This window comes from Zea mays, chromosome 1 (genome assembly GCF_902167145.1).
Source record: "Zea mays cultivar B73 chromosome 1, Zm-B73-REFERENCE-NAM-5.0, whole genome shotgun sequence".
Classification (NCBI taxonomy): domain Eukaryota; kingdom Viridiplantae; phylum Streptophyta; class Magnoliopsida; order Poales; family Poaceae; genus Zea; species Zea mays.
In genome coordinates this window covers 226262323-226398125 of record NC_050096.1, presented here as the reverse complement: position 1 = coordinate 226398125, position 135803 = coordinate 226262323, and the positions used below count along the sequence as shown (strand labels likewise).

The 135803-nt window shown below is 47.5% G+C and overlaps 4 protein-coding genes across 6 annotated transcripts; 2 read left to right on the top strand and 2 right to left on the bottom strand.

Annotated features, from left to right (window-relative positions):
- Positions 1–20138: 20138 nt before the first annotated feature.
- Positions 20139–20408, bottom strand: LOC118476125 (uncharacterized). The gene has a single exon (XM_035964250.1). The coding sequence runs from the start codon at positions 20344–20346 to the stop codon at positions 20236–20238; it is 111 nt and encodes a 36-aa protein (XP_035820143.1). The 5' UTR covers positions 20347–20408; the 3' UTR covers positions 20139–20235.
- Positions 20409–42319: 21911 nt separating this feature from the next.
- LOC103643345 (two-component response regulator ORR12) lies at positions 42320–43376 on the bottom strand. Its single transcript, XM_008666511.4, has 5 exons — positions 43198–43376; positions 43069–43115; positions 42886–42963; positions 42669–42739; positions 42320–42588 (listed from the first exon to the last, which is right to left on the bottom strand). The coding sequence occupies exons 1-5, from the start codon at positions 43289–43291 to the stop codon at positions 42507–42509; spliced, it is 372 nt and encodes a 123-aa protein (XP_008664733.1). The 5' UTR covers positions 43292–43376; the 3' UTR covers positions 42320–42506.
- Positions 43377–57559: 14183 nt separating this feature from the next.
- LOC100191267 (uncharacterized) lies at positions 57560–89431 on the top strand. 3 transcript variants are annotated; one of them, XM_008652861.3, is made up of 9 exons: positions 57560–57987; positions 58089–58135; positions 58244–58346; positions 58601–58687; positions 65086–65169; positions 65333–65386; positions 77725–77805; positions 88954–88999; positions 89093–89431. In XM_008652861.3, exons 1-9 carry the CDS (start codon positions 57763–57765, stop codon positions 89143–89145), a joined length of 780 nt encoding a protein of 259 aa, XP_008651083.1. In that variant the 5' UTR covers positions 57560–57762; the 3' UTR covers positions 89146–89431.
- LOC109943505 (uncharacterized) lies at positions 65393–71955 on the top strand. The gene has a single exon (XM_020546718.1). The coding sequence runs from the start codon at positions 66419–66421 to the stop codon at positions 68240–68242; it is 1824 nt and encodes a 607-aa protein (XP_020402307.1). The 5' UTR covers positions 65393–66418; the 3' UTR covers positions 68243–71955.
- Positions 89432–135803: the final 46372 nt, after the last annotated feature.

Sequence of the window (135803 nt, the reverse complement as noted above, 5' to 3'; positions counted from 1 at the left end):
CCTCCGCGATACGGATACCTCACTCATCACCTTCCGCAAAAAGTAACTCACGCTCGGACAATGAATTCTGCTACCGAACAAGTCCTAATACACGAAGCGAGAGGAAACGCAGCTTTATAATCTGACGATTGCAATGTTTTAGCCTCAGCGGCCGCAAAAAACATACGCATACTTCAAGCAAACCGTTCTTGCAGGCTCAGACATCGGCACGGGGAGGAGCAGCACGCTCGGCGTCGTTTCCACCCTTGGCAGAAACTGGTCCGGCCTCGGACGGCGATAAGAGCGGAAGGATCTCCACCTCAAAGGAGGAAGCCAGCGCCGCACTTGGGCCCTCGACAGCCGCGTCAAGCCTCTGGACCTCGACTAAGGCAGCCTCCTCTTCGTCGGGTAAGCAGTACCCCTTGCTAACCCGCTCCAGATCCACATCGTAGTGGGAAGCGAGCACAGCGAAGGCCCGCCTGACGCCATGGTGCAGCGCCCCACGGAGTCTGTTGCGCACATGGCCGCCCAAGGCCCGCAGATGACTCTGGGGGGAGCTACCCGAGGGGACGCCGTCGAGGCCAAATGCCTGGCAGAAAGCCGAGATGGCCTCAGACATGGCCACACGCTCGGCCTCCTTCTGCTCAGCCGCTTCGGCAAGCGCCTTGCAGTTCTTGACGGTCTCGCTAAGAGCTGTCTCGGACCCTGCAGACAGCAGGACAACATTCTTCAGACGCAAGGAGAAGAATGGAGACAAAAACAAAGTCGCAAAGCGGGCAAAGCATATCTTCGGCCCGGGCACGCTGCTACGAGGCCTCGGCTTGGGCGGACTCGGCAGACCCGACGGCCTCGGCCAGGCTCTCCTCAAGGGTCCTGGCCCGAGCGGACGCCTCGGCTAACCGCTCCATAGCCTCAGCCAGCTGACCCCTAAGGGCCTCAGCCCGGCTCACGGCCTCGGCAGCTTGGCTCCGAGATTGGTCCCACTCGCCGATAGCCTGGCCAAGCTTCAGCTGCCGCTGCCGCATCTCCTCGGTCTGGGAAGCCACCTGCTCCCGGGTCGGCAAAGCCTCCGCTCGTGCCGACGCCGCCTCCGACTTGAGCTCATCGCAGAGTAGCCAAAGGTCTGCCACCTCGGCGCTCTGTTGGGCGAGGCGCTCATTGGCCTCGGTAAGCACGGCTCGCTGGGACCGCAGCGAATCCCAGACGTCCCTCTTGCGGTGCAGGAACAGCAACTTGGCGGTGCTCACGTCCGCAAGTTCCTAAGGAGGGAAAACAGGATATTGCGAAGAATGCCCTGGTCACGAAAGGTGTACATCCAAATCCTTACCTAGAAGACCCAGGGAACGTCCCTGAAAAGGATCTCCATGGTCGACTGAAGCGACCTCACTGCTGCCTCGGTATACTCATGGAAACTGTCCCGAGACCTCTCCTCCAGCTCATCGTTGAGGGAGAGGAGGGGTTCCAGGTCCGAGGTAGTGCGGCTCTAGAACAGGAGTGGCTGCCCACCCCACTCATTGGGGTTGAGTTGCGCGGGGATAAGGCCGCTGCTCCCCAAGACGGGCCATAGTACTGCACGCCCCTCCACTGAGGCGTCAGGTCCCCCTGCAGCCAATACATCGGGTACCGCCGCCGTCGACGTGCTGGGCCTCTCCTCGGCTAAGGCGGCGAGCCTCCGATCGCCAACCTCGGCAACGACGGCCGCCACCTCCTCGTGGCCAAGAACAGGGAGGTCGAGGATGACCACGAGCGGCGGTGCCTCAACCATCCCGGCGTCGGCGGCGACGGGCGGCTCCGTGGGCGAATCAGCGATGGCCCCGGCAGGGGTCGATGCCGGCGCCGACAAGTCAGGCGTGCTTGAGGCCGCGGCCGGGTCAGCGACCTCCCCCGGCACGATGGCCGCCACAATAGGGAGGTCAGCCGGGGAGGCTTGCCCCATGGCAATTCGTGCCGCCTGGGCCCCCCGCTGGAGGGCGCTTTGTGCGGAGGCCAACCAACCGGCATGGCGCGCCGCGGCACCGGCCGCCGAAGCCGGCTTTGTCTTAAGGACCTTCCTTGGGGCCAGACCAGCCAAGCCTTGCCTTCGCTTGCTGAAAGAGAGAGACGGCAAGTTCAAGACACACAGTGAAAAAACCGAAACAAGGGTATCCTCAGATACTTACCCGCTCCGGACCACGGCAAATCGTGCCTGTGGGGAGGCCCCTCGGGCCCCTACCCCCGCAGGCGCTGCCGAAGGTTGCCCCGCCGCCAGCTTCGGCACCGTTTCCGCCTCGGACGCCCGAGGCGCCGAGGGAGCGGCCTGCCCAGGCGTCGTCACGACGGCCGAGGGACCGACCTCCTATGCGGCCAGCGCGGGCACCTGCTCTTGGGGGACGGGCAGATCGGCCTGACCCCCCGGAGTCACAACAATTACCTCGGCCAAGGGGTCAAGTACCCCCTCGGCCTACCTCCGCTCCTCAGATTGGGACCTTGGTGTCCCGGCCCCAGGCACTGATGGTGCCAGCCCCCTTGGAGGCTGGCTCGGCGACCCCTGGCCCGGCCTCGGGTCCGGGCTGAGGCCAAGTCGGGCCGCCATGTCGTCGTCGTTGTCATCATCATCGTCGTCAGGCGTCTCTGGCGACGACTCCCTCGAGAGTCCATCCCTCGCCTGCCTCCGACGACGCTTCTCCAAGGCTTCCCGAGCTAGCATCCTCTTGCGAGCTCGGGCCTTTTTCACGTCCTTCTTCTCCTTCTCCTTCTCCGCGGCAAGCCTCCGCACGGCTCGGTCCGCCATGTCCTCCAGGACCGGTGGCTAGACGGGTCTATAAATCCTCAACCCCTGGGGACGAACAAAAATCCCAACAGTAAGAATCAAAGGCGTAGAGAACTTGGCGCAAAACGGAAGGAGGATCGGACACTTACCAGGGACACATACCCATGGTCGGGACACATCGCGGGCTGGCTAAGGGCGCTGGCATCCGGCCTCCCTACCGTATTTGTTACCCGCTTGAGGAGGTCATCGGCGGAAAGGGAGGTCGAGGACATCCGCGAGTCCTCCGAATTGACCCCCGGTCTCATCTCCACGAGCAGCAACCGCCGCTTGGCCAAAGGGAGCACCCTCTGACGATGGATAGCGGCGACGACCCCGCAGCAGTAAGGCCCGCATCTCGTAACTTCTGCAAGGCCTGCAGGATAGGCTGGAGCTTCTCCTGCTTCTCGCGCGTGGCCCCCTAGCACCAGTTAGTGCCGGCGGCGGTCACCACTCGTTGAGAAAACGGCGGAAGCATCCCACCGTCGTTCCGGAGATAAAACCACCGGTTCTGCCACCCCTTGTTCGAAGATGCAAGGGTGGCAGGGATGTACTGCTGCGCGCGCCCCGGCCTCAGCTGGAGGGTGCAGCCACCGGCCCGCACCGCCATACGGACCTTCTTCGCCTCCGTCGTCGTGGCGAAGAACTCCGCGGAAAAAAGATGGGTCCACAGGTCCCAGTGAGGGTCGATCCCCAAAAAACCCTCGCAAACCGCCGCGAAGATGGCCGCTTGCGCGATAGAGTTGGGGTTGAAGTTATGCAGCTCCACCCTGTAGTGGTGTAGGAGCGCCCGCATGAAGCGTCTCGCTGGCACTCCAAACCCCCGCTCATGGAAGGGGATGAAACTGACCACATACCCCGGCGGCGGAGTCGGGTCAGCCTCGCTCGTGGGAGCCATCCACTCCGGCTGCAGCTCACCGGAGAGGGGATGGAGCAGACCATCAGCAACGAGGGTCTCCAGATCCTCCACAGTGACGGTGGAGAAAGGCCACGGGTCGCGCGGCGGAATGACGGTCACCTTGTCAGCCATCGCCGAACGGAGGTGGTGGAGGCGGAAGGGATGAGGTGTGTGGTTTCCGTTTCTCTGGCTACTCTCTTAGGTTGCGGAAACCAAAGCAGGGGGCAAGCGCAAATGGTAGGGTAAAGAACCACCACTGGTCCCTCTTCCGAGTATATAAAGGCCCGGGCGAGGTCCACCCAAAGCTTCGCCCGAACCCATCACGAAATTCAAACTCGGAGGGGAAACGGTCTTTCTGTTCCTCGAACGGCTCGCGCACGCGCAATAGACGCCCCGCGAATGGCCCGTCCCGTCGCATTAACTCCTTGGCGGGGCAAGCGACACCTCCGGCAGGAGAAGCGGGCGCCGTTTCACCTCCGTCATGATGACCGCGTCAAAAAAGGTGTGCCGCCTTATTTAAATTCATGTCCTTTTTCTTTCTCTCTCTCTCTTGCCACAGGGACCAGGAAAGGGGGTATTTCGAAAATAGATCCTTCCCAGCGAAGGAAACGGGCCCTGAGCCCTCCTACTGATCAGGGGTTCGAAGGTTGCGCCCTTCGGGGTTCGCCAACCGCCCCAGAGCACTCGGGCTCCGAGCCCATTACTGATCAGGGGTTTGAAGGCTGGCCCCTCGGAAGGGTTCGACAGCCGCCCCAGAGCACGCAGAGTCAGAGGTGACCCTTGGTACGTTCGTTACATGGCCGAGGCTCGGGCTATGCTCCCAAGGTACCCTAGGACATTTCTGAGACCAGCGGGAACGATTTTGTAACGGCATCCCACCGGAGGGAGGCATCGAGCCCTCGGACCCTATCGAATGGGTCCGGGTCCGGCAAATCACCTGCAGGTACTTTTGGAGCGCGCCTCTGGGCCTCTAGCCACCCTTATCGTACGGAGCTCGGGCGTCCACTCGGATCACCCGCTAGCAACTCACTGGAAACACCATGTTCGGCGCCCTCCGAGGGCAACATGGCGCTTTCCCCCCCTTCCTCCTTGCGGAAAGGCGACGAAGGGGCATACAATGAAAGTCGAGATGGTCCTTGATCGTCCTCTCGCTCCGTGCAGAGGCTCGGGGCTGCTCTCGCACCATGCTACGGCCGAACCGTTGACCACGTCAACAAACCAGCGTGAAAACTCGGAGTCTGACCGCGCACCCGGACTACGGCCAGGCCGCATGAGGGAACAACAAGGCCGACCGAGGCGCCGCAAAGGAATTAAGACCTCAGAGGAGTCAAACCACTCCTCCGAGGCCTCGGGGGCTACACCCGGCGGGGGCGCTCGCGCGCACCCACCGAAACAAAATATAACCGAGAAGGGCCGGTCCCCTTGCAAAAATCCGGCAGAACCTCCAAGCGAGTGCCCGCACTCCCTTTGAGGCTCAGGGGCTACTGTCGGGTACCGTAATTAGGGGTACCCCCAACACTCCTAAACGCGGCTGGAAAACATCTTCAGAGCAAACCATAAACAGCTAAAAAAGCATGGTTCAAGTCAGGGCCTCGTCTACCAAGGACGCGACCTCATCTGAGCCCAGCCTCGGCCTCGGGCGGGAACAGTAGTCCCAGGCGGATTCACGCTTCGCCCGAGGGCCTCCTCAGGCAGTGAGCGCACCCACGGCTCGCCTGAAGCCCAGCTTGGGCAGACTTTGTCGTGCAGCGACCTCGGCCGGATCGCCCTCCCAACCGACCGTATCGCATGCGCATTTAATGCGGGGATCGCCTGACACCTTATCCTGACACATGTGCCTCAATCGGCAAGGTCGAAGTGACCGCATTCACTTCGCCCCTTTACTGACCGATCTGACGGGAAAACAACACTATTCACCCCGTTTTGACTGTTGTGCCAACCACCAGGGTAAAACTGAGTCACGATCTTCCACGAGTTCGGCCTCGGGCGCAACAGGGAGCTCCACCTCGCCCGACCCCAAGCCTCGATCTCGGCCTCAGCCTCGGCCTCGGGAGAAGGTCTCTGCCTCGCACGACCTCAGGCCACGGCCTCAGCCTCGGCCTCGGGAGAAGGTCTCCGCCTCGCCCGACCCCAGGCCTCGGCCTCGGGAGAAGTCGCCGCCTCGCCTGACTTGGGCCTCGGACCGACTATGCTACAGGGGATGCATCATTACCCTACTCCTAGCTAGCTGCCTCAGGCTATGAAGGAACAAGATCGGCGTCCCATCTAAGGTTACTTTGGTAACAGGCAATGATGGCTCCCCGCGTGCACCCATGACGTCGGATTGCTCTCAACCCCCTATGGAAGCAAGACAACGTCAGCAGGATCCATGCCACGCCGACAGCTGTGCTTCTACAGGGCTCAAGGCACTTCTCTGACGGCCACGTTAGCTCATGTACAGGGCTCAAGGCGCTTCACCGCCAACCACGTTAGCACCAGCTACACCCCATTGTACATATGGGCATCCCCTTGTATCTATAAAAGAGGATGCCCAGGGCCTTCCTAAGGCAGGGGGCCACATAGGGGAACGTAGAGGCGGGCGAAGGGGCACGTGGAGACACAGACACGTTGACAGCGGGGTCTCTCTCTCTCGCTCTCGCCCTCGCTCCCCGCGCGACGCTTGTAACCCCTACTACGAGCACCCCGGTGTAGGATAACATAAGCCTCGCTTTCCCCCTTGTGTTCCATCTTGCATCAACCCATCTGGGCAGGGGCACGCAGCAACAAATTCACTGGTTGGCTGACGGACCTCGCGGGTCCGAAACGCCGACAATAATAAAACCCACAATGCAATGCATATGACAGATTAAGTTTAATTCCATAAGTTACTCATGTGAGGGTCTGAGCCGCTCATGACTGTGAGCACTACTGATATACCAGTTTTACACTCTACAGAGGTTGTGCCCTTTACCCACAAGTCATGTATCCTATCTAGCTAGGGTTTTCAAGGCCCTTAGACACTGTCGAGGTGAATGGCTAGGGATCCACTACGAGGCCTTTACAAAGTTCCACTAGCTTCAGAAAACCCGCTATGATTTCATGAGAAGGGCGATATAGGAATCCCTCGTCCGAACAGCCATCGCAACATGATCGACCCGAGAACCTCCCTACACCGGCAACTCCTCTATCGTCCTTGCCCCTTTCGGGTAAGGTAGTCGTCCACTAGCTTTCCTAATTAGTCAGCCAAGGGCGTCCCATACCACCCTTGTGGTAGCACTATTTTCTCAAGTGGTCACTCCATGTTCCAATTAACATAATAATCTTATCATGAACAATAAATAAACCAACAACAATAGTGGAACATGACATAATTCAGTATAGCATTAATCCCAAAACCAGGTAGAGAAATATCAAGTCTACCCAATAGTTTATTTGTTTGCAAGGTGTGGGGTAAACAAAACTAGGGTAACCTATTAGGTCCCATCAAATTAACCTAAGCATGTCACAGTGATTAATAGGAACATTATTAGGTAAAGAAGAGTGATCAAGGGCACAACTTGCTTATACTTGCGATATCCAGGTGTTTCACCAAGTTGGTTTTCATATTTCTCATCACCTCGCCTCTATGCGTAGCAATACATACAATCAAGCAAATAATGGGTATGGTAACATTACACCAGAGCATATAAACAAACAGCGTAAGAATATTCTACATGCTGCTACAAGAACGTAGGTTTGAGAAAGACTAAAATCAGAGTTATGGTTATAAAGATATGATTTTCTGAAGTTTAGGTGATTAAATAATAAAACTATATTCTATGTTGATTGATATAAACCATGTGAGAAAAATATTATAAAGGAATAACCGATTCAACTTTAATCTAAGTTATAACTTACTTATATATTAGTCAAGTTATGGAGGAACCCATTTAGAATACTGCATTAACTTAAATTAGACGAGTTATTTTAATAACCATAGGTTGAATACATTAGTTCTTTATTTTTAAAAATATATGGTTTGATAAAATAATGTTGTTAATGTGTAGGCAATTCATTTACGAAGCTATAGCAACTAGAACATGTTAAATTGGAGTTATATCGGTGAAAATATGGATTTCCTATGTTTCTATATTTATTTAATACTTAGTAATCATTTTCTAGAATTTATTTATAAAATCCAACGCCTCACGACCGTGGGCATTATTTTCTAGAAGCGCATGGGCTATCTTGCAAAATCTAGGACTTACTGGTGTGATCTTTATATAATTGAAGACTACGAGTTGATATCCTCAAACTCGAGGGGACCTTTAGCAAAATAGGCGGCTGAAGGGGTATATGCTTTTGTGGACCGTTGGATCGATAGTCTATGGTGCGGATTAGACTGCACGAAATATGAACCGGTATCCCATACTGATCGGGCGATCAAAGATCGACAGTCCATAGTGTTCCTGCTACGATCTAACCAATGCCCTTAGATCCCGATCTAGCGGTCCTAGTTTAATGAACCGAAACGGTGTGAACACTCCTAATCTCACACGACCGCTCAAGATCCAACGGGTGCAAGCGTGTCTCCTACATCACATCGCCTGATCATGGTAGCACCATGGCTCCATGGGGTGTAGCACACCGTAGCAACGCAATCACACCCAAATGCCCTGCTGTTGGAGCCCATTTTGAGCAGGGCGGACGGTCCGGCCCTGAGGCCGGACGGTCCGCGCTTGGGGGCCGGACGGTCCGCGCGTGCGTAGAGCAGTTTAGGGTTCCGAGTTTTGTGCTACGATTGTTAGCTAGATTCGCGGGATTCACTCGGAAATTTGTTTGTAACGGGTCCAGCCCTCCTCCTCTTTAAATAGAGAGGTCTACGGCCGATTTGAAACAACGAATCGAACCTTCAATCAATACAATTTACATTTTATCCTAGGAGTAGTTCTAGTCTAGTTTAGGTTTAGCTATCCAATCCCCAAATTCTTCGTCTCTCTTCGGCTCTACGTTGATTAGAGGAGTCTAGGTCGGCCGGCCCAAGCCTAGACACCACCTAGGATCTCTCCTCCCCGACGGGGTCCCTCCCGGGAGCGAGATCCAGGCGCCGCCGATGACTTCTGCCGCCTCTGCGTACGTGCGGACCGTCCGGCCCCCAGGGCGCGGACCGTCCGGCCGTCAGGCAGAGAAGCCCTAGCCGCGCACCAGGCCGCGGACCGTCCGGCCCCAGGCCGCGGACAGTCCGCCCCTGCGTAGAGAGTACCACTGCGCCTCGCACCAGGCCGCGGACCGTCCGCCCCTGTGCAGAGGGCACCGCCACAGTTCTTGTTGAGTGTTTGACGCTCCGAAAAGGCATCAACATACTTTTTGGCGACTCCGCTGGGGATGTACATATCTAAGCTCATCAAATCGGGCCTCAATGGCCGGTTCAAGGATAGCTCTGATATTTCTCCAAGCAACATCATAGAGCCGACTTGGGAAACCTTGCCGGCTGACGAGCAGCTCCAGTTCGAGGAGCACAAGGAGCGGATGATCCAGGAGGCGAAAGCAAAGTTCTTGGCCAACTTCAAAGTGGACAGGAACAACAAGGTCGTCCGACATCGGGCGATGGATCCGGCTTCGCTCCAACCCACGCCAGATATCCCCAATGTAAGTAATACCAACGATCTGCAATCTCTTAGAAATTATGTAGAAGATCAGCGTGAACAAATGCAGAACATCATAGGGGGTATGCAAAGCGATCTTAAGAGATTAGTACGTGCATTTGATAAATCTAGTATCACAAATTTTCCTTCGCACGAGGTTGAGTTAGGAGGTGACACGCGTAACACATCGGCTACAAGTTGTCACGACCAGTCACGACCCCTTTATGGGATGCCGATGGACACATACCCTGAGCAACCGCAAATGGGCAGCAAATCAGCCGATCTGCATATGCCCGGACCGTCCGCACGTGAGCGCGGACCGTCCGGACCAACAACAGTCGGGCCGATTTTTAATGAGTTACCTAGATATACGCCCGAACCACCACACACGACATAGAATCTAAACTACCCAGTCGGACCGTCCGCGTACAACGACGGACGGTCCGCACATAATCACGGACGGTCCGGGCCAATGTCCGGACAGTCCGCACATGACCTTTTTGAGGAGGATTGTTACCTGAATCCTCACCGGTCCCAGCAGCACTTCCCATCTCACTATACAATGCATCAACCCATTAATTCGAGATCTAGAGCCCAGGAAAACTTTTCGGCCCCACCGAGAAGGCCGGAAAGGAACGATCAAACATATGAACCATATAGGGCAAGTGGCAATGCACCACGTAGTTCAAACCAATGGGGGGAAAGACAATATGCTAATATCCAGCCAACCCCACCTATGTTTGACCAGAGAGCCGGTGGTCTCGCACCGGCTGCCATTGATATAGTAAGGGAAGAAATTGCCGGGGCGTTCCGAGATAAGCTCGGAGTAAGCATGGTCCCTGGGGGGCAATCATATTGGAAACCTTATGACAGCCGATTTGATCACCACCCATACCCACAGGGAACCAGGATACCTGAATTCGCAAAATTTTCGGGTGATCAAGGAAAGAACACACGTGAACACATAGTCCAATTTTTAGCACAATTAGGAGAGTTGGCCGACACGGAGGCATTTCGCATACGTTTATTTTCATTATCTTTAATAGGAACTGCGTTTGCGTGGTACGCCACTTTACCTCCTAATTCCATTTCATCATGGGGGATCTAGAACAAAAGTTTCATGATCATTTTTTCTCCGGTGACTATGAGTTGGATTTGGTAGATTTAGTGTCATTACGACAAGCAAAAGATGAGTCGGTTAATGATTACATCCGGAGATTCCGAGATACAAGAAACCGATGCTTCCAAATTCATTTAGCAGAGAAACAGCTAGCAGGATTAGCCTTTAATGGTCTACGATATTATTTAAAAGAAAGATTAGAAGGCATCCAATTTTTTACACTAGCACAGTTACACCAGAGAGCTTCGGCTTGTGAAAGCCGAAGAAAAGAAACTGCTAAAGCAATTCGTCATAACGTACATATAATAGAGTGCGATCAAAGTAGCTCACAGGACGAGTCAACAGAAATATATGCTGCTGAAATGGTTTGACCAAAGCAGGCCAAATCTTCGGCTTGTGCTTCCCTACAACCGATTCAAAAGAAACGACATGAGGATGTAAAGTTTACGTTTAATGTTGGCAAGTGTGATAAAATATTTGATGAATTACTCAAAAATGGCAACATTAAAATAAATCACACTGTTCCATCTGCCGACGAGCTAAAACGTCGTGCATACTGCAAGTGGCATAACTCATTTTCTCATGCCACTAATGATTGTAATGTATTTCGGCGACAGATTCAATCGGCCATTAACGAGGGACGATTGAAATTTCAGGAAATGCAGGTAGATACAGAGCCCTTTCCTATGAACATGATTGACTTCGAGGGCAAGAAAGTCCTAGTTCGGCCAAACACAACCGATAAAGACAAAGGCAAAGAGACAATCATCGGCAATGCTAAAGAGGCTGATGGGGATCGTAAAGTTTCTTGCAGGAAAGTGGTAGCCGAGAAGACTCCCGATGGAGGGGAGACCCTAAAGGTGACCATCATAGCCTCCAGTACTGGGGGCAAGCGCAGACAGGGACACAGATGCAGGAACCCGTGCTGCGTATCCCGGACGATCCGGCACGTAGGCGCGGACGGTCCGGGACCCCACCGGACGGTCCGGAGAGCTCCGGCGGACGGTCTGGCCGTACTCAGGACTCACAACGTCCACGTACTTTCAAACCACGACGACCAGAGATAGGTACGTGGAAAACAAATACATTCAAGGCAGCTGGTCAGTTGGTTAAAGCCGGCCCAACTTTTGATCAATTATTGTCTAAATACGTAAAAAAGAAGGCCGGCCCCAGTGACCGGCCAGCAAAGCGACCCCGCTCACCCATTCATGAGCAGCGTCAGGTCAGGCCGATTGGACCACCTCACCAATCGGAAGAAATGAAAGGTCATACTGTACAAGTGAGACCTAACATACCTGCATGGACACCTCCACCTCCATATCCACCTATGCCATATCCATACACATATTTACCTCCGCCATATGTCCCAAATCAAATGTGGGGCATGCCACCATATCCATTTGGGATGCCACAGTACCCCGCCTGGGGGCACCCCAAACATCTGTTTTTGACAGGTTGACGCCACCAGTACAAGACCGATTGAGCACTGCTCAATCCGGTCACCAGGCACAAACCCAACAGGATTGCCGGACTACTCGGCCTTCAAGGCCAACCAATCCGGCAAGGGGGCATATGCCTGTAGCAACTCAAAGAACAACAAAAAAGGACATCATCAAAATAGGCACCGCAGATGTTGTCATACAGGGAGACAATAAAGGGCCGATGATTTTCGGCGAATCGGCCAACACAACCAAAAAGGATACGGCTACCATCAAAACAGCCGATCCAAAATACTCCATGCCTCAATGGTGCCCAGCGGGATTGACACGATCCCAAAAGACAAAATTACAGCGCCTAAGAGCAAAGGAGAGCCAGGAGAAGGAGACGGAAAAGACATTTAATGACACACATCCACTATACCCGCCACCACAAAAGAAATGGAGACCGAAGGCCGTTGAGAAAAAATAAACGGTCACAGAAATAGAAAGTCAACCTGCACCAGGCGCGGACCGTCCGGCCCCCGCGCACGGACCATCCGCCGTTCACCAAGAAACCTCTGGACAACCTGCACCGGGCACGGACCGTCCGGCCCCCGCACGCGGACCGTCCGCCGTTCACCAGGAAGCCTCCAACGACACGACAACATCAATGGAGAAGGACGACCTGCTAGGAGAAGACCTGGTCGACTACGAGGCTTCTCCAGAACGCCCAGGTATGGATGTAAATATTATTACATTTTTCGCTGATTGTACTATTATCGGCGACGATGAACCTGTTGTTGCCCAGTTTGATTTTGGTCCTAAAGAAGCCGCCTTTACTAAACCAAAAGAATCGGTAAATCATTTAAAGCCGCTCTTCGTGCGCGGCCACATTGATGGGATACCGATTGCTAAGATGTTGGTAGATGGAGGGGCGGTTGTAAATCTAATGCCTTATTCATTGTACAGAAAATTAGGTAGACAAGATGACGAACTTGTCAAGACCAACATGACCCTCAGCGGTGTTGGAACTGATAGTTCGATCAAAGCCAGGGGAGTCACGTCCGTTGAATTAACCATCGGGACTAAGACCCTTGTTGCTGCATTCTTCGTCGCTGATGTAGAAGGAAATTACAGTTTAATCCTAGGCAGAGATTGGATTCACGCTAATCAATGTATACCTTCTACATTACATCAAATGCTAATACAATGGGTAGGCGATGACATAGAACAAGTACATGCTGATGTATCGGCCTGCATCGCTGTGGCCGATGCCCCTGTACTCTGGACTTATGAGACTGCTACATGTCTCACAGGAGTAGATTTTTCTGATTATCAATTCATAAGTATAGATAAGAAAGGTTTCATTCCTGTAATGCTAGAACCGATGGAGAATCGGCTAAATCCTAAATAAAGTTTAAATGATGAATACACACAAAGTTCATGAGTCTCTGGTCACGGACAGTTCGGCTTCCAAGGCCGGATGGTCTGGTCTTTCACAAAAGGGTTCGGACTTTAAGACCAAATATATATCACAACAAAAGGACAGTATTACGGATGATCCGGTCCCCGAGACCGGAAATTCTGCCGTCACACAAAGATCTTCTAATTCTTCTGTGGGGAACATGATAGAGGAATTCAGAGATCTTGATAAACTAGGACAGGGGTTTACATCGGCCGATCCTTTGGAGGAGATTGACATAGGAGATGGTAAAACTCCAAGACCGACTTTTGTAAACAAGACCCTGGAGACCGATCCTAGAGATGAGATGATCGGTCTACTGAAGGAATATTCAGATTGCTTTGCTTGGAATTACACTGAGATGCCTGGATTGAGCCGAGAGATCGTAGAGCATCGACTGCCTATTAAATCTGGTTTCAGACCTTTCAAGCAAAGAGCTAGAACATTTCGTCCAGATCTTATCCCACGCATCAAGGACGAAATCCACCGGCTGCTAGAAGCTGATTTTATCAGACCTTGCAGATACGCAGAATGGGTCTCCAATATTGTGCCGGTGGAGAAGAAGGAGTCAGGTAAACTTAGAGTATGCATTGATTTTCGCAATTTAAATAGAGCAACTCCTAAAGACGAATATCCCATGCCCATAGCCGACACATTAATCAATAATGCATCAGGAAATAGAATTATTAGCTTCCTTGATGGTAATGCCGGATATAATCAGATTTTCATGGCCGAAGAAGATGCGTCTAAAACGGCCTTTATATGTCCAGGCTTCATTGGTTTATTTGAGTGGGTTGTCATGACATTTGGTCTGAAAAATGCTGGTGCTACTTATCAGAGAGCTATGAATTTGATCTTCCATGAATTGTTAGGAAACACTATGGAAGTTTACATTGATGATATTGTAGTCAAATCGGCTGAATTTAGTTCTCATATAGCTGATTTGCGCAAAGCCTTTGATAAAATGTGTCAGTATGGTTTGAAAATGAACCCACGTAAATGTGCTTTTGGAGTGTCGGCTGGTAAGTTTTTAGGATTTGTCATACACGAACATGGTATAGAGATAGACCCTGACCGAATCAAGTCTATTCGAAATGTGGGACCTCCGACCTGTAAGGTCGAGGTACAGTGGTTTCTCGGCAAGGTGAATTATTTACGAAGGTTTATTTCTAACCTAGCCGGGAAGATTGATGCGTTCACCCCTATTCTTCGGCTTAAGAATGATGCCGAATTCGCTTGGGGGCAGAACAGCAAGAAGCATTTGATCTCATCAAAAAATACTTATCTTCGGCTCCCGTATTAAAAGCACCACGAGCAGGAGTACCATTCCGATTATACATTGCAGCTGAGGATAAGGTCATTGGGGTTGTTCTGACACAAGAAGCTGAGGGGAAGGAGCATGTGGTGACATATCTAAGCCGAAGGTTGGTGGATGCTGAAACAAGGTACACTTTTATTGAAAAGTTATGCTTATGCTTGTTTTTTGCATGCACCAAATGTAGATGTTATTTACTGTCTAGTCATTGCACTGTTTCTGGTCAAGCCGATGTGATCAAATACATGTTGCATAACCCAGTTATGAGTGGTAGGATTGGTAAGTGGGCTTATGCACTCATAGAATATGACTTGGCCTATGAACCATTGAAATCTATGAAAGGCCAAGTCGTAGCGGATTTCATTGTAGAACATCGGGTTAATGATATTCATGAACTAGACATGTCATACCTCACTATTACTCCTTGGACTTTATATTTTGATGGATCGGTTTGCAATGAAGGGCAAGGAATTGGCATTGTGCTTGTTTCACCAAGTAATGTCTCCTTTGACTTCTCTAGCCGATTGAAAACTTATTGCACTAATAATCAAGCTGAATATGAGGCCCTCCTATTCGGCTTAGAACTTTTAAATGGTATGGGAGTAAAACATATGAAGGTATTTGGTGATTCTCAGCTGGTTGTCCAACAAGTGTTAGAAGAATATCAATGTTTTGATGGTATTCTAAATAGTTACCTTGAGAAATGTTGGAGCATAATCCATTCTTTTGACGAATTCAATATTCGGCATATTTCTAGAGTTGAGAATCATAGAGCTAACGATTTGGCACAAGATGCATCAGGTTATCGGATAAAGAGAGGGAAATTTCACAAAACTGAAAATCTGGTAACCAGTGCAGAGCCAAATTCCCAGGTCGCGGACCGTCCGCGTGATGACGCCGGACCGTCCGGGGTTACCAGAAATGTTCTCTTAATCGATTCGGCTGACAATGAAGCCGATGCAAGTGATTGGAGGACACCTATACTTAATTATTTACGAAATCCCAATATCAGGACAGATAAGAACATTCGGCGAACAGCTTTCAAGTATGTTTTGATGAGTGATGAACTTTACCATCGAACGGTCAATGATATCCTGCTTAAGTGCTTGGGCCCAGATGATGCTATATTAGCCATGGCCGAAGTACATGAAGGAATTTGTGGTACTCATCAATCAGCTCCAATGATGAAGTGGTTGTTGCGAAGGTCTGGTTTTTATTGGCCTAGTATGATAGCTGATTGTTTCAAGTACTACAAGGGTTGCCAAGTGTGTCAAAAATTCGGCGACCTACAGTTGGTCCCTGCAGCCGAATTACGTCCTATCATCAAGCCTTGGCAGTTCAGAGGATGGGGATTAGACTTTATTGGAGAAATTCATCCTTCATCATCAAAGGGGCATCGGTTTGTGTTAGTTGCCACTGACTATTTCACCAAATGGACTGAAGCCGTTGCTCTAAAGAACATGACGCACAAGGAGGTAATTGAGTTCATAACTGAGCATATTATTCATAGATTCGGTATTCCCCAGACCTTGACTACAGATCAAGGTACTTCTTTTATGTCAAAGGAGGTACGCGAATTTGCTGAATTATACAGAATTAAGCTGCTTAATTCATCTCCATATTATGCTCAGGCCAATGGACATGCCGAGTCTAGTAATAGGACATTGATTAATTTGATAAAAAAGAAGATATCTGATAATCCTAAACATTGGCATAAGATTTTGTCTAAAGCTTTATGGGCTCATAGAATATCTAAACATAGGGCTACTAAAGTATCTCCTTTTGAGCTTGTCTATGGGCAGGAAGCAGTGTTGCCTGTGGAAATAAGTTTGAATGCAGTCAGGTTCGCCAGACAAAATGATCTAACTGCTACTGATTATTATAATTCAATGATGGATAATATTGATGAGGTGACCGATAAGAGGATGATAGCTTTGGGAGCAACAGAAAAGGACAAGATCATGGTAGCCAAGGCCTACAACAAGAAGGTCAAAGCAAAATCATTTCAAGTAGGGGACCTGGTGTGGAAGACCATTCTGCCTCTAAGGAATAAAGACCGGAAGTTCGGGAAATGGTCGCCAAGCTGGGAGGGTCCTTATAAAGTAAAACAGGTGATGTCTGGCAACGCCTATTTGCTACAAACATTACAAGGCAAAGATTTGCCTAAGGCTTTGAATGGGCGTTTCCTCAAGCAGTATCATCCCAGTATGTGACAAAATGCTTAAGAAAATCGATGTAATCACATCGTGTTAAGATGCTTTTGGTTCGCTCAGCTCGACCAAAAGGCAGGGGGGCATATGTTGGAGCCCATTTTGAGCAGGGCGGACGGTCCGGCCCTGAGGCCGGACTGTCCGTGGTCCGGATGGTCCGCGCCTGGGGGCCGGACGGTCCGCGCGTGCGCAGAGCAGTTTAGGGTTCCGAGTTTTGTGCTACGGTTGTTAGCTAGATTCGCGGGATTCACTCGGAAATTTGTTTGTAACGGGTCCAGCCCTCCTCATCTATAAATAGAGAGGTCTACGGCCGATTTGAAACAACGAATCGAACCTTCAATCAATACAATTTACATTTTATCCTAGGAGTAGTTCTAGTCTAGTTTAGGTTTAGCTATCCAATCCCCAAATTCTTCGTCTCTCTTCGGCTCTACGTCGATTAGAGGAGTCTAGGTCGACCGGCCCGAGCCTAGACACCACCTAGGATCTCTCCTCCCCGACGGGGTCCCTCCCGGGAGCGAGATCCAGGCGTCGCCGGTGACTTCTGCCGCCTCTGCGTACGCGCGGACCGTCCGACCCCCAGGGCGCGGACCGTCCGGCTGTCAGGCAGAGAAGCCCTAGCCGCGCACCAGGCCGCGGACCGTCCGGCCCCAGGCCGCGGACAGTCCGCCCCTGCGCATAGAGTACCACCGCGCCTCGCACCAGGCCGCGGACCGTCCAGCCCCGCGCGCGGACCGTCCGCCCCTGTGCAGAGGGCACCGCCACGGTTCTTGTTGAGTGTTTGACGCTCCGGAAAGGCGTCAACACCTGCTTCCCGCCCCGGATGATGCAACATGAAGCATAGATGATGTCAATCTTAGGAGAAGTAGCCTTACCGGCAATAACACGGTGATGAATGCAACCCTCGCTGAGCGGCATCTCCACGGCTCCGGCGAACAATCCACAACACTCTCAATGGTCTCCGCCCTCGATCTCCCCCACCCACCATCCTTGTGCACTACGCTTCCTCCCGGACCGATCACTGGGGGCTTGATGACTGCGGTGGAGTCCGACCACGGAGCGAAGCAGCCCAGCGACGGACTTGTGCTCTCCGACGAACAATTGTGTTGAACCCGAGAACTCCCATGCTCTACCAACCACATGCGTACACTCCATGGTTCTTGGAGAGGCCATTACCCATTCCCTGGGCACCGATTAATAGCGGAGATGAGCTATGGCGGTGACGGCTCCAAGTCCTCCCTGCTTTTCTCCGTACTTGGTAATCTCAATGGTTCCTATGTCGTAGAGGATCAAGCGGGTGCGGGCTTCAATATTTATACACCCTATACATTGTTCTAATTGATCCCTTTTCTGATCTATATAATGCTTAATAGATTGATTATCATTAGAATTACTTAAATTGTTATTTTAGAGTGAAGGTATGAAGGAGTCGTGCTTGATCTCCCCTTGCTTGATAATCTTCTAGTACCGATGCACCATGAAATGTGACAAGCACTTCTCCTTCGATTCTACATGCATCCGGGCATGTTTTTGCAGCGCCTCATCATCCATTGCTTCATGAGGTTTTCAAACTGTAGTTGCTCATCGCCCAACAGACTCTCTATAGTCGACATATGGATATTGTCGGAGGAGACATTGGTGTGACCTTTTGAACCGACCATCGTGGCCAATCTAATAGATCGATCTTTTTTGTCTCCAGCGAAGTCGCCGAAAAATATGTTGATACCTTTTTGGGCCAGACACTAAAAAATACTAAGACCTGCACACGGCATGTAGGACATTAAGGTCCTCTCTGCGGGAGGGTGGACCGTTTATGATAGGTAGTCAGACCATCCATGATTACGCAGAGAGCTCCACTTCTCTGCATGAGTGCGGATCGTCCGCGTGTAGGTGGTCGACCGTCCATGACGACGTAGAGAACTTCGAGAGAACCTTGATCTTGCCTCCCACCTAGGAGGGACCCCATCAAAGAGAAAAGATCTTGGGTTGCTTTAGCATAGGTATGCCATATCCAAAACGGCTCTAGACAACGTAGAGCCGGATAGAGGTGAAGATTGAGATTGAGGAACTATAACTAAAGCTAAACTACTCATAGATCTAATGCATAAGATAAAATTGGTTTTATAAGTCGATTGTTGCTTGATTCAATCGGTCGTACCCTTTCATATATACAGAGAGAAGTCTGGATATATTCTGAGGTGAAATCTAACAATTTTCTATAAGTAGTTAGGATAACCCCGCAAGGGATAAGGACTATAGCTTAAATTAATCGGTCCACAGACCGTCCAGGCTACTAAGCGAGGGCATTTGGGATGTGGATCGTCCGTGCCACATGGCTCTCGGACCGTGTGGCCGGCTAGATGCCACTTTTTATGCTCAACACACACATTACAGTATCTACGTTGCCTAGGTTGCGTTGTCTTTAACGATGCCACGTAGTACTCAAAATTTGTCCGAATACAATGATTAGAAGAATAGATGATATTGTGGTATATGATGTTCTTTTGTTGGCCAGAGCAATAGGGTAGAATTCTAGTTTCTATAGTGTGTTTGGTTGCGGTACAGACAAACAGTAACGTCCCCTAACATCCTTTCTCGTCCCTTCAATTTTAAGGAATAACTGAGGACAACATTGTGATAGTCTTGTCCCAACATTTCTCTTAACCAAACAACCTTATTTGAGGGATCGTCTTATTCCGTCATGTCCTGTCATTGCAACCAAACACACCTTAAAAGAATGATCTTAATTTAATTTCAAAGATTTGTCTTTTGAAGTCATCTTCAGGATCTTCTTGGTCGTATTACACTGGAGTGAGGTAGAAATCAAGAATTTCTCAGGAAACTATATTTTTCATGATAGTACATAATATCGATCAAGAAAAATCTTTCTGCCAATCTGACATTCCATATTGCATATAGTTTTAGATTTCGAATACATTTCAGCCTTATTTTGACTAGTAGACGGCCAATATATCCATTGGCCCCTCTCCAATGTGAACTGTATCAGAACAATTCTGGCTGATCACTTCAATACAACCCAGTAACAGAAAAAAGAAGAAGAAGGTCTTGCAGTACATGTATGTTTTTTCTCCCTTTTTTGACCCCTGGAAACATGACCGCAAAACATCTCAAGGGATACATCATACATGAGGGCTTATTCATGTCATCGATCGTCTTGGGCTCTTGGCGAGTTTCTTACAGTCTTCGTACAACAGAATTCTTGCAACGCGACACAATAGCAAACCTTATTCGTTGGCGAGGAATGTATCAATGCATCCTCACACACCCTTAACCTCTAGCGTAAGAGGCAGCAGGGAAAAACAAATGTGAAGGAAAAGATCATGCATGCATGGAAGCGTTACATGAACAATCTGATGAAGCCCTACTGAAACAGCAGGGCCAAAAAAAGATCCAAAAACCAGAGGGGGCTGACAGGGTAGATCGATCAATCACTCCAGCGGAGGAGCATGACAACGCAGCGGCGGACGATGTAGAGCTTGGCCCTCTTCTCCCTGAGAGACTTGTTCAGCTGCTTCATCTGGGTTCCAACCTTCATTGCAGCTGAGGATAGCTACAAAAAAATAAAATATATAGAAATGTTGGAGTGAGTTGGTGGTAATTAAGTGTTGTGGATGAAAGATGAAGAGAATTGAGGTCCTTATATAGAGGTGGAATACATATCGATCGCGTACCACAAGAGATCAGAGCATCATACCCCTCACATGCAACAAGTTTGGGGAACTCATCTTGCCGTTATTATTATATCCGGAAACTGCTTTGGGGATGGTAATCCATGGGCAGCTGTATATATGTAGATTATTATTGTTTAGTTCATCCGAGAGAGAAGTTCTGTGATCTCGATGACGTCGTGTGCTGAGACTGCATGTAACATTTCAATTTGCTGGATCATCTGGAGTAGGATAAACTTAATTAATAAACATGCATGAACATTTTCAGAGAATAATACATGCATGAACATTGAATTAAACGTACGTTGATGGAAATGCAAGCAATATCATTCTCCAGCATCATAAGCAAAGGGTGTGGATGGGTTCTCCCTTGCCATGCGAAACAGAGACTAGTCAAACACAAACCCTTACTCACTACGTAATAACAAAGAACATCTCTTTAGGGGTTGCATCTGGACAAATTTAAAAAGTGAATGAACATTCCTTTTCCAACTAACCTTGTTTTTTAAACATGGATAATAGCGTCGTTCAAACGATACGTGTCATTTTGGTAGGATTTCGAGGAGTGCAGAGATGATTAAGTTTTATTTGTTGCTTTCTGTGATTTCAGAAGTTAGCACACTCTGGAAGCAGCAGTAAGCACACCCAAAACTGGAACAAAGTTCAGTGCATGTACATTATGACAGAGTGCAACAACGATAATATATATTAGCGGTATATGAGAACGTATCGCATAGAATGGAAGCTGTTTTGTTTTTTTTTCTTCCAAAATACCTCATGTGTCCTATTGAGCACCAAAATAGACAGCCGGACGGTTCGCGGTGGCAGCACGGATGGTCCGCGCGTGAACAGAATCAGTTAGAGTTTCTGATTTCTTGCGGAATTTGTAGGTAAATTCCACGGTATTTGCTAGGGAACCGACTTGTAATGGGTCCAGACATTCTCCTTATATAGATGAAGGGATACGACTGTTGAACCTCCACGATCGATCCAATCAAATCTACCTATCGAATTTACCTTATTTGCATTGTTCTTTCCATTCATCAGGAGTAGGAGTAATCTAGCGTTAGTTTAGCCCTATTATTAGTTTTCCTCAACCTATTACTTCATCTCTAGCCAACTCTACGCCGCTTAGGGACGCACCGAGTGGCCTGCCGATCCAGGAGCACCTCCTAGAACTATCCTCCCCGACGGGTCCCTCCCAGAGGGCGAGTTCTAGGGTTCTTCGCGAAGAAGAAGACCCTCTACGCACACACAGACCATCCGGCACGCGAGCAAAGATCTACTCTTGACGCGGGGTCATGGACCGTCAGGTGGTTCTTTCTAGTATTTGGTACCAAATCAAATCCAACACACTTTTTGACAACTCCGGTCCACTACGGACACAAGGCTGTTTGGATCTACTAAAAATCGGCTGCTAGATGGCTGGTTCTAAAGATCACACCGATGTCGTTGTCACCAACATCATCAAGCCAACCCTATAGGCACATCCGGTTGATGATCGGTAGCCCTTTGATAACCTCGTGAGACGCAAGGTGGAAGATGTGCTGCGACAACTCATCGAATAACGCGAGATATCAAATAAAAAAGTACCTATCATACTTCACGGTGGATCGCCAACAGAAAATCATCCGTCAAGGGGAGATTGATATGGCATCTCTGCTACCTTCGCCTCAGGCTCCCACTGTAAGTATTCTAGACCAATCTTTTAAGGATTTCATAGAACAACGGGGGAATCAGTTAAAAGAATATATAGATGAATCTATTAAAGTACGGACACGTTCGTATGAAAAATCTACTGCCCCTAGTTTTCCCTCGCACGAACCTAATACGGAGCCACCCGCACCTAATACATCGGCTGCAAATGGGTCATCTGGTACCCAGTCATTGTATGATATGCCGATGAATACGTTCATAGCACCACCACAACCGCTACCGCCTGGCATGTGACCGGCTCTGGACACAGTTGGATCGTTCGACATGTTTTGCCAACTGTCTGACCCTACACAGGCGTACACGCAGACCACCTAGTTAGCGTCATATACAGTCGAACCATCCGGATATAATCTCAGACCGTTTGGCCCATTACTCTGGACCGTCTGGGTACACGTACGCAGAACACAAAGCTGTACAAAATGAACCATTTTTGCACACTTCACAGTAGCACTATGCCACCCCATCAGTAGTATATTATAACCATGCCACGCCACCTCATACACACAGGGTCGAATATTTTTCGGTCGTCTGAGAGCCCAAGATATATAGGGAAGGAGTAGCACTAATAGGACAACTAACATGCATTTTGAACATCCCTATGAGGAAAGCTGACAAAATAATGTCTGACAACCTGAGGTTTTCACCCCCAAACTCAATGGATGGTCACTAGACATGATGGAAAAAATTTACAGACGAGGTAGTTGGGTTGTTCAGGGACAAACTCAGTTTTAGTGTGTTAGGCACGGGGCAATCGTATTGGAAACCTTATAATCACTAATTTGATGTCGTGCCATATCCGCAAGGAACTAAGATACCGGATTTCTATAAATTTTTCGGTGAAGGCAAGAAAAGCACGCACGAGCATTCAAGCCAGTTCTTAGCACACCTAGGGGAATTGGCTTATAGGGAAGCATATCTCATCCAATTATTCTCTTTGTCCCTTACTGCTCTACATTCGCTGGGTACGCACCCCTGCCACCTAACTCTATTAACTTTGGGGGGTTAAAGTAGAAATTTCACAAACACTTTTTCTCAGGAGAGCATGAATTAGAATTAGTTGATTTAGCTTCAGTCTGACAAGGGCATGGAGAATTGGTTAATAAATATATCTGGAGGTTCCGAGACACTAGAAACCGAAGCTTCCAAATACATGTTCTGGACAAACAACTAGCATGGCTGGCTTTTAATGGGTTGAGACATTACCTAAAAGAAAAAAAATTAGATGGCACTCAGCTCTTTTTATTTGTACAACTGCACCAATGAGCTTTGGCTTGTGAAAGCCGAAGTAAAGAAACATCAAAATCGGCTGGCTATAATGTGCATCTAGTGGACTGTGATCCAAGTAGTTTAAATGATGAGCCCGTAGATGTAGATACTATTGAACTTGTTTGGCCAACAAAGGCCACACCTTCGGCATGCTCTTCTTTACAGCCGTTCCAAAAGAATGGGCATGAAGAAGTTAAATTTACTTTTAATATTGTTTCCTATTAATATGATAGAGCTGGCGGTTAAAAAGTCTTGGTTCGGCCGAACGTGCCCGATAAGGGACAAAGGCAAAAACATTATCGTTGGTAGTGCTCACACGTCAAAATATCGCAAAGAGTAATTACTCAGAAAGCTCCAAACAAAAGGACTAACAGTGCAGGAGGCTCCATGGGCAAGCGTGATCGGCTAACATATTAAAGCTCCATGTCCCGCACATCGCGGACGGTCTGGTGCCAGCACACGGACGGTCCAGAACACACACAAACAGTCCGGTCCATTTGGCCAGACGGTCTCGTAGCGACCAGAGAACACGGCGTCAACGCGCCTTTAGGCACCGACAACCAGAAATAGGTACGTCGAACAAAAATTCATCTAAATCATATGGTATGCTAGTTAAAGTCGTCCCTGCTTTTGAAAAGGTTGTCCCTTGTGGTCGGCCAACAAAATGACATCGGTTACCTGCAAAGGCAGCACAACCAAATAAAATGGAACAAAAGGCGACGCAACAAGTGTCGCCAACTCATTCAATGATGCCATGGTACTTTTCACCAGCCTATTCATCGTTGATATATTGTCCTGTTCAAACATGGAGTAGTGCAGCGATGAACCCGTATTACATGTATATTCCTTTTGCTTATTCAGGTTGTGAGGCACCACAATTTTGTGCCTATTGAAACAATGATCAAGCAGTCATGGCCGAGAAAGATACAATCCTAAACGACCTTTATGCATTAAAACTCTATTAAATGATTACTTTATTAGAGTCTAAAGTTGGTGATTTGCATCAGGCTTAATTCTTACTTCGAGAACAAAATGACTTGTGAGATCTATTGTTTCTTGAAGAGTGTTGATAGTACATATGCTTTTGGTTCGTCAACCTCCACCAAAAGACATGGGGCATGTGTTAAGCACCAAAATAGCCAGTCGGACGGTCCAGTCCTATAGGCTTAATAGTCCACGGTCCGGACGGTCCGCGGTGGCGGCGCGAACGTTCCGCATGTGAACATAATCAGTTAGGGTTCGTAATTTCTTACGGGATTTGTTATCAAATTCCACAAGAATTGTATGGGAACCGACTTGTAGCCCCCCACAAATCCAATCAAATCTATCTATCAAATTTAACTTAGTTGCATTGTTCTTTCCATTAATTAGGAGTAGGAGTAATCTAGACTAAGTTTAGCCCTAGTATTAGTCTTCCTCGACCTATTATTTCATCTCTAGATGATTCTACGCCGCATAGGGACTCCCCGGGTGGCCTATCAATCCTGGAGCAACCCCTACAACTCTCCTCCCCGACATGGTTCCTCTCGAGGGGGGCAAGTTCTAGGGTTATTCGCAAAGAAGAAGACCCTTTGCGCACACGTGGATTGTCCGACACGCGAGCAAAGGAGACTCGCTCCTGCCGTAGGGTTGTGGACTACCAGGTGGTTTTTTCTAGTGTTTGGTACCAAATTGGCTCCAACACGTCACAAATTAAAATTCACTTTAGAAAATTAATAGATTCATACAATACTTGATGTATATGTTTTATATGTGTCTAGATTCACCAATATTTATTTGAATATAGGCATAAAAAATCAAGAGCTAAAACAAATACTATTTTGGGACGGAGGAGAAGTAATATTGAGATATGTAGACATGTTACAATATGAATAAGATCATGCATTCGTGATGTTTCTTCTATGCAATCTTAGGATATGTTTTTTAAAAAAGTTCTATGTAGTGCTACATCACTAAAGATGGATGGTACCTACTAGTTTAGATCGGTACCGACCGAACCATCCAACACATCGATCTGTATCGACCAACATCAACTCCAACATGGTCGATATCGATCGGTCAGTAGACCCATTGATTGGCCGGTCGAATCGACCAGTGTTAAAATCGATATGGTAGGTATAGACCGTTCTATCGTCTACATCAGTGGTTAGTAGCCGCTATTGTCGGAACTAGCCTTATAGTTGTAATAACTATTATTGTTCCCTGGCTTGGTCAAAAGATCGAGTCTAATTATCTAACTCCCTCAGGATTTTCACGTGCCCTAATCGGTGGAGCAAACCGAACCCATGGTTGTGGCCCTCGGTCATAGGAATGCCATAGAGCTGGCATAGACATCAACGTATACACGTGCTTGAATCCCTAGGCACCATAGTCTTAAAGGTACTGATGCATCTTGTGTTTCTAGTGACCAGAAAAGCTACAACAATGGTGTCCATAGAGGCCGCCACCCCACGAGGCTAGGCATAGAGGAGCCCCCACCTTCACCGACTAAACATGGATAGGAGTACACTAGAGGAGGAGCCTAGGGAGGAGGTGCACGGTGGTAGACACGGTGATAATGACCAAGGCATGCATCTCACTTGGACAGGAAGGTATGTAAGAACACTCCCTCCTTTACCCTTAGAAGCGATCTAGAACTCCTACCATCATTGAGGTAATTCGGATTGGCAAATTAGGGACTTAGATAGATCCTAACGGTGTCAATTTCTATCAGTGGTATTAGAGCCAACCTAAGTTTCCCAAGTTCACCCTAATTTAATGAATTAGAGTCTAGAAAGAATCATGGGTCAACAAAGGGAAGGCTCATTATGCATCATAGCCCACAATTAAGAAGTAGAGAGGGATTAGAAGGGGGTCGAAGAAGAACGAAGAAAGGATATGGTGGTAGCCCTAACCCAAAACGACCAAAATCAATAGAAAAGGGGTTCAGGTTAGGTAACCCTAACTCACAAATCAAGAGGAAGAAATATGAAGAACATAGAGGATTAGGGTTAGAGATAAACTCTAAACTCACAATTTAAGTGCACTGTCACACCCGGTTTTTAAGGGAAAACCGAATGCGTAGCATATGTGTGCCAGGATCTATTTCCACACATATGTTGACGTCACAAGTGTAATATATCAAAAGAACAATGCATAAAAGCGTAAATAAAGATTATATTAACATATTACACTTCGAACAGACATAATGTCTTAACCTTTATTCATCAAAGTACATCGAAACATGGACATCCTTCCACATGAAGATGACCGGGGGTATCAATAGACTAGCATCCATCAAGTTCACCATCATAATCTTCATCTACAAACTTCTAATCAAAATTAAGCAAGGGTGAGCTCACATATGGTCGGGGCTCAGCAAGTGGGGTGAAAATGCAAGGTTAACAAGGTAAGGCTAAAGTTTAATGCGGTTAGCATTTTAATTGGTCAACATTTAATTATCAACACTTGATTACTAAGGTATAAGTATATACCAAACCCATATTAAGCATAAGCAATATTCATCAGCATATGTATATCATCAGCATAAATATATCACCAGCATAAGCTCAGAACCACTTGAACCAAAAAGGTCCACGATTTATTTCCTCTTCAAGTTCAATTATCATGTGAGGGTCTAGGTTGCTCATAACCGTGAGCACGACTGGTATATCAGTTTTACACTCTGCAGAGGTGGCACAACTTTACCCATGAGTCATGATTCCCTTTTAGCCCGGGTTTGCAAGTCCCGTATTCACTTCCGAGGTGACTGGCTAGGGTATCACTACGAGGCTTTTCCCTAGAGTCCTCACTATGCAGATATTGGAAATGGTCAAACTGCATAAATCACATCTGACGTAACCCAAACTTATAGTCCAGTTTGTAGGATAAAGCTTGGGAACTATGCCCATATCCAATCTACATGAGATGGAAATATAAGTGCATGGCATATGCCCCGTTCTGATCGACCAAGACTAGCACCCAACATAAGACTTCACTAGTTATTTAACCAAGGGCGTCCCATACCACCCTCATGGTAGCACTGTTTTCCTGGGTGGTCACTCCATGTTCCAATTAAATCATATGATCTTCTTTAGTCAACGGATTAACAACAGTAATGTAAACTTACTATTTGGAACATTAATATCATAAGCAGGAGTACCAGCATAAAGTTAGAATTGTAGCAATAGCATAACTACTTGATTAGGTCATAATTCTGGGTTAAACAAGGAGTAAGGTTGGAAAGGTTAGGTGTATCTGAATAGGTAACCCGTCAAATTATGCACATATCAAAAGTAAACTTTATTATATGTATTGTTTGGGATCAAACAGAGTATGTAGAGGGAGAAGTCCACTTGCCTTGCTTAAAGAAATCTTGAGCTTCTTCAAAATTGAATCTTGATTCTCAAATATGGGATCAATGACTGAACATCACATAAACAAACAAGAAGAAACAAACACCACTCAATAACATACAACATTCACCTTAGACAAAATTAAAAGAAAGCATAACGAAAAGAGCATTTGCTTTTCAAAACATCACAAGCAATGGTTATAACAAGAAGGCGCTCTTTTGAAAAAGGTTTGGTTCATTATTTATAAAACAAGACCTAAGCTTGAATATATCTTAATTATAAATATACAGATATTAGGTTTAGCAATTTAGTCTTTTATAAAAGTCATATGCGGTATGTCAAAGGTTAAGGGTTCATAAGGTTATAAACACTTTATAAAACATTAATTTTATGAAAAGCTAATAAATAGCTTAAACAAATTTTATGTGAAAGGATCATAATCATATTGTTAAACACCTATTATTTATGAAGAGCTATGATATATGCTTTAAGTGAGCTTTTATGCAAAAGTTAATGAACAAATGACTATGTTTTATTTTTATTAGAATGTACATGGCCTACATTATTTATTAAGAAAGCTATATACAAAACAATAGGTAAACTAACATTTTAATTATTATAAAACAACACGAACACTAATTTTATTATTTTATTCTTTAGAAAAACTGCGTAATGTACATAAATAATATGGACTCAATTTAAATGACGTATTAATCATGCCTAGAAAACTAATTAAGTCATTTTAAATTAGAAACAGATGATCTAATTTATTATTGAGAAAACTATATTCGACATTATATAGACTGTCATTTTAGTTTATACTAGTCGGTTGCCCATGCGTTGCGACGGCTTACAACAATACCCATATAAACTATCCACCAAAAAAAATTAAGATTTTTTATTGATTGTCTCCGCTCTCCGTATAATATTTTTTGATTTCGCTAACTGATGTTATTGTTTAGTTCACCCAATATGTCTTGTATAACACGCCCAATGAATTGAGCGATTAGAAGAGAGTTCACAACGATTGACTGAACGAACAAAGATTATAAAATGACATAATTCCACCATACAGAGACCAAATAAGAGAAAGATTGCGAGCTCAAGTTTCTAAAATAAGTCACATGAACTCAAACTTATAAAAAAGATAGATCAAAATATGGAGTGATTGCTAAAGTCAGACATCAATAAAAATTGGATGTGCTCAATATAAATTATGCTACTTCGTAACAATTACTAACGTTTAAAACCAATAAATAACCTTTCATTTTACTGTTAGTGTGACAAATCATTGTTGATTCATCCAATTCAGCAACCTAAAACACCATTGAATCCATTGCGCCAATGTTGTCTCAGAAACGACCTAATGCTTGTAAGAGCCAAGAACGTCGTGTCATGCTTGGGTTGTAGCCTCAGTCCGTAGTGCTGGCTCGACCCGACATGATTATATATTTTTTATTTTACAAAAAAAGTATATGCATATATACAATTTATATTCAATATTTAAAACATCTGAGCATGATGTTCTATTGGTTAGACATCTTCATCCAGTGTCTTCCACCCTTCTTTCATCAGGGCATGAGTTCAAACCCCACCTCCTTCACCGTTTTTTAACATTTTACGCTGATTTAATCAAATGGGTCGACATGCTAACGGGCTGGCCCGACATAGTCAACAGGTCGACATAACTTGCCTGGACCAGAGTTGTGGCCCATGGGGTTAATTTAAAATAGCTGTAAGAGGTTATTTGTAAAAAATAACGCGGGATGACCGTTAAAACTGGTGCTCCCTTCTTTCATCAGGGCATGAGTTCAAACCCCACCTCCTTCACCGTTTTTTAACATTTTACGCTGATTTAATCAAATGGGTCGACATGCTAACGGGCTGGCCCGACATAGTCAACAGGTCGACATAACTTGCCTGGACCAGAGTTGTGGCCCATGGGGTTAATTTAAAATAGCTGTAAGAGGTTATTTGTAAAAAATAACGCGGGACGACCGTTAAAACTGGTGCTTTAAGTATAGTATAGAAAAGCAAGAACACTAATTAATCCATTTTAACACTTATTTTAGAAAAAGCTCTATATTAATTTTAAACATTGTGAGAATATATCATCATTTATAAGAACTTGAATATAAGGGTAAATTAAGTTTTATGGGAAATATATTAGACATATATTTATCTTTTATTTTTATTAAGAAACAAATGGTCTACAGTTTCTTTTATATTTCTATTTAAGAAGGCGATAGTTAAACATTTGTAATAAACATTGTTCTATAATAAACATTGTTAAATTATGAAAACAAGATATCTATTGAAGTGATCATTTTAATATTACTTGTATACAACCATATTTCAAATTGAACTATGAAGTTTGAATGTTTTAATGCACGGTTTGAATTTAAAAAAGAAAATTGAGTTTCCTTATAAATAATAAAATAAATAAATTCGTTGTTAGAAAAAATATGATTCCAAATTTTATTAGGTTCCTCTAGAGGTTGTCTATCTGTGATAATTATTTTAGATGTATGTTCTGTTAATAAATTTATTTTTGTGAATTAAAAGGTTAAGTTGTTGAATTCTTAGAAAATAGGAAAAATAGCACAGCCTCGAGCATTAATGTGAAACTTTTTGTGAACATGGCATGTGTTATTGACCACCTCTGGAATTAATATGAATCATTATGTAGGAAAATTTTGAATTGTAAATTAAAAACAGAAAAGGTTGATTTCTTTAGCAAACCATGGAAAAAGATTTATAAAGAGAATGTCTGTGTGAATTTTTGTGACATGTTGTTAGGCCAATTAAAGTACATGAAAAATATGGTAATGGTTGTTTGGATAATTTAGTGATGCAAAGTAGTTTAAATTACTTTCTATACCATTTCTTGTTATTTTTGTGCAGTAAAAAAGAATGGTCCAAAACAATTGAGATTTCTGTGGTAGAGTATGGTAGAGGAATACTAATTGCTATAATTTTGTAGTATATTTGGATGTAGTCGAGTACTATTCAAAACATAAGTCCAATTAAATGGAATATAAAGGTTTGAATAGTTATAAGATCTAGCCTGGAATGAATTAGTAAATAATTACAGTTATGATACATAGGGTATGAGCAAAAATCCTTCTCACTAAGAGATAACTAACTTTAAAAAAAGGCTAAATGAAGAATATTGCTTGAGTGTGTCTACACGTGTATGTGTAAGGTAATTAGAAATACCTTGTAGTGTAAATTGTGTTAAGTGTGTGGATTCTTTAGCTGTTAGTCAGGACTAATCAAGAAAAGACAAACTACATGTTCTTGGACGATGTAGACTATCTTGTAGAAACCTCTGCATAGTAAATCTAATCAGAATATGCACACTACATGGACCCATAAGCATCATACATCTCTTGCATGGAGCATCATGTATCCTCATACTGCATACATACATCATACAGGATCGCAGGAGGAAGTGCCAGTGGGAATTATCGAGGAGCTGCCAGGAATTCTCGTGGAAGAGGGTGAACCAGAAGCTGAAGCTCAAGAGTGTCCTGATCACCGCCCCAGTTCCTTCGAGAAAGGTGAGCCCCGACATCTAACTTCCTATATTTGCAATACTTTAATTTATTCACTATCTACCTATAATGTTGCATTAGGTATAGAAGTTGATTGGAACCAATTGTTGCATATACCCTTGATTACTTTGTTTACCCTATCCTTGCCACCTATTTAAAGTAAGTACACTTAAAATGCTTAGGCCCGCTTAGACGGTAGAAGACGGGTGATTTCCTGTCACCTACAAGATATAGGAGGTTACTTATGCTTGATTTGGGATAAGGTCATCAGGCAATATCCATGATGGAAATAAAGATTTAAAATTGAGACCACACGGACTCTTATGGGCATCATGTAGGACGTAGTGATCCCTCCTGTGTCGATTAAGGACCGTACTATTGTGGTCACTCGAGTCATGTTGAATTTATGCTTATACACTTAGCTGGCTGGATAATTCGTTCCGACCATGAAGCTAGAACACCATTCTAGCCAGATACGACCTCGCGGTGCACTTACTAGTGTGGTTGAGGAGTGACGGGGACACGATGAGATGACCCATGGAGGATGGTACGCCCTAACCCTCTGGTAGTCGGGCGGTTCCCGTGTATGGTGGCCCCTGTGGAATCCGAGATGTGCAGCAAGGCTGCTACTGGAATGAGTGTAGTGGTGATTGTATCTCACGAAGTACTGTGGGTACAATTTGTGTTAGGATTACCCACCAGCTGGTTAGTAACCGATTCAAATCATCATCGCTCTTGGATAGTGAGCACTTGACTTCAGTTATCTCATCATAGTAAGAACTACACTTTCTATGAGTTTGATGATAGGGATAAGAAGTGACGATACTCTCGACTATGATCAAAGGATGGGATAAATCATGATGTGATCATTATAAACAGTCTTCCTTAACTTGATTCAGGCATGTGTGCCATCTAAGTTGTAATAGCTCTATGCACTCCAACTTATTTTAAAGTCTATGGAATGTTGTAACACTTGATGCAGCGAATGTCAGTTCATTACGATCTTGCTTGCGAAGGAAAAGTTTGAGATCCTTCGCGATTTTATTAGACCCCTGGGTTTATATGGGCTCAAGTGTGAGGAAATCAGTGCGGGGCAGATGGTTTTCATACTTGATCTATTATAAATCTGGTCGAGTCGCCGCAATGGTCCTAATGTATTTTCATACAAAGATGTATAGGCTTAGGTGCATATAAATAGGTGAATATTGCCCATGCATATGGGATCACTAAACAATTCACATGCTCTCCTCACCTTCGAAGGGTTCAACCTTCAAAGCTATATTTCTACGTCCACCTTTGGGTAGCCGATATTTGTCCTGAAGGTATGATAGTCGCCTAGAGGGGGGGTGAATAGGGCGAAACTGAAATTTACAAATATAAACACAACTACAAGCCGGGGTTAGCGTTAGTAATAAAGAAACGAGTCCGCGAGAGAGGACGGAAAACAAATCCCAAGCGAATAAGCAAGTGAGACACGGAGATTTGTTTTACCGAGGTTCGGTTCTTGCAAACCTACTCCCCGTTGAGGAGGCCACAAAGGCCGGGTCTCTTTCAACCCTTCCCTCTCTCAAACGATCCCTCGGACCGAGTGAGCTTTCTCTTCTCAATTACTTGGAACACAAAGTTCCCACAAGGACCACCACAAGTTTGGTGTCTCTTGCCTCAATTACAAGTGAGTTTGATTGCGATGAAAGAATCAAGAAAGCACGATTGAAAAAAGGCCAAGCGACAAGAGCGACAAATAACACACGGATCACTTTCTCTCTCAAGCCACTAATCACTAATGATCTCTTTTCTCAATTGTGAAACTTGGAGAGATGGAGGCTTTGGATGTGTCTTGGAATGGATTGCTAGCTCTTGTATTGAATGTTGAAGGTTGGAATGCTTGGATGAAGTGAATGGAGGTGGTTGGGGTTGTATTTATAGCCACCAACCACTTCCTAGCCGTTGGGCCATTCTGCTGAGCGCGGACGGTCCGCCCTCCTGGTGCGGACGGTCCGCCCCTGTAGATCAACGACTGAAAATGCAACGGTCAGCAGTAACGGCTATATCAACGGCTATATTGCATTTAATGCGACGTCAGATGTCAGACAGAGCCAGTCGCGGACGGTCCGGTCGTGCACCCCGGACGGTCCGCGAGGCCCCCTATAATTCATTTCTCCGAACCCGTCACCTTCGGGTTTTTCGGTTTCTTACCGACCGGACGGTCCGCGCCTGAGGCCGGACGGTCCGCGTGAGGGCTCGGACGGTCTTCGCTTTTCCTCCGGACAGTCTGTAGTGGAAACTTGTGTTCTTGCATTGGTTCTGTCCGAGGGGTATCCCGATGTCGCGGACGGTCCGCCGCAAGAGCCCGGACGGTCCGCGCTTGGCCTGTTTTTCCAAAAAGCTTCTCCTGTCCGGAATAATCTACGGTATTCCGGACAGTCGAATTAGTATAGTTGTAGATGAACCTTTGGCACCTGTAGAACGTATAATCTAGAGCAAACTAGTTAGTTTATCAATTTGTGTTGGGCAATTCAACCACCAAAATAATTTAGGAACTAGGTGTAAGCCTAATTCCCTTTCAATCTCCCCCTTTTTGGTGATTGATGCCAACACAAACCAAAGCAAATATAGAAGTGCATAATTGAACTAGTTTGCATAATGTAAGTGCAAAGGTTGCTTGGAATTGAGCCAATATAAATACTTACTAGATATGCATGAATTGTTTCTTTCTAATTTAACATTTTGGACCACGCTTGCACCACATGTTTTGTTTTTGCAAATTCTTTTGTAAATCCATTTCAAAGTTCTTTTGCAAATAGTCAAAGGCAAATGAATAAGATTTTGAGAAGCATTTTCAATATTTGAAATTTTCTCCCCCTGTTTCAAATGCTTTTCCTTTGACTAAACAAAACTCCCCCTAAATAAGATCCTCCTCTTAGTGTTCAAGAGGGTTTTGATATATCATTTTTGAAATACTACTTTCTCCCCTTTTTGAACACAATAGGATACCAAAAATATTCAACACTAAGTTTTGAAATTGGTGGTGGTGCGGTCCTTTTGCTTTGGGCTCTTACTCTCTCCCCCTTTGGCATGAATCGCCAAAAACGGAATCATTAGAGCCCTCCTGGTAGTGTCTTCCCCTTTGGTCATAAACAAATGAGTTAAGATTATACCAAAGACGAAGTCCTTTTGCTTTCTCCCCCAAGGATGGAGAGTGGTAAGTAGCGACGGCGAAGGTTGAGTTACGGAGTGGAAGCCTTTTTGTCTTCGCCGAAGACTCCAATTTCCTTTCAATATACCTATGACTTGGTTTGAAACAGACTTGAAAACACATTAGTCATAGCATAGGAAAGAGACATGATTAAAGGTATATAAAAGAGCAATGTGTGCAATCTAGCAAAAGAAATTGCGCGAATCAAGAATATTGAGCTCATGCCTAAGTTTGTTAAAAGATTGTTCATCAAGAGGCTTGGTAAAGATATCGGCTAATTGATCTTTAGTATTAATGTATGAAATCTCGATATCTCCCTTTTGTTGGTGATCCCTCAAAAAGTGATACCGAATGGCTATGTGCTTAGTGCGGCTATGCTCGACGGGATTGTCGGCCATTTTGATTGCACTCTCATTGTCACATAGCAAAGGGACTTTGGTTAATTTGTAACCGTAGTCCCGCAGGGTTTGCCTCATCCAAAGCAATTGCGCGCAACAATGGCCTGCGGCAATGTACTCGGCTTCGGCGGTGGAAAGAGCGACCGAATTTTGCTTCTTTGAAGCCCAAGACACCAAGGATCTTCCCAAGAACTGGCAAGTCCCCGATGTGCTCTTCCTATTGATTTTGCACCCCGCCCAATCGGCATCCGAATAACCAATCAAATCAAAAGTGGATCCCCGAGGGTACCAAAGCCCAAACTTAGGAGTATAAGCCAAATATCTCAAGATTCGTTTTACGGCCGTAAGGTGAGCTTCCTTAGGGTCGGCTTGGAATCTTGCACACATGCATACAGAAAGCATAATATCCGGTCGAGATGCACATAAGTAGAGTAAAGAACCTATCATCGACCGGTATACCTTTTGATCTACGGACTTACCTCCCGTGTCGAGGTCGAGATGCCCATTGGTTCCCATGGGTGACTTGATGGGTTTGGCATCCTTCATCCCAAACTTGGTTAGAATGTCTTGAGTGTACTTTGTTTGGCTGATGAAGGTGCCCTCTTGGAGTTGCTTTACTTGGAATCCTAAGAAATACTTCAACTCCCCTATCATAGACATCTCGAATTTCTGTGTCATGATCCTACTAAACTCTTCACATGTAGACTCGTTAGTAGACCCAAATATAATATCATCAACATAAATTTGGCATACAAACAAGTCATTTTCAAGAGTTTTAGTAAAGAGTGTAGGATCGGCTTTACCGACTTTGAAGCCATTAGAAATAAGGAAATCTCTTAGGCATTCATACCATGCTCTTGGGGCTTGCTTGAGCCCATAAAGCGCCTTAGAGAGCCTATAGACATGGTTAGGGTACTCACTGTCTTCAAAGCCGGGAGGTTGCTCAACATAGACCTCTTCCTTGATTGGTCCATTGAGGAAGGCACTTTTCACGTCCATTTGATAGAGCTTAAAGCCATGGTAAGTAGCATAGGCCAATAATATGCGAATTGACTCAAGCCTAGCTACGGGTGCATAGGTTTCACCGAAATCCAAACCTTCGACTTGTGAATACCCTTTGGCCACGAGTCGAGCTTTGTTCCTTGTCACCACACCATGCTCATCTTGCTTGTTGCGGAAGACCCATTTGGTTCCTACAACATTTTGGTTAGGACGTGGAACTAAATGCCATACCTCGTTCCTCGTGAAATTGTTGATCTCCTCTTGCATTGCCACCACCCAATCCGAATCTTGAAGTGCTTCCTCTATCCTGTGTGGCTCAATAGAGGAAACAAAAGAGTAATGTTCACAAAAATGTGCAACACGAGATCGAGTGGTTACCCCCTTATGAATGTCGCCGAGGATGGTGTCAACGGGGTGATCTCGTTGGATTGCTTGGTGGACTCTTGGGTGTGGCGGCCTTTGTTCTTCATCCTCATTATCTTCCTTATTTGCATCTCCCCCTTGATCATTGCCATCATCTTGAGGTGGCTCATTTGATTGATCTTCTTCTTCATCAACTTGAGCTTCATCCTCATTTTGAGTTGGTGGAGATGCTTGCATGGAGGAGGATGGTTGATCTTGTGCAATTGGAGGCTCTTCGGATTCCTTAGGACACACATCCCCAATGGACATGTTCCTTAGCGCTATGCATGGAGCCTGTTCTTCACCTATCTCATCAAGATCAACTTGCTCTACTTGAGAGCCGTTAGTTTCGTCAAACACAACGTCACAAGAAACTTCAACAAGTCCTGAGGACTTGTTAAAGACTCTATATGCCCTTGTGTTTGAGTCATAACCAAGTAAAAAGCCTTCTACAGTCTTAGGAGCAAATTTAGATTTTCTACCTCTTTTAACAAGTATAAAGCATTTGCTACCAAAGACTCTAAAATATGAAATGTTGGGCTTTTTATCGGTTAGGAGTTCATATGATGTCTTCTTGAGGATTCGGTGAAGATATAATCGGTTGATGGCGTAGCAAGCGGTGTTGACCGCCTCCGCCCAAAACCGATCCGAAGTCTTGTATTCATCAAGCATGGTTCTCGCCATGTCCAAAAGAGTTCTATTCTTCCTCTCCACTACACCATTTTGTTGAGGTGTGTAGGGAGAAGAGAACTCATGCTTGATGCCCTCCTCCTCAAGAAAGCCTTCAATTTGAGAGTTCTTGAACTCCGTCCCGTTGTCGCTTCTTATTTTCTTGATCCTTAAGCCGAACTCATTTTGAGCCCGTCTCAGGAATCCCTTTAAGGTCTCTTGGGTTTGAGATTTTTCCTGTAAAAAGAATACCCAAGTGAAGCGAGAATAATCATCCACAATAACAAGACAGTACTTACTCCCGCCGATGCTTATGTAAGCGATCGGGCCGAATAGATCCATGTGCAGGAGCTCTAGTGGCCTGTCGGTCGTCATTATGTTCTTATGCGGATGATGAGAGCCAACTTGCTTTCCTGCTTGGCATGCGCTACAAATCCTGTCTTTCTCAAAATGAACATTGGTTAGTCCTAAAATGTGCTCTCCCTTTAGAAGCTTATGAAGATTCTTCATTCCAACATGGGCTAGTCGGCGGTGCCAGAGCCAACCCATGTTAGTCTTAGCAATTAAGCAAGTGTCGAGTTCAGCTCTATCAAAATCTACCAAGTATAGCTGACCCTCTAACACTCCCTTAAATGCTATTGAATCATCACTTCTTCTAAAGACAGTGACACCTATATCAGTGAATAGACAGTTGTAGCCCATTTGACATAATTGAGAAACAGAAAGCAAGTTGTAATCTAAAGAATCAACAAGAAAAACATTTGAAATAGAATGGTCAGGAGATATAGTAATTTTACCCAAACCTTTGACCAAACCTTGATTTCCATCCCCGAATGTGATCGCTCTTTGGGGATCTTGGTTTTTCTCATATGAGGAGAACATCTTCTTTTCCCCTGTCATGTGGTTTGTGCACCCGCTGTCGAGTATCCAACTTGAGCCCCCGGATGCATAAACCTACAAAACAATTTTAGTTCTTGACTTTAGGTACCCAAACGGTTTTGGGTCCTTTGGCATTAGACACAAGAACTTTGGGTACCCAAACACAAGTCTTGGAACCCTTGTGTTTGCCCCCAACAAACTTGGCAACTACTTTGCCGGATTTGTTAGTAAGCACATAAGAAGCATCAAAAGTTTTAAATGAAATGGCATGATCATTTGATGCATTAGGAGTTTTCTTTCTAGGCAACTTGGCACGGGTTGGTTGCCTAGAGCTAGATGTCTCACCCTTATACATAAAAGCATGATTAGGGCCAGAGTGAGACTTCCTAGAATGAATTTTCCTAATTTTGTCCTCGGGATAACCGGCAGGGTATAAAATGTAACCCTCGTTATCCTGAGGCATGGGAGCCTTGCCCTTAACAAAATTTGACAATCTTTTAGGAGGGGCACTAATTTTGACATTGTCTCCCCTTTGGAAGCCAATGCCATCCTTAATGCCAGGGCGTCTCCCATTATAAAGCATGCTACGAGCAAATTTAAATTTCTCATTTTCTAAGTTGTGCTCGGCAATTTTAGCATCAAGTTTAGCTATATGATCATTTTGTTGCTTAATTAAGATCATGTGATCATGAATAGCATTAACATCAATATCTCTACATCTAGCACAAATAATGACATGCTCAATGGTAGATGTAGAGGGTTTGCAAGAATCAAGTTCCACAATCTTAGCATGAAGAATATCATTTTTATCTTTAAGATTGGAAATTGTAACTTTGCAAACATCAAAATCTTTAGCCTTAGCAATTAAATCTTCATTCTCTAATCTAAGGCTAGCAAGAGATACATTCAATTCATCAATCTTAGCAAGCAAGTCAACATTATCATCTCTAAGATTGGGAATTGAAACATTACAAACATGTGAATCAACCTTAGCATTTAAAATAGCATTTTCATTTCTAAGGTTGTCAATCATCTCACGACAAGTGCTTAGCTCACTAGATAATTTTTGACATTTTTCTACTTCTAGAGCATAAGCATTTTTAACCTTAACATGTTTCTTGTTTTCTTTAATTAGACAATCCTCTTGGGCATCCAAAAGGTCATCCTTTTCATGAATAGCACTAACTAATTCATTTAATTTTTCTTTTTGAGCTATGTTAAGGTTGGCAAAAAGGGAACGCAAATTATCCTCCTCATCACTAGCATTATCATCACTAGAAGATTCATATTTAGTGGAGGAGTTGGATTTAACCTTCTTCTTTTTGCCGTCCTTTGCCATGAGGCACTTGTGGCCGACGTTGGGGAAGAGGAGTCCCTTGGTGACGGCGATGTTGGCGGCGTCCTCGTCGTCGGAGGAGTCGCTTGAGCTTTCGTCGGAATCCCATTCCCGACAAACATGGGCATCGCCGCCCTTCTTCTTGTAGTACCTTTTCTTCTCCTTTCTTCTCCCCTTCTTGTCGTCGCCTCGGTCACTGTCACTAGATATAGGACATTTAGCAATAAAATGACCGGGCTTACCACACTTGTAGCAAACCTTCTTGGAGCGGGACTTGTAGTCCTTCCCCCTCCTTTGCTTGAGGATTTGGCGGAAGCTCTTGATGACGAGCGCCATTTCCTCATTGTCGAGCTTGGAGGCGTCTATTGGTTGTTTACTTGGTGTAGACACCTCCTTCTTCTCCTCCGTTGCCTTGAATGCAACGGGTTGGACTTCGGATGGGTCGCCAAGCTCGTTGATTTTCCTCGAGCCTTCTATCATGCACTCAAAACTTACAAAATGCCCGATAACTTCCTCGGGGGTCATTTTAGTATATCTAGGATTACCACGAATCAATTGAACTTGAGTGGGATTAAGAAAAATGAGAGATCTTAAAATAACATTTACCACTTCGTGGTCATCCCACTTCTTTCTCCCGAGGTTGCGCACTTGGTTCACCAAAGTCTTGAGCCGGTTGTACATGTGTTGTGGCTCCTCCCCTTTGCGAAGCCGAAACCGACCGAGCTCCCCTTCGATCGTTTCCCGCTTGGTGATCTTGGTGAGCTCATCTCCTTCGTGCGCGGTTTTGAGCACATCCCAAACCTCCTTGGCGCTCTTCAACCCTTGCACTTTGTTATACTCCTCTCTATTTAAGGAGGCGAGGAGTATTGTTGTTGCTTGAGAGTTGAAGTGCTCGATTTGGGCCACCTCATCCTCATCATAGTTCTCATCCCCTACGGATGGTACCTGCGCACCAAACTCAACAACATCCCATATGCTTTTGTGGAGCGAGATTAGATGAAATCGCATTAAATCGCTCCACCTAGCGTAATCTTCACCATCAAAAGTTGGTGGTTTGCCTAATGGGACGGAAAGTAAAGGTGTATGTTTGGAAATGCGAGGGTAGCGTAGGGGGATCTTACTATACTTCTTGCGCTCTTGGCGCTTAGAAGTGACGGAGGGCGCATCGGAGTCGGAGGTCGATGTTGATGAAGTGTCGGTCTCGTAGTAGACCACCTTCCTCATCCTCTTGTGCTTGTCGCCTTTCCGATGCGGCTTGTGGGAAGAAGATTTTTCCTTCTTCTCTTTGAGGTGAGAAGAAGATTTCTTCTCCTTCCCTTTGTTGGAGGAGCTCTTCTTCTTCTCCCTCCTTTTGGTGCGGGACTCTTCCGATGAAGTGCTCCCGTGGCTTGTAGTGGGCTTTTCGCCGGTCTCCATCTCCTTCTTGGCGTGATCTCCCGACATCACTTCGAGTGGTTAGGCTCTAATGAAGCACCGGGCTCTGATACCAATTGATAGTCGCCTAGAGGGGGGGTGAATAGGGCAAAACTGAAATTTACAAATATAAACACAACTACAAGCCGGGGTTAGCGTTAGTAATAAAGAAACGAGTCCGCGAGAGAGGACGGAAAACAAATCCCAAGCGAATAAGCAAGTGAGACACGGAGATTTGTTTTACCGAGGTTCGGTTCTTGCAAACCTACTCCCCGTTGAGGAGGCCACAAAGGCCGGGTCTCTTTCAACCCTTCCCTCTCTCAAACGATCCCTCGGACCGAGTGAGCTTTCTCTTCTCAATTACTTGGAACACAAAGTTCCCACAAGGACCACCACAAGTTTGGTGTCTCTTGCCTCAATTACAAGTGAGTTTGATTGCGATGAAAGAATCAAGAAAGCACGATTGAAAAAAGGCCAAGCGACAAGAGCGACAAATAACACACGGATCACTTTCTCTCTCAAGCCACTAATCACTAATGATCTCTTTTCTCAATTGTGAAACTTGGAGAGATGGAGGCTTTGGATGTGTCTTGGAATGGATTGCTAGCTCTTGTATTGAATGTTGAAGGTTGGAATGCTTGGATGAAGTGAATGGAGGTGGTTGGGGTTGTATTTATAGCCACCAACCACTTCCTAGCCGTTGGGCCATTCTGCTGAGCGCGGACGGTCCGCCCTCCTGGTGCGGACGGTCCGCCCCTGTAGATCAACGGCTGAAAATGCAACGGTCAGCAGTAACGGCTATATCAACGGCTATATTGCATTTAATGCGACGTCAGATGTCAGACAGAGCCAGTCGCGGACGGTCCGGTCGTGCACCCCGGACGGTCCGCGAGGCCCCCTATAATTCATTTCTCCGAACCCGTCACCTTCGGGTTTTTCGGTTTCTTACCGACCGGACGGTCCGCGCCTGAGGCCGGACGGTCCGCGTGAGGGCTCGGACGGTCTTCGCTTTTCCTCCGGACAGTCTGTAGTGGAAACTTGTGTTCTTGCATTGGTTCTGTCCGAGGGGTATCCCGATGTCGCGGACGGTCCGCCGCAAGAGCCCGGACGGTCCGCGCTTGGCCTGTTTTTCCAAAAAGCTTCTCCTGTCCGGAATAATCTACGGTATTCCGGACAGTCGAATTAGTATAGTTGTAGATGAACCTTTGGCACCTGTAGAACGTATAATCTAGAGCAAACTAGTTAGTTTATCAATTTGTGTTGGGCAATTCAACCACCAAAATAATTTAGGAACTAGGTGTAAGCCTAATTCCCTTTCAAGGTACCTTGTAATTGTATCAATGTAATTAGAAAGATGAATGATTATGATGACATTCTTTAAATGACTTTCTTTGCATTGTAGTCATTCATATTTCCCCTTTCATTGTCATTGCCCTTCTCCCTTTGCCTTCTTTCTTTCATTAGAAAGGGGAGAATGTATTGTGGTTTTAACTGTGATGTCATGTTATGGTTCCCTTTAGGAGCTTTAACAGGTGACCAACAACTTTTATGAACACACAATCAAATATTGATATGAAACCATCATATTCCTTGAAAAAAGTAAACAAATTCTTATGACAAGTCTTGATATGATCCAATATGATATTAAGAAAATAAGATAGCATACATCATATGGATCTAAGATAAATAAATTATTTGGACATAACAAAAATAATATAATTGAAGTTGAAGCAAATTACATAGAATTAATGACATAAAACAAGACCATGCAAGGTCTTCTTAGAATAATTCCTTGACAATTGAAAATAGAACCCTATAGTGAGTTGTCTTGTTCTATATTCTCTTCCCACATCATCTTATCAAATATAGCTCAAGATACGAGGCACATCAATAGCTTTGATAGGCTTTATGATGTATTCCTTTGCCCCTGCATCCATGCACCTACATATGATATAAGTTAAGTATATAGATGATACTCATGTATATAGTGCAACCACTTCATATATTTAAGCTTTACTCACTTTTGCATTCTTTGAGGGATGTGGTCACTAGACATGACCACCACTGGGATGTGCTTTAGCTTTGGTGATTCCTGAGTAGGTGTAACAAGTTAAGTTAATAATCGATAATATTTATATATATTTCAAGGCACAAACATAAAAAATTTGACACAACATATATAACGAACTATATGGCCATTCGTAATAGAAGTTATTGTTGTTTGAAAAAGGTGTCTACCTTCACCTCCATTAGGAGATCATATCCAGTCATACCAGGCATACAATAATCGGTCAGAATCAAATTTACATCATTCTCCTGTATACAAATGTTATGTTGAAAACATGCAAACATTGTAAGTAACCAATTACAATAAGTTATGTACATTCCGATTACTATTAGTTATATAAACTATTGATGTACCACATCTAGAAAATCTAAGGCTTGCTTTGGGCCCTCCACCATTGTCACTACAAAACAATATTATTATTAAAAGGGGGAAATAAAAATCAGTAATTGTAAAAAAGGCATAGAAATCTCAAGACATTATACCTTGAATGTTACAAGTCTTCAAAACTCGAGATGCCACAAGGCGATCAACAAAGGTGTCATCAACTATGAGTACATGTGGACCAATAGTGTCCATGATACTCTCCCACAACTTCCTTTTCCTTCCTTTAAGGATGACCTTGAAACTGTTTGTATTGCGATGTTTATGATGGACTGGATCTAAAGTGGACCTCTTTATATAGAAATTTCTGGCTATACTAATGGTATATTAAATATAGTATCAAATACTGGCTGGCTACTATCTATAGCCTTAAGATAGAAAATCATAAGTTGTAGCTATATTGATGATATGTTTAATATAAACGACAAGTTTGCAATTATACAAATGATATCCATAAGATATGGAATAAATGAGTAGGTATATTGATAATATATTTAATATAGAGAAAAGAGTAAACAATAGTAGGATATAACTATCATATCTTTTAACATGAGTGAGTACATCTTTAAGATATAGAACATATCTCAGGAGGATCCTAGCTATATTTTTAATCATAAAAGCCTTTCATTTGCATGATTTGGCACTTTCAGGAATATGAATCATTCAAGATATGTTTAGTTCCTTTGGTAAGTACTATACAACTTTGCTAGATTAAAAACCAAAGAAACATGGTTGTTTGGCTCCTTATTAAGGCTTTCTTGGGGCCTTACATGACAAACTATTTCATTTTCTATGGGCAAACAAATTGTGCTTAATTTGGAACCGATTTTTTCCTTATTTCATAGAGAAACAACTGTAAGCACATTTTAGGCATAACATTTAGGGGGTGTTTGGATGCAAAGTATTTTTGAGGTTTTGTGGTAAAACCATGGTACTGGACAATACCATAGTATTTTTGCCAAAAGATGTTTTTCTACCTGGTAAAAAGTTTGTTATAAATACTATGGTTTCGTAGATACCTTGGTATTTTTCAAGTATTTAAAACTCCACTCCAACCCAAAGTTTTTGCCTATGACTAGCTGAAAGTCGCCTAGAGGGGGGGGTGAATAGGGCGAAACTGAAATTCTCAAAAATAATCACAACTACAAGTCGAGTTAGCGTTAGGAATATAATCGAGTCCGCGAGAGAGGGTGCAAAACAAATCGCAAGTGAATAAAGAGTGTGACACGCGGATTTGTTTTACCGAGGTTCGGTTCTCGCAAACCTACTCCCCGTTGAGGTGGTCACAAAGACCGGGTCTCTTTCAACCCTTTCCCTCTCTCAAACGGCCCCTCGGACCGAGTGAGCTTTCTCTTCTCAATCACTTGGAACACAAAGTTCCTACAAGGACCACCACAAGATTGGTGTCTCTTGCCTTAATTACAAGTGAATTTGATCGCAAGAAAGAATCAAGAAAGAAGAAAGCAATCCAAGCGCAAGAGCTCGAAAGAACACAAGCAAATCTCTCTCACTAGTCACTAAAGCTTTGTGTGGAATTTGGGAGAGGATTTGATCTCTTGAGTGTGTATAGAATTGAATGCCTAGCTCTTGTAAGTGGTTGGAAGTGTGAAAACTTGGATGCAATGAATGGTGGGTGGTTGGGGGTATTTATAGCCCCAACCACCAAACTAGCCGTTTGGTGGGGCGGACTGTCGTATGGTGCACCGGATATGTCCGGTGCGCCAGCCACGTCACCAAAGCCGTTGGGTTCCGACCGTTGGAGCTCTGTCTTCTGGGCCCGCCTGCATGTCCGGTGGCGCACCGGACATGTACTGTAGAGTGTCCGGTGCGCCAGTATGGGCGTGCCTGACTTCTGCGCGCGCTGGAGCGCATTCAATGCGCTGCAGGTAGCCGTTGGCGCCGAAGTATCCGTTGCTTCGATTGCACACCGGACAGTCCGGTGTACACCAGACATGTCCGGTGAATTATAGCGGACTAGCCGTTGCGAATTCCCGAAGCTGGCGAGTTCCAGAGCCGCTCTTCCTTGGAGCACCGGACACTGTCCGGTGTACACCGGACAGTCTGGTGAATTATAACGGAGCGCCTCTGGACTTTCCCGAAGGTGACGAGTTTGAGTTGGAGTCCTCTGGTGCACCGGACACTGTCCGGTGGCACACCGGACAGTCCGGTGCGCCAGACCAGAGGTGCCTTCGGTTGTCCCTTTGCTCTTTTGTTGAACCCAATACTTTGTCTTTTTATTGGCTAAGTGTGAACCTTTGGCACCTGTATAACTTATACACTAGAGCAAACTAGTTAGTCCAATTATTTGTGTTGGGCAATTCAACCACCAAAATTATTTAGGAACTAGGTGTAAGCCTAATTCCCTTTCAATCTCCCCCTTTTTGGTGATTGATGCCAACACAAACCAAAGCAAATGTGGAAGTACATAATTGAACTAGCTTGCATAATATAAGTGCAAAGGTTGCTTGGAATTGAGCCAATATAACTACTCATAAGATATGCATGGATTGTTTCTTTGTTTTTAACATTTTGGACCACGCTTGCACCACATGTTTTGTTTTTGCAAATTCTTTTGTAAATCTTTTTCAAAGTTCTTTTGCAAATAGTCAAAGGTAAATGAATAAGATTTTGCAAAGCATTTTCAAGATTTGAAATTTTCTCCCCCTGTTTCAAATGCTTTTCCTTTGTCTAAACAAAACTCCCCCTAGATAAGATTCTCCTCTTAGTGTTCAAGAGGGTTTTGATGTATCAATTTTGAAATACTACTTTTCTCCCCCTTTTGAACACAATAAGATACCAATTTGAAATTTATCAATTGAGAATCATACTAATTGAAAAACTCTTTAAAATTGGGTGGTGGTGCGGTCCTTTTGCTTTGGGCTAATACTTTCTCCCCCTTTGGCATGAATCGCCAAAAATAGAGTCATTAGAGCCCTTAGAATTACTCTCTCCCCCTTTGATCATAAATAAATGAGTGAAGATTATACCAAAGGCGAAGTCCTTTTGCTTTGGATTCTCCCCCAAAAGATGGAGAGATGCGAGGAGCGACGGCGAAGGATGAGTTACGGAGTGGAAGCCTTTTGTCTTTGCCGAAGACTCCAATTCCCTTTCAATACACTTATGACTTGGTTTGAAATAGACTTGAAAACGCATTAGTCATGGCATATGAAAGAGACATGATCAAAGGTATATGAATGAGCTATGTGTGCAAATCAACAAAAGAAGTTCCTAGAATCAAGAATATTTAGCTCATGCCTAAGTTTGTTAAAAGTTTGTTCATCAAGAGGCTTGGTAAAGATATCGGCTAATTGATCTTTAGTATTAATGTATGAAATCTCGATATCTCCCTTTTGTTGGTGATCCCTAAGAAAATGATACCGAATGGCTATGTGTTTAGTGCGGCTATGCTCGACGGGATTATCTGCCATCTTGATTGCACTCTCATTATCACATAGAAGAGGAACTTTGGTTAATTTGTAACCATAGTCCCTAAGGGTTTGCCTCATCCAAAGTAGTTGCGCGCAACAATGTCCTGCGGCAATGTACTCGGCTTCGACGGTAGAAAGAGCAACGGAATTTTGCTTCTTTGAAGCCCAAGACACCAAGGATCTTCCCAAGAACTGGCAAGTCCCCGATGTGCTCTTTCTATTAATTTTACACCCCGCCCAATCGACATCCGAATAACCAATCAAATCAAAAGTGGATCCCCTAGGATACCAAAGCCCAAACTTAGGAGTATAAACTAAATATCTCAAGATTCGTTTTACGGCCGTAAGGTGAGCTTCCTTAGGGTCGGCTTGGAATCTTGCACACATGCATACGGAAAGCATAATATCCGGTCGAGATGCACATAAATATAGAAAAGAACCTATCATCGACCGGTATACCTTTTGATCGACGGATTTACCTCCTTCGTCGAGGTCGAGATGCCCATTGGTTCCCATGGGTGTCTTGATGGGTTTGGCATCCTTCATTCCAAACTCGGTTAGAATATCTTGAGTATACTTCGTTTGGCTTAGGAAGGTGCCTTCTTGGAGTTGCTTCACTTGAAATCCTAAGAAATACTTCAACTCCCCCATCATAGACATCTCGAATTTTTGTGTCATGATCCTGGTAAATTCTTCACATGTAGACTCGTTAGTAGACCCAAATATAATATCATCAACATAAATTTGGCATACGAACAAGTCATTTTCGAGAGTTTTAGTAAATAAAGTAGGATCGACCTTTCCGACTTTGAATCCATTAGTGATAAGAAAATCTCTAAGGCATTCATACCATGCTCTTGGAGCTTGCTTGAGCCCATAAAGCGCCTTAGAGAGTTTATAGACATGGTTAGGGTACTCACTATCTTCAAAGCCGGGAGGTTGCTCAACATAGACCTCTTCCTTGATTGGTCCATTGAGGAAGGCACTTTTCACGTCCATTTGATAAAGCTTAAAGCCATGGTAAGTAGCATAGGCCAATAATATGCGAATTGACTCAAGCCTAGCTACGGGTGCATAGGTTTCACCGAAATCCAAACCTTCGACTTGGGAGTATCCCTTGGCCACGAGTCGAGCTTTGTTCCTTGTCACCACACCATGCTCGTCTTGCTTGTTGCGGAAGACCCATTTGGTTCCTACAAAATTTTGATTAGGACGTGGAACTAAATGCCATACCTCATTCCTTGTGAAGTTGTTGAGCTCCTCTTGCATTGCCACTACCCAATCCGAATCTTGAAGTGCTTCCTCTACCCTGTGTGGCTCAATAGAGGAAACAAAAGAGTAATGTTCACAAAAATGTGCAACACGAGATCTAGTAGTTACCCCCTTATGGATGTCGCCTAGGATGGTGTCGACGGGGTGATCTCGTTGGATTGCTTGGTGGACTCTTGGGTGTGGCGGCCTTTGTTCTTCATCCTCCTTGTCTTGCTTATTTGCATCTCCCCCTTGATCATTGTCGTCATCTTGAGGTGGCTCATTTGCTTGATCTTCTCCTTCATCAACTTGAGCCTCATCCTCATTTTGAGTTGGTGGAAATGCTTGCGTGGAGGAGGATGGTTGATCTTGTGTATTTGGAGGCTCTTCGGATTCCTTAGGACACACATCCCCAATGGACATGTTCCTTAGCGCGATGCACGGAGCCTCTTCATCACCTATCTCATCAAGATCAACTTGCTCTACTTGAGAGCCGTTAGTTTCATCAAACACAACGTCACAAGAAACTTCAACTTGTCCAGAGGACTTGTTAAAGACTCTATATGCCCTTGTGTTTGAATCATAACCTAGTAAAAAGCCTTCTACAATCTTAGGAGCAAATTTAGATTTTCTACCTCTTTTAACAAGTATAAAGCATTTGCTACCAAAGACTCTAAAATATGAAATATTGAGTTTTTTACCGGTTAGGAGTTCATAGGATGTCTTCTTGAGGATTCAGTGTAGATACAACCGGTTGATGGCGTAGCAAGCGGTGTTGACCGCCTCGGCCCAAAACCGATCCAAAGTCTTGTATTCATCAAGCATGGTTCTTGCCATGTCCAATAGAGTTCTATTCTTCCTTTCCACTACACCATTTTGTTGTGGCGTGTAGGGAGAGGAGAACTCATGCTTGATGCCCTCTTCCTCAAGGAAGCCTTCAATTTGAGAGTTCTTGAACTCCGTCCCGTTGTCGCTTCTAATTTTCTTGATCCTTAAGCCGAACTCATTTTGAGCCCGTCTCAAGAATCCTTTTAAGGTCTCTTGGGTTTGAGATTTTTCCTGCAAAAAGAATACCCAAGTGAAGCGAGAGTAATCATCCACTATTACAAGACAATACTTACTCCCGCCGATGCTTATGTAAGCAATCGGGCCGAATAGATCTATGTGGAGTAGCTCAAGCGGCCTGTCGGTCGTCATAATGTTCTTGTGTGGATGATGGGCACCAACTTGCTTTCCTGCTTGGCATGCGCTACAAACCCTGTCTTTCTCAAAATGAACATTGGTTAGTCCTAAAATGTGTTCTCCCTTTAGAAGCTTATGAAGATTCTTCATCCCAACATGGGCTAGTCGGCGGTGCCAGAGCCAACCCATGTTAGTCTTAGCAATTAAGCAAGTGTCGAGTTCAGCTCTATCAAAATCTACCAAGTATAGCTGACCCTCCAACACTCCCTTAAATGCTATTGAATCATCACTTCTTCTAAAGACAGTGACACCTACATCAGTGAAAAGACAGTTGTAACCCATTTTGCATAATTGAGATACAGAAAGCAAATTGTAATCTAATGAATCTACAAGAAAAACATTGGAAATAGAATGGTCAGGAGATATAGCAATTTTACCCAATCCTTTGACCAAACCTTGGTTTCCATCCCCGAATGTGATCGCTCGTTGGGGATCTTGGTTTTTCTTGTAGGAGAAGAACATTTTCTTCTCCCCAGTCATGTGGTTTGTGCACCCACTATCGATGATCCAACTTGAGCCCCCGGATGCATAAACCTACAAAACAAATTTAGGGCACGTTTGGCAAAGCTCCAGCTCCAGCTTCTTTAGCTCTAGATCCTGATCCTCGTGAGGAGCTGATCCTCCTGATTCTCCTAGAAAATCAGAATCATTTTTAAAACCGTTTGGCAAGTAAACTGATTCTTGTCTTCTGAGAGTTGGTGGTCTGTGGCGATTGTCTGTTTTACTCTTTGCAGTTCCACTTTATTACAAACCAATAAGTAGGATGCATATACGGGAAAAAAATATATGAAACAATAACATATAAAATTTTCCCATCATAGTAGTGCATAAAATGGTCTCAAATGTTTAATCCATAAATTGGCTCGTTATGTTTTTGTCCAATGGCAATTGCGGGTAATTTCGATCAAACTTTAAGGGGAGGTCCATATTTGGTTGGTTGAGGAGCTGTTTTAAGGGAGGGTGGAGCAGGTTTTTTTAGATCCCACCTTTCTTCACAAAAACGACTCCCGATCTTTCGGCTCCACATGAGAATCAGTTTAAAAAAATATCCGTTTGGCACGGCTCCTCTAGATCCTCGCTTAGAATCAGGAGCTGGAGCTGTGCCAAACGGGCCCTTAGTTCTTGACTTTAGGTACCCAAACGGTTTTGGGTCCTTTGGCATTAGAAACAAGAACTTTGGGTACCCAAACACAAGTCTTGGAGCCCTTGTGTTTGCCCCCAACAAACTTGGCAACTACCTTGCCGGATTTGTTAGTAAGCACATATGATGCATCAAAAGTTTTGAATGAAATGTCATGATCGTTTGATGCACCAGGAGTTTTCTTCTTAGGCAACTTAGCACGGGTTGGTTGCCTAGAACTAGATGTCTCACCCTTATACATAAAAGCATAATTAGGGCCAGAGTGAGACTTCCTAGAATGAATTCTCCTAATTTTGCTCTCGGGATAACTGGCAGGGTACAAAATGTAACCCTCGTTATCCTGAGGCATGGGAGCCTTGCCCTTAACAAAATTAGACAATCTTTTAGGAGGGGCACTAAGTTTGACACTGTCTCCCCTTTGGAAACCAATGCCATCCTTGATGCCAGGGCGTCTCCCATTATAGAGCATACTTCTAGCAAATTTAAACTTTTCATTTTCTAAGTTATGCTCGGCAATTTTAGCATCTAATTTTGCTATATGATCATTTTGTTGTTTAATTAAAGCCATGTGATCATGAATATCATTAACATCAACATCTCTACATCTAGTACAAATAGAAGTGTGCTCAACGGTAGATGTAGAGGGTTTGCAAGATTTTAATTCTACAACCTTAGCATGCAATATATCATTTTTAGTTCTAAGGTCGGAAATAGTAGTATTGCAAACATCTAATTCTTTAGCCTTAGCGATCAATTTTTCATTTTCCTTCCTAAGGCTAACAAGAGATATGTTTAATTCTTCAATCTTAGCAAGTAAATCATCATTATCATTTCTAAGATTGGGAATTGAAACATTACAAGCAATAGAATCAACCCTAGCTAATAAATTAGCATTCTCATTTCTAAGGTTGTCTATAGTCTCATGGCAAGTGCTTAGCTCACTAGATAATTTCTCACATTTTTCAACTTCTAGAGCATAAGCATTTTTAACTTTAACATGCCTTTTGTTTTCCTTGATTAGGAAGTCCTCTTGGGAGTCCAAGAGATCATCCTTCTCATGGATGGCACTAATCAATTCATTTAACTTCTCTTTTTGTTGCATGTTTAAGTTGGCAAAAAGAGTGCGTAGGTTATCTTCCTCATCACTAGCATTTTCATCACTAGAGGACTCATATCTAGTGGAGGATTTAGATTTAACCTTCTTCTTTTTGCTGTCCTTTGCCATGAGGCACTTGTGGCCGACGTTGGGGAAGAGAAGGCCCTTGGTGACGGCGATGTTGGCGGCGTCCTCGTCGTCGGAGGAGTCGCTAGAGCTTTCGTCGGAGTCCCACTCACGACAAAAATGGGCATCGCCGCCCTTCTTCTTGCAGTACCTTTTCTTCTCCTTTCTTCTCACCTTCTTGTCGTCACCCCTGTCACTGTCACTAGAAATAGGACATTTAGCTATAAAGTGACCGGGCTTACCACACTTGTAGCAAACCTTCTTGGAGCGGGGCTTGTAATCCTTCCCCCTCCTTTGCTTGAGGATTTGGCGAAAGCTTTTGATGACAAGCGCCATCTCCTCGTTGTCGAGCTTGGAGGCGTCGATGGGTGTTCTACTTGGTGTAGACTCCTCCTTCTTCTCCTCCGTCGCTTTGAATGCAACCAGTTGAGCTTCGGACGTAGAAGTATCGTCAAGCTCGTTGATCTTCCGTGAGCCCTTGATCATAAATTCAAAGCTCACAAAATTCCCGATAACTTCCTCGGGAGTCATTAGTGTATATCTTGGATTACCACGAATTAATTGTACTTGAGTAGGGTTAAGGAAAATAAGAGATCTTAGAATAACCTTAACCACCTCGTGGTCATCCCACTTTTTGCTCCCGAGGTTGCGCACTTGGTTCACCAAGGTTTTGAGCCGGTTGTACATGTCTTGTGGCTCCTCCCCTTGGCGTAGACGGAAGCGACCGAGCTCCCCCTCGATCGTTTCCCGCTTGGTGATCTTGGTGAGTTCATCACCCTCGTGCGCGGTTTTGAGCACGTCCCAAACTTCCTTGGCGCTCTTCAATCCTTGCACCTTGTTATACTCCTCCCTACTTAGAGAGGCAAGGAGTATTGTTGTGGCTTGGGAGTTGAAGTGCTCGATTTGGGCCACCTCGTCCTCATCATAATCCTCATCCCCTATGGATGGTACCTGTGCTCCAAACTCAACAACATTCCATAAACTTTTGTGGAGTGAGGTTAGATGAAATTTCATTAAATCACTCCACCTAGCATAATCTTCACCGTCAAAGGTTGGCGGTTTGCCTAATGAAACGGAAAGTAATGGAGTATGTCTAGAAGTACGAGGATAATGTAAGGGGATCTTACTAAACTTCTTACGCTCATGATGCTTTGAAGTTATGGAGGGCGCGTCGGAGCCGGAGGTAGAAGGTGATGAAGTGTCGGTCTCGTAGTAGACCACCTTCCTCATCTTCTTAATTTTGTCGCCACTCCGATGCGACTTGTGGGAAGAAGTCTTCTTTTCATTCCTCTTCTCCTTGTTGCGGGACTCTCCCGATAGAGCTTTCTCGTTGCTTGTAGTGGGCTTTTCGCCGGTCTCCATCTCCTTCTTGGCGTGATCTCCCGACATTACTTCGAGCGGTTAGGCTCTAATGAAGCACCGGGTTCTGATACCAATTGAAAGTCGCCTAGAGGGGGGGTGAATAGGGCGAAACTGAAATTCTCAAAAATAATCACAACTACAAGCCGGGTTAGCGTTAGAAATATAATCGAGTCCGCGAGAGAGGGTGCAAAAAAAATCACAAGTGAATAAAGAGTGTGACACGCGGATTTGTTTTACCGAGGTTCGGTTCTCGCAAACCTACTCCCCGTTGAGGTGGTCACAAAGACTGGGTCTCTTTCAACCCTTTCCCTCTCTCAAACGGTCCCTCGGACCGAGTGAGCTTTCTCTTCTCAATCACTTGGAACACAAAGTTCCTACAAGGACCACCACAAGATTGGTGTCTCTTGCCTCAATTACAAGTGAGTTTGATCGCAAGAAAGAATCAAGAAAGAAGAAAGCAATCCAAGCGCAAGAGCTCGAAAGAACACAAGCAAATCTCTCTCACTAGTCACTAAAGCTTTGTGTGGAATTTGGGAGAGGATTTGATCTCTTGAGTGTGTCTAGAATTGAATGCCTAGCTCTTGTAAGTGGTTGGAAGTGTGAAAACTTGGATGTAATGAATGGTGGGTGGTTGGGGGTATTTATAGCCCCAACCACCAAACTAGCCGTTTGGTGGGGCGGACTGTCGTATGGTGCACCGGACAGTCCGGTGCACACCGGACATGTCCGGTGCGCCAGCCACGTCACCAAAGCCGTTGGGTTCCGACCGTTGGAGCTCTGTCTTCTGGGCCCGCCTGCATGTCCGGTGGCGCACCGGACATGTACTGTAGAGTGTCCGGTGCGCCAGTATGGGTGTGCCTGAGTTCTGCGCGCGCTGGCGCGCATTCAATGCGATGCAGGTAGCCGTTGGCGCCGAAGTATCCGTTGCTTCGATGGCACACCGGACATGTCCGGTGAATTATAGCGGACTAGCCGTTGCGAATTCCCGAAGCTGGCGAGTTCCAGAGCCGCTCTTCCTTGGAGCACCGGACACTGTCCGGTGTACACCGGACAGTCCGGTGAATTATAGCGGAGCGCCTCTGGACTTTCCCGAAGGTGACGAGTTTGAGTTGGAGTCCTCTAGTGCACCGGACACTGTCCGGTGGTGCACCGGACATTGTCCGGTGGCACACCGGACAGTCCGGTGCGCCAGACCAGAGGTGCCTTCGGTTGTCCCTTTGCTCTTTTGTTGAACCCAATACTTTGTCTTTTTATTGGCTAAGTGTGAACCTTTGGCACCTGTATAACTTATACACTAGAGCAAACTAGTTAGTCCAATTATTTGTGTTGGGCAATTCAACCACCAAAATTATTTAGGAATTAGGTGTAAGCCTAATTCCCTTTCACTAGCATTGCACATGTATATTAAATACAATGGTTTCAGATACTTTGTCTCCAAACACGTATTATTAAGAATAATGTAAAAATACTACGGTTATGTCATGACATCTTAAAACTGTAGTATTCCAAAACTATGATTTTGAAATACTTTGTTTCCAAACACGCCCTTAGAGGGTTCTAACACTCTCATAATGGTACTTCTTGTTAACAACTTGAATTTCTCACATGAATTAAGTAATCTATTAGATTGAATGCAAATGTACCAATTGAACTAACTCAATGGTAAGTATTATACTAGATGCATGTTTCCTATTTATAGGCATGGTCACATGATTGAATGTGTCACACCAAGTTTTATGGACAAACCCAGTGTCCACTATACATGTAATCAGATCGACAACCACATGCATAGAGACATCATGCAGTGGATTATATTGAAGCACAATACTTTATTAATAGCAAAAGAGTATTGTTACATAGCCATAAATGTTTGACACAAATCCACCACTAGACCATCCAGAAGCCTACTTGTTGATCATAGAACTCTTCAGTCGAAGACATATGGTCGATGATATCTCTGTTGACACCACAAAGATCATTGACTGACCAAGCAAAGACATCCTTGTTATTGAACATAAACTTTAACAAAACCTTTTCTTGTTCCTCAGATAACTGGGATCCAAACAACACTTTCTGTTCAGCTATGTCTTCACACAAAAGCATAGACTTTGGTTGATCCACCGAAGCAGCTTTATCTCTTATGTATTTATACTGTTGGTGAGCTTCGGCTTCGTCTATATTGTGAATGGCCCTGGAATCCGTCCAATTCACTTCGGACCTTCTAGCAGCCTCTTGGCTTCCATGCACAACAATAGGGCCCTGGTCTGATGGTATCTTCATACATAAATATGTTAGATGAAGTATTGCTTCAAAGGCCTTCAATGTCCCTCGCCCAATGATTGCATTGTAAGGATAATCCATGTCTACAATGTCAAATACAACTTGCTCTGTTCTGGTGTTATGCACATAGCTGAAGGTGAATGACATTGTTATTTTTCCAAGTGCCACTATCTGTCTTCCTCTGAAGCCACACAGGGGGTGTGTTTACATCATGTATTTTGTCATCCTGCTCTTGCATCTGTCTGAAGGCTTTTGCAAAAATAATGTCTGCTGCACTACCCGTGTCTACAAGGACATTATGAACCAAGAACCCTTTAATGACACATGATATGACCATGGCATCATTGTGAGGGTAATCCTTAAGCTGAAGGTCTTCTTGAGAAAATGTAATCGACACATGGGACCATTTGCAACTTGATGAAGGGTCCTTGCACTCCAACACGTTGTACTCTTCTCTATGCTTCATTCTTTTGCTTCTTATTGGCTGGCTCGAAGCTTGAACCACCTGTGATTGGGAGCACTAGCTTCGTTGACGAAGGTGACACAGCTTGATCACCTTGCGGAGCCATTGTCGTGGTTGTGGAAGTGAGTTCACCGGAGGTGGACGCCAATGTTGGTCTCTTGTCTATGATTACTGAATCATAAAACAAGGCAACACAAATGTTATATGAAAAAGGACCTTCGTCCTTCGAAACATCAAATCCATTCTGGTTTGATGATTCTCGAACGAAGATCATGAAGAACAAATCATCATCATTCACAAATATGAAAATGCCTCCTCAAATGTAACATTATAATAATTGTTTATATCATATCAAGCATTAAATAACATTGAAGTTTATATCATATGTTGATAAAGTAATACATGATATATATATTACATTTGTACCTTCGGCTTGCTCGAAGGTGAAAGTGAGAGTACAATCCCCATTCAGCATGAACAGTACGAGAGTACTGTTCATCTATTTATAGGCATGGGATGCAGCCCGAGCAAAAATACATTTATGACCCTGACATATATACATAATCCTAATACAAACATCAGGGACTAAAGAGTCTTTTCCTCTTTGGCTCAACATCGTGTTTGACCTTCGTAACCACCTTGAGCCGAAGTTGCCATCCTTCGGCGCTTCACGCGTGCTTGTTGTAGCTTCATCATTTAGTCTCGTTGCTTATAGGTAATTTCTCCGTCCTGAGGACCTTCGGTAGAGAAGGAGACCCCCAACACATTCATCAAAGGATAAGGATGGCTGGCTTCTAAGTGGTCGATCGGCTGGCCGGTGTGGGACCGAGTGGCCAAGGTGGGTCTGAACGGCCATAACTATAGGACTTGGCCATTTTGTTGATCTCCTCTGCTCCATTTGATGTATATTTTGTAGAATTTTAATCTTCTCCTTGCAAAATACTTAAAACAACAAAACTCATAGAATATATTAGTTTAATGTGCATAATGCGTAGAATTATGCTCATACCCCATTTATTCATAGAGTTATTGGCGGTTGATATCGAGAAATAACGACCACCAATAGTGACCTTCACGTAAAAGTATGCATATAACTTTTGAATACTCGTAGGAAACATAGGGGTTGTTTGGTTGTAAACCTAAGGTGCCAAAAATTGCACGCATTTTCTGCCACACTGCCTATTTATTTCGCTGCCTAACTTGCCACACTTTGCCTAACTTTTATGCCAAAGGTTAGTTTTTCAATTCGAACGACTAACCTTAGACAAAGTGTGGCGCAGTTAGCCATGAACCAAACATGCCCTAAGGTTATGAGCCTGTTTGGTTCGCTGCCTAACCTACCACACTTTGCCTAACTTTTCTGCCTAAGGTTAGTTCTTCAATTCGAACTACTAACCTTAGGCAAAGTGTGATATAATTAGCTACAAACCAAACATGCCCTATGTGCTCCAATTCTTTGCCATATCTTGACATATTTCTAAGGAAATCTTACCACACTTTTGCAAGTCACTAACGAGTGGGACCTACACATGAGGAGAAAAATCTTGCCACAACTGTGGGTCTGTGGCTACAAACGACACACGCTTAAGCCAATCAAATAAATATAATCTTAGGTGTGGCAAAGTGGCAAACTGGAGCAAGTCAAACAGCGAACCAAACAAACCATAGACTTTAAACTTTTAAGATCAAGATACCACTTAAAGGATAATGTCGCATGAGTGTAAGTATTATTTAGGTGATATCTATGAGTGAGTTATCTATAATTTGGTATTTGGCACATATTTGATAACCAACTATACACTTATAAGTACTTACCACTTGTTAAGCCTGATACTATTTGGCAGAAAAAATAAAAGAGCTAAATGTCGTGCTTCTAAATATTTTAAGCCATATAAATTTGCTCTAAGGAACGAGTGAAACTGATTAATTTTTACCATATAATATAATATATATGAGTGTATGCATGTTAAGAATTAAAAAAGTACGATAAAACTAAATAGGAAAGAAAACTAGATATCACTCGAAGAAAATAAATTCTACGTACAAATAAAGGGGTGGCTCGTGAGATTTGGGAGGCTCGGATTTGGTTTCTGGTCTCAGTTGCGTTGTGGGTGATCCACTCGTTCTTCCCTCCACGCGCCAAAACCCCAGCCACGGCCATCTCCTCCTCCACTCCTCCCGTTCGTCCACATCCAAAAGCTTCCCAGGAGAAAAAAAGAACAGTTATTTGCAGCGGGAACCCTAACAAATCACTCGCTACAAGCGAGCGAGGGAGAGATGTCTCTCCAGTACGTGGCGCCCCCGGTCCGAGCACTCGCCGTGCTACCGGCGCCAGGCCCCCCTCGCCGCCGGACAAGCCATGTGTCCCTATACCTTCCGAGCCGGCGGCCAGGGCTCGCCGTCGCCCCGGTCCGTGCGGCGGAGTCGTCCTCTCCGCCCACCGTGCCCGCCTCCGCGGCCGGCAAGGCTGTCGTCCCGGACGACGAGTTCTCCCTCGCCAAGGTGCGCAGCCTACGCTATTTCTTGCTTCTTGGGACATGGTTGCAGCGCTTTGGCGGTTGTCACTCCGAACAATCAAATGCTGATTCCGCCGTCGTTTGCAGGTCTCTTTCGGTGTGATCGGGCTGGGGCTTGGGCTCTCGCTCCTGTCGTGAGTTCTGAATTTTTTTCCTATCTTGTCGCTGTTCGTGTTCTCCCTCACCAAGAGATTCAGAATGTTCTGTCGTGGGGATCATGTTCATGTTCTCTTGCACCTCAGGTACGGATTCGGATCGTATTTCAACCTGCTTCCTGGTTCGGAATGGTCAGCTTTGCTGCTAACCTACGGGTTTCCTCTCACAATCATCGGCATGGCCTTAAAGGTCAAGAACTCTCCCTACATACGTGACATTGCTGGATAACATCTATATGGACGATCCTGTGACTTACAAACACTACGGGTGCCTATGACTGTCATTAGTCCTCTCTAAATTATGTGGCTTGATGATATTAAGTTTTGTGATGCAGGTTGCACCTAGAAACGCAAATGGGTGATAGTGATTTAGTAATTTATCAGGTTGAAGCTGCTCGGTTTCTTTTCTGCTGTATGTTCTCATTCTGAATTTTCCATATGCAGTATGCAGAACTGAAACCAGTACCCTGCATAACCTACGCTGATGCCTTTGCTCTAAGAGAAAAGTGTGCTACCCCTATTCTGAAGCAGGTAATATTTATTTATACAATCAAACATAACTATTTAATATGATGAGGTGAACTGTTTATATTCAGTTATATTGTTGTTGTAAGTAAAATTGAGCTACATTGCCAATGGTTCCGTTTCGTGGAAGTGGAACTTCAAGATGAACTTGAAATATGTACGGAAAAGAGGTATTCTGCATAGTGCATAGATGTAAAAATAAACTGACACTATTTGAACACCACCTACACAATACAACATGTATGGGTGACAATGAGCTCTAAATTTTAAACTATAAGATTTAACGATCGGATTAGGATCGGGCCTTATTTATATTCATTTTTGAACTAAAATTTATTTAGGGCCCTACCATTTTATGAAGAAACATTTGGATCGTGATCCATTACCCCCCTAACAACATGATGTCAGACGTTTCAGTCATGAGGATCAAAAGAGAACAGTCTTACCACTAAGATTCTTAGTTAATTTCCAGCGATCTACATGGAGGATTTAACTCAGGCAAACAAATAACTCCTTGATTAAGTTTTGTTTCTTTCCAAAGTGGTATTGACTATCACTTGTTTAGTTAGATCATGATGCAATAGTTAGAGATGAAAAAAATTATGGCATCCCAATATCATTTAAACTTGCATCTAACACAATCCCAGATAGTGAATACTGTTGAATTTGATGTCTCAATTCCTCATACAGCACTCCACACCCACATTATACTTCACCTCTTTACAAGGAGACCCTTACACTTGTTTATAATTACACCAACACTCCCCCTCAAGATGGGCTAAATATATTCAACATTCCCATCTTGTTACATGCCAACTCATTATCCTTAGGACCTAAACCTTTTGTGAGACTATCCGCTACTTGATTACGAGATTTGACATACTTCAACTTCAAAGCCCCACTATCAATCTTTTCTTTGATAAAGAACTTATCAATCTCCACATGCTTCATGCGATCAAACTGAACTGGATTATTTGCTATGTTGATTGCTGCCACATTGTCACAATGGAGTAACATTGTCTCATTTTTCAACACTTGAAGCTCCTTCAAGAGACCCTTCAACCATATCATCTCACACACTGCTAGAGCCATTGCTCTATGTTCAGCCTCTGCAGTGGACCGAGACACCACTGCTTGCTTCTTGCTTCTCCATGAAACCAGATTGCCTCCCACAAATACACAGTATCCAGAAGTGGATCTCCGATCATCCCTACTGCTTGCCCAGTCCGCATCACAATACCCCTCCAAATCCATATGTTGATTTGGTCTAAACAACAATCCCTTGCCAGGGGTTCCCTTCAGGTATCTCAGGATTTGATAAACTATCTTCATATGCCCAGTTCTAGGATCATGCATATACCTACTCACCACACTTACTGCATAAGCAATGTCCGGTCTTGTATGGCAAAGGTATATCAAACGACCAACTACCCTCTGATATCTTTCCCGATCTATAGGGTCACCTAACTCAGCACAAGTTTGGTGATTCCTATCAATGGGTGAGCCACATGGGCGACACCCAAGCATCCCTGTCTCTGACAAAAGGTCGAGGACATACTTCCTTTGGGAGAGAATAATTTCCTGAGATGATCTAGCTATCTCAATCCCAAGGAAGTATCGGAGTGGTCCAAGGTCCTTTACCTCAAAGGCTCTACTTAGCCTTTCCTTTAGTTTCTTGATCTCCTTTGCATCATCTCCAGTGATCACTATATCATCAACATAAACCGCTAGAATAGTGATACAAGAACCCTGATGTTTGTAGAAGACTGTGTGATCTCCATTGCATTGATAATAGCCCATATCGCACACAACTCGCCTGAATCTATCAAACCATGCACGTGGTGACTGCTTTAGGCCATAGAGCGACTTCTTAAGTCTGCACACTTTCCCAATAGTCTGTTTATTTGCAAATCCAGGTGGAATTTCCATATAGACCTCTTCCTTCAGGTCACCATGGAGAAATGCATTCTTCACATCCAGCTGATGAAGAGGCCAACCAAAGTTGGCTGCACATGAGATTAAGGTCCTCACCGTGCCCATTTTTGCCACGGGTGCAAAGGTCTCATCATAGTCAATCCCATATGTCTGACTATATCCCTTCGCCACCAGTCTTGCTTTGTACCTGTCAATCTTTCCTTCAGGAGTCTGCTTTACCATGAAGACCCACCTGCACCCCACCGCCTTCTTTCCTTCTGGAAGGTGAACAAGTTCCCATGTCTTGTTCTTTTGAAGGGCAAGCAGCTCTTCCTTCATGGCATCCTTCCACTTTGGATCCTGTTTGGCACACCTCCAATCTTTCGGAATAGATATTGTTTGTAGAGATGCAATGAAAGTTCTATATGCAGGAGAGACACTAGAGTATGAGACATACTTAGCAATGTCATGTTCATAACAATAACGAGAAGGAGGTTTCCCAGCATTTACTCTAGGAACCCTTCTTTGGGCAAGAGGTAATTCCTCATGTTCAGAAATGGGAGAAACAGGGATTGGAGAGACATTACCAGCTGGGTCTGGAGAGGAGTCTGAAGAGAGATATGGGACTGGAGCTTCAACACATCCAGGTTGTGATTGCTCCCCCTTCTTCTTCGTCCGCTTTCGATAGTATACTATAGGTTGCTTCCCCTGTTTGTCATTCACCTTTACCCCAATAGAACAATCATGTTGCTCCCCCTGTTTCTCATTCAACTTCCCTGCAGTAGGACATGGAATTGATCCAACAATCACTGCCTCATCATCCTCTGCCTCATCTTCCTCTGTCTCCTCCAGAATATTAATAGTTGGATCACCATGATCCCCACTACTTTCATCTTTACTCAATATCTGCATAGTTATCCCTTTCTCCACTTCTGGTGGAATCATACCTCCAACAATCACCCTTCCTGAAGCTCCACTAGCCTCATCACCACTAGCCTCCTCATCACTACCTCGACCACTGTCATCCTCCCCCTCTCTAAGGTCTCCTCCATCGACCGGAGAGAAGTCCTCCAGGATTTGATCTGGATCAACTCTTTCTGTAGTATGGGTCTTCCTCACGAAATGTTACATCCATACTCACTAACAGTCTCTTACCAATAGGGTCCCAACACTTGTATCCTTTCTGAGTAGATGAATAACCCACAAAAATGCACTTGACTGCTTGAGGATCCAACTTGCTCACCATAGGTCGATGATCTTTGACAAAACAAACACAACCAAAGACCTTGGGTGGAACACGAAAGTCACACTTTCCCAATAGAAGCTCTGCAGGAGATTTCATATTAAGTATTCTTGAGAGCATCCGGTTGATGAGGTATGTGGCCGTCATTACTGCCTCACTCGACAGATACTTAGGCACATTCATCTGAAACATGAGAGATCTTGCTACTTCCAACAAATGACGATTTTTCCTCTCTGCTACACCATTCTGAGGTGGAGTTCCAGGACAAGTTGTTTGGTGAATAATTCCTTGACCTGACAGATATGATCTAAATTCATTATTCACATACCCTGTTCCATTGTCAGTCCTGATAACTTGAATCCTTGCATTAAACTGATTTGCAACCAGTTTATGGAAGTCTTGAAAGCACTGTAACACCTCATTTTTATGCTTAAGTATATAGATCCAAGTCATACGAGTGTAACAATCAATAAAAGTGACGTACCACTTTGCACCATTCACAGAAGTGACTGAACAAGGACCCCAAACATCTGAATGTATTAGAATAAACGGTTCACAACTCCGAAGACCAACACTAGGATAGGTAGATCTAGTATGTTTGCCAAGTTCACATGCATCACATACAAGTCTACTTTTGTCCACTCCCTTAAACATCATAGGGTACAACCGACTTAAGTTCTCAAAAGTTATATGGCCTAACCGACGATGATGTAGTAGAATCTCCTTGCCATCCCCCTCAACAGCTGCTTTCAATGCTGACTCCTCATGACTGATGAACCACAACCCATTATGCCTGACTCCAGTCCCAATCTTTCTCCCAGTACTCTTCTCCTGAAAGACACAAGAATTTTCATCAAATATTACTGTGCACTTGAATTGGTCAATGATTGAACTTACAGAAAGGAGATTGACTGGAAAAGATGGAACATGCAGAACTGATGACAAGCTAAGAGATGGTGTACACTCAACGGATCCTATACCACGGATTTGTTGAGATGTACCATCAACAATTTGAACTGACTCAGAATATGTATAAGGAATGTATGTTTTGAAAGGGGTGGACATGCCAGTCACATGCTTTGATGCTCCTGAATCTATGACCCAATCTATGTGATGTCTACATGAGGATGCAAAAATTTGTGCCTGAGTACCTTCGCCCATGTGGGCATAGTTGGCAAAGTTACCGAAGGAGTTGGTGGCTTGCCCATCAGGTGAAGTGAGGCACTCGGAAGACTTGCCCTTCTGCCACTGCTCCCATTGCTTAGCTTGTTCCCCAGACAGAGTAACAGAGAGACTCTCTTCAGTGGTAGCTATGTTGGCCCTGGAGCCACCACGTCCTCTACCACGACCTCCACCACGACCTCCGCGACCTCTTCCATAGCTCCCACGAGTACCCCCTCGTCCTCCACGAGATCCTCCCCGACCACCATTTCCTCTAGGGTTGGGACAATTGTAACTCAAGTGTCCCCTTTCCCCACAATTATAGCATTTTCTGTCCTCAATTGCAATGTATGCTGGCTTCACATGATTACCACTACTCATCACTCGAAGTCTGCTCTCTTCATCTATCATGGCAGGCACAACCTCATCCATGGTAGGAAGACTCTCCTGGTGACAAAAGGTCGCTCTCCTGCTCTCAAATTCAGAATCCAGATTCTTTAGAAATTGGGTCACTCTCCTATCCTCTACCCACTTATGAACCATCTGTGCATCCTGTGGGCAAACCATTTGGAGAGGAGCATAATGATCCAGCTCTCCCCATAAGTGCTGGAGCTCACTAGCATATTGTTCCACTGGTCTCCCCATCTGCTTTACTGCATCTGCCTTGCTCTGAATTTCCATCATCACCACCACATTCCCCTTTCGAGAGTATATATTACTCAAGGTCTTCCATATTTGTGATGCAGTACGCATGGCTTCCACCCTCTTGCTAACAGTGGGAGACATGGATGCCAATAACCATGCAACTATCACAGAGTTTGTCGCATGCCAGATTCTCCATTCTGCGCCGAGCTTATCAATCAGCTCAACACATGTCTCCTCCAAATAATGCTCTACTCCCTTGCCTCCTAGGAGTACACGCACTCTTCTGGACCAGCTTAGATAATTCTTACTACCTTCTAACTTCACATCATTAGGCACAAGTTCCAGCTTCAACTCAGATGTACCTGTATTGGCCTTAGCACCTATCAACCCTAACCCCATGAGCTCCTGGATCATACTTCTCATTTCACTCATCATCTCACTCTTTGTAATCCCTCCTGAACCACTTCCATCAATTTCTGTCTTCTTCGCAGCCTCTTCTGTACTCATTTTCACAGAAGCACAGAGTCACACACTTGACTCCTCTCTCGCATCCGAGACCGCAGCCTCTCCTGGATGTGGACCAAGTAGTGCTGCAGCTGACGATGTAATTCACTGTACTCCACTGTCAGCTCGCCGCTCCTAGATCCAGCCCTCCGGAAGTAGAGCACAGAGAGGATGGCTGGCTGGCGCTCATTCACTCGGCCACCTCCATGGGAGCCGTCCGTGGAGGAAACAGCGGAGGGAGGAGAAGGCCGCGTGCGTGTAGGAGCTCCACAGCCGTACGCCTCGAGCACGCGGAAGCGGTAGCGGCTGGCAGCCAGCGCGCGGTTGGCTGGACGGCGTGCAGCGAGCGGGAGCCGGCGCGGGAGCGGGTGGTGGCGCAGCGCGGGAGCAGGTGGGGGCGCAGTTGGCTGGCAGCCGGCGCGGGCGTGCGGCGGCGGCAGCGACTGCCGACCAGCGGCTACGCAACAACAGCTCTAACCCTAGCTTTGTATACCATGTTGAATTTGATGTCTCAATTCCTCATACAGCACTCCACACCCACATTATACTTCACCTCTTTACAAGGGGACCCTTACACTTGTTTATAATTACACCAACAAATACAACCAAAGCTTGATGATCTATTTGATTCTTATGCAGCACACGTTGGTAGCTTAGATCATTGTGAAATTGGTGTAAAAGCTAAATCATTCTAACTAGGAATTATCACAATGGTTTAGCACATGGTTTAGAGCTAATAGCGCATTATCTTTTAAGCTCTTGTTCTAAAGCCTGAACTTGGCCTTTTTGGTTAGTAATATTGTCATGCATTTTCAACGAAAAGAATCAAAGTTGTGATCTGAACTGACAATATAGCATAGAAAAATCAAGTATGCATTCAAATAACATCAAATTTCTACAGTGCCATTTGTTAATCTGACATAATTGCTATCTCTAGGTCAGGAGTGATGTTACACGTTTTAGATATGGTGATGAACAACACTTGGATGAAGCACTGCAGAGAATCTTTCAATATGGTTTGGTAATTCTTCATTCTGTCCTTTCATGAAACTAACATTGTTTTTTTATTCACATAGGCCAGTTTCAAGTTTTGCAAATAGCACTCATATATGTCTTACAAAACATCTCTTTCATGGTAAGAATTTTTTTGGTTATCGTATGACTTCTTTTTCTATAAATGGTAGGGTGGGGGCATTCCTAGACGTAATGCACCTATATTACAAAAGATTCGAGAGGAAGTAAGTTCACTATCTGTTTCTTGGTAGTAATCTTCGTAGTTGCAAATGGTAACAGCATTTCATTTTGGGTTTTGTACAATGTACTTATTTTTCTCGAACACACAGGAGAACTGCACATTATTATATTAATAAGAAATATAAAAGGCCCAGACAGGCCAGCACAAGTCATCTAAGACGGCACAAAACCACAAAGACACATAAAAACTAAAAACACCCTTACACCTAGCTAGAGGCTACTATGCCACATTCCACGCACCCCTGCTGCGCGAGCCACACACCACAGTGCAGCCTCCTCTTTGATTTTCTGGATCATCAAAACAATGCTCGGCAAGACAATGTATTTATAACAATACAGTCCATTTACCTGAAGCCATGCGGACGGAAACGCTTCCGCTCCCGCCCCGTCGGAACCCACCCCTTGGCGCTACCTCTCCCGCCGACGCCTCGATCCTTGCTCCCCACCACAGCCACACGGCGGCGCTTGCTCCAAGCCCGGCGGCCACCACTACTCTCTCCCCGGCGTCGGTGGGTTCTCCTTCGTTTCCTCTCCCTGGTGGGCGAACGTCTCTTCTGGGCGGGTCTTCTTCTTCCCCTGTTGCCGCGCTGGTGAAGGGTGGGGAGCCGCCATCCTACAGAGACGTTCTGGTCTCTGCTCGCCCTTCCTCTGGCGCTGGTTCCTCCTCTGGTAATGGCGCTGGGGGCGGCTAGGTGAAGGTTGTGGGCCGCAAGGGGCGTCGTCTGTCCGCTGGCCAGTGCTTTCTCTAGACGAGGTCTACGTTCGTTCAGCGGTCGGTGCCTCGGAGCCTTCATCCCCCTGTGGATTTGCGTGGAAGGTGCTTCAACTGCTTCGCCTCCTCTCATCGGGCGGCGGCCTGTCGGAGTATCGTGCGGTGCTTTAACTGCCGGCTGCCTGGGCACCGCTTTCGCGTGTGCCCGCGCCGTGCGACTGCACCTGCCCGTCCGCGGCGCGTTTCGGTGTGGAGGCCGGTTTCCAAGGGGCCCAGTGTTTCGCTGGTACCGTCGTGCCACGCCATGGAGGTTGCTCCGCTGTCTGGTGGTTCGTCTGCTATTGAGAAAGCGAGGAAGCGCACCCGCCGGGGTCAGAGAAAGCGGAAGAACGGCGCCGATGCAGGTGGTGCTTCTGGCCTGCGATCGGTAGTGCCGCCGGTGGAGTCTGCCCATAATGTTTGCGTCCTCAAACGGTCTGGTAGAATTGATCGTGCTGAGGAGGGCCTTCGTCCCGCGCTGATTCTCACGGTTGTTGGTGAGGAGGGTCTTGGCTGCGCCTTGGAGATCAGAGATGCGCTGGCTTTGAAGTTTCAGCTTCAGGCAGAGTCGCTCCATCTCCGTCGGGCTGCGCCAAACTCCTTCCTCTGTTTCTTCCCTTCGGTGGAAGTGGCTGAACAGGTTATTCAAAATGGGCAATCGATTTTCGCGCCACCTTTCCGTCTGCATGTTAGGAGATGGTCTCGCCATGCTTTCGCTTCTGGTGGAGGTGCCTTGCCTGTGCTCGTCGACATTGAATTGCAAGGGATTCCTGCGCACCTTTGGGATTTGGAGACAGCAGAACTTTTGCTTGGGGCTCACGGATTGGTTCAAGGTCTATCCACAGTTTCTTCAGAGGGAGTGGATTCTGCAGATATGACTGCTTTCAGTGTGAGTTTTTGGTGCTTCTCACCTGAGGCTTTGCCGGATGTTCTGTTTCTCCACGCCGTTGAGCCGCGCGTTGATGTGGAGGCCGGGTCCTGGTTTCCGCGTACCATGGTGTTCAAGATTGCAGTGAAGGTTATTCGTTCTGGCGACATGATTGGTGCTGACCAGCCCCCTCCTTTGTTGCTGGATTTGGGTGGGGATGATGGTGATCGGGATAATCACAGGCGGAGGCCACATATGCACTATCACCCATCTCCTTCCGCTAGGGTCTCTGCGCTCTCTCGGCTTGGTCCGCGCGTCTCCTCGGCGGTGCCGGGTGGTGGTCCAGTCGATGCCATCTCTCCCCTGATGGTCGGGGTGGAGAGGATGGCGCCTGGGTCCACCCTGTCCTCTGGCTCGGTGATTTCCTTCCCAGTTGATGCCCATTCTTTCCCGGTTTTGGCGGTTGATGAGGTGGTTGCTCCTGGATCTCCTGACTCCACTGCCCAGGACGTGGAATGGGATCCAGTTGACGCCCATTCTCTCCCCTTGATCTCGGTTGATGGGATGGTGGCTCCTGGGGTTCTTGTTGGCACTGTTGATTGTGGGCCTGCTGTTCAGTTGGGGTCTTCGGTTCTATCTATGCAAGCTGCACCGCCTGGTTCTGATATTCAGGTGATTGATGTCCTTGCAGGCAGTGTGTCTGTGAATGCTCAGTTTGGGATTTCTGTGCAGAGAAATATTTGGACTGTTGATCCCTTGAACAGAATGTCTTCGTTGTTGCTCAGTAAGATGATTCATGGCTGGACAGATGCTTCTCCCTGCCTCAAGGTTTATTCCAGGAGAAAGAAGCTTGTTATAGAGCCAGTTCAGGATGAGGAGTGTGTGCTTTCTTCACAGCTGCTGGAGTTCAAGAATGATGTCACTGGTCCGATTAATAGTTTGCTGCCTCCTCCTCGAACCACCATTAGAAGGAGGAGGACTGTGCCTGCTAATTTCATTCCCAGGCGTAGCAGGAGGGTGGCCAAGTTTCCTCCAGAATTGGGTTCTAGTTCTGCTGCCCAGGTCTGTATACAATTGGGTTTTTGTGATGAGATGGAGAACATCTCTCTTGAAGATGCCAACGGTTATGCAAGGTTATTCAAAAATGGACTCTCTGGTAGCCATGTTGCTGCAGTTGCTGCGCTTTTTGGATGGCAGGTGCCTCTTGTGGGGCAGTGTTAGGGCCTGTTGCTGGTTTATCTCATTAGGTGGTTTTCTTTATGTCAATGATAGATCGCTGTTTTTTGTGTTGGAATGTGAGAGGCCTTAATGATCGAGCAAAGAGGGATTCTGTTAAATCTGTGGTGGTTGACCTTAGGCCTTCAATCATTTGTTTGCAGGAAACCAAATTAAGTATCGTTTCAGATTATGATATACTCTCCATCCTTGGGGCTGGTTTCAGTAACTTTGTTTTTAAACCAGCTCAGGGATCTAGGGGGGGAGTGCTGATTGCTTGGCGTGATGGTACTTTCTCCTCGGTTGCGTCTATTATAAAAAATTATTCGATCTTAGTTCAATTCCAGGATGAGTCTGGTGCTGCTTGGTGGTTTACAGGAGTGTATGGGCCTCATCAGGACAGTTTCAAACTTTCTTTCCTGCAAGAATTACGAGAAATCAGAGATGTTTGTATTGGACCATGGCTTTTATGTGGTGATTTTAATTTGATTTTCAAGCCCGAGGATAAGAATAATTCCAACATCAATAGGACTTTGATGGGTAATTTCAGGAGCCTAATTAACTCCATGGAGCTGAAAGAAATTCCTTTGATTGGCAGAAAATTTACTTGGTCGAACCAGAGACAGGATCCCACCCTTGTGAAGCTTGATCATGTTTTTTGCACTTCTAGTTGGGAGGATTTTTTCCCTGATTGTCTGCTGTATAGCAACGCCTCTGTTTGCTCTGATCATTGCCCTTTAACTCTCAAATTTCGAGAGGATTGTAGAGGGAAGCGCAGATTTCATTTTGAAGGTTTCTGGCCCAAGCTCCCTGGTTTCAATGAGGTGGTGGCTGATTCATGGAATCAGCCAATGTTGGCAACCTGCCCTTTGGAAAGGCTGTCCCAAAAGCTCAGAAGGCTTGCTAAACAGCTGCAGTCCTGGGGGCATAGAGAGGTGGGAAATGTGAGTAACCAGTTGGGTCTTGCTAGAGAGGTGATGCATAGGTTGGAATCAGCACAGGACTTTAGAGTTTTGTCAGGAGATGAGTTTTGGCTGATTGGAAAGCTGAAGCAACATTGTTTTGTTTATGCTTCTATGGAACGAACAATTGCACGATTGAGGTCCAGGATTAAGTACCTAAAAGAGGGGGATGCAAATACTAAATTCTTTCATATGCAGGCTCGTTTCAGGAAGAAAAGAAATTTCATTTCATATCTAGAAGATGAAGGAAGAGTGGTCTCTAACCATGAGGATATGCAGGAGGTGCTAGATGGATTTTTTTCCGGTCTTTTGGGTGCTGATTTTCAGAGGCAAAGCACTATTAATTTGTCGAGTTGTCACAGAGAGGCCGTGGATCTCAAGTGATCTTGAGTGCCCCTTCTCAGAGAAAGAAGTGTTAGACACAATTGCGTGCCTTCCGTCTGATAAGGCTCCTGGGCCTGATGGGTTTACAGGGAGGTTCTATAAATCTTGTTGGAGTATCATTAAGGTGGATCTGCTGGCGGCTCTGTCTATCATACACCAGGGCAATGTTCAGAGATTGGGACAACTGAATTCCTCCTACATTATTTTGATTCCTAAAAAGATGGATGCTTCGTCGGCTGGTGATTTCAGGCCAATTAGCCTAATTCATAGTGTTGCTAAATTGGTCACAAAATTACTCGCTAATCGTTTGGGCCCTCGTCTGCATGAATTGGTAGAATCTAATCAAAGTGCTTTTATCAGAGGTAGATCGATTCATGATAATTTTATGTTGGTCCAACAATCGATTAAATCCCTTCACAAGAGAAAGGTTGACAGCCTGTTTCTGAAGCTTGACATTTCCAAGGCCTTTGACTCGGTATCGTGGGCTTTCCTTCTTGAAGTTTTATCTCACCTAGGTTTCGGTCCTATTTGGCGCAATTTGATTTCAAATCTGCTGGCTTCAGCTTCTACGCAAGTGTTATTAAATGGGTCTCCTGGAATCCATATAAAGCATCGGAGAGGTCTTCGTCAGGGAGACCCTCTCTCCCCTATGCTGTTTGTGCTGATCATGGACGTGCTTAGCAGTCTATTTAGGGCTGCTGAATGTAGGGGATTGCTGCATAGTTTGGAAAGGGCAGGAGTCCGTAATAGGCTTTCTATCTATGCTGATGATGTGGTCCTGTTTGTTAAACCTATTGAGGAAGATCTGAAATGTGTTAGATTAATTCTGAATTGTTTTGGGTCAGCCTCTGGATTGGTTACCAATATGAATAAGAGTTATGCTATTCCTATCAGATGTGAGGAGCATGTGGTTCATGAGGGCTGCAATGTGCTGAGATGCAGTTTGGCCTCATTTCCTTGCTCTTACTTGGGGCTGCCAATCTCAGACAGGAAGCTGAAGCGAAATGATCTTAAGATGTGGATAGATAAAATTGCAGACAGACTCCCTACCTGGAAGGCTCGTTTATTGAACCTGGCCGGAAGGACAACCTTGGTGCGGTTTGTCTTATCAGCCATCCCAATTTATCTCCTTATTGCCATTAAAATTCCCAAATGGGTTATTAAATCAATTGACAAGATTCGAAGAGGGTTTCTTTGGAAGGGGCGAAAGGAGGTGAATGGTGGAAGTTGTATTGTTCCCTGGGAAAGTGTGACAAGGCCACTAAGTTGGGCACTGCAGGCTAAGTGGCTCTGGCTAGAGAAGACTGATCCAACTCGGCCGTGGCTTGGTTTGAGTATCCCTGTGCAGCAGCAAGTTAGACAATTTTTTAATGTTTCGGTGATCTCTGTTGTTGGGAATGGGACCAATACTTTTTTCTGGTCAGACAGATGGCTGAATGGGCAGAGGATACAAGATTTTGCACCTGAAGTTGTTAATATGGTGAGCAGCAAGCCATTTAGTTCGAGAACTGTTGCTCAGGCGTTGCATAACTGGCAATGGGTTCGCGATATCACGAATCCTTTTATTTTTGATTGGTCTACATCAGTATTTGCAGCTGTGGGATGCTTTAAGTGGAGTGGTGCTTAATCAGGAGGAGGACAGACATGTGTGGGTGCACTCGAGCTCTGGTGTTTTCTCTTCCAAATCTTGTTATTCGGCGTTGTTTATGGGAGCTATTACTTTCCAACCATGGAAATGGGTGTGGAAGTCGTGGGCACCCCCCAAATGCAAATTTTTTGTTTGGCTGGCGATAAGGAATAAATGTTGGACTGCGGATAGACTTCAGAGGAAAGGATTACCTCACCCGGTGGTCTGTCCACTATGTGATCAAGAGCAGGAAACTATCTTGCACCTCTTGTGCTCTTGCAGTTTCGCTAGACAATTTTGGCATGTTATATTTTCAGCTTTGAGGATGGGGCATCTTACGCCTACTAGGGAGGCGGGCTCTTTTGTGGATTGGTGGGGCAAGGTGCATAGGAGGGTCCCCAAACATATTAGAAAAGGTTTCCATAGTCTCATTATCCTGGGGGCCTGGTGTTTATGGCTGCATCGCAATAGGGCGGTATTTGATGGTGTCAACCCGTCATTAAGCACCATTCAGAGGCTTTTCTTGGATGAGGTGGAGTGCTGGTGTATGGCTGGTGCGAAGCAGCTCGAGAGTCTTGGGCTTCTGGCTGCTTTTGCTAGGGGGGCTAGGGCTTTTCCTAGTGCATGAGGCTGCACTGTTTTATTTTCTATTTATTTTTGCCTGTTATGGCTTTGTACTTTGGTCCATTTCGGACCTTTCTCTCTTTCAATATAATGATGCGCAGTTCTCCTGCGTGTTCGAGAAAAAAAAATGCTCGGCAAGACCTCATCATAGACATATTCCGATGTTTCCACAGCCTCCATGACACATGGTGACCAAAGAATTGAACCCCCTTTTGTGCATAGAAGTCACTGTGTCTCAGCCAAACCTCACCAGTTTTGGAAGAGGTTATCATTGAGCCCCAAGCTGAGTCAAATTCATAGTAGTCCAGGGAAATCAACCATGTGATCCAATATGACTTCAGGCAGTCCACACAATTTGTGGTGTAAGTCATTGTGAATTTGACACATTACTATAGAATATTATTGAATCCATTTATGTTGTTATTTCAAGCAAATTAAATGACAAAATGCTTGAGTGATCATCAGTGTAATGGACAACATCAGTGTTCTTAAGTTTGAGTCTCATGAAAAAGAGGCATGAAATTTAACATGGCCACTATCAGTTTAGGTCCTGCTCGTTTTGTTTCAAATCCATGTGGATTGAGGGGAAATAAATCCACTACTAGTCAAAAACCACCTCAATCCACCCTCAATCCACATGGTTTTGGGATGAAAAGTGTTATAGTACCCGTTAGGGTTTTGCTTGTCTCATGTGTATTTATCCTCTCGCCCCTACTGTAATGGGCCTGGCCCAACTACCGAGTCTGTTAATACAACACTCAACCCCACTCAAGGGTTAGGGTGTCCCACATGGTATAGAGCTATGTCACATTTTTTTTTCAGTCGCCGCTGCCCTATCCCCTGCAGCCGCCGCCTCCTTCCTGCAGCTGCCGCTAGCTGCCCTCCCCTCCCTCCTCCCAACCGTCGGCCGCTCCCCTTCTCCCAACCGCCGCCCGCCCTCCCACCTTCCTCTGCGCCAGCCGCGTGCCCGCCCTTGTGTCGGCCGCCTCCTTCCCCACCTGCGGCCGCTCCCTGCGCCACCGGCCGCCGCCGTCCCCTGCTTCGCCGGTCGCCCAGCCGCCAGGGGTTCCATGGCGGCCCTGCCCTCTTCCCCCTTCTTGGCGGATCCGGCTTGGACCACGGCCCACCTGGCTGCTGCCGATGCAGCCTCGCCTGCGCGCAGCGTTGCGGCCACAACCGCCCTCACCGCCGCCTTCGCGGCTGCCGGACTCGGCCCCCACAGCAACCTCGCTGTTAGAGGGGGCCCCTACATCGCCGGTCTCGGCCCCTCCCTGATGCGACCCTCGCTGCCCAACCGCGCCACGGTTCTCCTCCGGGCTTCCCCGCCCGCGCAACTATCGCATGGGCTGACGTCACCGCTTCCGCGCCGGCCTCGTCGGCACTGGTCACGGCCATCGCCACTATTCAGGCGGTCGTGGAGGCTTCCCGCGACCGCGAGCGCGCCGCGACCCTCGCCCTGCAGCAAGAGCGTGCCATGAGCGTCGCTCTGACCGCCCAGATGGCAACCACACAGCGTCTCCTCCTCGGGCACGGAGGCAGTGAGGCACCACCGCCCACTCCCGAGGCCTCCCTCGCCTCTAGACTCGACGCCGACCACATCGCTGCCCTCCACACACAGGCTGCCGGTCTCCACAACATCCGGTCCCTCGTGTCCATCGTGCTGGACCCGACGTCCTCCCACTACCCTCGCTGGAGGGGGCAGGTCCTCCTCACCCTGCGACACTATGCTCTCGTCGACCACGTCCTCGACGACATCGTCGCTCCGCCATCCCCGGCTTGGTCCCTGATGGACACCGTGGTGCTCTCCTGGCTCCACGGCACCATCACCGTCGAGCTCCAGGACATCATCCGCGACCAGGCGGACAAGGGCCGCCAGGCGTGGCTCGCTCTCGAGGAACAGTTTCTCGGGAACCGGGATGCTCGGGCCCTTCACCTCGACCGACGCCCAGTTCCACCAGTTCTCCCAGAGGGACCTCTCCGTGGGGAGTACTGCCGCCAAATGAAGGGCCTGACGGACTCCCTCCGTGATCTCGGCGAGCCGGTGGCGGACCGTACCTTGGTGCTGAACCTCCTGCGTGGCCTCAGCCCTCGCTACGGCCATCTGAAGGCTCTCATCAAGCGGATCGTGCCTTTTCCCACCTTCCATGTCGTGCGGAATGAGCTTCTCCTTGAGGAGCTCACCATGACGATCGAGACTCCCACGCCGGCCCCGGCAATCTACAGCGCCACCCCTGGTGCTCAGGCGTCTTCCGGGGGACAGGCCCCTCGCACTCAGTCGGTTGGGGGCCCTGCTCGGCCCCCTGCCGCGGCCCCTCGTCCGGCTTCCACTGTCGACGGCGTCCGTCGCCCTCGCAAGGGCGGATGTGGGGATGGCAGCTCCACCCGTGGAGGTTCCACCGGCCGGGGTGGCGGCCAGGGCTGGCCGTCGTTCTACAACCCCTGGACCGACACCATCTCCATGTGGCCGGGTCAGGCCCCCAGTGCCTCCCGTCCTCCGGCGCCGGCTCTCCTGACTGCGCCCCCCTACGGCACACCTTCGCCGCCTGCCTACGACATGCCTCCGTACGACGTGCCCCCGACGACCCCGACCCCAACCTAGCTCCCGCCTACGAGGACCCCTGCCACGACACCCTGGTCCCCATTCGCTGGAGGCTGGGACCCAGCCTCTCTCGCCGCCGCATACAACACCATGGCGTTGGCTCCACCATCTTCTAACTGGGTCATCGACTCCGGTGCATCCTACCACACCACCCCCATCGCAGGCATGCTATCTCGCTCACACCCACCTCCTTCCACACACCCTACCTCGATCGTCGTTGGAAACAGTTCCACTCTTCCAGTCACCTCAGTAGGTGCCTTGGTGCTCCCTAGACCGTTCTATCTCAACGACGTTCTCGTAGCCCCACACATCACACACAATCTCCTTTCCGTCCGTCGGTTCACCACCGACAATTCTTGTTCCATTGAGTTTGACCCCTCTGGTTTTTCTGTGAAGGATCTAGCCACCAGGACCCCACTCGCCCGATGTGACAGCGTCGGACCCCTCTACACGCTCCGGCCCACTTCAACCGGTGCGTCTCCACCTCCCGTCCTGGTCTCCACCACCACCTCCACCACTTGCCATCGTCGTCTCGGCCACCCAGGACCTAACGTCATGACCAAGCTTTCCAGTAGTTTAGATTCTTCTTGTAGTCGGGGATATTTTGAGGGCCTCTGTCATGCTTGTTAGGTTGGCCGACATACTCATCCCCCTTTTACTACATCTTCTAGGGCTGAGCAGGCTTTTGACCTGGTTCATTGTGATATATGGACCTCCTCTGTACTCAATCTCTCTGGATATAAATACTATTTGGTAATTTTGGATGATTTTTCCCGTTTTCTCTGGACTTTTCCTCTTCGGTTGAAGTCCGACACTTTTACCACCTCACTCACTTCTTTGTCTAGGTCTCCACCCAGTTCTGTCGCCTAATCCATGCACTGCAGTGTGACAACGACCGCGAGTTCGACAACCACGCCTCCCGATCATTCTTCCTCACCAGTGGCGTTCAATTGCGTCTCTCGTGCCCCTACACCTCTGCCCAGAACGGCAGGGGCGAGCGCATGATTCGCGCCACCACTAATATGATTCGTTGCTTTCTCTTCCAGGCGTCTTTCCCTGCCAGCTACGGGGCAGAGGCCCTGCACACTGCCACCCACCCCCTCAACCGCCTCCCATCGAAGGCGGTGAGCCACCCCACCCCCTACTTCGCCCTGTACGACACGACCCCCTCCTACGACCACCTTCGCGTGTTCGGCTGTGCCTGCTATCCCAACACTTCCGCTACTGCTACTCATAAGTTGTCTCCACGCTCCACTCGCTGCCTCTTCCTTGGCTACTCTCCTGACCACAAAGGGTACCACCATCTCTCATCACGTCGTTTTCGTCGAAGATGTGTTTCCCCTTGCTGGCTCCTCCCCACCCACTGATCTCGATTCCCTCCTTGAGTCTGATCCGAGTACCCATCCCTCCCAGGCACCTTGCCTCGCACCGTTGCCCGCACCTCGAGTGGCTTCACCGCCCTCGCGCACGGCCCCGTCGACCTCGCCCGTGCCACACGTGGCTTCGACGCCCCCGCTCGCACGTTTTCTTGCGCCACGCGCGGCCTCGTCGACCCTGCCTGCGCCACGCGCGGCCCCGGCGACTCTGGCCCCGTCGACGAGCGGGACCCGCTTCACGGACCCAGGGCCCTCGACGAGCGCGACCCGATTCGCCGACTCCGCCGTTGTTTATCATCGCCGCGAGCCGGCCACGCCTGTGGCCCCTGAGCCGTCGGTGTACCACCTGGTCGCCATTCACTGCGACCCCGGGCACATCCACTCGATGGTGACTCGCCGCGCCGCCGGTGTCCTTCGGCCTGTCAACAGGATGATCCTGGCCACTGATACGACCACAACTCCACCGAACGCCTCCCCGACCCCCTCCTCCGTTCGCACCGCCCTCGTCGTCCCTCACTGGTGTCGTGCCATGGAGGAGTACGCGGCCCTGCTGGCCAACCACACTTGGGACCTGGTGCCGCGTCCACCTGGCACCAATGTGGTCACCGGAAAGTGGCTCTTTCGCCATAAGCTGACTTCGGATGGCTCCCTCGACAACTACAAGGCCCGCTAGGTCCTTCGGGGCTCACCCAGCGCCCCAGAGTGGACTATGATGAGACCTTCAGCCCCGTCGTCAAGTTCGCCACCGTCCGCATCGTCAAGTTCGCCACCGTCCGCGCCGTCCTCTCTCGGAACTGGGTGATCCATCAACTCGACGCCAAGAACGCCTTCTTCCATGGCACTCTGACGGAGACTGTCTACTACAGCCAACCCACCGGCTTCGTCGACGTCGCTCACCCAGACCTGGTTTGCCGGCTGAACTGCTCCCTCTACGGCCTCAAGCAGGCGTCGTGAGCCTGGTACAGTCGTTTCGCCACCTACTTGGCCTCCATCGGCTTCGTCGAGGCCAAGTCGGATACGTCACTCTTCATCTACCGGCGGGGCGAGGACACCGTCCACCTCCTCTACGTCGACGACATTGTGCTCACGGCATCCACCGCCGATCTCCTACAGCGCATGATCATCGCCCTCCAGCGGGAGTTTGCGATGAAGGACTTGGGGCCTCTCCATCACTTCCTCGGCATCACCGCCGAACGCCGGCCCTAGGGTCTCTTCCTGCACCAGTGCCAGTACGCCATCGACATTGGCATGTCCGACTGCAAGCCCTGCTCCACGCCTGTCGACACTCAGGCAAAGCTCTTTGAGGACGACGGGCCACTGATCGCTAACGCGACGTCTTACCGGAGCCTGACAGGCGCGCTCCAGTACCTCACCTTCTCCCCGCCCGACATCGCCTACGTCGTCCAGCAGGTGTGCCTCCATATGCACACTGCACGGGAGCCCCATCTCATCGCTCTGAAGTGGATCCTGCACTACCTTCGGGGCTCCCTTGACTACGACCTCCTCCTCCGACCATCCTCGACGTTGGAACTTGTGGTCTACACCGACGCTGACTGGGCCGGCTGCCCCGACACGCGCCGGTCCACCTCTTGCTATGCCGTGTTCCTGAGCGCCAACCTCGTCTCCTGGCCCGGACCTGTGGACCGGCCCTGGTTATGGTCGTTCTCACACAAGCTATGGTGCCGATGTGTATGAGTGGGTAGGGATTCGAGGATTTTCTCGACCTGCGTGTGTGAGGAGATCTTGATATAATACCCAAGGGTTGTCTTACCCCCTGCAGGTCGAGTTTTTTTTCTAGATGGACATCTTCTGTTCTTCCAGTTTATGAAATTATCTACATGATTTACTAAATGGCAAGCTCAATTTTCGTGGCACGTTTCTCTGTTACAAGGTTCACTGTGTTATTTTGAATGTAGGTAACTGACGATGGGAAATACAGTTTAGTACTCGTATTTGAAGCCAAAGCATTGGAGCTATCTGATTTTGAGAAGAGACAGGTGAAAATTCCTCCTTTGATTACCTGTATTATCTCAAGCATGAAACAATACTAAAATTGTGTTATATAAGTACAAAATATTAGAAATAGTTTGAGTCTGAAATAGATGATATTTTCTAGACAATGTCATGGCCGATACCTGAGCATGACCATGGCGAAGGAGACAAGATGCTGGCCGCTGGTGTGGCTGCTGAGTAGTGGTTTTTTTTAATTGTGTCGGCGTTCGTGTGTGGGCCGTGGAAGCGTGTGTGCTTGGGCTGTTGAGGTGGGCTTGCTCAGTTTGGTGCCTTTATAGTCTGGTGTGTTGTATCAGAGAAGATTATCGAATAGCAAAATACAGTTTCCTGTCACAACTCACCTCGCTGTTTTGTTTACCGGCGATTTCTCGGCGAAGCCCTGCACGCACTCACGTGGGCGACGCCGTGCCGGTGAAGGGTCGTGACAAGTGGTATCAAAGCCATTCTGTCCGCGGGATTGGGTGGTGGTTCGATTCAGCCGGATTTTATGGAGACATCGCAGCAGCATGGTGGTGTCTCGTCGGCGGCAACGATCGCGAGGTTGACAGAGATGAGGATGTCGGGGACACTAGAGTGGTTTAATGCCACCACAGGTCCAGTTTCATCACTTCGACCAGCTGCAGCGGATACGTGCATTTCCTGCAGCCTTCTCTCAAGTCCCACGGGCTCACAGGTGACCACAACCTCAAGGTTGGCGACTCTGTCGAGTTCAAGATCATGGAGGATAGATATGGTTGCCTCAAGGCCTTTGACATCACAGTACCGAGGGATGGCGTGTTCTCTGGTGGTTTTGACGACTGTCAGTTGGAACAACAACATGGATTGTGTTGTTGACAGGAGCAACGATGGCCATGGATGTCACAGTTGCAGCAACGAAGATGTTGCTCTTCCAGTGATGCTTGGAGGTATGTCCCTGCCGGTGTTTGGTGAAATGTCTCACCACTGCAGTGAGGAGGTTAGTGCTCTTCCGATGTTCTCTGAAGGTACTGCTTATTCAATGATCGATGAAATGTCACTGGGAAATGTGATTTGGGATGAGCAATCTGGGCATGATGATGTGGTGGTTCTTGGAGGTGAGGAAGCCCCAGAAGAATCAACTGAGAAGGATGATGGTGTTGAAGAAAAGGCCAGCAGGCTTGACTCACCGAGTGAGGCAACTGCACTAGATATGAGTGATGGAAGCATGGAGGGATTTCTTCCTGCTGGTGCTGGCAGTGTGCTTGAGGATAATCCTGGAAAGGAGCAGAATGCTGAAAATGTTGATGATACTAGTGCTGGTGGTATCCTTTCTCAAGAATTGGCTCCAGAATCAATCAATGAAACTAATGGTGCAGAGGAGATTATTAGTATCACTGAGGTTGATGTTCGTGAAGAGGAGACTACTGATAGGGACATATTTGAGGCTATGCCAGATGATGAGGATGAGGTGTTGCAGGTTGAGTTGACAATTGGTGAGACTTGCGAAGATGAAATGCCCGGTGAGAAGGAAGTTGCAGGGAAATTTGGTGCGGGTGATAGTTATGCGTGCAGTACGGTGGATTAGTGATGCTCAATGTTTGCCCGAGGAAATTTCTGATGAAGTTCAGTGGGATGAGGAGTTTTCATCTAACCAGAGTATGCAAAGAGGCTTACTTAGAGATATAGTTGTCGAAAGGGGTTATCTCAATGATTTCCATCAAGGAAAAGGGGTACTGATCATGACACAATCCCAGAGAGGTGCCACCCTGAATACCCCTCATCTTCTGCTGAAACTGCAGGACGGGCCGGTAAATTTAGAGGCCCTGTACTAAAATTCAAAAGTGGTCCTATTTTATAGAAAAAAAATATAATCAGAACTACATTGTAATAGAATTCATATATTCTAAATTGCAAAACATTTGCTAGATGTGTTTGAAAAGTAGCAAGCTAGCTGCTAACTAAGTTAAGCTTAAATGGTGTAATATTAGTCTGCTCATTGATGCATATTGTTTAGACTTACTACTGAGATAAGAAGTTTTTTAGGCCCCTTAGAATTTTGGGCCCTGTGCGGTCGCACTTGTTGCACGTGCGTGAAGCCCGGCCCTGCTGCAGTTGCTGTAGCAACTGTAGGAGCTGCTAGAAGAATTCCTGAAGTGGTGTTGTTCAAGTCAAACAAGGATGTGGCAGTAGTGGATGCCTATTCCTTTCCACTTTTTCAGCCATCACTGTTTCCTCGAAGCCACGGTACTGTTGTGATTCCAGATAATCAATCTGCAAGGGAAGCTATGGAGTATGATGAAGGTGAGGCTGCAGTCAAGAGTTATTCTCCATTTATTGACGTTATGTGTAGGAGAATGGAACTCTTAATTGATATTGCATAGAGGTGGTGGTCACAGTCTAACACTATGCAAAGAAGAGATGTGGATGACATAGAATTGCTGGGATAGTGCCAAATTATGAGCTGAGTTGTTGGGATAGGGCTGGTGCTAAACAGTTAGCAAGTCTTGGTCTACCTGCTGCTATTAGTAGGGTCTAGGCTGTTTTTCAATCTGGTCTAGTTTTTATGCTTGCCCACTGGGCATTGTACTTTGGTCCTCTTTGGACCTTTCTCCTCTATTAATATAATGACGTGCAGCTCTCCTGCACGTTCGAGAAAAAAATGTTCTTACATGTCAACAATAGCTTGCTGCTGGAAGAACATGGGTCTGGTTTTGTGTTGCTTTTTGATGGGAGGCAGAACAAAGGCAGTGTTTTTTTAACGTAATGGCAGGAGCTCTGCCTCTCAATTAAGAAGAATGGAATTGATCCAGTTTTAAGAAAAACCGAGGGCCCAAAGCCTACACAGAGCGCATGGTAGAAAAATCGACGAAGGCCCTAACAAACAACTTAGACAACGACAGCCTCCCACACATAAACACATCTAGAGTCATCGTTGCCAAGCTCAAACACAAGGGACGAGCAGCTCAATCACAGCTAATGGGCTTACAGTTCAGACACAAGGGTGGCTAACTGCTTTTGATATGGCAGTTCAGTCACAGCTGGGCATTCAAAGAAAATCCATGAACAAGTTAATGGGTTTACAGTTCAGAATGGTGTATGGTAAAGGCAAGGAGAATATAGTGACTGATGCTTATGCTCAGGATCTGTGGCCAAGGGTGACCTTTCACATTCCATATGGGGCTGTGTTCTTGGTGCAGAAGGGCAAGTTTAGAAGAATCCATTGGGTGGGCAAAAGTTCAACATTCGGCACTATATTGATCTCAACCTTTCATGATTCATTTGTGGGGGTGTTCTGGAAGGGCTGCTTCTTATCACTGGGTTAAGAGACTGTTTTGGTGGAAAGGTCTGATCTGAAAACTGATGTTGAGCAGTTTGGAGAGCAGTGTTCAGTTTCTGAGCAAGAGAAAGAAGAGCACCAGTTCTTTGCTGGGTTATTGCATTTTTTCAGTGCTATATGGGGTCTGGGAGGACATAACTTCAGACTTTCTTGAGAATTTCATCAAATCTGAAGGCTGTGAAACTCTTATGGTGCTTCAGTGTGCTGTCCAGGATTATCCTCAGCAGTGGAAAACCTGGCTGTCACTTGCTGAACTATGGTATAACACCTCACATTATTCTTCACCAGGTAGTTTCTCCTTTAAAGCATTAGATGATGAAGCCTTGATGTTGGCAGCCTCAGTGCTCAAAGGGAATAAGGATCCAGTGGTGGCTGCTTGGATTCAACAGATGCCTGCTGACAGTTATACGCTCAAAGAGGAAATGGATAGGGCTCAGCAGCATTACAATGCAGCTATGGTTGGGGTGCTGATCCAGTGGTCGGGCATGTCGGAGCTCTGCTCTGTACGTGGAAGGATTTTCATGCAGCGAAGACTCGTTTTTATATTGCCTTGCTTGGGGACAAGCAAGTTTTGGCGAGGGGGCAGATGTCATGGCCGATATCTGAGCATGATCATGGCGGAGACAGGACGTGGGTGTGGCTGCTGGGTAGCGTTGATTTGATTGTGTTGGCATTCGTGTGTGGGCTGTTGAGGTGGGCTGGCCTAGTTGGGTGCCTATATTATTGGAATAACTGAAACCCTAACCCTACACTAGGGTGGGCTTGTATATTAATAACTGAGTTGGGCCTGGCCCATTACAAATACAGGGGTACAATTCTAACACCCCCCCGCAGTCGCAACTCTATCCTGTACAGATGTTGAGACTGGAGCGAAAGTCTAAAAATACACTCGACGGTAACCCCTTGGTGAAGATGTCGGCGAACTGCAGCGTGGTGGGGACGCTGAGAACCCGAACGTCACCGGCGGCGACACGCTCCCGGACGAAGTGCAGGTCGATCTCCACGTGCTTCGTGCGTTGATGCTGCACAGGATTGGTGGAGAGGTAGACCGCGCTGACGTTGTCGCAGTAGACGAGGGTGGCGCGCTGGAGGGGACTGTGGAGCTCATGGAGGAGCTGTCGCATCCAGGAGGCCTCTGCCACGCCGTTGGCCACAGCGCGGTATTCGGCCTCAGCACTGGAGCGAGAGACGACGGGCTGCCGCTTGGCGGCCCAGGAGACGAGGTTGGCGCCCAGGAACACGGCGTAACCGGAGGTGGATCGACGCGTGTCTGGACAGCCAGCCCAGTCGGCGTCGGTGTAGACCACGAGTTCCGACGTCGGGGATGGTCGGAGTAGGAGGCCATAGTCGAGGGAGCCGCGGAGGTAGCGCAGGATCCGCTTGAGAGCGGTGAGATGAGGCTCCCGCGGGGTGTGCATATGCAAGCACACCTGCTGAACGGCGTAGGCGATGTCAGGTCTGGAGAAGGTGAGGTACTGGAGCGCGCCGGTCAGGCTCCGGTAGGACGTCGCATCGGCGACCGGGGGCCCGTCGTCCTCTGAGAGCTTCGCCTGAGTGTCGACAGGCGTGGAGCAGGGCTTGCAGTCGGACATGCCAGCCCGCTCCAGTATGTCGATGGCGTACTGGCGCTGATGGAGGAAGAGACCCTGGGGCCGGCGCTCGGCGGTGATGCCGAGGAAGTGGTGGAGGGGCCCCAGGTCCTTCATCGCGAACTCCCGCTGCAGGGCAACGATCGTGCGCTGTAGAAGGTCGGCGGTGGATGCCGTGAGCACAATGTCGTCGACGTAGAGCAGAAGGAAGACGGTGTCGTCGCCGCGACGGTAGATGAAGAGGGACGTGTCCGACTTGGCCTCGACGAAGCCGATGGAGGCCAAGTAGGAAGCGAAGCGACTGTACCAGGCCCGCGGCGCCTGCTTGAGGCCGTAGAGGGAGCGGTTCAGCCGGCAGACCAGGTCCGGACGAGCTTCGTCGACGAAGCCGGTAGGCTGGCTGCAGTAGACAGTCTCCGTCAGAGTGCCGTGGAGGAAGGCATTCTTGACGTCGAGCTGATGGATCGCCCAGTCCCGGGAGAGGGCGAGGGAGAGGACGGTGCGAACAGTGGCGAACTTGACGACGGGGCTGAAGGTCTCGTCGTAGTCCACTCCGGGGCGTTGGGTGAAGCCCCGAAGGACCCAACGGGCCTTGTAGCGGTCGAGGGAGCCGTCCGAGGTAAGCTTGTGGCGAAATAGCCACTTGCCGGTGACCACGTTGGTGCCTGGTGGACACGACACCAGGTCCCAGGTGTGGTTGGCCAGGAGGGCCGCGTACTCCTCCTCCATAGCGCGTCGCCAGTGTGGGTCGGCGAGAGCGGTACGAACGGAGGAGGGGACCGGGGAGGCGTCCGGTGGAGTGGTAGTCGTATCAGCTGCCAAGATCAGCCGGTCGACAGGTCGAAGAATGCCGGCGGCGCGCCGGGTCACCATCGGGTGGACGTGCCCGGGGTCACGGTGGATGGCGACCGGGTGGTACACCGATGGCTCGGGGCGGTCAGCCTGGACGTCGGGGGCCGCGGGCGTGGCCGACTCGCGGCGGTGATAGACGACGGCGGGGTCGGCGAAGCGCACCGGGCTCGTCGACGGGCCCGGGTCGGCAGGAGCCGAGGTAGTGACGTGGCGGCGGCGGTAGACGAGCGCGGGGTCGGCGAAGCGAGCCGTGGGCGTCGACGGGGCCGCGCAAGGTGCGGGAGGGGTCGGCGGGGCCGCGCGTGGCGCAGTCGTGGTCGACGGGGCCGTGCGTGGCGCAGGCGTGGTCGACGGGGCCGCGCGTGGCGCAGGCGTGGTCGACGGGGCCGCGCATGGCGCAGGCGTGGTCGGCGGGGCCGCACGTGGCGCAAGCGTGACCGACGGGGCCGCGCGTGGCGCGGAAATAGGCGGGAGCCGCGGCGCCGAGGCCGCATGGGGTGCGGGTAACGGCGCAAGACGGGGCGCCTGGGAGGAGGGGAAGACCGGATCGGACTCGAGGAGAGTGTCGAGATCAGTGGGTGGGGAGGGGCCAGCAAGGGGAAACACATCCTCGTCGAAGACGACGTGACGAGAGATGATGATGCGGTGGGAGGCGAGGTCCAGACACCGATACCCCTTGTGGTCAGATGAGTAGCCAAGGAAGAGGCAGCGGGTGGAGCGAGGAGAGAGCTTATGAGGGGCAGTAGCAGAAGTGTTAGGGTAGCAGGCACAGCCGAACACGCGAAGATGGTCGTAGGTGGGGGTTGTGCCGTACAGTGCGAAGTAGGGAGTAGGGTGGCTCACCGCCTTGGAGGGAAGACGGTTGAGAAGGTGGGTGGCGGTGTGCAGGGCCTCTGCCCAATAGCTGGCAGGGAGAGACGCCTGGAAGAGAAGACAGCGGATCATATTGGTGGTGGTGCGAATCATGCGTTCGGCCCGACCGTTTTGGGCAGATGTGTAAGGGCACGAGAGACGCAACTGGACGCCATGAGTGAGAAAGAAAGAGCGGGAGGCGTGATTGTCGAACTCGCGGCCGTTGTCACACTGCAGGGCACGGACCGGGCGGTGAAACTGGGTGGAGACCCAGGCGAAGAAGTGTGTGAGGGTGGTGAACGTGTCAGACTTCAATCTAAGAGGAAAAGTCCAAAGAAAATGGGAAAAGTCATCCAAAATCACCAAATAGTATTTATAACTAGAAAGACTGAGTACAGGAGAGGTCCAGAGATCACAATGAACCAGGTCAAAAGCCTGCTCAGCCCGAGAAGAGGAAGTGGTGAATGGGAGACGAGTATGCCGGCCTAACTGACAAGCATGACATAGACCCTCAAAATGTCCCCTACTACATGAAGGATCTAGGCTACTGGTAATCTTGGTCATGACGTCAGGTCCTGGATGTCCGAGACGACGATGCCAAGTGGTGGAGGAGGTGGTGGAGACCAGGGCAGGAGGCGGAGACGCGCCGGAGGTGGAGGGCCGGAGCGTGTAGAGGGGCCCCGAGCTGTCACAGCGGGCGAGGGGAGTCCTGGTGGCCAGATCCTTCACAGAAAAACCAGAGGGGTCAAACTCGATGGAACAGGAGTTGTCAGTGGTGAAACGACGAACAGAGAGGAGATTATGAGTGATGTGGGGGGCTACGAGAACGTCGTTGAGATAGAATGGTCCAGGGAGAACCGAGGCACCTACTGAGGTGACGGGCAGAGTGGAACCGTTCCCAACGACGATCGATGAAGGATGAGAGGGATGGGGGGGATGGGAGCGGGAGAGCGTGCCTGTAGTGGGAGTGGTGTGGTAGGAGGCACCAGAGTCGATCACCCAGTCGGAGGAAGGAGGGGTCATCGCCATGGTGCTGAAAGCGGTGGCGAGGGAGGCGTTGTCCCAGCCTCCAGACAGCGGGGACCAAGTCGTCATGGGGGTCCCCGGGGGCAATGCAGGCACGCCGTAGGGAGGCGTGGGAGGCACGCCGTAGGGAGGCGTGGGAGGCACGCCGTAGGGTGGCGCAGTCAGGAGAGCCGGCGCCGGGGGACGGGAGGCACGTGGGGCCTGGCCCGGCCACATGGCGATGGTCCCGGTCCAGGGGTTATAGAGTGACGGCCACGCCTGGCCGGCACCCCGACCGAGGGGACCACCACGAGAGGAGCCGCCACCCCCACGGCCGCCCTTGCGGGAACGACGACCACCATCGGCGGCGGACGTCTGACGAGGGGCCACAGGGACGGCGGGTGTGGGGCGGGTAGGGGCCCCGGTCGACGGAGGACGAGGGACCAGGCCCCCGGAAGGAGCCTGACCACCGGGAGGAGCGCTGTACAGCGCCGGAGCCGGAGCAACGGCCTCAGACGCCATGGTGAGCTCCTCGAGGAGAAGCTCGTTCCTGACGGCATGGAATGTGGGAAAGGGAACGGTCCTCTTGATGAGAGCCTTCAGGTGACCATAGCGGGGGCTGAGGCCACGCAAAAGGTTCAACACCAAGGTCCGGTCGGCGACAGGCTCGCCGAGATCGCGGAGAGAGTCCGCCATGCCCTTCATCTGGCGGCAGTACTCGTCCACGGAGAGGTCCCCCTGAGAGAACAGGTGGAACTGGGCGTCGAGGTGCAGAGCGCGAGCGTCCCGGTTCCCGAGGAACTGTTCTTCGAGGGCGAGCCACGCCTGACGGCCCGTGTCCGCCTGGTCGCGGATGATGTCCTGGAGCTCGACGGTGATGGTTCCGTGGAGCCAGGAGAGGACCACGGAGTCCATCAGGGACCAGGCTGGGGACGGCGGGGTGGCGACGTCGTCGAGGACGTGGTCGTCGAGGGCGTAGCGCCGCAAGGTGAGGAGGACTTGCCCCCTCCAGCGAGGGTAGTGGGAGGACGCCGGGTCCAGAACAACGGACACGAGGGACCGGATGTTCTGAAGTCCGGCCGCCTGGGCGTGGAGAGCGGCGATGTGGTTAGCATCGAGGCCAGAGGCGTGGGGAGCCTCTGGGGTGGGCGGGGGTGTCTCCTGGGCGACCGGAGGAGGTCCGATGACGAGACGCTGCGCAGTGGCCATCTGGGCGGTCAGGGTGGCGGCCAGGGCACGCTCCTGTTCCAGGGCGCGGGACGCGGCGCGCTCGCGCTCCTGAGAGGCGGCCAGGGCAGCCTGGAGAGCCGCGATGGGCGATGACATGGTGGAGTCGGTGGAGAGCGTCGGGGAAGCCCAGGTGGCATCGGCGACGAGCGGACGAGTGGTGGAGAACCCAGGGGGTGGCTGCCTGGGGAGGCGGGTCGGCGATAGAAGACCGGTAAGGGCGCCAGTAGACGCCGGGTAGCCCGGTAGGCCGAACCCGAAGGGGGCGAGGTCAGCAGTGCGTGCGCTGGCCGCAGCAGTGGCGCTAGGCATGTAGGGGCTGGCAGCCAGGCGCGCGTCGACGCCGGTGGTTGCTGCGCCAGCAGTGGGTAGACCTGCGGCAGCGCCAGCAGGGACTAGACCCGCGGCAGCGCCAGCAGGGGCCAGACTGATGGCTGCTCTGGCGTGGGCGGCCGCGTCGGGCGTGCCGGCGCCGACGGTCTGCAGGGCGACGGTGTGGAGGTGGTCCATGGCCGTCGAGGGCGCGAGCGGTGGAGCAGTCGAAGCCGCGGCCCTTGTAGCAGAAGCAGCAGCGGATGTGGCCGCTGTTGGGGACCGTCGCGTCCGTGCTGGCGAGAGATGGGACGGAGGAGGAGCGGCGGCGCGCGGGCAGAGGGGTGTCGGCGGCGCGCGCAGAGGAGTGCTGGCGGCGCGGCTCAGTGGAGCACGGACGGCGGCGCAGGGGCCGGCGGCGGTGGAGCGGCGGCGCGCGCAGGAGCTCTGGTGGCGGCGCTGGGGCCCTGGCGGCGGCGCGACCAGCAGGAGCAGTGGCGGCGTTGGGGCCCTGGCGGCGGCGCGACCAGCAGGGGCAGAGGGTGGCGCGACCAGGGGAGGAGAAGGAGCAGGGGAGCGGCCGGCGCTGGTGCAGGGGGAGGCGGCGCCTGTGCCGGCGGCTGGGAGAAGGGAGAAGAAAAAAAATCTGGCTCTATACCATATTGGAATAACTGAAACCCTAACCCTACACTAGGGTGGGCTTGTATATTAATAACTGAGTTGGGCCTGGCCCATTACAAATACAGGGGTACAATTCTAACATATATAATCTGGTGTGCTGTATCAGAGAAGATTATCGAATAGAAAAATACAGTTTCCCGTAACAACTCACCTCGTTGTGTTGTTTACCGGTGATTTCTCAGCGAAGCCCTGCACGCATTCACGTCGGCGACGCCGCGCCGGCTAAGGGTCGTGACAGACAATTACCTGTTAAAAAAATAGGTTTTGAATAAAACGACCAACCTAGGAGGACTACACGTCATTTATAAACAAGAAGAATAAGGGACACTAAATCAATTTGAAGAGAACTTGAACATGGGTGTCACTGTCCTCTTTGTGACCAAGAAGCTGAGACAATCACTCACCTCCTGATAGCTTGCATGTTCTTGTTCTCCCGTCTTTTCTGGGTTTTGCTTTGCCAGCGTTTTGGGCTTCCAGACCTTTTGCCTAAGGGAAACATGGTGAATTTTTTTGACTGGTGGATGCAGACCACAGAATTGCTTAGTAATGAGACAAGGTTTTAACTCTCTTGTCGCCCTAGGAGCCTGGTACGTCTAGAGGCTAAGGAATGATATTGTTTTTAATGGGGTGTCTCCAAGAATGGAACAGGTTCTCACCCTGGCACAGGAGGCTGTCCTTTGGATGATGGCAGGTGCAAAAGATTTGAGAGGCCTAGAGGCTGGTTTACCTGTCTTTTAGTTTGTTGGTGGTGTGCCGGTGATGTGTTGGTTTTTGTAGGGGTGTGTTACTGTGTTGTAAGGCCTTTTTGGCCTTTTTTCTTCTTTCTTAATGCAAATATGCAGTTCTTCTGTGTATTCCAGGAAAAAAAAACATGGGTGGTGGGTTTATACACCCACACTTCCCACCGAGTAAGCCTAACTTAGTTCCTTTCAAGTGGAGTTATTTCCACAGCTAGTACAATGGCTATCCACTAAAGCCAAAATTATAGGATGCTGAACAAATCTTGCTGCACAAATGACACAACTGCTCGAAATATTATTCCTGCTTACAAATGAAGCTCTTAATTTTTTCTCAAAAAATAACAGCATTATTGCACAAGATGCTTCATCCATGTATGGATGCTGCTAATATTACATGAAACACATATCATATTTTTACTGTAAATAACAGCACAACCACACAAGATGCTTCATCTTGAATGGCTAAGCTGTTTCACAAAACACATCTCGTATTTTTACCCAAAACCCATAATAGCAGAATTAAGTATGTAATATTATCTGAGTATTGAATATTGATGCCTTGCACATATTTGTCTGCAGGCTAAATTCACCTCCTTTTTTGGTCCTGGGATTAAAGCAGAAATCGGTGGGTTTTATTAATTTTTATATTTCTCCAGAATACTTTGAAGCCTGTATTTTATATCTCACCCGTGCTTGCAACGCTATTGCATAGATGCAGGAAAAGGTGGCGGTGATCTATATGAAGTTCGTCTAATCTCAGACACTGTTTAGAAACAATCTTTGTGAATTTTCTCTAATACAAAACTAAACTTTTATTTTTTTTCTTTGATCCGCTGATTTTGCATATATGATGTTAATAGCATCAGATTTTACCCTTGTTTCTGTTGTGCCTTCTGAGCTTCCATGTATATTGGCTGTTGATCCTTGGCCATGACCTGACACCTTCATACACTCCATGGACATGTGTGAAGGAAAAGTTGTTGTAATATTAGATGTAAATGAACTTTGATTGGGAACGCTGTCCATATAGTTGAAAGGTATTTAGCTGTTTTTTTCATGGAGTTGAATAATGTTGGATTTGACGCATCCATCTTTCTGATGCTGAGGATTGGCTAACTTTTGTCCACATAAGAAACGTAGTGCCATAGTTAACTTGTTCGGAAAGCAGCGGCAGAGCATTTGTACTTACAATTCAAAGATTGTTTCTTGACAATGGACTTTGTAAAGTTCTTCATTGGTGTAGCTTAGACAATTCTTTACTTTTGGGCCTTTTGGCATGTGTTGTGGTCCTTGACGCAGAGTGAAACGTTTCAGCGAAGGATCCACAAAGCTGTGAACTGTGAAGAATAGAGAATTGCTGGAAGAGATCTGAGGATCACGTACGAGAGCCTCGAGTAATTAATCCATTTTTCAGGATCTGGATCTGGGTAACACTGAGCACTGACACCAGTAGATCCTTCTTCTGGTAGGCCAGATTACTGGCAAAAGTGCAGATGAAAAATATTTGCAATCAAGTGAATGTTTGCCGTGTTGCATCTAGAACCCAAGATTACAGGAAGCAGATAATCCTTGTGAATCTGCAGCAAGTTTACAGGAAGTCAGTCAGGACCCTGGCATGGTTTGCTCACTGGAAAGCATTACAGTAAGCTAGCAGCAGTGCATCTACTGATGCAGACTGACACTGGAGTCTGAGAACAAGAACCCCGTCACATGCAGAAGCCGTGATACTTTCTGGAGGTCATGTGAGCAGTGGCTGCAGTTGTCCTACAGCTTCCGCCCACACATGTATGACTCCCAAGCCACATGCATCCATGATGAGCGTGGTGTGTGGCTACACTAGAAAGGGATATTTAGACTAATGACTACTGCATCTAACATATGATGGTCAAATGAGGAATCTTATGACCAGTCAGCCACGTCTGCACCCTTGTCCTTGCGGAATTATTAGCAGCTTCTCACGGATCACGATCTGGGGGGAGCTCGCTTTGATCCAATTGGGGTTTAATTTGTAGCGGTGATGTGGAATTGGAGGTCCATGCCAGGATTTCTAAAAACAGCTGATCCAAAATTGAGACAACCAAATAATAAGCACAAGATTCCACAGATGGAAGAAAATGTTTACTAGGGATGAAGAAATGATGCAACGATCGAGAAGATGTCAATATTCAATAGAGAGAACAACGACAGCTGTTTTTTTTTCTATGAGCCAAACCAAAGTATTCCAGACTGTGAGTGGAGGCATGTTCTTGCTCCTCGCCGTCACGTGCATGGTAATGCGTGCACGGCGCGGCGTGCATCGCTCCCAGATCTTCCCCCGGCCGGTTTGGTTGGCGGTGCCGCTGCAGGTAGACAGACATGCATGCATCCACGACCACGACCCATGTGGTACACTTGCCGTGCTGTTCGCAAGGAAATAAAGGTGACTCGTTTAGCTTTTGACAAAAACCATCAGAACACAAAGCTGTAATCATACCAGGAGCTTAATTGATATGCATCTTTCTTTTTAATATATGGCATTCACATGAGAATATCAATGCTGCCTGATCGAGAAGATGCCTCAGATCAGAAGCCTATAAGTAATGTCCACAGCTATTCCAGCCTCCATTCTCTTCAGCTAGCTCTTCTCACAAAGCAACACCATTATGAATATGAAGTGTCCCACTGCCAAGGCGCTTTCTGTGGCCACCCTCTCAGCTCTGCTCATCCTCCTCTTCTTTGTCCTGCGATGTGGCTCTTCTGCGTCGCCATCGCCGCAGTTGTCTATTGCGAGGAGGAGCAGAAGGCTTCTGTGGACGCCATGCCGTGATGCCAACTCTTGCTCGACGCCTGTGAGCGGGTTCAGGCAGTTCTTCAAGGCGCCAGCGACAGTGTTCGAGAGCTTGAAGAAGATGCCCAAGAGCAGGTCCAATCCATCACATAATTAATTAGGCCGAGGTCGTCGATGTTCTTCTCACTCTAGCTTACTTCGTTCTTTTGTAGTGGATCACTTCGCCTGCTGGTCTATTTAGTTCAGGATAGGCACCAGCATGTACATTATTGTGGGGGGCAAGGCTAGCTAGCTTAACTGCAGCTCGGCATGTATGTACGTTTTTTTGAAGCAAAATCGATGTCTAGATCTGTGTAGTATATGCTTATTCACATGAGTGACAAACCAGCCGTAAATGAGAAGATGTTAACGGTGATATATATCGTGCACTTTTAGTGGATTCTTCTTTTGCTATGAGATCTCAGAAGGCTTTTTGTACATTGCATTAGATCTCACATGGTTCATGCAACATTGGCGCCTGTTTCAAACATTACAATTTTCCCATTCGTTTGTGAAGTTCTTGGATTAGAAGACCAACATAACCAATGTCGTTGGCACTGCAGAATCTCTAGGACCTCTCAGGGATAATAATAATAAAAAAAAACACAAACTTTGTTGGGGTTTAGTCCAAATTTAAATTATTTAATCCTCAAATGTAATATCCTGCATGCCAACAACAGAAACTTTTCATTTCTCGGTTTAAAACAAAAACGATAGGTACTAGGTAGCAACCAAAATGAAGAAGAAAAATAGCAGCATTATACTCTACCAGCCTTTTTCTTCTACGAGTGACATCATGCACAAACCCAATGTTCACAGTAAACAGAAACAGAGTCAAGCTTAGTTGCTCGTGTGCATCGTTACGGTTATTATACATGGTATACAATTTCTATATATGATATATGGTTTTTTATACAACACAAACCAACGTGAGCTGCAATCGTTAGAGATAAGTACTCTCATCCTAGAGACTACCTTTATGTTAGCAAGTGAAGGAAACATATGATGCCTAAGAGGGAGTGCATTAGGATTTTTAAAACTTTCTCTAAACTAGACCACAAATAAATCCGTATAGTAAAAACTATGTAAATAAATAATCTAGAATGTGCAAACTAGGTTTTGTCTAAGTGTTGCTATCTCTACCGCAATGGCTAAGTTTCAATCCTAAACAATTAAGTATAAAAACAAGATTGAAACTTGAATGCTTAATATAAATACGGAAGCTAAATAGCAAGGTAGAGATGCAAACTCTCGTGGATGACGCCAATATTTTTACCGAGTTATCCGGAACCACGCAAGGTCCTGACTAATCCTCGTTAGTGCCCCTACGCAAAGGAAAAACTACACGAGGGCCAAGCACCTCGGTCGAGTAACTACGTAGAGAGCCGCGAGCCTTCTCCACGAGCAAGTGGTGCTCCGCTTTCGGCTCCTCTCGGACTCCCCCCGCCGTCTCCAGTAACGAGCTTCAGGCCAAAACGCTACGGGTCTCGTTCCCTCCGGTACATGGTGGCGGCCGTTACATAAACACTCAGTTGTCACAGTCTTGCAAGACTCTCGCCCCACTCGATACAATTACAACGACTCGCGCAAGAGCCGAGGGGTTGTGTGTTTTTTCAAAACTCACTCAACTAACTAGAATTCACCTAGATCAAGCGCTAAAGCGATCTAACTAACCTAAGCACTTCGCAAAGCACCTACACTAATCACTTAGTGATTCTATTAAGCACTTGGGTATATGAGCACTTGGAAATGTCTATACTATACCTTGGTATGTTGCTTGGGCTCCCACACTATAAGGAAAATGGACCCGGGCCATTTCGCTCAATAGGTTTTGGTGTTTGATGATCAACATAATCTATGGATTAATATGTTAGCTAGTGTTTATGATTGTAGTTCATAGGATGCTAAAGTTACTTGGACTAAGGCATTGAGGAAAGCAACACCTCAAAAGAAGACATTATGAAGATCACAAGAAGATCAAAAAGTATCAAGCAAAGTCCAAGAAACGAAGAATAGTGTTGCCACGACGGACTGTCTGGCCGAGAGCACCGGACTATCCGGTGCCACACGTCGCACTGTCCGGTGCACCAGAGAACTGTAGCCCAACGACTAGTTCATGATGGCACTTGCGGAGAGAAGCCACCGGACTGTCCGGTATGGCACGCGGATTGTCCGGTGTAAAAGCCTGCAGTGCCAACGGTCACCCGCAGTGTCAGGTCCAATGACTAGGCACACCGGACAGGGGCACCGGACTGTCCGGTATGCCGCAGAAGGCATCAACTTTTCTCCAATGGCTAGAATTGTGTTGAGGCATATAAATACCACCCCAACCGGCCATTTCAAGGTGTGGGAGCCCAAGCAACATACCAAAGCATAATATAGACATTTCCATGTGCTCATACACCCAAGTGCTTAATAGAATCACTCGGTGATTAGCGTAGGTGCTTTGCGAAGTGCTTAGGTTAGTTAGACCGCTTTAGCTCTTGCTCTAGGTGAATCCTAGTTAGTTGAGTGAGTTTAGAAAAAACACATAACCCCTCGTCTCTTGCGCGAGCCATTGTAATTGTACCGAGTGGGGGCGAGAGTCTTGTGAGACCGCGACAACCGAGTTTTTGTCACGGTCGCCACCATGTACCGGAGGGAACGAGGCCCGCGACGTTTTCGGCCGGAAGCTTGATAGTGGAGATGACAGGGAGTATCCGAGAGGAGTCGGAAGCGGACCACCACTTGCGCGTGGAGAAGGCTCGTGGCTCTCTACGGAGTTACTCAACCGTGATGCTTGGCCCTCGCGTGGGCTTCCTTTTGTGTGGGGGCACCAACGAGGATTAGTCGGGACCTTGCTTTGTTCCGGATACCTTGGTAAAAAATACCGGCGTCATCCACGAGAGTTTGCATCTCTACGTTGCTCTTTAGCTTCCGCATTTATACTAAGCATTTAAGTTTCAACCTTGTATTTATATTAAGGTTGTTTAGGATTGAAACTTAGACATTGCGGTAGAGATAACAACACTTAGACAAAACCTAGTTTGCACATTCTAGTTTGATTATTTGCATATGTTTTGCTCTAAGGTTTTATTTGTGGCCTAGTTTAGAGGAAGTTTTAGAAGTCTTAATTCACACCCCCTCTTAGGCATCACCCGTTTCCTTCAATTGGTATCAGAGTCTAGTTTGGCTCATTTGAAATGATTTAGCTTCACCGCTAAAAAACCGACGCTTTTTAGAGAAAGGGGATGGATACCCATTGGCCACCGCACTTCGACGGCACTAACTTCCCATATTATAGTGCTAGAATGGCTTGTTACCTAAAGGTCGTTGATCTAGGTGTTTGGAGAGTCACTCGTGACGGGATGAAACCACCCAACAATCTTGAGAAACCCACCACGAGTGAGGAAAAAGAAATTCATTAAAATGCTAGAGCCAAAAATTGCTTGTATGAATCTCATAGCATGGATATTTTTAATCAAGTTTTACATTAAAAACTGCTAATAAGATTTGGCTAAAATTGCATGAGGTCCATGACGACACATCCAATGTCCGTGAGCAAAAACATTGCCTAGTCTTAAATGAATATAATTCTTTTGCTATGAAGGATAATGAGCTTGTTAGAGACATGTATTCTCGTTTGAATCTAATTATCAATTAGCTCAATTCTATTGGCATTAATAAGCTAGGTGATGCGGACATTGTGAGGAAGATTATCTCCCTGCTACCACAACAAAGATACGGGAGCATCATCACTATTCTTCACAACATGGAGGACTTGAGTACAATGACCACGACAATTGTGATTGGGAAAATCGCGGCTTTTGAGATGTCGAAAAAAATGTGTCGGGGAGAGGAGCCCACTTCTTCAATACCATATGCTTTTGCATGTGATGAAAGAAAAGGGAAAACGAAGGCTCCCACTCCAAGTTCCTCAAGTGAAGAAGAGGAAGAAGAAGAAAGTGATGATGATGAAGATAATCAACCATCAACATCATCCTTCGAGGACGAAGAAATAATCTGATTCGTCGAAAAGGTAATGGGGATGATCCACAAGATTAATCTAATGGGTGTGCCCCTGCAGGTCGAGGATCTTCTCTGTAACATTGATAGGAAAAAGCAAAGAAAGAGAGGATGCTTCGCATGCGGGGAGAAGGGCCACTTCAGGGACAGCTGTCCAACTATGGCCGAACCCACAAAGTGGAGGAGCAAAGGCAAGGCACTTACAAGTGTCTAAACTTGGGATAACTCTTCAAGTGAAGATGAACCTCCAAGGACACGCAACCACCAATCTTCATCACGATCATCATGGCCATCACGTAAGTGCCTTATGGCAAGAGGTAAAATGAGTATTCCATCCTCTAGTGATGATGAAGGTGAGGGAAAGCCTCCGTAGATGAGCTTGCGGAAGCCATTAAATTTTTTTAGGATCTTTGCACTAAACAAAAGGCTCAACTTAAAACTTTGAAAAATAAGTTGATTAGCTCTCAAAATGATTATAAAGGTTTGCTAGAAAAATTTGAAACATTTACAAATTTGAATTGTGAGTTATCAACTAAAATCGAGCAATTAGAATCTAGTGATCCATCCTCTGCTACTGATGATGGGCTTATTAAAAAGAGTGAAAAACTTAAGGCTAAGTTAGCTAGCTCCCAAGAAGCCATTGAAAATTTGCCAGGGAAAATGGAAATTCTTAGCATACACAATGATGAGCTAACTACTAAACTAGAAAACATTGGTAGCACCCCAGAAGTATCTTCGATTGAAATGCCTGAAATTATTAAAAAAGATGCTTCTACTTCTTGCTTTGGTTTAATTGATAATTCTAACCCCTACAATTAAGTTCTTGTTAAGAATGTTGTTATAGAAACATGTTCGAACGAGATTGCAATGGAGAATGAGCAATTAAAGCAAGAGGTGGCTCTCCTTGTGAAGGCCTTGTTGAAAGGGAAATAGGGTCAAACCTTTTCCTAAATGATTTTGGTGGTTGAAATGCCCAACACAAATAATTGGACTAACTAGTTTGCTCTAGATTATACATTCTACAGGTGCCAAAGGTTCAACACAAACCAATAAAAAGATCAAAGTTAGGGTTCAAAAAGAAACCGAAGAGAACCCTGATCTGGCGCACCGGACTGTCTGGTGTGCCACCGGACAGTGTCCGGTGCCCCAGGGACCGTACAGGTTGAACTCTTCACCTTCGGGTTTCTGGAAAGCCGCTCCGCTATAATTCACCAGACTATCCGGTGGGTCACCGGACTGTCCGGTGTGCTAGCGGACCAACGGCTCAGAAGCACAATAGTCGACTCCAACGGTCGCCTGCAACGTGAACAGTGCGCAGACAGTTCGCGCAGAGTTAGAGCAGCGCCAGAAGGTGCACCGGATAGTGAACAATGCCTGTCTAGTGCGGCACCGAACTGTCCGGTGCACCAAGAAGTCAGAGCTCCAACGGTCGAAACCGTCAGAACCCTAACGGTTGGGTGACATGGCTGGCACACCGGACAGTGTCCGGTGCGCCCATCGACAGCAGCCCTCCCCAACGGCTATTTTGGTGGTTGGGGCTATAAATACCCCCAACCACCACTATTCAAGGCATCCAAGTTTCCAGCATATTGCATTCAATACAAGAGCTCTAGACTTTACTTCAAGACACAAACAAGAGATCAAATCCTCTCCAAAGTCCAAAACCACTCCAAACACTTAGTGACTTGTGAGAGAGAGATTTTAGTGTTCATTTGAGTTCTTGTCGCTTGGATCGTTTTCTTCTTCCCCATTCTTGTTCTTCAAACACTTGTAATCAATGCAAGAGACACCAAGTTGTGGTGGTCCTTGTGAGGGGTCTAAGTGACTCATTTGATTGAAGAGAAAGATCACTCGGTCTAGGTGACCGTTTGAGAGAGGGAAAGGGTTGAAAGAGACCCGGTCTTTGTGACCACCTCAACGGGGACTAGGTTTGCAAGAACCGAACCTCGGTAAAACAAATCACCGTGTCACTCACTTTATTTCTTAGTTGATTTGTTTTCGCCCTCTCTTTTGGACTTGGTTTTATTTCTAACGCTAACCCGAGCTTGTAGTTGTGTTTAAAGTTGTAAATTTCAGTTTCCGTCTATTCACCACCCTCTAGGCGACTTTCACTTGTATGATAAGAAAGGCAAAGCCAAACAAATCCAACCTCCTCAGGATAACACCACTGCGGGAGTGAACAAGTCTGTGGAGGGCGAAACTGTGATTTGTAGGTTGTCTCACAAGGAAGGCCACAAGTATTTTCAATGCAAGGAGAAGACTGGGGATAAGCAAAAGCCAACAAGCAAAATCTCCAACACCTACATCAACAAGATGGATAAAAAGGTTGCTACACCATACTTGATCAAAAAGAAAAAGAATGGAAAGATGATAGCAATCAAGGCCAACAAGCAAGCCAACAAAGGGAAAGGGGCCAAACACATCTGGGTGCCAAAGGAAATTATTTCAACCATGAAAAGCACCAAAAAGGTTTAGATCCCAAGATGGAAGTGAGAAGTCCGAACGACGTCGGGGAATTTGTAGACTTGGCAAATTTTGGATGTATATCATGGGATGCATCATATTGGATCAAGTCTATTGCCAAGTGGGTTAGTGTATACTTTGGATCCAAATTACCCACACATGACTAAGCTAACTAGATTTGTTGTATTTCTTGTTTTTAGATATGCGTACCTATTTCCTTGCATCTAGTTTTTACCTTTCATACCTAGTGCTGCAATTGGTATTTACTTTTGATTAGAAATGCATACATACTAGGTTAATCATATGGTAGGATTGCTCACATTCAATTCATAATCTTGAGCAAACCAACATGGTTTAAAATGTTTAATTAAGCACATCACATATCTTATTCAAAATTCATAAGACAATGATACATCAATTGATATTTTTCATATGACATATACTACAAGTGGTATAATACTTCATGTTGGGGGTCTGCTTCGTCACCGAAGGTCCTATAAGAAGAAACACCTTCAGAAGATCAACACAGAAGCGAAGTCGAAGCTACCATCCGGGGAGCTTCGACATAGTGACACGCCTTGAGACGAAGGGTGGCACCGACTTAAAGATGAAAAGACCGATTGGCCCATGATAATATGTGTCATGATTGTAATCAGTTATAAAGGACATGAATGTAAATCCACACAGGCTGCGTCCTGTGCCTATAAATAGATGAACAGTATCCTTGTACTGTTCACGCTGACTTGTATTCACTCGCATGTCACTCTTGGATTTTTATCTTCTGTCAAGCCGAAGGTATAAATGTAATTCAATATTGTTTATATTCATTCATGATTAAATAACAGTAAATGTATATTATAACATCATTCTATTATTCATGTTGTTTCCCATATTTCGTATGATTCATCTTTCATCTAAGTATATTATGATCATGAAGGTATGTCCTTCATGACCTTCGTCCTTATATCCTCAGGGAAATAATGTTTTGAAGGACGAAGGGTATTAACCTTTAACCCATTTTTTGTGTTGCCTTGTTCTTAATTCATAGCAATTGAGAACAAGTCCCCAACACTTCAATTATGCCTCAATTGGTATCATTTAACTTATATGTGCCAAAGCTCGGATTATAGATAATTTGCCCCTCTTGATATAAAATCAAAGTGCATGTCTCCTACAAGTATTCAAAACTTGTATGCACACTTTCAGGGGAATGTTACTCTATAATCTAAGTCCTTGAGACTAATACATGTTTTCAAGTCTATTATATGCAGTAGTCTCATTGAAAGGAAAATGGAGTCCCCGGAGAAAGACAATAAGCTTCCACTGCAAATCTACTAGAATTCTTATGTCTCACAAGCCTACCATTGGTCTTCAGTTGGTCCGCAATTGACTTTCAATTGGTATCTTTGAGACTACATTTGGTACCATTTACATGTTTTCTCCAACATTTGGTTAGACTATACTTCATATCATATACTTCCCATGTTGCTATACATGCATAAGTTGTTAACTCATATATGTTACCTATTGTCAGTACCCTGGAACAGGGGTACCTGTTACTACAGTATGAAGGTGCGTTGTCCATGCGGCTATCCCTAGTCGTGTGGCAAACACTACCTGACCCCACCACGTGGACGGTTTCGGGGCCGCCACGTGGCCAAGAAAGACGATATACTCCAAGGTGGCGACAGTGGGTCCGGACCCCCACGGGAAAATGCCGGACCCCTAGATGCACAACCCGGACTTCCTAGTGGGGTTCAAAACATCTACAAGTACAAACCAGACCCCTGGGACGAGTCTCGGACCCCTCAGGAGGGGTCGGGCCACTCTTAGTAGGGTCCCGAGACGCCAAGGAGAAGAATACCCAGGCCTTAATCAAGGCCAGGCGGGGGTCCAGTGCTGACACGTGTCCGGACCAGGCCGCGAGCGCTCCCGCTCTCCGCTCAGGCGGAGACCCGATGCTGCCATGTGGCCTACTGCCCGTGATGTAAGCCAGCGGGCGAAGCCAGACGTAAGGCCTCTTGGCCGCACATTTATTGCGGAGGAGGCGCGCCGCCTGTCAAGCTGGCAGGTGATGTGCCGCCTCAGCATTAAATACGCCCTGTCTACTCCGCTGACAAGCGATGTGCCGCCTCAGCATTTAATGTGCCCTGTCCACTCTGCTGACGTGCAACGACCAGGCCATCCTGCAGGCGGCGTGCTCGTCCGCTCTGGTGGCAGACAGTATGCCTGTGCTATGGCATACATTGTGCTCATCATCACTCGTACGTTGCCAGTGAAGCTTCCGTCACACGCCGATACTACGCAGGCTGCGAATATCAGGGCACGAGGAGATTGCACTGGCAACCAGCATTAGTTGCTCCAAGTATTACACCCATTATGTCCATGTGCCCGTATGTCGGGGCTCAGCATCCTTGTACGTGCCCCCTTGAGCTATAAAAGGGGAGGCACGTAACGTTACAAGGGACAAGCGAACTTAGGCTCAAGCTGACACAAGCTGACTTAGACCCAGCTCAGGCTCACAAGTTCATACAAGCTCTCAAGCTCAATACATCACACAGTGGAGTAGGGTATTACGCTCCGGCGGCCCGAACCACTCTAAACCCTTGTGTGTTCTTGTGTTTGTTCTTCGCTTAGCAGACAGGCAAAACGCTTAGGCCCCTCCTCATCTTAGGATTTAGGGCGGATGCGTTCCGCCACCCGGTCGGAGAATTTCCTCTCTGACATTTGGCGCACTAGGTAGGGGGCTTAGGCTTTAGGTTTTTGTTTGTTTTCTTGCTTAGCATGATGGTGCAAATTGTTGAGCACCGCACCGAGACTTTGGTGGATTTCCTTGTGGAGGAGGAAGCTGCTTCTTCCACGCCATAGGTTCCCAACTGCCCAGCACCGGGCATTGTTGCTGTGCACGCTACACAGCCGCATACAACCGCGCAGACATCCCGGACTCCGTCGAGGGCCGCTCCGGGGGCGTTGACTATGGCCAGAGAGTTGTTGCGCCACCCCCTGAGCTCCACGGCCTTACCAGGGGCCATGAAGCAGTGGCGTGACGACATCGACCGACTGCTCGGCATGGCGCACTCTGGCTCGACCAGGTCGAGGCCGCGGTCATCCCGGCGCCAACATGAGGCAACGACGTCTGTGCGCTCACCCTCGGTGAGGGGTGCACAGACCAACGACCTCTGGGCAGAACTCAACCGCAGGCGTGCGGGAGAAGATGCTCGAGTCTCTCTAGAGAGGGCGCGTGAGCGTCGGCAAAACATCAAGGGACACAACCTCGATCAAGATTTTGCAGTGGTAGCACCGCAGACTACAACGGGTGCCCGGATCCAGGCAGGTGTCACGTTGGCCGGCGTGGGCTGCGCCGCGCTCGCGGACCATCTCCGCGCGGCGACCTGGCCACCCAAGTTCCGGCCGCACCTACTGAAGAAGTACGACGGTACATCCAACCCATCGGAATACTTGCAGGTGTACGTCACGCCATTACGGCGGCAGGTGGAGACACCGCCGTAATGGCAACATATTTTCATGTTGCCTTGTCTGGGCCTGCCCGGACCTGGCTCATTAACCTCTCCCTAGGGTCAATCTACTCTTGGGAAAAGCTCTGCGCGAGGTTCGTAGCGAACTTTGCCAGTGCCTACCAGCGGCATGGCGTGGAGGCTCACCTCCATGCAGTGAGGAAGGAGCCCGGGGAAACTCTCCGGACCTTCATCTCCCGCTTCACCAGGGTACGAGGGACTATCCCTTGTATCTCCGACGCTTCCATCATCATCGCCTTCCGCCAGGGGGTACGTGATGAAAAACTGATGGAGAAGTTGGCCACGCATGACGTGGAAACTGTCACCACGCTCTTCGCTCTGGCCGAGAAGTGCGCCAGGGCTGCCGAAGGCCGTGCATGGCACTCGACACCACAGACCGGGGTCGCCCAGACGAGTGGCTCGGGTGCCGTCTCTCAGGACGGCAAAAAGAAGAAGAAGAAGAAGAAGAACCGCGGCTCTAAGAGGCTGCCGTCTGCTGCTCCGGTCATCGCAGCTGCGACTGGGGGCCGAAACGAGCGCAACAAGCGCCCGCGGCCGCAGAGGGGTAATAGCGGCTCATGCCATGTACACCCCAACAGTCGCCATAGTGTCGCGAGATCATCGAACTCGCAAAGCGCGTCAGCGAATGGCGCGAGTAGACCTTCAAGGACGGCTCCCCTCCTCGCTGCCGACCTGGCAAGGAAAGGGTCAACAGCGGTGAGGTGGCCGTGGGAGAACCGGACCTCAGGTATCAGTCACCCGAGGGGGTCCTGAAGGACGTTTTCACCGGAGACTCCAACTCCGGTGATGACAACTAGTCGGGCCATCGGGGAGACCTCGTCCTTCTTGGTCTACGGGGCCGAAGCATGTCTTCCCCCGGAAACCTTTATGGGCTCCTCACGGGTCCAGTATTCTAACGAATCTGTGCAGGATTGGCCATAGCGTAAGGATGTGGACTCTTTCCATGCACGCAGTGGGCAAGCAGCAACCTGAAATGCACGTTGCAACCAGGCGCCCAAGCGCTACTAACAGTTAGTGCATAGTAGGGAACCCTGGGTCGGGACCTAGCCCTATGGAGAGTACTGAACCAAGAAGGGTCCCATAAACTCTCCCCCAGCTGGGAAGGACCCTTCAAGGTGATGGAAATGTGCCGACCCGGGGGTAACCACCTTGCTACAGCTGGAGTGCCTCTTCCTAACCCCTGGAGCATCTCTGTAAGTTCTATCCATAAGAGCAAGTCTGAGGGGTTGAGTTTTTCTCCCTTTTGTAACTAGGTTGTGCATACGTATGCGCCAGCCCGGTGAGGTCCGCCCTCATAAACCCGGCCTGTTGGCCTGCACCCATGCATGTCGAGTTATAAAGAGAAGATTTACCCCCTCAGATGTGCTCCTATGACAATTTTATCCTCCTGCCTCCATGGTTTTATCCTGCAGTTTTCGGATATTATTTTTTACCTAACCCACCCGTACAGTTCCCATCTGTCCTGGCATGATGACATCATAATTGAGTAGCCATGTCTGCAGTTTAGGACCCCTCTACGAAAGCAGGGGGTCCGGTAGCTTGGGGCGGTTCTAAAGAATAGGAGCTCGTTCCATGGGGTGGTCCGAAGCTGTGTAGCCGCTTAGCCTGGTTCCGTACCCAAAGCCTGCACACTCCACCACTCTATGATGGCCACCCTAGTATTTGGAGCTATAGTCATGTGGGTCCGACAACCTGGGATCCGGCTCTAGAGAATGGATACTTGTCTCCTGGGGTGGTCCGGAGCCGTGTAGCCGCTTAGCCTGGTCCCGTACCGTAAGCCTGCACGCTCCACCACTCTGCGACGGGTGTCCTAGTATTTGGAACCGCGGTCCAGGGGGTTCGGACACACAACTTGGCTTCCCAAACTAAAACATGCAGGTCCCGTGCATGTATCAAAGGATGGATAATGTCAGACGATGGGTCCTATGGGTGTGCTACTAACGCTCCCTAGCCGAAGCTGTGTTTAGGCCTAGGTCCCAGTTGAGGCTGCCTCCTGGGGGCCATTGCCAACTCTTTTAGGTATGCTGGTATCCAGCCTCGACACGTCGAGCCTACATCCCAGGGGGCCAGGTACCAGGGAGGAGTCGGCAACACCACACACAACAGGGACAAATAGTATGCATATAAGTGCTAATACTGCTCGATAAATAGTACTCAAAAAGTACCTTACAAAAACAAAGTTATTACATCCGCCTTCAAGCAGGACCCTAGCCTTGTATCTACAGGTACGACCTACTCGACATCAGTAGGGTCACGCTGGAAGCGCGCGGTCGCCATCTCCACGGCGTACGACGTCTTGTACGACCCCCGTTGGAGGCGGCACCGAAGCCATCAAAGCCAAAGAGATGGAGCCGTAGCACGACTCGCTTCCCACCCCAAAGAGTTGGGGCGCGAGGGATGGAGCCGCTGCTCAGCCCGCTATCCACCTTCACGAGGCTGGTGAACATCCTTCCCCCCGAATGCTGGAGGAAGAAGCGGGAAGGAGTGTCGCCCCCACGGACATCCTGCCGAGGTGGGCGACGATGGCCGCCTGAAGGATGAAGCAGGGCGTAATGTGTTGAGGTTGGAGGCCAAGCTCCTCTAGTAGCAGCACGAAGAAAGACGAAATCGGCAGTGCCAGACCGCTGGGGAGGTTGGAGACAAAGAGCATGAACTCTCCGGCGGTGAGGTCGCCGTGAGTAGAGGCGCTCACACAGATCCTTTCGACGAACGCCGGCGCACCCCATCCGAGCAGGTTGCACACCAAGTTGAGTACCACCTCAAGCTGGAGACGCTCGGGAGGGTCTAGCAAGGCCATGGCGGTAGAAGAGCGCAGAGAACTCAAGAGCGAAAGGGTGCTGCGAGTGATGAAGATGGCTACCACGCTCGGGGGAATCCCCTTTTTAAAGAAGGATTCCCCCACGGACGCCCCGAAGCGCCGCAGAAGACCTCGCCCGACGCGCGTCAAGGTGACCCAGTCTCTGACACGGGGGCCCGGGCCCATGAGTCATACTCTTTGAGCGTCGGCCTCCGTGTGCGGAGAAGGCGAACCGCCTCGTGAGGAGCACGCCACCACCTGCGGTAGTGTGCCTCTTCATCTCCACCAAAAGCAGGGGCCCAGCCTCTGGTGCGGGGGCTCGGGCCCACGAGTCATACTCCTTGGGCATCGGTCTCCGTGTGCGGAGAAGGCGAACCGCCGCGTGAGGAGCACGCCACCGTCTGCAGCAGTGCGCCTCTTCGCCTCCGCCGAAACCAACAGCCCAGTCACTGGCACGGGGGCCTGGGCCCACGAGTCATCCTCCATGGGCGCCGGCTCCTGGGTGTAGAGAAGTCGAACCGCCGCTGTTGGAAACTTGTTCTCAAATGCTATGAATTAAGAACAAGGTAACACAAAAGTTAATGGTTAAAGACCTTCGTCCTTCGAAGCATTATTTCCCTTAGGATATAATGATCTTCAGACGAAGGTCATGAAGGACGTACCTTCATCATCTCAATAAACAATAGAAAATAGGATCATATGACACATAAAAAACATGAATAATCATATGATATCATTCATACATTTTTATTATATAATCATGAATGAACATGGATAATACTGAATTACATTTATACCTTCGGCTTGACAGAAGGTAAGAATTCGAGTATGACGTGCGAGTAAATGCGAGTCAGCGTGAACAGTACAGGGGTACTGTTCATCTATTTATAGGCACAGGACGCAGCCTGTGAGAAATTACATTTATGCCCTTTACAAATGCTTACAATCATAATACAAGCTATCATGGGTCGATTGGTCATTTCATCTTTAAGTCGGTTCACGCCTTCGTCTTGAGACATGCCACTATGCCGAAGCTTTATGGACGATAGCTTCGGCACTGCTTTTGAGAGGATCTGTCAAAGGTGTTTCTTCTTACAGGATCTTCGGCGATGAAGCATACCCCCAATAGTAGCCCCTTCGTGGTGCTAGATCGTTTTTCGTAACGAGCTTGATCCATGATAAAGTCTCCTAGGCTTCGGAATGCCGAAGGTCCGAAAAACACCTTCCCTGAGCTCGTTGCCGAGAAACGATTAAAATATTCTGAGCGCGAGGTGGCCCCACCACGAGGCGGGTACACGCGTCCTGGCGATTCACCTTCTCGGGTTATGTGGCCCACCATTTAGTGGGTGCGAGCGACTGTTCGTCCGGTGCGGAAGACTTGACGATTCACCTTCCCACCTGCGACACTATATAAACAGACGGGTAGGTGTAACGTTACCACAACATTCATTGCTATTGCATTGTTTTGCTGCAAAAAATTTGACCATAGCCGAAGCTTGTTCATCGCACTCAACCGAAGCACCGCTGTTGGTTTTGCTTCATCACAAGAGAAAGAGCTTCAGAACAATTAAAAAAGTCAACAACTTCATCAAAAATTGTGAGGAATTCATCAAATGGCAAGGGTACGCTCCACTGCCAGGGTTACACGTGACGAAGAAGAAGCCGAAGCTGCTGAAACCACACTGATTTCCGAAGTGATGAAACGACCGGGGCTGGTAGCGCCAGAGGATGTTTCTGACGAAGGTGCACCTGCCGCTGAAGCTGAACAGATTGGTGCTGAAGAAGGTGAATCTGAGGATGATTATAGTGCCATGCCATCTAAACCCAGCCACCTGGAGTTTGGGAGGTCCACTGTTACCGAAGATGATATGCCTAAGTTGATGAAGTTAGGCTATTTCAGTGAAGCCAAAAAGGAACTAATTCGCTTTGGCAGAGAGGAAATTACTCCTAAGCCAGAAAAGGATGAGGTGGTAGTTTTTAAAAGCTTCTTTAAAGCAGGATTAAGATTTCCTTTGAATGAGATGATTGCAGATGTTTTGGGGAAGTTTGGGATTTATCTTCATCAGATAACTCTCAACGCCATCGTTAGACTTAGCGTCTACATCTAGGCTCTCCAAAGCCAAGGGGCAGAACCGCTTGCCGAAGGCTTCTGCCAGGCACACGAGCTTCACTATCAGACAAAAGCTAGAGAAGATGGGCTGCACGAGAACTTCGAATGCTATAATTTTGCTTATCGCAAAGATGCGAAGACTCCAGTTATCAGCTGTTGTACCAAATGGCCAGCTGGCTAGAAGACTGAATGGTTTTATGTCAAAGTTGATGAGAAAAAGGAGAAGCTGGTTCAAAGCCCATTAGAATTAATCTTCGGAGAGACTAGGCCCCAATGCAACATGGCACGAGAGAGTCCATGCCAGATTGCACTAGGCGAATTTCGAGTTATTGCGGAGCACATTGGTACCAGGGATCTGGTGTAAGAATTCTTAGCTTTTATAGTATTTCCGACTTTGAAAGAATGGGACATGCCAAAGCTCAAAGAGAAAAAGAAAGAGAAGGAACTTGTTCGGTTGCCTTATTACTATAAATTCAAGAAACACTTCAAAGAACCTTGCCAAGAATGGTTAGACACGATTGAAGTTATGTGCAACGAGATCCTTGGAAACTATTCCAAAAAAGAAGATCAATTAATGACTGCAGCCTTCGACACTCGACCGAAGCGAAGGTTGAACTGGGTGATGGATGCCCTGAACTTTGAGTATCCTGACTATAAGCGTTTGAACAGAGGTGCCGAAGGACAAAAAAAAAGAGTTGCTAGTGCCCTGGATAAAGAAGCTGCTAAATTGGTGAAAAAGGATGAAAAAACTTTGAAGAAAAGAAAATTAAGCCCTGAGCCGAAGGTAGCTGCTTCGAAGAAAAAGAAAACTGCGGCTCTGAAGCGAAAAACGACTGATATTGAGTATGAAGCTCCTTCAACACCTCCTGCTACCGATGTGGAAGAAATTTTAAAGGTAATGACTGAATCTTTGCTTGTCAAGCTAAGTCCACTAGGGCCACATCTGACGAAGCTTTTTCAGAAGGAAAAGGAGCCTTCGGCAGCGAAGAAGCCAGATGAGTCAAAAAAACGAAGAATTATTCATGTAGTTGAAGTTATCGAGCAGCCGCCGCCGCTGGCATCGGCGTCAAAGACTCCAGCTATTGAGAGCACTGCTGCTGCCGAAGCTGAAACCGCTGAAGATGTGAATCTAGACGCCACACTATCTCAAATTGATACCATGCTTCTGGATGCGGCCGCGGAAAAAGCTGCTGCAGCTGCTAAAGAGATCCCGGGCGCAGTGGCTGGAAAAGGAAAGGAGAAAGCCGAGGATATTTCGGAAGAAGAGGACTTCAATTTTCAAGATATACTTGGGCAAGAATTGTCGAATGCTAAAAAAGAAGAACTGAAAGAGTATGCTATATCTTGCGGGTACAAACCAGGTGCATTACTCTTCGGGGGAGTCAACGAAGAAAGCTTAGGGTGCCTTCGGGACCACACTGGGGCGAAGGTTGTTGGCACTATATCAAAGAGTGTTGGCCTCCCGAAGGTTGAGGCAGACCTCAGCAGGTACCGGCGACAGCATATCGCCGGTAGTCTATTTTATGCTAACTTTAAGGTAAAATTCTTAACTTTTCATTGTTTTGATATGAAGATTGTTTTCTGATGAAGCGTATTTTATCAGAGCTTACTGCTGAGCAAAGTCCTGAGGATGCAACAAGACCTCGAGGACAAAAAGAACGAAGTTATAATTGAGGGCCTGGAGAAGAAGATTAAAGACCATGAGGCTACCCTGGAGAAAAATGACTTCGTACTTCAAACCATGGAAGGTTCACTGGCGGAGGCCCAGGCCGAAATTGCTAGATTGAATAGTGAGCTCTCCATGGAAAAGAAATTTTTTGAAGCCAAACTCGAAGCTGAAGCTGAGAAAAATTCAAATTTGCGAAAATCACTGAAAGAACTTCAAGAAAAATGCGTAAACTTCGGCAACCAGTGCCTGCAGCGGCTAAAGCAGGTTTTCAACTCGGTTGGAGCCAGCGCTGAGAAATTCAGTCCTTCGGTTGAGAACCTGTCGGAAACCTTCGAACATATTGAGGGCGAAGTTGATGCACTCGACGAAGTTATAGCTGCACACGCCGATTTCTGCGCTCCGCTAGCTTCTCGAGGCACAGCTGTTGCCTTCATAAAATCTGGCTGTGAACATGGAAAATTGTCAACAGACCAAATTTTAACTTAACACCGATAGATTTAATTGATATCCCTAGCCTAACTCGGAGTATAGGAAATAGATTTATAACTCAAGTTTGGGTAAAAGGTGGGCGAAAAATGGTTGGCGACGAAGCTCGAAGCCACCTTAAGCCGGTAAAAAAATTTGTGCCTATTAATTTACCTTCTCCTTGAACTCTGCACTTTTCTCATACTGTTTTAATATGTACAGGATGACGATGCTGAGGAACAATGAGCCGAAGCTTGACAGGTGATCCGAAGCTCAGATGATCCGAAGCTCAATGATGTCAAAGCTGAAGACCTTGCTGAAAAAATTCTGGAGAAAAACCTTGTAATATCGTTGTAAAAATATTTGTAATTTAAGAATCAAATACTAATTCTGTAAATTTGTGCATACCTTGTAATATATTTTTACCTTTTCGTCCATGTTTGAACTGCTTTGCTATGGACGAAACTAGTATTTTTTGAGCCGAAGGCGAAAAACACCTTCCCTTCTTTTCGTACACAACAAAGCATGAAACTGCTTCTTTTTCTTTTTTGTCGAAGCCTTATCTTTATAGCCGAAGCATCTGCCTATGTCTGTTTGTTATGATGATGATGATCCTATGTATGTCTAAATGAATGTTTATGAATGCAAATGTATGATGTGATATGTCATGCAAATGAATGTCCAAACGCACGCATACGAAGCCACAACCATAGCCTTCATTCCCTTGGGAATGACCGAAGTCTCTTTGCCGCTTATTTTCGGCTTCACCGCTTATTTTTCGGTGTATCAGCGCTGGATTTTCACTGTAAGTTCTGCATCCCCTTAGGAACGTCTTTTGAACTTCTTCGCCTTCTATTTCGGCGGTATCGCGTTGACTTTTCGCGCTTCGCCTTATATTTCGGCGGTATCAGCGTTGACTTTTCGCTATAAGCTCTGCATTCCCTTTTGAACGACTTTTGAGCAGAAAACTTACGCTGCGCTCCCTTAGGAACGGCTTTTTGTAGCTTCATCGTGCTCTGCATCCCCTTAGGGATGACTTTTGAGCTTCTCCCTATTTTTTCCTTTTTCCCTGCACTCGATTGTGCATGCTCAATTTTTACATTTACATATTTGGGGGAATTAGCTCTCGTAGAGCTGAATAAGAAAAAGAGAAATTACATTTTATGGCCCCATTAAAAACCTTTCTCCCCCTTTGGAAAGGAAAAGGGTGCCATAGAAAAAATAAAAAGATTATATCAAGTTAAACATAATATCGCCGAAGCTCATCCGCATTCCAAGATCTAGGAATGTCGTTGCCGTCCATATCCTTCAATCTGTAAGAACCGGGCCTTGACGAAGATACTACCAGAAAAGGTCCTTCCCACTTCACCTGTAACTTGCCTACTGTATCTGGGTTGGCCACTCTCCGAAGTACCAAATGCCCTGGCTTAATGTTCTTTAGCCGAACTTTTCTGTCACGCCATTTTATTGTTTTGGCTTGGTATTTATTGATATTCTCCCCGGCCTGAAGCCTGATCCCTTCTATAGTTTCTTTTGCCACAGAATAATCAGCTTCGTCCTCTGCCGAAGCCACTGTTCTTATTGATCCCGCCTTAGCTTCTTCTAGGGCTATTGCTTCGTCACCAAACAATAGTTTGAATGGTGTAAAACCTGTTGACCTTGATATTGTTGTGTTGTGGCTCCACACCACTTTGATCAATTCATCTGGCCACTTTCCTCTAGGCTGATTGAAGATTAACTTCATTATTCCCGTCATTATAATGCCATTAGCTCTTTCAACAAGTCCATTTGACTCCGGATGTCTGACCGATGCAAAATGAATCTTCGTGCCAATTTGTTCACAGAATTCCTTGAAAGCTTCAGCATCGAAATGTGTTTCGTTGTCTACAGTAATAGCCTTCGGCACTCCGAAGCGACAAACAATGTTTTGCCAGAAGAATTTCTGGATGATGACCGAAGTTATTGTGGCTAAAGGCTTCGCCTCAATCCACTTGGAAAAATACTCTACCGCCACCACAACATATTTATATTTCCTTGTGCTGGTGGAAGTGGTCCTAGCAAAACGAGGCCCCACCTTTGCAACGGCCAAGTGGGTTGTATTAACTGAGTGAGAGATGAAGGTTGCTTCTGGTATCTTGCACATTTTTGATAGCCTTCACATTTTTGGACTAATTCTGCTGCATCCGAAGCTGCCTTCGGCCAGTAAATCCTTGTCGAAAAACTTTTCCCAATAAGGGCCTAGATCCAATGTGAGATCCACACAGACCTGCATGTATCTCTTTCATTAATTCCATACCTTCAGTTCTTGATAAACACTTGAGGAGTGGTGAACAAACTCCATGTTTATACAATTCCCCTTCTATCATCACATATGGTCTTGTTCTTGCCTCCATTCTCTTGTTATAAGCTTCGTCACTTGAGAGACAATTGCCTTGGAGGAAAGATATTATTTCAGTTCTCCAGTCTTCACTGTGTACTGGAGAAATAGTAAGCACTGCTCTCTCCATGAGCTTGACCGAAGATGCTTTTATGGTTTCAAAAAATACTTCCAAGGGTAGAGGGAGCCCCTGAGCCCCTGATTTGGCTAGCAAATCTGCATGTTCATTTTCACCTCTTGGAACATTTTTGACAGAAAAACCTTCGAAGGAAGCTTCCAACCTTCGAACTGCATCCAAATATCTTTCAAGCTTCGGATCTCGTGCCTTGTTACTTTTGTCCACGTGGCCAGCAATAACTTGAGAATCAGCCTTTAGGATGGCCCTTCTTATTCCCATTGCCCTTAGTTTCTGAAGCCCCAATAGAAGTGTTTCGTACTCAGCAATATTATTTGTACAACAAAAATCTAGTTTGACTGCATAACATGTTTTGACTTTTGAAGGTGCTACTAGGACCGCAGCTGCTCCTGCACCGAAGGCTCCCCAAGAACCGTCGCAAAACACTATCCAAGCTTCGGCATCTTTGCTTGTCCTCTCTTCGTGAGCCCCTAGCGTCCAATTAGCGATGAAATCTGCTAGCGCTTGGGATTGAATTGAAGATCTGTGCACGTAGTCAATAGTGAATTCATTAAGCTCTGCGGCCCATTTTCCAATCCTTTCAGTAGCTTCTCTATTCCTCATGATATCCTTCAGGGGCTGTGATGACGGAACAATTATGTGATATGCTTGAAAATAATGCCGAAGCTTCTTGGACGCCATTAACACAGCATACAACACCTTCTCCAATTCTGTATAGTTTTTCTTTGATAATCTCAAAACTTCGGAGACAAAGTATTCTGGGACTTGCTTTTTAGCTTGTCCTTCAAGCTTCTCTTGTACAAGCGCCGCACTCACTGCAGAGTGCGAAGCTGCCACATATAATAGCAATGGAGCCCCTAGCACGGGTGGAGTTAATGTTGTTAAATCGATCAGGTATTGCTTCAGCTCTTCGAAAGCTTTCTGTTGAGTTAGGGCCCATTGAAAAACTTCAGCTGACTTTAGTACTTCAAAAAATGGTAAATTTATTTCTGCTGATCTAGATAAAAATCGATTCAAAGATGTCAGTCTTCCTGTCAACCGTTGGGCCCCCTTTTTTGTGCTTGGCGGCTCCATTCGAAGGATAGCTTCGATCTTGCTTGGGTTGGCTTCGATCCCCTTCGTTGAAACTAGACAGCCAAGGAACTTGCCCTTCTTCACTCCAAAGACACATTTTTCTGGATTTAATTTCAGGCCAGCTTGCCTAAAATTAGCAAATGTTTCTTGCAAATCAGTAATGTGGTTTTCTTGCTTCGTGCTCTTCACTATGATATCATCAACATATGTTAACACATTTATGCCTATCTGAGAATGAAGAACCTTGGCTGTCATCCTGCTGAAGCTTCCTCCAGCATTTTTGAGCCCCTCAGACATCCGAAGATAACAATATGTACCACTGGGGGTAATGAAGCTGGTCTTTGGCTCATCTTCCTTCTTCATCCAGATTTGGTGGTAGCCTGAATAACAATCTAGTAGACTCATGAGCTCTGAGAAGCTGCTGCATCTACTAGAGAATCTATTCTTGGTAATGGGAACTCATCCTTTGGACAAGCCTTGTTCAGATCAGTAAAATCAATGCACATTCTCCATTTACCATTGGCCTTCTTCAACATAACAGTGTTGGCTATCCATTCTGGGTATTTTACTTCTCTGATTACACCGGCACTGAGAAATCTTTTTACTTCGTTCCGAGCACCTTCGGCTTTATCGCCAGACATTTTCCGAAGCTTTTGCTTCCTGGGTCTAAAGGATGGATCGACATTGAGTGAATGTTCAATGATATCCCTGTTGACACCACAGAGATCGTTGGCTGACCATGCAAAAACATCTTTGTTGTTGAATAAAAACCTTATCAAGGTTTTCTCCTGCTCTTCAGATAACTGGGACCCCAGCAATACCTTCTGCTCTGCTATGTCTTCACATAGAAGCATGGGCTTCGGCTGATCAGTCGAAGCAGCCTTCTCTCTTCTGTACTAGAATTGCTCACAAGCTTCGGCTCCATCTATGTTGTGGATTGCTTTTGAATCTGTCTAGTTTCCTTCGGCCTTTCTAGCAGCTTCCTGACTGCCATGAATAGCAATGGGTCCCTGTTCTGAAGGTATCTTCATGTATAGATATGCTGGATGAAGTATTGCTTCGAAAGCGTTGAGTGTTCCACGACCAATGATTGCATTGTAGGGGTATTCCATGTCAATAATATCAAACACAACATGTTCAGTCCTTGTGTTGTGGACAAATCCAAAGGTTACTGGCATTGTGATCTTGCCAAGTGCTACGATCTGTCTTCCTCCGAAGCCACAAAGAGGGTGTGTAGCATCATGAATTTTGTCCTCTGGCTCCTGCATCTGTCTGAAGGCCTTAGCGGATATGATGTCAGCTACACTGCCTGTATCAACCAAAACATTGTGGACCAGAAATCCCTTAATGACACAAGATATGACCATAGCATCATTATGAGGATAATCCTTGAGCTGAAGGTTCTCCTGGGAGAAGGTAATTGGGATGTGGGGCCATTTTGACTTGATGAAGGGTCCCTGCACCCCAACATGCTGCACCCTTCTCTGAGCCTCCTTCTTCTGCTTCTTGTTGGCTGGCTCTGAGCATGAACCGCCTGTTATTGGGAGCACCAGCTTCGTAGCCGAAGCAGCTTCAGCTTGGTTGCCGGACGAAGCCATCAGCTCGAAAGTGGAAGTGAGTTCACCGGAGGTGGGCGCCAATGTTGGAGACTTGTTCTCAAATGCTATGAATTAAGAACAAGGTAACACAAAAGTTAATGGTTAAAGACCTTCGTCCTTCGAAGCATTATTTCCCTTAGGATATAATGTTCTTCAAACGAATGTCATGAAGGACGTAGCTTCATCATCTCAATAAACAATAGAAAACAGGATCATATGACACATAAAAAACATGAATAATCATATGATATCATTCATACATTTTTATTATATAATCATGAATGAACATGGATAATATTGAATTACATTTTTACCTTCGGCTTGACAGAAGGTGAGAATTCGAGTATGACGTGCGAGTAAATGCGAGTCAGTGTGAACAGTACAGGGGTAATGTTCATCTATTTATAGGCACAGGACGCAGCCTGTGAGAAATTACATTCATGCCCTTTACAAATGCTTACAATCATAATACAAGCTATCACGGGTCGATTGGTCATTTCATCTTTAAGTCGGTTCACTCCTTCGTCTTGAGACATGTCACTATGCCGAAGCTTTATGGACGATAGCTTCGGCACTGCTTTTGAGAGGATCTGCCGAAGGTGTTTCTTCTTACAGGATCTTCAGCGACGAAGCATACCCCCAACAGCCGCTCGCGCCAGTACCGCGCCTCCTCGGGGCCTCCGCAGAAGACATAATAATTTTCAAAATCAATGCAGTGGTATCGAGGCACCCCGCGCGTGGCCCAGCAAAAGCATCAAGTGCGAAGGTCACGGGTCAGTCAGCCGCGGGGACAGGCATGGCAGTTGGCGTGTTCGAAGGCGGGCTGGCAGTAATTTTGTCAGCAAGCGCACAGAAGCAGCGCGCCAATCGACAATCCAGCTTTGGCCCCACCTGCGGGCTCGTATCCTCCCCTGAGGTGGGCCCGAGGGCCACTGTCAGTACCCTGGAACAGGGGTACCTGTTACTACAGTATGAAGGTGCGCTGTCCATGCGACTATCCTTAGTCGCGTGGCAAACAGTACCTGACCCCACCACGTGGACGGTTCTGGGGCCGCCATATGGCTAAGAAAGACAATATACTCCAAGGTGGCGATAGTGGGTCCGGACCCCTGGATGCACAGCCCGGACTTCCTAGCGGGGTTTAAAACCTCCACAAGTACAAACCAAACCCCTGGGACGGGTCCCGGACCCCTAAGGAGGGGTCCGGGCCACTCTCATTAGGGTCCCGAGATGCCAAGGAGAAGAATACCCAGGCCTTAATAAAGGCCAGGCAGGGGTCCGGTGCTGACACGTGTCCGGACTAGGCCGCGAGCGCTCCCGCTCCCCGCTCATGCGGAGACCCGATGCTACCATGTGGCCTACTGCCCGTGATGTAAGCCAGTGGGCGGAGCCAGACGTAAGGCCTCTGGGCCACGCATTTATTGCGGAGGAGGCGCACCGCCTGTCAAGCTGGTAGGTGATGTGCCGCCTCAGCATTAAATACGCCATGTCTACTCCGTTGACAAGCGATGTACCGCCTTAGCATTTAATGTGCCCTGTCCACTCTGCTGATGGGCAGCGGCCAGGCCATCCTACAGGCGGCATGCCCGTCCGCTCTAGTGGCAGGCAGTACGCCTGTGCTATGGCATACATTGTGCTCATCATCACTCCTACGTTGCCAGTGAAGCTTCTGTCGCACGCTGATACTACGCAGGCTGCGAATATCAGGGCGCAAGGAGATTGCACTGGCAACCAGCATTAGTTGCTCCAAGTATTACACCTGTTATGTCCCTGGGCCCGCATGTTGGGGCTCAGCATCCTTGTACGTGCCCCCTTGAGCTATAAAAGGGGAGGCACACAATGTTACAAGGGACAAGCGAACTTAGGCTCAAGATGACACAAGATGACTTAGACCTAGCTCAGGCTCACAAGTTCATACAAGCTCTCAAGCTCAATACATCACACAGTGGAGTAGGGTATTATGCTCCGGCGGCCCGAACCACTCTAAACCCTTGTGTGTTCTTGTGTTCGTTCTTCGCTTAGCAGATAGGCAAAACGCTTAGGCCCCTCCTCATCTTAGGATTTAGGGCGGGTGCGTTCCGCCACCCGGCCGGAGAATTTCCTCTCTGACACTTATGCATAAGGAAAGTCAATCTTATCAAATCATGTCTTGCACCTTTATTTCTCACATGCTTTTTTAAGTAGAAGACCTATGTCAGGGTGAGTATTTCTTCGTCTCCAAAGGGGGAGAAGTTTCTTCCAAAAGGAGAACACTCATCTAGGGGGAGTAATAATTTTTACTGCTTCAATCGGTATCATTGTTAAATCTTTTATGAGGGTAAGTCTTATTTGCTTCCTGTATTCTTTTAATGTCTTCCTTTTCGGTGGTTGATGCCAAAGGGGCATAAGTTTTAGGGACCAAAGCAATGAAATGTTATCAAACACCAAACTCCACCAATTTAAAATTTTGATCCTTTAAGTGGTTTGGCTCTTTGGTCTAAAATAGGAAGTGAATTATGGAGTTAGGGGAGGCTTAAGTCCATAATATCACATTATGGGGACACTCATGCATCCTAGCAAGTAGATTGCATATTTTCATTCAAATATTTGTTATATTTGCTTGCTTTGGTTGTGTTATCATCAATCACCAAAAAGGGGGAGATTATAAGGAAAATGGACCCCGGGCCAGTTGGCTCAATAGGTTTTGGTGTTTGATGATCAACATAACCTATGGACTTATGTGTTTGCTAGTGTTTATGATTGTAGTTCATAAAATGCTAAGTTACTTGGACTAAGGCATTGAGGAAAGCAACACCTCAAAAGAAGACATTATTAAGATCACAAGAAGATCAACAAGTATCAAGCAAAGTCTAAGAAACGAAGAATAGTGTGGCCACGACGGACTGTCTGGATGAGAGCACTGGACTGTCCGGTGCACCAGGGAACTGTAGCCCAACGGCTAGTTCCTGGTGGTGTAACGCCCTGAATTTGGGGGTAGAATTTTTTTCTTCTTTTCTCTCACCAAATTCGGGCGTTACTCTCTTTTCTCTTTCCCCGTTTGCTCCTTCTTCCCAATTTCAAACCAGTATAGCGACGGGTATCCGTGTCATGTATAAACCAAAACCTAAGTCTCATGGGTGTTGCATCATGCCGAAGCGCATTTCTTTGTCTGATGTTGAGTGTTCGTCTCGTTCCGCTCCGGATTTCGGTTCGCGATTTAATTCCGTTTAGTGGTCGCGCTCGTCGTGGGTTTTCGATCCGCGAAGTGGCCCGGCCCAACCTAGCCCAGCCCAGCCGGCCCGGCCCGCCCCGGCCTGCTCGCCCCTGGCGCCTAAACCCCCCCCCCCATGCGCCCTCCCCTCCCCTCTCTCTCTCTCATTTGGATCTCCCGCGCAACAACCTCTCCTCTCCCTCTTCCACCTCTCTCTCCCCGTGGTGCCCTAGGATTTGGAGACGGCGATCACCGGATTTTGGACCCCGAGGTGAGCTCCCCTCCCCTCCCCTCCCCTTCTCCTCTCTCTCTCCCTCTCCCTCCTCTTCTTCCCCCCGCGCGCGCCCTCCCTCTCCCCTGCCCGCGCGCGACCCCGTCCCCGCCCTCCCCCGGCCCGCGCGGCGGCGCCCCCCGCCCCTCCCCCGGCCGCGGCGGCGCTCCCCGCCCCTGCTCGCCCGCGCGGCGGCGCCCGCCCCTCCCCCGGCCTCGCGGCGGCGCTCCCCGCCCCCTGCCCGCCCGCGCGGCGCTCCCCGCCCCCTCCCCGGCGCGGCGGCGCCCGCCCCCTGCCCCTCCCCGCGGCGGCTATCCCGCCCGCCCCCTGCCCGGCCCCGCGTGGCGGCGCCCGCCCTCCCCTGGCCCGCGGCGGCGCTCGCCCGCCCCTGCTCGCCCGTGGCGGCGCCCGCTCGCCCCTGCCCGCCCGACGGCGCTCCCCGCCCCTCCCCCGCGCGCGGTGGCGATCCCGCCACCCGGCTCGGCCACCCCCGCGCCCTGCCCCGTGCCCGCCCAGCTCGGCCGCCATGGCCGGCTCGGCCACCCCCGTGCCCGCCCGGCTCGGCCGCCCCTGTGGCCGCCCGGCCTCGGCCGCCCCTGGCCGGTTCAACCGCCCCCCTGGCCGGTTCAACCGCCCCGGCCCCGGCCCGGCCGCCCGTTCCCCCGTCCCGGCCTCGCCCGACCGTATCTTCGCTCGCCCGCGCTCGCGGTGATTATTCGTTAATTAGCGTGTTGCGTCGCGCGCTTCGCCGCGCGACGGATTTGTCTAAATTCAGATTCTATCTTGTGTTGCGTCGTGCGCTTCGTCGCGCGACGATCCATTTTTGTTTCAGGTTGTTTAAGGTGTAACGCCGCGTGTGTATTCACGCGACGTTCCACTTTGGACTCAGTTTAGCCGACGTATGCCGTCGTGCGCTTCGTCGCGCGACGCTTAACGTCTCCTCTTAACTAAGGCAAAGTGTCTCGTTGCGTGCTCGGTCGCGCGACGAGTCGTTAATTTCTTAATTTGTTTTAGAGAGCTTTGTCGCGCGTCTCGCCGCGCGACCACCCTTTTATGTATCTCCACCTGCTTATAATAATTAGACATGAAACATGACTTTACTTTACGCTAAACATAGTGTCTACATTAAATTTCCGTCCATTAAGCGAGTGGTTAATTTATAATCATGTAACGTGATTGTTTCTCGACTGTCTTTTTCTCTTTCTCTCTTAACCGTACTCGCGAGCCTGCGTAGAACGTCTGTTTACTTATTGCATTCTATTGTATGGTGTACTGTTCTTTGGTATTAAATATGTGGATGTGTGTATGTTTGCGCTCGCATAGAGAACGATCCGGTTGAAGAGCCCGAGGAACCCGCAGGAGAAGCCCCTGAGCAGCAGTCGGTTGGTGGAGGCAAGTGTCCCTTGACCTATCTATGTCCTATTCATTATTTAATTCACCTCCCGCTTTACACATTTATGCCTAAGGATTGACTAGTTTTTGTTATCCATGTCCTTGTTTACCTATTTGGGTTGGATTATTACTGTTTAGCTTTATGCTATGGCTTAACTCTAATCAATGAACATGATGAGATTATCTATGATACGCTGTTTTCCCTTCTCTTATTATGATGTTGTACTTGTGGCCATCAAGGGGGCTCGAGCGGTTTCTCGAGTGCCTCTCCGTAAGGACCTGTTCTATGGATGACCGCCCGGGAAAACAGTGCAACCATGAGGGTGGAATGGGGTGCCCTTAGCTGAATAATTAGAGGATCCGGGGTGTAGTTCACTTAGCCGTCGTGCCGTCAATGGGGCTCGGTGTATGCGGCTCGCTCTGCCAAGTTTGGGTTCGCCCCTTGGGGAGGAGTGCGGTGCATTTAGGAAACCTAACGGGTGGCTACAGTCCCGGGGAATCTTTGTAAAGGCTACGTAGTGATGCCCTGCTGGGTCACCTTGGTAGTGATCAATGGAGAGTCATGATCTCCGGGCAGAATGGGAATCACGGCTTGTGGGTAAAGTGCACAACCTCTGCAGAGTGTTTGAAAACTGATATATCAGCCGTGCTCACGGTTATGAGCGGCCAAGGGAGCTCCAGTGATTAGTGGTACTTGATCAGAGATACTTTGGTACAGGTGGTTATGAGATTGATGGTTTTGGTTATGACTATGATGCTGGTAAGTGGTACTCATTCCGTTTGGAAAGGAGTACGTTTGGGTTAATAACTTGGGTTAATGCTAAAACTTGGCTTTCTACTAGTAAGTAATAATCTGACCAATTAAAAGCAACTGCTTGACTTATCCCCACATAAAGCTAGTCCACTACAGCCAAACAGGATACTTGCTGAGTATGTTGATGTGTACTCACCCTTGCTCTACACACCAAACCCCCCCATCCCCAGGTTGTCAGCATTGCAACCACTGCTCAGGCGAAGATGAAGCCGTGGAAGGAGACTTCCAGGAGTTCCAAGACTACGACGAGTTCTAGGTGTGGGTTAGCGGCAACCCCCAGTCGGCTGCCTGTGAAGGCCGCGGTTATCTACGTTTCTTTTCCGCACTTTGATCTATTGTAAGAATTATATGGACGTCTCAGACGTATGATGTAATCGACTATTTCCCTTATTAATACTATTTTGAGCACTGTGTGATGATGTCCATATTATGTAACTGCTGTGTACGTGAATAACTGATCCTGGCACGTACATAGTTCGCATTCGGTTTGCCTTCTAAAACCGGGTGTGACATAAGTGGTATCAAAGCTGTGCTGACTGTAGGACCGCTAACCTAGAGTAGAATGGTCGCTCTAAGGACTATAGACCTCTGTCTCTGCCTTGACTTTGATATCCCTTCAAAAGTTGGTCATACCGACCAAACCTATGTTCTACTATATATAATACCTTGCTGAAAATCATGTTTTCTTCTAATCCTTCATTTACTTATGATTCATTATTTGCTGGTCATATTAATTCTGTTCTTACCCTTTTGCTTGCGATGTCTTTTGTAGATGGCTCGACTTAGACACACTGCACGAAAGTCAGTCATCCCCTTCTTACCCTCCCGCCTTGCTGAGCGTCCGCTTCGCCGTCCCATGGCCGGACAGTCCAGCCACTTGGAGAGACTACACCACCGCCTGCGTGAGGAGCAGGAACGTCGACGACAGGAGCAGCAGAGCTCTTCCTTCTCGCTCCAGCAGGAGATAGAGTCTGTGAGGAGCTGCTCCCCTGTGCTTCCTCTGGAGGCGCCCCCTGCACCACCACTGGGCGCCCCAACTTCTGGAGTAGCTGCTGGAGGAGACCCAGACGACGGAGATGGCGACGACAGCTCGAGCCACGACACCGACTTCTCTGCTAACCTTGAGCCGGAAGGATGGGTTGCTCGACCCGTCACTCGCGACGCTGCTCGCGGGTGTCACTTCCACGATGCGCTCGACACCCTGCTACGTCGGGCATTTAACCGGCATACTTGGTCCGTCGAGTATCGCTGTGTGGTCTACCAGCACAGTCGCGGGGTCTACCCGGACCGCTGGGAGGCAACCTGCTTGGTGCGCTGCCCGGAGAACAGTCTCCAGGGTGCGGAGGCCTGCTCAGAGCACTATTCTATCTCTGAACGGGACTCAGCTGAGGCAGCCATGCAAGATGCTGCACGGCGTGCGCTTTCGCACTACTGCTCGGTTTTCGGTGGGGCAGCTGACGGTCTTGACCTGAAGTATTACCCCCGCCGTCCATCTGGCAGCACAGGAGGCGTGATTGTCTCACCTGTCGGTGAGGGCAATCCTAGGTTGAGCAGCACAGTCAACCTAGCCGCCGTGCTAAACACGGAGCTGGACCATGCATTAGACGAGCTGAGTAGGGCTCGTGCTGAGATCGCCCTGCTGCGGGCTGAGCGCGCGGAACGTCGTCATCTGGATGGTGGTTCCCCCGCTCCCGTCGGGACTCAGCACCCGTACCGCTCACCTCAGCGTGGACACCAGTCTTATGGCAATCCCGACTGCAAGACCAAGATAACTCTAGAACCATAGATTGTTAGAGTTGGATCTTGTAATTAATACGAAATATATACATAGAAGCTTCAGTTTTAGCTTTAGTTTCGGTCTTAGTTAGTCTTAGTTAGACAGGGTAGTTTGCTATATCATGTGCATCTATGTTTGTCATGATGAACTATGTTTGGTTTGGATCTTTGTAATGATTGTCACCAGAGTGTGGGTATCCCCTGCATTTTGGTTTATCTATTATGTTAATGGAGTTAGTTATATAGTTGGGAAACCCCTTTTATTCCACTTTCCTTTCTATCTGAGAAGCTGTGTGGTCTGTGTTGGAGATCAGTGAAGATGCTCATCTATTCAGTGCTGTTGAAGAATTCTATTCTCTTTTCTTATGCTGCAAGATTTGCCAGATCAGTTCTGATGTGTGGTTGCATTCTGCAGATGTCAGAGAACAGGCGCAGAGGAGGAAGGCGTGCTCAGTAGGAGCGAGCTGCTCAACAGGAGGAGGTGCCTCAGCGGCAGCACCTGCCGCCCCCGCCCCCGATGTCCATCGAGCAGATGTTTCTGATGCAAACTCAGGCAGTTCAAGCCATCGGTCAGACTTTGGCCGCCATTCAGCAGCAGCAGCAACAACAGCAGCAGGCCCCACCTCAGCCTCAGATGCCTCAGATGCCCAGAGACAAGCGTGCTGAATTCATGAGAGGTCATCCACCAACGTTCGCTCATTCTTCTGACCCTATGGATGCTGAAGATTGGCTACGCACTGTGGAGCGGGAGTTGCATACCGCTCAGTGCGATGACAGGGAGAAGGTTCTGTATGGTCCCCGTCTGTTGAGAGGAGCAGCCCAGTCATGGTGGGAGTCTTACCTCGCCACCCATGCCCATCCTGACGCCATCACCTGGGAAGAGTTCAGAGGTAGCTTTCGTCAGTACCATGTTCCTGCAGGTCTGATGACAGTGAAGAAGGAGGAGTTCCTGGCCCTCAAGCAAGGGCCATTGTCTGTCAGTGAGTACCGAGACAGGTTTCTGCAGTTGTCTCGCTATGCTCCTGAAGATGTCAACACCGACGCCAAGCGACAGTACCGTTTCCTGAGAGGCTTGGTTGATCCTCTGCAGTACCAACTGATGAATCATACCTTCCCGACATTCCAGCACCTGATTGACAGAGCAATCATGACAGAGAGAAAGCGTAAGGAGATGGAAGATCGTAAGCGCAAGATCAGTGGACCCCAGCCTGGAAGCAGCAATCGTCCTCGTTTCTCAGGCAATCAACCTCAGCAGTTCAGGCAGAACCAGCGTCCACCTCAGCAGCATCAGCAGTTCCAAAGGCAGTATCCTCAGCACCAGTACCAGAACCGTCAGAGCAATCAGTCAGGAGGTCAGTTTCCGAGGCAGAATCAGCAGGCACCTCGCCTTCCTGCCCCAGCAAATCAGTAGAACAGTCAGGCAGCACCAGCTCAGGTTGGAAACAGAGCATGTTTCCACTGTGGAGAGCAAGGCCACTGGGTGATGCAATGTCCGAAGAAGGCAGCCCAGCAGCAGTCAGGCCCCAATGCCCCAGCAAAGCAGAATGTGCCCCAGCCCGGAGTAGGCAATCGCTCTCAGCCGCGCTATAATCATGGAAGACTGAATCACTTGGAGGCTGAAGCAGTTCAGGAGACCCCCGGCATGATAGTAGGTATGTTCCCAGTCGACTCCCATATTGCAGAAGTGTTATTTGATACTGGAGCAACACATTCTTTCATTACTGCATCATGGGTAGAAGCACATAATCTTCCAATTACTACCATGTCAACCCCCATTCAAATTGACTCAGCCGGTGGTAGAATTCGAGCCGATAGCATTTGTTTGAATATAAGTGTGGAAATAAGGGGGATAGCGTTTCCCGCCAACCTTATAGTAATGGGTACTCAGGGAATAGATGTCATCCTAGGGATGAATTGGCTAGATAAGTATCAGGCAGTTATCAGTTGTGATAAAAGGACAATCAAGTTGGTGTCCCCACTAGGAGAGGAAGTGGTGACCGAGTTAGTCCCGCCTGAGCCAAAGAAAGGAAGTTGTTATCAGATAGCTGTTGATAGCAGTGAAGCAGACCCAATTGAGAGGATCAAGGTTGTGTCCGAGTTCCCAGATGTGTTTCCAAAGGACTTACCGGGTATGCCACCAGAGCGAAAAGTTGAGTTTGCTATAGAGCTTCTTCCTGGAACCGCCCCTATCTTTAAGAGAGCCTACAGAATATCTGGACCAGAGTTGGATGAACTTAAGAAGCAAATTGATGAGCTGTCAGCGAAAGGTTACATTCGGCCAAGCACCTCGCCTTGGGCCGCCCCTGTCCTATTTGTGGAAAAGAAAGATGGCACCAAGAGGATGTGTATTGATTATCAAGCTTTGAATGAGGTCACGATCAAGAACAAGTATCCTTTGCCCAGGATTGAAGATCTGTTCGACCAGTTGAGAGGAGCCAGTGTGTTCTCCAAGATTGATCTGAGGTCAGGTTATCATCAGCTCAGAATCCAACCTTCGGACATTCCGAAGACGACCTTCATTTCCAAGTATGGTTTGTATGAGTTCACTGTGATGTCTTTTGGTTTGACCAATGCGCCAGCATTCTTCATGAACTTGATGAACAGTGTATTCATGGATTACCTTGATAAGTTTGTGGTGGTATTCATTGATGACATTCTGGTTTATTCTCAAAGCGAAGAAGAGCATGCAGATCATTTGAGGATGGTATTGCAGAGATTGCGAGAGCACCAGTTGTATGCAAAGTTGAGCAAGTGTGAGTTCTGGATCAATGAGGTCCTATTCTTGGGTCACATAATCAACAAAGAAGGATTGGCTGTGGATCCGAAGAAAGTGGCAGACATTTTGAACTGGAAAGCGCCAACAGATGCCCGAGGAATCAAGAGCTTCATTGGAATGGCCGGATATTATCGGCGATTCATTGAAGGGTTTTCGAAGATTGCAAAACCAATGACAGCGTTGCTAGGCAACAAAGTTGAGTTCAAGTGGACCCAGAAATGCCAAGAGGCCTTTGAAGCGCTGAAAGAGAAGTTGACTACAACGCCTGTCCTAGTCTTGCCTGATGTGCACAAGCCCTTCTCGGTGTATTGCGATGCTTGTTACACAGGTTTGGGATGCGTGTTGATGCAAGAGGGAAGAGTTGTGGCTTACTTATCCCGACAGTTGAAGGTTCATGAGAAAAATTACCCAATCCATGATCTAGAGTTGGCAGCAGTGGTTCACGCGCTGAAGTCATGGAGGCACTATCTGTATGGACAGAAATGCGATGTTTACACAGACCACAAGAATCTGAAGTACATATTCACTCAGTCAGAGTTGAACATGAGGCAGCGAAGATGGTTAGAGTTGATCAAAGATTATGAGTTGGAGATTCATTACCATCCAGGCAAAGCAAACGTAGTGGCAGATGCATTGAGCAGAAAGAGTCAAGTCAATCTGATGGTCGCTCGTCCGATGCCTTATGAGTTGGCCAAGGAGTTTGACAGGTTGAGTCTCGGATTTCTGAACAATTCGCGAGGAGTTACAGTTGAGTTGGAACCTACCTTGGAGCGCGAAATCAAAGAAGCGCAGAAGAATGATGAGAAAATCAGTGAGATCCGGCGACTGATTCTAGATGGCAAAGGCAAAGATTTTCGAGAAGATGCAGAAGGCGTGATATGGTTCAAAGACCGCTTGTGTGTTCCCAATGTCCAGTCCATTCGGGAGTTGATTCTCAAGGAAGCTCATGAGACAGCTTATTCGATTCACCCTGGCAGTGAGAAGATGTATCAGGATCTGAAGAAGAAATTCTGGTGGTACGGAATGAAGAGGGAAATCGCAGAGCATGTGGCTATGTGCGATAGTTGCCGAAGAATTAAGGCAGAGCACCAGAGACCTGCTGGATTGTTGCAACCATTGCAGATCCCTCAGTGGAAATGGGATGAAATTGGTATGGACTTCATAGTCGGATTGCCTCGCACTCGAGCCGGCTACGATTCCATTTGGGTGGTGGTGGACCGCTTGACCAAGTCAGCCCACTTCATACCTGTCAAGATCAACTACAGCAGTGCAGTATTGGCAGAATTGTATATGTCTCGGATCGTTTGTCTTCATGGTGTGCCAAAGAAGATAGTGTTAGATAGAGGAACGCAGTTCACCTCTCATTTCTGGCAGCAGTTGCATGAAGCTTTGGGCACGCATCTGAATTTCAGTTCAGCTTATCATCCGCAGACAGATGGCCAGACCGAAAGGACCAATCAAATTCTTGAAGACATGTTGAGAGCCTGTGCGTTGCAAGATCAGTCCGGATGGGATAAGCGATTGCCTTATGCAGAGTTTTCCTATAACAACAGTTACCAGGCCAGTTTGAAGATGTCACCATTTCAGGCGCTCTATGGAAGGAGTTGCAGAACTCCGTTGCAATGGGATCAGCCTGGAGAAAAGCAAGTGTTTGGGCCGGACATTTTGCTTGAAGCCGAAGAGAACATCAAGATGGTCTGAGAGAATCTGAAGATAGCGCAATCGAGGCAGCGAAGCTATGCAGACACAAGAAGAAAAGAGCTGAGTTTCGAAGTCGGAGACTTTGTCTATCTGAAAGTGTCACCGATCAGAGGAGTCAGAAGGTTCGGAGTGAAAGGCAAGCTAGCACCCCGCTACATCGGTCCGTATCAGATTCTTGCAAGACGTGGAGAAGTGGCCTATCAGCTCAGTTTGCCCGAGAATTTGTCAGCTGTGCATGATGTCTTTCATGTGTCTCAGTTGAAGAAGTGCTTGCGTGTGCCAGAAGAGCAGTTGCCAGTGGAAGGTCTTGAAGTCCAGGAGGACTTGACCTACGTTGAGAAGCCAGTGCAAATCCTTGAGGTTGCAGACAGAGTCACCCGAAGGAAGACCATCAGAATGTGCAAGGTCAAATGGAATCATCACTCTGAGGAAGAAGCAACCTAGGAGCGTGAAGATGATCTGATGGCTAAATACCCTGAGCTCTTTGCTAACCAACCCTGAATCTCAAGGGCAAGATTCTTTTAAGGGGGATAGGTTTGTAACGCCCTGAATTTGGGGGTAGAATTTTTTTCTTCTTTTCTCTCACCAAATTCGAGCGTTACTCTCTTTTCTCTTTCCCCGTTTGCTCCTTCTTCCCAATTTCAAACCAGTATAGCGACGGGTATCCGTGTCATGTATAAACCAAAACCTAAGTCTCATGGGTGTTGCATCATGCCGAAGCGCATTTCTTTGTCTGATGTTGAGTGTTCGTCTCGTTCCGCTCCGGATTTCGGTTCGCGATTTAATTCCGTTTAGTGGTCGCGCTCGTCGTGGGTTTTCGATCCGCGAAGTGGCCCGGCCCAACCTAGCCCAGCCCAGCCGGCCCGGCCTGCCCCGGCCTGCGCGCCCCTGGCGCCTAAACCCCCCCCCCCCATGCGCCCTCCCCTCCCCTCTCTCTCTCTCATTTGGATCTCCCGCGCAACAACCTCTCCTCTCCCTCTTCCACCTCTCTCTCCCCGTGGTGCCCTAGGATTTGGAGACGGCGATCACCGGATTTTGGACCCCGAGGTGAGCTCCCCTCCCCTCCTCTTCTCCTCTCTCTCTCCCTCTCCCTCCTCTTCTTCCCCCCGCGCGCGCCCTCCCTCTCCCCTGCCCGCGCGCGACCCCGTCCCCGCCCTCCCCCGGCCCGCGCGGCGGCGCCCCCCGCCCCTCCCCCGGCCGCGGCGGCGCTCCCCGCCCCTGCTCGCCCGCGCGGCGGCGCCCGCCCCTCCCCCGGCCTCGCGGCGGCGCTCCCCGCCCCCTGCCCGGCCGCGGCGGCGGCTCCCGCCCCCTGCCCGCCCGCGCGGCGCTCCCCGCCCCCTCCCCGGCGCGGCGGCGCCCGCCCCCTGCCCCTCCCCGCGGCGGCGATCCCGCCCGCCCCCTGCCCGGCCCCGCGTGGCGGCGCCCGCCCTCCCCTGGCCCGCGGCGGCGCTCGCCCGCCCCTGCTCGCCCGCGGCGGCGCCCGCTCGCCCCTACCCGCCCGACGGCGCTCCCCGCCCCTCCCCCGCGCGCGGTGGCGATCCCGCCACCCGGCTCGGCCACCCCCACGCCCTGCCCCGTGCCCGCCCAGCTCGGCCGCCATGGCCGGCTCGGCCGCCCCCGTGCCCGCCCGGCTCGGCCGCCCCTGTGGCCGCCCGGCCTCGGCCGCCCCTGGCCGGTTCAACCGCCCCCCTGGCCGGTTCAACCGCCCCGGCCCCGGCCCGGCCGCCCGTTCCCCCGTCCCGGCCTCGCCCGACCGTATCTTCGCTCGCCCGCGCTCGCGGTGATTATTCGTTAATTAGCGTGTTGCGTCGCGCGCTTCGCCGCGCGACGGATTTGTCTAAATTCAGATTCTATCTTGTGTTGCGTCGTGCGCTTCGTCGCGCGACGATCCATTTTTGTTTCAGGTTGTTTAAGGTGTAACGCCGCGTGTGTATTCACGCGACGTTCCACTTTGGACTCAGTTTAGCCGACGTATGCCGTCGTGCGCTTCGTCGCGCGACGCTTAACGTCTCCTCTTAACTAAGGCAAAGTGTCTCGTTGCGTGCTCGGTCGCTCGACGAGTCGTTAATTTCTTAATTTGTTTTAGAGAGCTTTGTCGCGCGTCTCGCCGCGCGACCACCCTTTTATGTATCTCCACCTGCTTATAATAATTAGACATAAAACATGACTTTACTTTACGCTAAACATAGTGTCTACATTAAATTTCCGTCCATTAAGCGAGTGGTTAATTTATAATCATGTAACGTGATCGTTTCTCGACTGTCTTTTTCTCTTTCTCTCTTAACCGTACTCGCGAGCCTGCGTAGAACGTCTGTTTACTTATTGCATTCTATTGTATGGTGTACTGTTCTTTGGTATTAAATATGTGGATGTGTGTATGTTTGCGCTCGCATAGAGAATGATCCGGTTGAAGAGCCCGAGGAACCCGCAGGAGAAGCCCCTGAGCAGCAGTCGGTTGGTGGAGGCAAGTGTCCCTTGACCTATCTATGTCCTATTCATTATTTAATTCACCTCCCGCTTTACACATTTATGCCTAAGGATTGACTAGTTTTTGTTATCCATGTCCTTGTTTACCTATTTGGGTTGGATTATTACTGTTTAGCTTTATGCTATGGCTTAACTCTAATCAATGAACATGATGAGATTATCTATGATACGCTGTTTTCCCTTCTCTTATTATGATGTTGTACTTGTGGCCATCAAGGGGGCTCGAGCGGTTTCTCGAGTGTCTCTCCGTAAGGACCTGTTCTATGGATGACCGCCCGGGAAAACAGTGCAACCATGAGGGTGGAATGGGGTGCCCTTAGCTGAATAATTAGAGGATCCGGGGTGTAGTTCACTTAGCCGTCGTGCCGTCAATGGGGCTCGGTGTATGCGGCTCGCTCTGCCAAGTTTGGGTTCGCCCCTTGGGGAGGAGTGCGGTGCATTTAGGAAACCTAACGGGTGGCTACAGTCCCGGGGAATCTTTGTAAAGGCTACGTAGCGATGCCCTGCTGGGTCACCTTGGTAGTGATCAATGGAGAGTCATGATCTCCGGGCAGAATGGGAATCACGGCTTGTGGGTAAAGTGCACAACCTCTGCAGAGTGTTTGAAAACTGATATATCAGCCGTGCTCACGGTTATGAGCGGCCAAGGGAGCTCCAGTGATTAGTGGTACTTGATCAGAGATACTTTGGTACAGGTGGTTATGAGATTGATGGTTTTGGTTATGACTATGATGCTGGTAAGTGGTACTCATTCCGTTTGGAAAGGAGTACGTTTGGGTTAATAACTTGGGTTAATGCTAAAACTTGGCTTTCTACTAGTAAGTAATAATCTGACCAATTAAAAGCAACTGCTTGACTTATCCCCACATAAAGCTAGTCCACTACAGCCAAACAGGATACTTGCTGAGTATGTTGATGTGTACTCACCCTTGCTCTACACACCAAACCCCCCCCCCATCCCCAGGTTGTCAGCATTGCAACCACTGCTCAGGCGAAGATGAAGCCGTGGAAGGAGACTTCCAGGAGTTCCAAGACTACGACGAGTTCTAGGTGTGGGTTAGCGGCAACCCCCAGTCGGCTGCCTGTGAAGGCCGCGGTTATCTACGTTTCTTTTCCGCACTTTGATCTATTGTAAGAATTATATGGACGTCTCAGACGTATGATGTAATCGACTATTTCCCTTATTAATACTATTTTGAGCACTGTGTGATGATGTCCATATTATGTAACTGCTGTGTACGTGAATAACTGATCCTGGCACGTACATAGTTCGCATTCGGTTTGCCTTCTAAAACCGGGTGTGACAGGTGGCATCACGGAGAGAACCACCGGATTGTCCGATGTGACACGTGGATTGTCCGGTTTAAAAGCCTGCAGCGCCAATGGTCATCTGTGGTGTCAGATCTAACAGCTAGGCGCACTGAACAGGGGTGTCGGACTGTCCGGTGACCTGACCCCATAGGACTGTCCGTTGTGACGCAGAAAGCAGCAGCTTTTCTCCTACGGCTAGAATTGTGGTGGGGCCTATAAATACCACCCCAACCGGCCATTTCAAGGCGTGGGAGCCCAAGCAACATACCAAGGCATAGTATAGACATTCTCAAGTGCTCATACACCCAAGTGCTTAATAGAATCACTCGGTGATTAGCGTAGGTGCTTTGCGAAGTGCTTAGGTTAGTTAGATCGCTTTAGCGCTTGCTCTGGGTGAATCCTAGTTAGTTGAGTGAGTTTAGAAAAACCACACAACCCCTCAGCTCTTGCGCGAGTCGTTGTAGTTGTACCAAGTGGGGCGAGAGTCTTGCGAGACCGTGACAACCGAGTTTGTGTCACGGCCGCCACCGTGTAACGGAGGGTACAAGGCCCACGGCGTTTTTGGTCGAAAGCTCGATAGTGGAGACAGCGGGGAGCATCTGAGAGGAGCCGAAAGCAGAGCACCACTTGCGCGTGGAGAAGGCATGTGGCTCTCTACGGAGTTACTCGACCGTGGTGCTTGGCCCTCGCGTGGGCTTCCCTTTGCGTAGGGGCACCAATGAGTATTAGTCGGGACCTTGCTTTGTTTCGGATACCTCGGTAAAAAATACCGACGTCATCCACGAGAGTTTGCATCTCTACCTTGCTCTTTAGCTTTTGCATTTATACTAAGCATTTAAGTTTTAATCTTGTCTTTATACTTAGATTATTTAGAATTGAAACATATACATTGCGGTAGAGATAGCAACACTTAGACAAAACCTAGTTTGCACATTCTAGTTTGCTTATTTGCATAGGTTTTGCTCTAAGATTTTATTTGTGGCCTAATTTAGAGAAAGTTTTAGAAGTCCTAATTCACACCTTCTTAGGCGTCACCGTTTCCTTCACACACCTCCAAATGGTCGGTTGTGGGGTATTTATAGCCTCCCCACAATTCTAGCCGTTGGAAAGAAAGCAGCAGCTTTCTGTCGACGGGCGCATGGGACAGTCCGGTGCACACCGAACAAGCAATGTTCACTATCCGATGCCCTGCCACGTCAGCCGACCGTTGAGGTCTCCAGCAGTCGACCGTTAGATCCGACTGTTGCCAGACTATCGAGTGCACACAGGGCAGTCCGGTGCTGCACCTCGAGAGCGCCTGTTTGTGGGCCTCTCTGCGCAGACTGTCCGGATGTCCCACCGGATAGGTATTGTTCACTGTCCGGTGCGCCACTAGGGCGCTGATTGACTGCCCACTTCATGGATTTCTTCGCTGATTCTTTGGGCTTCTTTTGTTCTTGAGTCTTGGACTTCTAAGCTCTTTTTATGCCTTCATTTGAGGTGTTACATCCTCAGTGCCTTAGTCCAATCCTCTTCGCATCCTGTGAACTACAAACATAAACACTAGAAAATACATTAGTCCACAGGTTATGTTGATCATAAAACACCAAAACCTATGGAGCCAAATGGCTCGTGGTCCATTTTCCTTACAATCTCCCCATTTTTGGTGATTGATGACAACACAACCAAAGCAAGCAAATATAACAAACATTTGAATGAAAATTTGCAATCTACTTGCTAGGATGCATGTTTGTCCCCACATAGTGAGATTTTGGACTTAAGCCTCCACCTAACTCCATAATTCACTTACTTACTATTTTAGACCAAAAGACCAAAACCACTTGCAAGATAAAAATTTAAATTTGGTGGTGTTTGGTGTTTGATATATTTTCCATTGCTTTGATCGCTCAAACTTTTGCCCCTTTGGCATCAAACACCGAAAAGGAAGACATTAAAAGCATGTAGAAAGCAAATAATACTTGCACTCATAAAATATTTATCAATGATATCGATTTAAGCAGTAAAAATTACTACTCCCCCTAAATGATTGTTCTCCTTTAGAAAGAATTTTCTCCCCCTTTAGAGACGAAGAAATACCCCCTGACAGAGATCTTCTACTTAGGAAAAAGCATGTGAGAAATAGAGGTGTAAGACATGGTTTGAATAGACTAACTTCCCTTATGCATAGGTAACAAAATATGATTTAACAATGTATGCATTTATAGCAACATGGAAAGTACATGATCTGTAATAAAGTCTAATCAAATATTGGAGAAAACATGTAGGTGGTACCAAATTTAGTCTCAAATATACCAATTGAAAGTCAACTGAAGACCAATTGAAGACCAATGGCGGGCTTGTGAGACATAAGAATTCTTGTAGATTTTGCAGTTGAAGCTTATTATCTATCTCCGGGGACTCCGTTTTCCTTTCAATGAGACTACTACATATAATAGACTTGAAAACAAGTATTAGTCTCAAAGACTTAGATTATAGAGTAACCTTCCCTTGAAAGTGTGCATACAAGTTTTGAATACTTGTAGGAGACATGCACTTTGATTTGATGTCAAGAGGGGCAAATTATCTATAATCTGAGCTTTGGAACATATAAATTAAATGATATCAATTGTGGCATAATTGAAGTATTATACCACTTTTAGTATATGTCATATGAAAATATCAATTGATGAATCATTTTTCTTAGGAATGTTAAGTAAGTTATGTGTCGTGCTTAATTAGACATTTTAAACCATGTAGGTTTGCTCAAGAATATGAATTGAAAGTGAGCAATCCTACCATATGATTTACCTAGTATGCATGCATTTTTTTATCAAAGGTAAATACCAATTGAAACACTAGGTATGAAGGTAAAAGCTAGATATTGAAAATAGATACGCATATCTAAAAACAACAAATACAATAAATCTAATTACCTTAGTCATGGGTGGGGAATTTGGGTCCAAAGTATTCACTAACCCACTTGGCAATAGACTTGATCCAATATGATCCATCCCATGATATACATCCCAATTTTGTTAAATCTCCAAATTCCCCGATGTTCTTCAGACTTCTCACTTCCCTCTCGGGATCCAAACCTTCTTGGTGCTTTTCATGGTTGAAATAATTTCCTTTGGCACCCAGATGCGTTTGGCCCCCTTTCCTTTGTTGGCTTGCTTGTTGGCCTTGATTGCTATCACATTTCCATTCTTTTTTCTTGATTAAGTATGGTGTAGCAGCATTTTTGTCCATCTTGTTGATGTAGGTGTTGGAGATTTTGCTTGTTGGCTTTTGCTTGAGCTTTTGCTTATCCCCAGTCTTCGCCTTGCATTGGAAAGACTTGTGGCCTTCTTTGTGACATAGCCTACAAATCACAGTTTCTCCTTCCACAGTCTTGTTCACTCCCGCAGTGGTGTTATCCTGAGGAGGTTGGATTTGTTTGGCTTTGCCTTTATTGTCGTACAAGGCTTTCCCAAGGCGAGCCACCTCTTGCTTTAATTGCTCATTCTCCATTGCAATCTCGTCCGAACATGTTTCTATAACAACATTCTTAACAAGAACTTGGTTGCAAGGGTTAGAATTATCAATTAAATCAAAGCAAGAAGTAGAAGCGTCTTTCTTAATATTTTCTGGTATTTCAACCAAAGATAGTTCTGGGTGCTACCAATGTTTTCTAGCTTAGTACTTAGCTCATCATTATGAATGCTAAGAATTTCCATTTCCCTAGCAAATTTTCAATGGCTTCTTGAGAGCTAGCTAACTTAGCCTTAAGTTTTTCATTCTTTTTAATAAGGCTATTATCGGTAGCTGTGGATGAAGCACTATACTCTATTGCTCAATTTTAGTCGATAGCTCACAATTTAAATTTGCAAATGTTTCAAATTTTTCTATCAAACCTTTATGATCATTTTGAGAACTAATCAACTTATTTTTCAAAATTTTAAGTTGAGACTTTTGTTTAGTGCATACATCCTGAAAATATTTAACGGCTTCCGCAAGCTCATCTACGGAGGGCTTTCCCTCACCTTCATCATCACTACTGCTATCATTACTAGAGGATGGAATACTCATTTTACCTCTTGCCATAAGGCACTTGCATGATGATCGTGATGAGCGTGATGAAGATCGGTGGTTGTGTGTCCTTGGAGGTTCATCTTCACTTGAAGAGTCATCCGAAGTTTTGACACTTGTAAGCGACTTGCCTTTGCTCCTCCCTTTTCTGGGTTCGGCCATGTTTGGACAACTGTCCCTGAAGTGGCCCTTCTTCCCACATGTGAAGCATCCTCTCTTTCTTTGTTTTTTTATATCAATGTTAAATAGAAGATCCTCGACCTGCAGGGGCACACTCATTAGATTAATCTTGCGGATCATCCATTACCTTTATGGCTCGTCAGATTGTTTCTTCGTCCTTGGAGTATGATGTTGATGGTTGATTATCTTCATCATCATCACTCCTTCTTCCTCCTCTTCTTCACTTGAGGAACTTAGAGTGGGAGCCTTCTTTTTGCTTTTTCTTTCATCACATGCAAAAGCATACGGTCTTAAAGAAGTTGGTTCCTCTTGTCGACCCATTGTTCGCGACATCTCAAATGCCGCAATTTTCCCAATCACAATGGTCGCTGTCATTGTACTCAAGTCCTCCATGTTGTGAAGAAAATAGTGATGATGATTCTGTATCATTGTTATGGTAGCAGGGAGATAATCTTTCTCACAATGTTTGCATCACCTAGCTTATTAATGTCAATATAATTGAGTTCATTGAAGATTAGATTCAAACAAGAATACTATCTCTAACAAGCTCATTATCCTTCATAGCAAAAAAATTATACTCATTTAAGACTAGGCAATGTTTTTGCTCACGGACATTGGATGTGCCATCATGGACCTCATGCAATTTTAGCCAAATCTCATTAGCAGTTTTTAATGTAAAACTTAATTAAAAATATACATGCTAAGAGATTCATACAAGCAATTTTTGGCTCTAGCATTTAAATAAATTTCTTTTTCCTCACTCGGGGTTCTTGGGTGATTTCATCCCGTCACGAGTGACTCTCCAAACACCTAGATCAACGACCTCTAGGTAACAAGCCATTTTAGCACTATAATATAGTAAGTTAGTATCGTTGAAGTGTGGTGGCCTATGAGTATCCATCCCTTTTCTCTAAAAAGCGTCAGCTCTTTTAACGGCGAAGCTAAAGCGTTTCAAAAGAGCCAAACCAGGCTCTGATACCAATTGAAGGAAACAGGTGACACCTAAGAGGGTGAATGAATTAGGACTTCTAAAACTTTCTTTAAACTAGACCACAAATAAATCCCTAGAGCAAAACCTATGCAAATAAACAATCTAGAATGTGCAAACTAGGTTTTGTCTAAGTGTTGCTATCTCTACCGCAATGGCTAAGTTTCAATCCTAAACAATTCAAGTATAAAAACAAGATTGAAACTTAAATGCTTAATATAAATGCAGAAGCTAAAGAGTTAGGTAGAGATGCAAACTCTCGTGGATGACGTCGGTATTTTTACCAAGGTATCCGGAACCACGCAAGGTCCCGACTAATCCTTGTTGGTGCCCCTACGCAAAGGGAAGCCCACGCGAGGGCCAAGCGCCTTCTCCACGCGTAAGTGGTGCTCCGCTTTCGGCTCCTCTCGGACACTCCTCGCCGTCTCCACTAACGAGCTTCCGTCCAAAATGCCGCGGGCCTCGTACCCTCTGGTACACAGTGGCGGTCGTAACACAAACTCGGTTGTCACGGTCTCGCAAGACTCTCGCCTCACTCGGTACAATTACAACGGCTCGCATAAGATCCGAGGGATTGTGTGGTTTTTCTAAACTCACTCAACTAACTAGGATTCACCTAGAGCAAGCGCTAAAGCGGTCTAACTAACCTAAGCACTTCGCAAAGCACCTATGCTAATCACCGAGTAATTCTATTAAGCACTTGGGTGTATGAGCACTTGGGAATGTCTATACTATGCCTTGGTATGTTGCTTGGGCTCCCATGCCTCCAAATGGTCGGTTGTGGGGTATTTATAGCCTCCCCCACAATTCTAGCCGTTGGAAAGAAAGCAGCAGCTTTCTATCGACGGACGCACCGGACAAACATTGTTCACTGTCTGATGCCCTGCCACGTCAGCCAACCGTGGAGGTCTGCAGCAGTCGACTGTTGGATCCGACCGTCTCCAGACTATCCGATGCTGCAGCCCGAGAACGCTCGTTTCTGGGCCTCTCTACGCAGACTGTCCGGGTGTCCCACCGGACAGTCCGGTGCAAACCGGACAGGTGTTGTTCACTGTCCGATGCGCCACCAAGGCGCTGGCTGACTGCCCACTTCATGTATTTCTTCGTCGATTCTTTGGGCTTCTTTTGTTCTTGAGTCTTCGACTTCTAAGCTCTTTTTGTCTTCATTTGAGGTGTTACATCCTGAAAGTGCAGTCATCCCTTTTGTGAGTTTTGGTGATTTGGACAACAACACATTTAAAGGTCTAACAAGTTTGCTAAGTGTTGAACAGGAAATTCAGTATGATGAACATACTTGAATAGTGTATAATGATCAGTGAACAAGGTTCAACACAAGGTCAAATAACCAGTGAGACAATGCAAATGGATATAATATGGTCTCTATATTGGTTTGAATATATGGACAAGTCCTGAGAAATCACTATGCATAAATATGATCATAATAGAGGTTGAAATGATTA

Coding starts and splice junctions, on each gene's coding strand:
- LOC118476125 (XM_035964250.1), bottom strand. CDS start 20,346: ATGAAGGTTGGAACCCAGATGAAGCAGCTGAACAAGTCTCTCAGGGAG.
- LOC103643345 (XM_008666511.4), bottom strand. CDS start 43,291: ATGGACACTATTGGTCCACATGTACTCATAGTTGATGACACCTTTGTT. Junction 43,116..43,197: donor GAAGACTTGTAACATTCAAG/GTATAATGTCTT, acceptor ATTGTTTTGTAG/TGACAATGGTGGAGGGCCCA. Junction 42,964..43,068: donor CCTTAGATTTTCTAGATGTG/GTACATCAATAG, acceptor ATTTGTATACAG/GAGAATGATGTAAATTTGAT.
- LOC100191267 (XM_008652861.3), top strand. CDS start 57,763: ATGTCTCTCCAGTACGTGGCGCCCCCGGTCCGAGCACTCGCCGTGCTA. Junction 65,170..65,332: donor GAATCTTTCAATATGGTTTG/GTAATTCTTCAT, acceptor TATAAATGGTAG/GGTGGGGGCATTCCTAGACG. Junction 77,806..88,953: donor CTGATTTTGAGAAGAGACAG/GTGAAAATTCCT, acceptor ATTTGTCTGCAG/GCTAAATTCACCTCCTTTTT.
- LOC109943505 (XM_020546718.1), top strand. CDS start 66,419: ATGGAGGTTGCTCCGCTGTCTGGTGGTTCGTCTGCTATTGAGAAAGCG.